General features: G+C 32.2%; 7 protein-coding genes across 8 annotated transcripts; 3 read left to right on the forward strand and 4 right to left on the reverse strand.

Moving 5' to 3' along the window:
* Positions 1-516: 516 nt before the first annotated feature.
* Positions 517-4,290, reverse strand: LOC107957477 (50S ribosomal protein L21, chloroplastic). Its single transcript, XM_016892992.2, has 5 exons — positions 3,780-4,290; positions 3,520-3,600; positions 1,644-1,745; positions 1,491-1,565; positions 517-747 (listed from the first exon to the last, which is right to left on the reverse strand). Exons 1-5 carry the CDS (start codon positions 4,140-4,142, stop codon positions 676-678), a joined length of 693 nt encoding a protein of 230 aa, XP_016748481.1. The 5' UTR covers positions 4,143-4,290; the 3' UTR covers positions 517-675.
* A 9,064-nt stretch (positions 4,291-13,354) lies between these two features.
* On the forward strand, positions 13,355-18,989 carry LOC107957476 (calcium-dependent protein kinase 11). Of its 2 annotated transcripts, none has more exons than XM_016892990.2 (7): positions 13,355-14,067; positions 14,842-14,985; positions 15,079-15,231; positions 15,353-15,468; positions 17,428-17,595; positions 17,721-17,945; positions 18,275-18,989. In XM_016892990.2, the coding sequence occupies exons 1-7, from the start codon at positions 13,512-13,514 to the stop codon at positions 18,419-18,421; spliced, it is 1,509 nt and encodes a 502-aa protein (XP_016748479.1). In that variant the 5' UTR covers positions 13,355-13,511; the 3' UTR covers positions 18,422-18,989. The 2 variants fall into 2 exon arrangements, with proteins under 2 accessions (XP_016748479.1, XP_016748480.1); XM_016892991.1 differs by having other exon boundaries at positions 13,379-14,067; positions 14,847-14,985.
* Positions 18,990-54,988: 35,999 nt separating this feature from the next.
* On the forward strand, positions 54,989-60,801 carry LOC107957475 (ABC transporter G family member 25). The gene is made up of 3 exons (XM_041112226.1): positions 54,989-55,474; positions 55,623-56,472; positions 59,069-60,801. The coding sequence occupies exons 1-3, from the start codon at positions 55,337-55,339 to the stop codon at positions 60,085-60,087; spliced, it is 2,007 nt and encodes a 668-aa protein (XP_040968160.1). The 5' UTR covers positions 54,989-55,336; the 3' UTR covers positions 60,088-60,801.
* Positions 60,802-81,783: 20,982 nt separating this feature from the next.
* LOC121229062 (pectinesterase) lies at positions 81,784-83,077 on the reverse strand. Its single transcript, XM_041112227.1, has 2 exons — positions 82,786-83,077; positions 81,784-82,705 (listed from the first exon to the last, which is right to left on the reverse strand). The coding sequence occupies exons 1-2, from the start codon at positions 83,048-83,050 to the stop codon at positions 82,005-82,007; spliced, it is 966 nt and encodes a 321-aa protein (XP_040968161.1). The 5' UTR covers positions 83,051-83,077; the 3' UTR covers positions 81,784-82,004.
* A 1,273-nt stretch (positions 83,078-84,350) lies between these two features.
* Positions 84,351-85,304, forward strand: LOC107957474 (uncharacterized). The gene has a single exon (XM_016892989.2). The coding sequence runs from the start codon at positions 84,500-84,502 to the stop codon at positions 85,103-85,105; it is 606 nt and encodes a 201-aa protein (XP_016748478.1). The 5' UTR covers positions 84,351-84,499; the 3' UTR covers positions 85,106-85,304.
* A 28,987-nt stretch (positions 85,305-114,291) lies between these two features.
* Positions 114,292-127,731, reverse strand: LOC107957473 (SCY1-like protein 2). The gene is made up of 14 exons (XM_016892988.2): positions 126,926-127,731; positions 124,929-125,033; positions 124,432-124,542; positions 123,534-123,716; positions 121,910-122,036; positions 121,135-121,196; positions 120,449-120,535; positions 120,032-120,118; positions 119,442-119,555; positions 117,970-118,098; positions 116,373-116,435; positions 115,976-116,137; positions 115,751-115,869; positions 114,292-115,622 (listed from the first exon to the last, which is right to left on the reverse strand). The coding sequence occupies exons 1-14, from the start codon at positions 127,415-127,417 to the stop codon at positions 114,665-114,667; spliced, it is 2,799 nt and encodes a 932-aa protein (XP_016748477.2). The 5' UTR covers positions 127,418-127,731; the 3' UTR covers positions 114,292-114,664.
* Positions 127,732-136,651: 8,920 nt separating this feature from the next.
* LOC107957472 (adenylate kinase, chloroplastic) lies at positions 136,652-142,686 on the reverse strand. The gene is made up of 8 exons (XM_016892987.2): positions 142,644-142,686; positions 141,332-141,567; positions 141,136-141,231; positions 140,905-141,033; positions 140,700-140,834; positions 140,430-140,576; positions 140,219-140,293; positions 136,652-137,033 (listed from the first exon to the last, which is right to left on the reverse strand). The coding sequence occupies exons 1-8, from the start codon at positions 142,684-142,686 to the stop codon at positions 136,929-136,931; spliced, it is 966 nt and encodes a 321-aa protein (XP_016748476.2). The 3' UTR covers positions 136,652-136,928.
* Positions 142,687-144,179: the final 1,493 nt, after the last annotated feature.

Genomic DNA, 144,179 nt, shown 5'->3' on the forward strand with positions numbered 1-144,179 from the left:
CACATTGCTTGCACCAATTGAAAACTCCCATTTTACTTTTTTTATACAATTCAATTTTTTTTTATAAAACAGCTTTGAACATCATAAATTTAAGAATCAAAATAGAAATAACATCATTGACAATCAGATCAATTTGAATCTAAAATATATTTTTCTACTCATCGATTGATACTATTCATACCGATTGAATTGTCGCTTGAAACTCGCTAGCTAAACTTTTTTTTAAACTTAACAATACAATAACTTAAATAAAAACTTTTGAATAATTCAATAATCATTTTGTAATTTTTAGGTAACCAAATCGTAAAACTTATTAGATAACCTTGAGTGTAATCTACTCAATATAATAATAGGAATCCAAAATAACGCAACCGAACCTGCTCAGAAAATAGTTCCACTTACCAAACCAGCCTTACTTTTAAGACGTGCAGTCTTTGCATTTCCTTCAATATATATTTGAACTTTAGTATGGCAGATGCAAACTCGGGAAAAGAAATAAATTGTTGGTAATCAAAATTTCATAAAATAATCATTTTGACAATTAATGCTGATTTGTTAGAATTATATCAATCTTCAAGCCAACTCCAAATACATACAAAATGAAGTGGAGGAAAGGAACTCCATGATATATTCATAAGTTAAGGCTCCTTATCATCCAATCCTCCACAAGGAATCTTAGGACTCGAGTGTGACAGCCGGATAGTCTTGGTAGCCTGTGATGCCTGTTATCCTTATCCGAGTATTTGGCTGCAACAGTAAATCATCAAAAGCTTCACATAATTATGAGGTCAAAGAAAAACATCTAAAAATATTCTTTTAGCATAGCTCGAACTGCTAAGCATTTTTGGAACATATACAGATAAAAAAATAGTGAGGTTATATATTTAGCACCTATGAGAAAGAAATGTCAATATCAAGAAAGTAAAAATATCCAGGACTATGTTGCATGGACTCGGCAGCTATGCTGGCAACCAGTTCGAAGTCTGTGACTCCATGAGCTGGGTACAAGCGGCAATTTGAATGAAGACAGCTTCAGGAAGTGGCATCAAGCCAGAAGAGGAAACAAAAGATGGAGAGCAGGATAGGAGGGCAGTAGTTTTGGTTTAGTTAAATTGAGAAAACAGATGATAAGAACTAAATTCATCAGCTAGTAATTCATGGCTCCAAAAAGATATAAGCAAATGACAGGAAACCAAGTTCAGGAAGAGGTCCCAGGACCAAAAGAGACAACAGCTCATGTGAAGAAAGAAGGCTTCGGTTTGGTGGAGTTGAACTAGATAACTAAATGACAGAATTAATCTTATTTCACTGCATCTCCGAATGCAGCCGATAGCAAATAAATAGGTAAATAGAATAATAGTACATAATAACATATTTATTTGACATACCAAACAACTTTATCACCATCAAAAATTATATTTCTGTAGAAATCAGAATCATAATATTCAGTAGCTAGTTCACCAATCAATTTTTAAGCCAAAAAGTTGTACCTGTCGATGTCCAATATTTCTCCGATAATTTTTCTTCTTCTTATATTTGAAGACAACTACTTTTGGGTTTAGTCCCTGCAAGTAAAAAGAAAATACATGGGTTTTCCAATATGATAAAAAAGGGTAAATGCAAGATATCAGGAGGTAATATACCTGCTCCTCAACAACAGCATGTACAGCAGCATTAGTTACCACAGGTTTTCCGATATATGTAGTTGTTTTTGTTCCCACAAGTAATACCTTGTTTAGAACAATCTGTGAAACAAAATCAATTTGATCTTTTAAGGAAGTAGACAACAAAATATGAAATTGAAAGTTGACAGGCTATGAAATGACTATACTCTGGAATAAAAAGTTCACACAAGTCTAGTGATTGAACAGATACACATGTTATCACAGCCAGGTAACACCATCTACGGCCATTACAAAAATTAACGAAAGCAACAGTTTTCCAGGAAACATATCAAGTACACAAAGCTCTTAAATTTTAGGTACTCAGGAAGGTCCCTGTGTCCACGATAGGCATCTCATTTAAGTTCCTAATACTTCAAACATAAATTTAAACTGATTCAATATCAGTAAGGGAACTATTTGAAAGGGAGGGCAATAAAATTACTCAACTATAAAAGCTCATAAATTTAGAAAAAGCCCACCACAGGCTGAAATGGGAGCACATTAGTAGTAGGGAGAAAAAATCATTGTCTTTGTTTCTCAAATCATAACAGAAAGTGTTTACCTTCAAATCACAGCATAGTTCTAACACTAACTTAAAAAACGTGAGAGAAGTGCAGCAATAGTCATACCAAAACAAGGACGAAACTTTTTCTCATCTATTTGAAGTGTTACAAAGATGGTAATTCACAAAGAACATAGGGTTAGAGTTCAACCTAACAAGTCTATTCTAAAGCCTAACCTTCACACCACATGAGCTAAGTCCATGTTGCATATAATCTTTAGCTTTACAATATTAAGTTTGTGGTGGGAAAGCGATACTAATGTGTTCTCTTCTTTCGTTTCTCATATATGTAGTCTGTAGAGCACTACTATACCAGAGATATGTCATTTAGATTATTATTATCAAAACTTTCAGGTATGCTCTCACATACATCCGGGGTTTTTTCAATGGAACAAGCAAAAACTTCATTATGCTCTTTAGATCTACAGATTGCTGGTCCTTCTTGGCAATTCACCTATGATAACAATCTTGATCGACAAAACCCAAATGCCTAAAACTAGCTCTGTACCTTCCATCACAGTAATCTGTGCAAACAAAGAAAACTAAATATCCAATATTTTCATGTCATAGATGAATGAAGCAACAGACAATCAATCAATTCTTTGTTCCAACAAACAACACTGCAGTTCCTAGAACAAATGTATCAGCTAAATGCATTCCACTATGTTTGATATTGATGCCCAAAGCTTTCTTCAAAAAAAAACCAATGCCCAAAGCTAGCAAGGTAGAAAAAAATAGGATAAATACTGTTAAGTCTCCACCAAAGATAAGTGCTTGAAAAAGGAAAGCACAACCAAATAAATGGTCAAGGGCCAGCTCTAGTCTATTCAAATGCATGCCAAATAACAAGAGCTTAATCTTGTAGGAGATACACCAGTAGACAGAATACACTATCCAGCAATCACTTCAGAAATATTGAATGACTACAATACCGAACAAAATTTGTATGCAAAAGCTAAAACCACCAAGAAAGATAACACCATTGCCATTTCACGATCTCTCCATGATAATGGAAGCCAAAGTATATTCCAATTATTTGGTACAACTTTTGGCTGTTTGCCTTTCTCCCCTCTCCAAATTGTGACCGGAAGATTATGCATAACCACTTATGCCATGTAATTAAAAAATGCAAGCAAAAGTACAACATTACAAACCACATCACGACTGCAAGCTTGTTTTAGGCATGCTTGACCGTGCAAGGAATTCAAATACTTCAACAAAGATAACAGTTCCTGAAGTAAATAAAATTTCACAAGAGGATCTAAGAAAACGTAAAAAATCTGAATCACCAACCTTATCGTTGACATTTGCACCTTTCAGTCTCTGGGTGTAGAGATATCTTCCAGGGAAAACAATGTATTGGCGACCCCCAATCTAAAACAAAACCAAAGTAAATTAATCGAACACATAGCAGGCAATAAAATTTTGTTAGAAATAAACACGAATTATACATTAAAACCAAAAATACATTCAGGGTAGTAGCCAAACTACACTAATAGCACTTAAAAATGCCAAAAACGCATATAAATTCTAAACTCAAAGCCATAACTCACCATAACAACAGCAAAAATCTCTTCCCTTTTGGGTTCTTCCTTGGAAGCCTCAACAACCGATGCCGGTTCCGGTTCCGGTTCTGGTGCTGCTTCGGGTTCTGGTTCGGGCTCGACGTTGTCAGGTTCAACATCGACAACGGCAGCGTCGGATTCAGAAGATTTGGGGATTGTAAAAAATGTGGGTGTTTTGGAGAGGATAGGAGGAGAAGTAAGCTTCAAAGAAACGGGTTTAGGGATAGAGAAGATGGGAGTTTTGGGAGGAGAAGAAAGAAAACAACTTTGGTGGTGACGATTTGAAACGTTGCATTGAGTGGCGAAAGAAGAAGAGAGAACCAAAGTACTAAAGGTAGCAGAAGACGCCATTGGTATTGAGTAATGCAGATGAGATTAGCCCACTGCAAAAGCAAAAACTAATCATTCACCTCTATAGCAGAATAGACTTATCCTATCCATTTTATTCTCTAATGTCTAACATACCCTTTGGATTTTTTCTTTCAAAAATAAAATAGATAAATATGATTAGATTTGCATATGCTTATAATTAAATTTAAATAATAATTTATTAATAACTAATAGTTTCTACTTTGGATTTTATAAAAGTGTGATCTCCATATGAAACTTTAAAATTATATATATTTTTTAATTATATATATTTAAATTTTAAGTGATGATGTAACTTAATCTTATAATTTTGTATCATCTAATTCTTATGGGATTCAAGTTCAAGTGTCAAATGGACTTAGTTATTAAGTTCAGATATCAAACTGGAGCAAAAAAAAAAAAGAAAATACATATATCAAAGTAAATCTAGTTGTCAAGTTCAAAGGTCAAATGCTACATTAACTCAAAAATATTTACAATGTTTTCCCAAATTTTATTTTTATAAATATAATAAGTATATATGATACAAAATCTCAATAGACATTAGAGCTATAATATTAAAATACATCAGAATCCTCGTCATATAGTATATCAGAGCATTTATCTTAATAGATATCTACTTATAATAAGATATTTATAACATTTCTTTTATATGTCCATGTATGAATAATAAGTTTTGTTAAAATTTTGTTAAGATAAAAACTCAAAAAAGATTAAATATGTAAAGAAAAAAGTAGCGCATACCTTGAGCGTATAACATATTGTCTTATTAAAATTTTACTAGAACGAAATCTTAGTCAAAAGAAAAAAGAGTATAGCACATAAATAAACTCATTTATTGTAACATCATTAAGATCCCTAAGTTAATACATGTCAATCTCTTTATCAGCTTATCAAATATTGAAGTAGGTAATGTTTTGCTGAACTTATCTATTAAATTATTGCTTAAACAAATCTATTGATCAACTATATCACCATTCTGCAAACGATTATGCCTGAGGGAAAACTTTAGGGAAATATGTGTTTAGCCCCATTTCTAATGTTTTTGTCATGGAGAAGCATAAAATCTTGTTAGCAAATTTATAACAAATTTTATATCAGGTGTGTTTGTTGTTCCAATAGGGTCGGAAGCGTGTAAATTATTGTACTAAAAAATCACACAAAGTTCAATTCCCAGGAAAGAGAGGTGGATCACATGGATCTCTTAAATACCAAGTCTTTCCTTAGACAGAATATCCCTTCTATAGTAATTTAATAGCACAATTAAATACTACTATTATTCCCTCAAATATTGAAAGAAAATAGGACAAGAAAGAACACAAGAGTTTTAACGAGGTTCGGTAAATTATACCTACGTCCTCGGGCACTAACACCAGATGATAACTTTACTATCTTCAAAGTATTACAAACAAATAGAATTCCTTAAGAATTCTCAAATGGGAAAAGAGAGAAAACTAAGAGAGAAAGATTGGTTGGGATGAATTGAAATGAGAAATGAGAAGGCCTATTTATAGTTGAGGTTTAAGGACCAAACAATAAATAGCCCATTATCTCAAGGACCAAAAAAAATTATCCCATGCCACTTTTTCAAAGTCAACTTTAGGGTGCTAAACTTGCACCACTTTGTATTGTTTGCCATTAATGTTGTCTCCCATTAATGTTAACAATCTCCACTTTGAAGATTTGATTAGGATAATCACATCTTCACACACTTCCTTCAACTCCCCAAATTCGATAAAGCTATCTTTTGTAGTGCCTACAAATGCACTCTCGAGCGCCATACACCTGAAGGTGCTCAAATTCTCAGGATGTTAATCAAGTTCAAACAATGATTAAACTTGATTGTTGTTACCACCTTGGTCATCATATCTGCGGGATTATCTGCTGTCGGAATCTTCTGAAGTAGAATTTTTCCTTTTTCAAAGACTTCCCGCACAAAGTGATATCTTACGTAGATATGCTTGGTTCTTGAATGATAGACTTGATTTTTCGTTAAATGAATAGCGCTCTGACTGTCACAATATAAACTTATGTGACTTTGAACAACTCCTAAGTCTTTCAACAATCCATTAAGCCAAATAGCCTCCTTAACAGCTTCTGTAACTGCCATATATTCTGCCTCTGTAGTAGACACAGCTACTGTAGACTGTAAGGTAGACTTCCAACTCACTGGGGCTTTCGCAAGAGTAAACAGATACCCCGTAGTTGAACGACATTTATCTAAATCACCAGCAAAGTCGGAATCAACATATCCAACTACAAACTGACCAAGTGCTTCATCCTGTTCAAAAATTAAACCAACATCTACGGTTTTTCGAAGATACCGTAGAATCCATTTCACAGCTTGCCAATGTCATTTTCCAGGATCATGCATATACCTGCTCACAACTCCAACAGCTTGTGAAATGTCAAGCCTCGTACACACCATCGCATACATCAAACTCCCAACTGCATTAGCATATGGGACTTTCGCCATATATTCTCTTTTATTTTCAGTCTTCGGAGATAATTGAGCACTAAGTTTCAAATGAGAAGCAAGTGGGGTACTTACATGTTTTGTGTTTTCATTTACACCAAAACATTGTAATACCTTTTTCAGATATTGCTTCTGATTTAAACAGAGCTTGCCTCTCGGTCTATCTCTACTTATCTCCATACCGAGAATCTTCTTGGCCTCACCTAGATCTTTCATCTCGAACTCTTGATTCAACTGAGCCTTCAGCTTATCTATCTTATTTTGGCTCTTCGAAGCGATTAACATATCATCAACATACAAGAGTAGATAAATGAAAGATCTGTCATGCAGCTTCTGCAAATATACACAATTGTCATATTTGCTTCTTGTGTACTTCTGCCTTCTCATAAAGCTATCAAATCGCTTGTACCACTGCCTCGGGGATTGCTTCAATCCATATAGCGATTTGTTCAGCTTACAAACCCAATTTCTACCACCAGCATCTATGTATCCTTCGGGCTGAGTCATATAGATCTCCTCTTCTAACTCACCATGCAAGAAAGCCGTCTTAACATCAAGTTGAGCTAGCTCCAAATTCAACTGTGCTACCAAGGCCAACAAAATTCTAATGGAGGAATGCTTCACAACAGGGGAAAATATATCATTGTAGTCAATTCCCTCCTTCTGAGCGTAGCCTTTAGCTACCAATCTTGCCTTGTAGCGAATATCCTTCTTGCTAGGAGATCCATCTTTCTTTGCGAATACCCACTTGCATCCGATTGCCCTTTTACCTTTCGGTAATTGCGCCAACTCCCAAGTATTGTTTTTCCAGAGAGACTGCATTTCTTCATCCATGGCGCTTTTCCATTTATCACTTTCTAAGCTTTGCATTGCTTCTTGATAAGTGATAGGAATATCATCAACAACGGGAAGGGCGTAGGCCACCATATCAGTAAATCGAGCAGGTTTACGAATTTCTCTCCGTGGCCTTGCAACTGCAACTGGTTCTGGTGTACTTAGTGGTTCTTGGGTTAGAACCTCTTCAACCTCTAATTCCTCCATTGTGGCTGGAGAATTAGACTTATTAACTGGGCAAATCCCCATCTGCTCAAACTCCACCTGTTTTGGAGTACACTCCACCTGCTGTGGAGTATTGCTCGTCTGAATATCTTTATCTGCTACATTTTTCAATGTGGCAGATTCATCAAAGGTAACATCTCTGCTACAGATCATTTTCTTTGTGCTTAAGCACCAAAGACGAAATCCCTTCACTCCAGAAGTGATTCCCATAAAGAGAGCTTTCTTTACCCTCGGATCTAACTTTGACTCCTTCACATGGTAATATGCAGTGGTTCCAAACACATGTAAGGAATCATAATCTGTAGCCGATTTTCCAGACCATACCTCCATAGGAGTTTTTCTTTCTAATGCAGATGATGGCAAACGATTAACAAGATGGCCAGCGTATGTCACAGCCTCAGCCCAAAATTGCTTGCCCAACCCAGCATTGGACAACATACATCGAACTTTCTCCAGCAATGTTCGATTCATACGCTCTGCCAATCCATTCTGCTGTGGTGTATCCCTAACTGTGAAGTGTCGAACAATACCATACTCTTGGCACACATTGAAGAACGGATCACTTTTATATTCCCCTCCATTGTCCGTCCTAAGCCGCTTGATTTTCTTGCCAGTCTGGTTTTCGATCATAGTTTTCCATTTAAGAAAAACTCTAAGCACTTCATCCTTAGTTCTCATGGTATACACCCAAACTCTTCTGGAAAAGTCATCAACAAAAGTAACAAAGTAGTGTTTTCCTCCCAATGAAGGTGTCTTGGAAGGCCCCCACACATCTGAGTGAACATATTCCAAAATACCTTTTGTATTATGGATAGCAGTACTGAATTTCACTCTCTTTTGCTTTCCCAGAACATAATGCTCGCAAAATTTTAATTTGCAAGCCTTTGCACCTTTCAACAATCCTTGCTTTGCCAGAATTTGCAAGGATTTTTCGCTGGCATGTCCCAACTTCATATGCCACAACTGTATTGAGTCCAATTCTTTGTTGCCAGAAGCTGCAGCGACTGCTCCAATAACTGTACTACATTGGTAGTAATACAAGTTATTTTTCCTGATGCCCTTCAATATCACAAGTGCGCCAGATGCCACTTTCAAAATCCCATCTCTCATAGTAACAACTGAACCATTGGATTCCAAGGCTCCCAATGAGATGAGATTTTTTTTCAAACTGGGCACGTACCGAACATCAGTCAGAACTCTGGTTGATCCATCTTGATTCTTTAATTGGATTAAACCTATCCCAACAGTTTTACAGGCATTGTCATTGCCCATATAAACAACTCCTCCATTTAGTTCTACTAAATCAGAGAACCACTCCCGGTTAGGGGACATATGATAGGTACAACCCGAATCCAATATCCACTCATCTGAATGGAACGACGATGATGATGCAACCAGTGATAGTTCAGAGTCACTAGTATCATGCTTAGCAACACAAGCATCTACAGCAGCTTTTCCCTTATTCTTCAACTTTGGACAATTTTTCTTCCAGTGGCCTTTCTCATGACAAAAAGCACATTCATCTTTCCCGAGTCTGGACTTTGACTTTGATCTCCCCTTTTGAGTTTTCTTCCGAGTGTATGAACGACCTCGGACTACTAAAGCTTCTGTATCTCTGATTGAGTTTTTCTGTTTGTCCTTCTTTCTCTGTTCATAACTGTATAAGGCCGCACAGACTTCGCTCAGAGATATATCACTCCTGCCATGAAGTAGAGTAGTTTCTAGGAACTCAAACTCCTCAGGAAGTGACCCCAACAGCATCAAAGCCAAATCTTCATCTTTGAATGTCTCATCCATATTCAGCAAATCAGTGACTAACTGATTAAATTTGGTGATGTGATCATTCATTGTGGTACTTGGGACATATGTGAAGCGAAACAGTCTTTTCTTCAAGTGGAGCTTATTTTGACTGTTTTTCTTCAAAAAATTTTCTTCAAGTGCCACCCACAACTTATTTGCAGAAGTCTCCTTTGAAAAAGCATACCTCTGCTCTCGAGAAAGGCATGATCGAATTGTGCCACATGCCAACCGATTGATCGCCTTCCAATCTTTCTCCTGTACATCATCTGGTTTCTCTTCATCAATGGCAATGTCTAGACCCTGCTGAAAAAGGGCATCTAGAACCTCACTTTGCCACATACCAAAATGGCCCGTGCCATCAAAGATTTCCACGGCCAGTCTTGCATTTGCAATTGTCGGTCTTGTCCACATGGACGATGTTGAAGCTCCTACACCGACCGTTTTCTCCATAATCTTTCAATATACCTAAGGAAATCTTTTCTGATGTGGAAGATCAGTTTAAACTGCAACCACAGAGCATACTACGATTAACCTTCGGCTCTTGATACCACTTGTTGTTCCAATAGGGTCGGAAGCGTGTAAATTATTGTACTAAAAAATCACACAAAGTTCAATTCCCAGGAAAGAGAGGTGGATCACATGGATCTCTTAAATACCAAGTCTTTCCTTAGACAGAATATCCCTTCTATAGTAATTTAATAGCACAATTAAATACTACTATTATACCCTCAAATATTGAAAGAAAAATAGGACAAGAAAGAACACAAGAGTTTTAACGAGGTTCGGTAAATTATACCTACGTCCTCGGGTACTAACACCAGATGATAACTTTACTATCTTCAAAGTATTACAAACAAATAGAATTGCTTAAGAATTCTCAAATGGGAGAAGAGAGAAAACTAAGAGAGAAAGATTGGTTGGGATGAATTGAAATGAGAAATGAGAAGGCCTATTTATAGTTGAGGTTTAAGGACCAAACAATAAATAGCCCATTATCTCAAGGACCAAAAAAAATTATCCCATGCCACTTTTTCAAAGTCAACTTTAGGGTGCTAAACTTGCACCACTTTGTATTGTTTGCCATTAATGTTGTCTCCCATTAATGTTAACAGTGTTTTTATTAGCAAGATATAATGATGCTCATACAGCACTAAGATATGATACTTCTAGATCAAGTATTTCTCTATCATTTTTTCTCGTTGATAAAAAAGTGATTTTTATTCATATCTAATGACCATTTCGTACTCATGGATATGTTGTATGATTTCAAGTCTTTTTAGGATCTTTTTCTTATATGCTGAATGATGAAAAATAAAAATCATATGTTAAGTGTTGGATTTAAAAGCGAAAAAAATTTATTTATTTTTTCTTAAAGAATACACTTTTGCGGCTTAATCTCAAAGAAAAAAATATTAGAACTTCACTAGATAAAGTTGATATCAAACTTACTGCATATTTGAAATGAATATGGGTTTTTTATCCACTATGTAAAATATTTTGATATTATACGATTTTGATAGATACTTTTATAAAATAGTCAAATGTATGTTATCAATTTGTCACTTGTTGTTTGTGAAATTGATTGCTCAAATAATTAGATTAAGAGTAAAATCTTTAGATTATGCAATTAAACAATCCATCTTGCTAGGATGGCGAGTTTATATCTCAAGCATTTAACAATTATTGTATGTCAATTTTAATAATTGTTAGCAAATCCATTTGCTTATACACAAAGTGATTATGATATTTTATATAGAGTAATACATGCACACATCAAGTCAATAATTTATAAATCATATTAGATCTGATTTTTGGTCAGAAGTTAAATATTTCATATTTTTTTAAATATAGATATGCAATATATATTTGAATTATTCCACCACAACAAACAAAATGGTTTATGAATGTATATTGGATATGAGTCACTTTCTATTATTGATATTTTTAACATGATAGATCAATTGGTTCAAAAAAAAAAATCAATGTAAAAGAAAAATAATAACTCAAAATCATGATGATCATATAATGGACATAAATACTCTTGAAGAGATCTAAAACATAACTAATCATAAAATTTCAAAAGAATTCCGAGTACTTGAAAATAATTTTTTTAAAAATAAAGAGATAAATAAATTATGTTACTACAAGAAAAGTTGAAATTAAAATGAAAAAGTTATCAATAATGTTCTTGTGTTATATATAATAATATTATTGAAATAATGAAAAAAATAGAATGAAAATCTAGACATGAAATTAATGGGTGAAAATGAAAACAAAACTATATTTAAAATAGAATTAAATTCAATTCCAAAGTGTAAAGGTTTTAAACCTATAATTCAAGCACCTAAAAATATAAAGCCAATCTAGGAAATGAAAAAAAAAATTGAAGTTTTAAATTATAAATGATGACTTAAATATTAAGAGGGTTTTCACAAAATCTTAGTATTGTTTATGAACAAGATTTTTAGAATTGGATTGATGGTTGAATGGTTAGGTCATCAGGTTGCTGGTGTAATTGATTTGAAAAATTGATTAAACAAATTATTAAAAGTTCATAAAAATAATAAAATATTAAATTTAGCTTGTCAACCAGTCCGTATCAGCTCACGACTCAATCGATCTAAAGTATTTCTCCAAATCAAGAATCGAGAGTAGCACTCTGATCAATTCTTGGTCCAATTGATTGGTTCGGTTTAATTCAGGTAACCATAATTATGAAAAGATATAATGTTTTTTAGTGGTGAATGCAATCAACTTTAGATGTCTTATTAATTTAGCATGTCGCGAAAAACTTGATATGCGTTTAATGGTTGTTGTTATAACATTTTATATGTATAACTACATACTAAGATTCTTGAAAGATTTAGAATGTTAGAAACATATAAAAATTTCCTATGAAAATTATTCAATATGATTGTATAATGATTGAAATAATTTGGACATATGTGATAAAATAGTTGAATGAAGATTGCAAAATGATCCAACGTGCTTATATATATATATATTATAAAAAATCAAGATCATAATTTATTATAATTTTTGTATATTTTGATCTAAATATTATTAAAACTCCAAAAGAAATTACAAATTAATAAATTATTTTAAAAAGTGATTTGAGATAAAAGATGTTAGCAAAAATAGAATTTGGTCTCAACTTCATACTTAACATATGAATTTTTTTTTTGTCGATATTCAATAATAAAACACATCATCTTGATATTGGTGTAGGAGCACTGTATCTTAGTTGGAGTAGAAGTATCATGTTGCAGTGCTATAAAAATATTAACGTAACATGGTAAAAAGGTTGGACGATAATACTACATACATAATTTAACTAAAGGATGAGGAGTTAAATATATTTCTCTTAAAATTTTCTTCACTTATAACCTTAAGAAGAATAATAATATAAATGACAATATAGAAAGTTAGAATTCAAAATTAAAATAGTTTTGGTAACGAGTTAATATATTATGCATGTATAATTTTTCTTTTTAAAATTTTAAATAAACTGATTATATATTTAAAGAAAATGTTATAAATAATTTAATTATAAAATGAATATTCATTATAATAAAAAGTTAAAAATAAAATTTTATACCATTACGTTTATAAATATATTAATATATATATTTTTTGACAATTAAACTACTGAAATATATTATAAAAATAGGGACATAAATTTATTTTACCTTAAAAAATTACAAGTGATAACATAATGATCTTTAGTTTTATTAAAAAAACTATTTACAGAATGTGGCTTCTTAATTATTCTTTTTTTTAAGAAACTAGCATTTATTATATTAAATTATTTATTTTAAAATAATAGATAATAAATAATAAATTTACTTTTTCTATTTCTATTTCTATTTCTATTTTCACTCACAAAATGCAAAATTTGTAATAATAGGAATCGGGAAGCTTTGAGCTTTGTTTCCGGCTGATTGTAAAAATACGTTGTCTCCATTGAAGGGGAGTGGAAGCGAGAGAGAGAGATCCCATCTGAGATATTTGTGGCAATGAATAAGAAAATTGCAGGATCGTCCTCAAGACCAAGAAAGCCCACAGGTACGGTTTTACCATACCAAACCCAGAGAATAAGGGACCACTATTTCTTGGGCAAGAAGCTTGGGCAAGGTCAATTTGGCACCACCTACCTATGTACCCACAAGGTTACTGGTATCCGTTACGCTTGCAAATCTATCCCAAAGCGCAAGCTCGTCTGCCGTGAAGATTACGATGACGTCTGGAGGGAGATCCAGATCATGCATCATTTGTCTGAGAACCCATTCGTGGTTCAGATCAAGGGAACTTATGAAGATGCCGTGTTTGTTCATTTGGTTATGGAGCTTTGTGCGGGTGGGGAACTTTTTGATAGGATCGTGGCTAAAGGTCATTATAGTGAAAGAGAGGCTGCTAAGCTTATCAAAACCATTGTTGGTGTCGTTGAGGCTTGTCATTCCCTTGGGGTTATGCATAGAGATCTCAAACCTGAGAATTTCTTGTTTGATACTCCCGCTGACGATGCCGTTCTCAAGGCTACCGATTTTGGCTTGTCCGTCTTCTATAAACCAGGTTGCTTCTGGGTTTTCTTTTGTTTCTATGTTACTCTTGATTCTCTTTAATTAAAGGTGCTTTTTTTGGTTGAATGATTAATGTAGATCTGTAAGAACCATGAATAGAGTTTTCTCTGATTTTGGTTTAATTATCTGATTGGACGTTGAGGATTTTATTCATTCTTCGACACCTTGCGGTAGGATATTGATATCTGATATTGGTTGTTTCCATGATTGGGATTTCCTTTTGATTTTATTGTAATCATGTTGTATTAAATTGAATTGATTCTTTGAAGGTCTTGGGATAATTAATTTTCACCGTGATGATTCACTGCATGTTCTTCAGGTACTGTTCATTAGGATCAATTTCCCTTAGGATGTACTACTTGGTGTGTATTTTCCAAAATTCATATTAATTTAAAAAAAAAATTGTGAGGAACTTCGGTTCTGGTTTTTTGAATGTAACAATGTTCTGTTATGCAAAGAACATCTTTTACGAAGGTTTTATGGTTTCAGTTTTTGTCCATAATTAATGCACTAAATATCTAATTCAATTGAATATATTAAATGAGATGGTTCAATGATCAGCATGTTTTTCGGAAAACTCCTTGCTGATGTAAAGATTAGCACCATTAGATTATTGTGTTGTGCTTCATTACTAAACTCTGCTTGTAGGAATCAAGCATTGAATTGCACCTCTTGCATTCACTAATGCTTTGCCTTATATTTTTCTGTGAATGTTTTCTTTCATGGTTAATGGGGCTTACTTTTTTTTTATCCTTTTTCATTCCAGGACAGTATTTTAGTGATGTTGTTGGGAGTCCCTTTTATGTTGCGCCAGAGGTTTTGTTGAAGCATTATGGACCAGAAGCAGATATATGGAGTGCTGCTGTTATCCTATACATCTTGTTGAGTGGGGTTCCGCCATTTTGGGCAGGTATTCATTTCAATACTGTACTCCCTGCAACGGTTAGTGCCATTCTTGTGTTCTCATATCGTAAATGTACTTACGTTCCCTCTCAACTTGCAGAAACTGATTCAGGAATCTTCAGACAGATTTTACATGGAAAAGTTGATTTTGAATCTGAGCCATGGCCTAGTATCTCTGAAAGTGCAAAAGATCTGTTAAGAAAGATGCTTGAAAGGGACCCACAGAAAAGAATTACTGCCTATGAGGTTCTATGTAAGTTATTTGAATACTATGCGATATATTTTATTATTTCTTTTCTATAACATGGGAATGACAGTGTCCTATCTTTATGGTATGTGTATAAGTCACAATTGTGGGTTGGTTTATGCATCAGGTCACCCATGGATTGTGGATGATAGAGTTGCCCCAGACAAACCTCTGGATTCCGCTGTATTATCACGTTTGAAGAAGTTCTCAGCAATGAACAAACTTAAAAAGATGGCTCTGCGTGTATGTGATTTTCCTGTTTTTCGTCTTACCAATGATCTCTAGTTATAGGAAAATTTTCCCCAGAATCTGATAGTGAACTCATTATTTAGTTATCTTTTCTACTGAATTTAGCATCTTCTTCTTTAAGGATTTTTATTGCTTAATTTGTGCTGTGACTTTTAGAAAGTAATGAGTGATATCTAAAATTAGAATGAATCCTGTCTTGGGCCACGAGAATAAAAATCATCAAAAACCTGAATGTTTATGAGATCAGTAATATCTGATATAAAATTCTGACTTGTGGAGATAAGAAAAATAGTATGCCAAAGTTGAGTAATAAGATATGACAGTTCTTGGCATATGAGTATTAATGTTGTTTTTGCTATCACACTGTAAACAATGGGTATGGTCTTATGAAAATGTATTTTATGTCTGAAGCACAGGTTTGTGGCATAATAAATAAAGAATAAGAATGGAAGTTTATCTAGGTATAAGATTCAGCTTCAGTTTACACTCAATCATGGAAGATTTAAATGCGGCTTTTGTTAGCATGGTGTAGCACTGTGATCCAATGCATTCTGCATTGAAATATGTTGGGTGTTTATATTTGATATGGAACCCAACTATTGCTTATTTTAATTCTTCACTTGGGTGGCATTATCCGTTTTTGTAGAGATACAAGCTTCTCTTTTCCCTTCCCCTTCCCCTTCCCCTTTCACTGAACTTTTACTGTTGATTTTTTGTGTCTGCATTGGACTCTCATGTTTATGTCTCTGGCTTGTTTTACGCGAAATTGTTTGTGGTGAATCAAACTCCAGTTTTGGCTAAAGAGGGCTTAGTCAGACGGAGATTAGGGGTCTGGGCTTTGAAAGGTTTCTAGGCGGAGGCAGTTATGTTGTCCATAATATTGAAATATTGTTAGGAAGCTATCATACTGAAATGATAGCCCCTGTAGTGGGCATCTCTTTTTGCTACAATTGGTTGTAGCTGAAGTGTGGCGGTTCGATCTTAAATTTCCTATTCCTTAAAATCTTCTTGAGCTTGAGATATGTGTAGCGGAAATTCTTCTTAAAATGACAAGCTTCAAACCATCAGCACCCACCAAGCAAGGGGAAGAAAAAGAAACAAAAAGAGAAAACAAAAGGAGCCGTTCATGCCAACAACTCACACGAAGGGAGGGCTAGAGATAGGGAAGAAGCAACGCCATCAGTAGCAGAATTTATTTCCATTTTCAGTAATGTTATAAATCATGGTGGTATAAAAAAAGTAGCTTATCACACAAGTAACAAGTTCATCCATTCATATTTTTTGTTGTTACAATGATTCTGGGTCTGTGGTCAGCTGCATAATAGAATGCAACGTCCATTCTTCATTTTTGTTTCTCCAGCAAAACAAACTTTTTGGTGTTGGCTAGCTTAGCTTGGGATTAGTTGGGTGGAGGCTGGAGTCTGGAATTTAACTTGTCTTAGCCTCGATGGTGGACATCTTTTTTAGCTTTAGTTGTTCGGAGTAGAAGTCAGGATTCTAATCTCTTAAACTTTGATGCATATTAACTTCATCCGGGGCTTGTGATAAAATACTACCTCATACCATCCTTTCATCCTAAGAAGTAAATCTGCTAGCAAGTAGTTTCCTGAGAACTATAAGGGGCATGGACTGCAGCTTGGGATGGAAAGAAGCCAAAACTATTGTAACTCTGTTTTTACTCAAAAAATTTTGTTTTCCTTTTCGGTTACATTGTTCTGCTATAATTCATGATTGTAGAAAAATAGTTTATTTCTCAAAGTTTATCCCTTCATATTCGTACAATGAATACAACATCCAGTTGCCATCTTTGTGTTGTTTGACAAGATAGGCATATGCAGCCACAAGACTTAATTTTCTGTCTTGGTTGTTTGGGTCACTCTGGCAAATACTATTCCTTCTTAATATTTTTATATGTTTCACACCTTTTCTGATGGAAAATAAATTCTTTTGCAGGTCATAGCAGAGAGACTCTCTGAGGAAGAAATTGGTGGCTTGAAAGAGTTGTTCAAAATGATTGATACAGACAACAGTGGGACGATTACATTTCAGGAACTCAAAGATGGTTTAAAGAAAGTGGGATCTGAACTTACAGAAACGGAAATCAAGGATTTAATGGAAGCTGTAAATACACCTTTTTGAGTTATTGAATTTAATGTTGTGCTATAATCTAAGTTTGGTACTCTCCACTATTACAACATGGTCGAGTCTCACAATTTCAGTTATTATTGCCATTGGTATTTTGGCAGGCTGATATTGATAACAGTGGAACAATTGACTATGGTGAATTCCTTGCTGCTACACTGCACATAAATAAGATCGAGAGAGAGGAAAACTTAGTTGCTGCTTTCTCCTTTTTTGACAAAGATGGTAGTGGTTACATCACCATTGATGAACTTCAACAAGCTTGCAAAGAGTTTGGTCTAGGTGATGTGCATTTGGATGAGATGATCAAAGAAATTGACCAAGATAATGTAAGTATATCAGGCCAATTGGACATTCAAATTTGATATATCAGGCCAATTGGACATTCAAATTTGAAGTTATTTATTCACATTCTCCATTCTAGAAGTTATATAGCCATGGTTTTCACATATCATCATCATGGTCACATCGATGTTATCACTGAGATGAACGCGTACGAGTATATTTATATTGGAAAAGATGAATGTATTACTTGTAGAGTACAGTTTAGTATTAAAGTTTCTGTTCATTCTAGCTAGATACGTAAGCATGTAGGGATAAAACATCAAAATTGCAATTTCTTATTCGGAGGTGTTCTTATGATTACATAAAATTGCAGGATGGGCGAATAGACTATGGGGAGTTTGCTGCAATGATGAGAACGGGTGATGGGGGTATGGGAAGGAGCAGATCATTGAGAAGCAGCCTGACCTTCAGCATAGCCGATGCCTTTGGAATGAAAGACCCAACACAGGATATTAAATGAAACCATGGTACTTGGATATGAGTGTCGGATACAGGTATGTATCCAACACAGGTATGTTTAAAATTTTCAACGTTTTTCCACGTATTTAGAAGGTCCTTGAATTGTTATATCTCTATACCGATGTTCGAATATGCACATCCCAAATGGGTGTCGAACACAGGTATTTCAAGAAATGGAGAGTCGTAACAATGTAGAATGAAATCTAATCTCTTGCATAGTTAGCTGCACTTTGTCAAACTGAAATCGAAGGTTAGTTACACTGACGTAACGTTCCATTTGAGTTGCCATAGGGTGTCTATGCTTCTTTAGGTTGATGGATGAATTTTATTCACTCATTTACTTGGATGGATGAATTTTATTCACTCATTTACTTAGGAATGTGAAGACTGTCATTTTCTTGCCTAGCTTAATAATGGTTAGAGGAAATGGCTCAGCTGCTATGCTTTTCAGTAGAATCAATAGTCAGTGTAGTTCACTAATTGTCGGCATGATAGAAGTTTGTAGCCATCAGACAATTAGTGCTTGTAATTTTCTATTTATAATGAAACAATAATGTTTGTTGCTTTAATTTGTTGACCTTCTTATATAGTATTTTTTTACACATTCACACTCACAAACAAACACAGGAGAAGAGTTTCACTTGTACTAATGAAAAACTATTAGTTTTACAGAATTCAGTTATTTTTTACACTGTTTATATTTTTTCTTTTTAATTATTGTATTATTAATTTATGCATATCAAATTGTTGTTGGATTAAAAAAATCTGCCGTATTTGTATATGTATAAAAAAACTAACCATTAAATAAATATAAAGAGATGATATTAAACTATTTTTATCAATGACCTTATATTAAACTAAAATATTGATTGATCTTTGTTTATGATTTCTTATTAATCTTGAGATCCTTTAGTGATTTTAAAATTTCCTAATTGATATGTTTTTTACTATTAAATTATTGTTAATCAAATTTTATATTAAATTATAATATTAACTAATAAAAAAATAAAATAAAATGAGATGATTAGAACAGAAAAAAAGCTAAGTGGTGTAGAAAAACTAAAATAGTTGTACTTGTAGTTTTCTAGTAGGGTAAAAATAGAAGTGGGATTTTCTTAAAAATCAAATTGCTAATATAATTTTATAAACATATTGTATTTATTTTATAATTTGATTTTTTTCATAATTTTCTCATTGAATTGATTCTATTAAGTAAATTTTTTAAAATGAAGAAAGTGGGATTCCATTTTGGTACGATTAGAGTATGTCAATTTTTCAGACTATTATTATTATTATTATTATTATTATGTTTTAAGTTATTTAAATATGAGATAGATTTTAAAATTATATATAAACTTTGATTTAATATGTAATTATATACATAAATTTTAATTTGATGTAATTATGGTTTAAATGTATATTATGGTTATACACATTTGAAGAAATAAATATATCAAATTATTTTTATATTGGATAAATATAATTATTTATGTATGTAAAATATAAACATAAAATTATGTTATATCAATAATTGTGTTAACAATTTACAAGAATTGAATCAAATTAAAATTTTATGGGTAAAATTATATAAAATTAAAGTTTATGTATATAATTACATATCAAACTATAATTCATATATAATTTTAAAATTTAATAAATTACAAATGAAGTTGAACAAAATAATGTCTATTTCCAATCATCACGTATGGTGTTTGTAAAACTTCTTAATTAAGTAATTATATTTATAAAATAATTGTGGCAACCTTTTTGGCATTTAATTTTGAAAAAGAATAACATGTATCACCTAAAAACTTTATCATTTACCGAGTTAAATAAATAAAGATAAACAGTATTTTAAAGGTTGTTTATAAACCAACTGAACATACAACAAATCTTTTTCAAATGGATGTACTTGTTTATATTTGTATAGAGGTTGTTTATCGTTCCATTATCATATAATTATTTGTGTGCTTATTATATTTATAATATAATTATTAATATTTTTATTTAATTATTATATATTAAAAATAATATATGTATGTTTATTGTTTGTTTATTATTCACAAACATCATTCGTGAATTGTTGAATTATATGTTAAAAAACAAATTCACGAGATTATTGGTTTAATTTAAACCAATAAACATATATTATTTATTTAAATATAAATACACATAACTTTAAAAATAAATAATCAAAAGAGAATATAAATTTAAGGTTTAAAAATAACATTATTAAAAGAGATAATTACAAACTTTAAACATAAGCAGCAAAACAAACCTGCATAACATAAAAAAAAAAAAACCAAAAGTCCAAACCAAAAGTCCATCAGTCCATAAATGGACATCAAATTTAACTTGAATATTTAAAAAATAGAAAGGTGAAATTTGGAAGGAAAATATTAAAGTCGGCAGAATGATGAAGAGGAAGGTCAGCATGAGCTAGACATGTTAAAGAGTAAAGTGGGAGGAGGCAAATTCAGGTGCCAATCTTATCTCTCTCTGCTTGCGTATTAATTAATGGTAGTGCTTATCTTCTGATGTTTCTACTTCGCAGTCCACTTTTTATTACTCTTACAGCCTCTTTAGTTGACTGCAATAGTAAGCCCCAACCACGCCCTTTCCTGTTTTCATCATTTGGTGTTCAATACAATGCCATTCTACATTCTAAAAAATTACATAATCATATTATACTTTCCAAATTACTCATTAAGATTTCATCGATCTCCAATAATAATTCAAACATGAAGAGAGAGTGAAAGAGAAAGAGGGGATAGCTTTTAAAAATGTACTGGTATTCACCCATTTTCCCTATCCTGCAAGAAAGTAACTATATGAGCTGCTGGAAAATCTTTTTGTCGCCAACACAGTAGATTCCTATGGAACTAGATGCTCCATATAAATAAGTGTAAGACATTTTCTATGAAAATACCATCCTAACTAGCAAGAGATGTCAGGATCAATTCTCCTACAGAGTTATAATTATAACATGTACCCTACATTTTGCCCAACATCCACTGATTTATAACAGCATATAAAAACATGGTTTATATCTTTTACTGCCCCACAACTACAACAGCTTGTCGATATACCGATTCCTTTCTCCACCAATCTATTACTCTATTCCTCAACATATTCCAAACAAATATAGAATACTAGAATAATTTATAATTAGTCAAACTTGTTTTGGGAATTAGAATTTCTAATAATAGCATAAGGGTGTATTACTATGCTAATAACTTTATAATAATTACACTTTTATTTAATTACTCCGTGGTGTCCAAACACACCCTTAATTAATAAATAATTATTAAGAGAGTTTATGATATTTTGTTTAAACTTGAAGAGGGTAAGTGAATGTTTTTCAAATTTTAGGGTAAATATATTTTAAACTAAACCTTGATAATGTCTTTTACCTTATTTTTTATATTTAATTTTATTGAATTTAAATTGTATAAACCCAAATAATTCAAATGTAAATCTTAATTAATTTAGAATCAAAACTGATGATAATCTAAGTACTAAATCTAAGTTTCTAATTAAATCTTAATTTGGTCAGTATAGACATTGTTGTCAATGCAGAAAAACATGAGTTTCAGTGTATTGAAGTGTATTTTCCTCCTATTTATGGATTGAGGAGAAATTATAGGTAGTTTTTAAACATTGTATCAAAAATAGTAAAATATGATAAAAAATAATTTAAAATTTTTAAAACTTAAATTGATTAAATGGCAATTGATTCAACTCATAATCAATTTAATCTACTTATCCCACAAATTTTTTATTTTATTATTTTTTTAATAAATGATGAGATTTGCGTCATATAAACTTTAATCCATACATAATTGCTTGAATTAAAAACGATTTTATTCACGAAGCAAACTTTCTTTTGGGGTTGAACTGTTGTATGTGTAGTGTCGGCCACCCAAAGTCCTTGAAACACATTTTGATAAACCTAATTTTAGGCAAAGAGGTGATGCTTTCGTCCGAAAGAGAAATGTTCTTTTCCCAAGATCAATGATGATGTCCTAGAATTCTAACCTTCATTCATTGAATTATAATGTAACTTTGCATTGACGTGGATCATGCTATCAAATCAAGCCACTCACCTAAACAATCCTTGCTTGCTGGTTGGCTGCCATGTATTGTGCCATTTATCTTTTCTCTGCTAAACTAATTTGTCGTTCGTTGAATTATATGTATATATAACTCTGCATTGATGCCGATCATGACATCAAATCAACCTTACGAACCATATGAATCGTTGGTAGCTGGTCAGCTCCTATGTGATGTGTCAATTCTATTCTCACTACAAAACCAATTTATCTGATCTATTTATATCAGATAAAGTTGAGTTTTATATTTCTATACCTAAATTTAAAAGATGTACCCCAAATTATTGTTGGAATTTGCGACTTTTATTATCACATAAAAGGTTAATTAGTGTACCATTTAACTGCATTCACCAAAGTGATGTTAATATGTATTAAGTATTTTGATGAAAATAATGTGTTTTTAATGTTTGAAACATGTTAAAATAGATACATTGAATTTTAGTAGATACATTAACTAAATCATGTATCTTTAACGATTAAAGTTAATCTCTTAATAGCCTTTTTCCAATCAATGTGAGATTATCCACTTTGCATACTAACATTCTTCTACGAATGTAAAAAAATTAAATTTTTTTGTAGACATGAGAAAAGGTAAAACGCAAGAAGAGCAACAACGAAATTAGCCGCTTAAGCACTAGTATCTTGTGGATTTGAATTAGTACATAGTGAAATGAGTGATTCTTCTCTTTAACAAGTGAACAAATTTTGAACTTTTTAAGATAGAAGTTAACTCATGACACACGGCTAATCTCAAATCCAATTGATATTTTGCGATAGATCAACAAGTTTTAACTAATACACCTTAAGATGTCGATAAGTGCTCTAGAAAGACTATCCAATGTATTTCATAAAAGATGACTAGTTCTTCACACTTAATATATGATTTCATCAAATCTATCTTAATATAGATTGCCTGAATTAGAACTATAAAATCACTAAAAACATTTATTGAACTCATCCTCTCAAATTTAAATTCAATGAATTTATCAAGTCGCTCTCAATAATATGTTTGAAATTGAACTCTACAACACTTATAATAAATCATAAAATCTATGTTCCAAGACTCTAGATGTCATAATATATATAATTTTTATTCATAAAAGTATATTTTAAAATTTTTATTTTATGAAAATTATTATGTTTATTGTGATAACATGTAAGAAAAGTTTTATGATTAACCTAGATAAAATCTAAGGAAAAATAGAGTCTTATGATTAACCTAAGGAAAAATACTAAAATGAACTAACTCAGTATACTTAAATCAATTTTAGATTCGGGTGTTTAGTTACATGTAGAGAAATATAAACACCTATCCTAAATTCCATTTCCTCTTTATACTTTCTACATAATGAAACTCAATCTTTCTAAAAAAGTCCACGTCCTCTCATGAAACAAGCTTATAAATCGATCCCTCTTGCTAGCTTCATTAAAAATGTTTTGAAATGCTTGTCGTGCTTCTACTATTGAGCCATCTAAGTTATCAGCATTTCACTCCTTATTATGTTAGGTTTCCAATGATGGTGTTGGTACTGGTATAATAAATAGTCATATCAAATCAGTTACATAAACTAACCTCAAAACAAGTAGTAAATGGTAGCAAGCAGCTTAATTAAAATTTAAAAAAAAATGGCAACAAAATTTGTAGCAAAAATCGACAAGTACCAACAACTTTTTTTTTTTACTTTTTATTTATATATTAGTTCAATTCATCTCTAAATGAAAATGAAAATTCAATTTAATCCCAAAATTATACAAAAAATTCAAATTGGTAAATTTTTTAAAAAAAATCAAAAATTCAATTTAGTGTAAACTTAAGCTTTACACAAACTTGTATAACTTTTATAAATATATATTTATTTAAAATGATGCATTTCATAGTCTATTCCCATAAATGATATGCACTATGTTTTAAGTAAATTTAAAATATTAAAAAAATTGTTGAATATAAAATACTCTTAACTATTAAATATATATTGAAAAATAATATTTTTTAACCGATGTGATAAAGATATCATATTAATTTAAAAATTTACGTACTTAATTTTTATTATTATATTTGTTGAGCTAACAGTCATTCTCTTAATATATATATATAAAGTTAATATAAACATGTAAATTAACATAGTTCTATACTAGTGTAAGTGGATCTTTCCTTGTTCACATACACGTATGAGAAAGGATCCATGTATGCTATCATAAAATTAATTAAGCTTTATATGTATAATTTATATGAAATATATTTACATAATTTTATTGTCATATTTCATGTTTTATTCATCTAAATGATGCACTTTAAGTTTTGAGTAAGTTAAAAATGTTTAAATATTTGTTTTGTATAAAAAATCTTCAACCGTTAATTATATATTAAAAAATAATGTTTTTTGTTGATATGGTAAATATGCTAAATCCATTTGAAAATTTGCGTGTTTGAGCTTTGATAAGAAGTTAAGAAAATGCCAAGAGATTGATAGAAGATCTCTAATTTATAAATATATGTTAAATATAAAAAACTTTTAACCATTAAATATATATTAAAAAAAATAATCAACAAATACAATAAAAGTGTCTAAACAATTAAAAACTTTGCATCCGACGAGTACAACTATATTGCTAAACCCAAGCATCAGTATATGATTAATATATAAAACCATATAAAAGATTATGCAAGTGCCTAAACCTAACATAGTTATTTTTCGATGATGTAAGTGGAGACTGGGCAGAAGTATTGAGAGAGATTAAAGTGTTGTTCGGTACAATGTTGCTGTGAATCAAAGGATGAGAACGAGGTTGATTGTGGCCATTTTCTTTTTGGGTTGTAGGAGACAGTGACACAAAGGTATGGTAGATGGAGAGATTAAGGAAGAAAAGAAAAGAAGAATAAAACAAATCAGTCAAGAGAGCATTAAATCTCTAATACCATGTAAGAGAAAAAACAAAACAAATTCGACCTTAGATTTAATTATGAGATACATTGAACGTAGGTAACTAAAAAATGCCTTCCTAAAATTTTAAGAATAAAATTAACATTAATTATATTAATATATGATAAGTGCTGTAATAAATACAATTTTTAAGTTCATAAATTTAAAATTAGATAAATAACATAATATATGAGATAAATTTAGATACAATATCAAAAAATAATTAAAACATGACACGTTATATCAATACATAAATGTAATAAAATTTATATTAGATAATGACACTCATGACGTGGATGGTTGATAAGAAAAACTAGATAAAAAATTATTTAAAGATAAAATTTGATTAGCGGTAGTTTTTAATTTAAGTATTCTTAATTATCCTTAAATTTATATAAATATTAGTATAAATTTATAAGTTTTTTAGGAAAATTCTTTAACTAAGATGATGACTAATAAATCATAGAATAATTAAGCCCTTTTTGTAAGAGTCATTTAGTATAATAATATTTCGCTATAATGGTCAAATTTCTAATAGAATCGATTTTTTATGTTTTTTTAATTCTTTATAACAAAATTTCACTTATAAACATCTATAGTTATAAAGTATATTTTTTATTAAATTAATTTTTTATAGCAACATATTGTATAAAATTTTAAGTAAAATTATAACTATTTTATATAAGTAAGCCTATTAATTATACTTTATTAAATAAAAATGATATTAATTAAAATATTTTTTCAATACAATGTTTAAATTTCACATATTGTGGGATTACTCACTTTGCATTACCGGCATTCTCTCACTAATGCAAAAGAATTGAAATTTTTTTGTAAATATGAGAAGAGCAACAGTGAAATTAGCCGATTAAGCACTAGCATTTTGTGGATTTGAACTAGTCTGTAGTGAAATGAGTGATTCTTCTCTTTAACAAATGAACGAATCTTGAAATTTTTTGAGATAGGGGTTAACACATGACACATGACTAATCTCATATTCAATTGATGTTCCGCGATAGATCAACAAGTTTTAACCAATACATCTCGGGATGCTGGTAAATGCTCTAGAAAGTCTACCCAATGTATTTCATAGAAAATAACTAATTCTTCACACTTACATAAATAATTTCATCAAGTCTATCTTAATATAGATTACCCGAATTAAGACTATGAAATCACTAAAAACATTTATTAAACTCGTCCCCTCAAATTTAAATTCAATGAATTTATCAAGCCTCTCTCAATAATATGTTTGGAATTGAATTCTATAACACTTATAGTAAATCATAAAATTCAAGTTCCAATACTCTAGATGACATAATATATGAAATTTTTATTCGTAAAAGTATATTTTAGAATTTTTATTTTACGAGAATTATTATTGTGATAACATGTTGAAAAGTTTTATGATTAACCTAGATAAAACCTAAGGAAAAATAGAGTCTTATGATTAACCTAAGGAAAAATACTAAAATGAACTAACTCGGTGTACTTTATCAATTTTAGACTCAGGTGTTCACTTACATGTAGAGAAATATCAACACCTATACTAAATTCCGTTTCCTCTTTAACGTCTTAATTTATACTTTCTACATAATTAAACTCAATCTTTCTAAAAAGGTCCTGGTCCACTCACGAAACAAGCTTACAAATTGACCCCTCTTGCTAACTTCATTAAAAATGTTTTGAAATACTTGTCGTGCTTCTGCTATTGAGCTAAGTTATCTGCATTTCACCTCTTATGTCGTATAGTATAGATATTATTATTTTTTATTATGTTTGGTTTCCGATAATGGTGTTAGTCCTGGTACAATGGTGTTATCTTGACCGGTGGATTCATTGAAAAAGGTGGAGTGATGATTGTGGTTTGTAGTTGTGTAGTTGGATTCTTTCTTTTCAAAGATAATTTAAATTTTGATAATGTCATCATTAAAATCTTTATACTATAAACAAATAAACAAAAAAAAGTTTTGTACTACTAATAGAGAAGTCCCTAACTTTAGTTAAAAGTAAAAAAATAAAGTTACGCCAACAATTTGATTGTAGACTCATGGAATTTTTAACAATAGTGATCAATTCGAACAATCTTAATTAAAGTAACTAAATTGATAAAAAAATTAGAATAAGCAAAACAATACTATTTTAAAATGACTTGCGATGTAATTTGGCCTAAATAAAATTAATGAATAAATAAACAATTGATCATCTAATAATAATTAACTACCACAAACCAATTAAACTTTCTCACAAGTAAATGACCAAATAAAATAATTTAAACCATTAAAAATTAAAACCATACAAATTACATCTAATATATTAATTAAAATTGTTAATCTAATATAATAAAACCAACAAATCTATAATAACTAACTCTAATTAGTAACTTACCCAATATTCTCTATCGATAAGATAAAGATGCTAAATCCATTTAAAACTTTGCGTGTTTGAGCTTTGATAAGAAATTAAGAAAAGGCTAAAAGACCGATAGAAGATCTCTAATCTATAAATATTTATTTAATATAAAAAAATTTAAGCATTAAATATACATTAAAAAAATAACCGGGGAATACGATAAAAATATCTAAATAGTTAAAAACTTTGCATGCGTGGAGTACAATCATATTGCTAAACCCACACGTACGTCAATTTATTATTAACATATAAATCATATAAAAGATTATGCAAGTGCCTAAACCTAACATAGTTTTTTTTCATTGATGTAAGTGGAGACTGGGCAGAAGTATTGAAAGAGATTAAAGTGTTGTTTGGTACATTGGTGCTGTGAATCCAAGGATGAGAACGAGGTTGATTGTGGCCATTTTCTTTTTGGGTTGTAGGAGATAGTGACACCAAGTATGGTAGATGGAGAGATTAAGGAAGGAAAGAATAGAAGAATACAACAAATCAATCGAGAGCATTTAATCTCTAATACCATATAAGGAAAAGAAAAAACCAAATAAATTCGACTTTGAAGACTTTAATTATGAGATACATTGAACGTAGCTAACTAGAAAATGCCTTCATTATGTTTTGAGAAACTATACTAAAATTTTAAGAATAAAATTTACATTAATTAGATTAATATATAATAAGTGCTGTAATAAATACAATTTTTAGGTTGATTTTAAAATTAAATAAATAATATAATATATGAGATAAATTTAGATACAATATCAAAAAATAATTAAAACGTGACACGATATAAAAAATGTAATAAAATTTATACTAGATAATGACACTCATTATGTGGTTGGTTGATAAAGAAAAACTAGATAATTAGCGGATATTTTTAATTTAAATATTCTTAAATCATAAAACAATTAGATCAGTTACCTACTATAGCAATATTTTGTTATAACAGCCAAATTTCTAATAGAATTGATTTTTTATGTTTTATTTTAATCATCTATAACAAATTTTCACTTATAACATCAATATTTATAATTATGAAGTATATTTTTTATTAAATTAATTTTTTATAACAACATATTGTATAAATTTTAAGTAAAATTATAATTTTTTTATATAAATAAGCCTATTAATTATACTTTATTGAATAAAAAATCTATTAATTAAAATAATTTTTCAATAAAACGTTTAAATTTCATATAAAAAATCCATTAATAATATTTTATTAAATGAAAATAATCTTTAACAAGTGGAATTGAAGATATCAATTCAATAAATTATTACCTTCTCTAATTAATAATTCTACTATGGAACATCATTAACTTATAACCTTATAAATTAATTAATTTAATTTGATAACTCATATTTTTTTTTGAGAATATAGATAACTTATGCTAATTAATTTAACTTATTAGATTTATAAGCTTCATAATTAATCATGTGAAAAAATGTAAAATAAAATGCACATAAAAGCAACAATTTTCTTTCTATAATAGTATGACGTTAAAGATATATAACGAGCAAAATTTTAACAGACAGATAAGACTATTATAGAGAGATGATTGTATCGTTCCGATCAAATTTTATAAATGTAAAAATTTATATAAATGAATAATGTAAAGAGGAAAATGTGATGGCAGGCAAATATGATATCTTTTTCCTTTTTTCTTTTCTTTTTGTTCTCTATTTCCTTTCCCTCTCATTCTTTACGTAGCAAACAACCCCCACAACAATGAACCTTCATTGCTTACTTGTCCTTTAAACAATGGTTGTAAATTTCCGATTAAAGCATCTCAAATAATTGGGGACAGATATTATACTAGCTGTTGTAATATATATATATATATATATATATAAAGGGAATTGTTTTAAAGCATGATTTGGCTTAAAACATATGGTTGGTTGAAATAGCATCCACAAATCGAAACAATGTTCCTTGCAAATCCCACCCTATCCAACACACCGCCCACAAATAAATAAATAAAGGCATCCCTTCACTAAATATGGAAGGTTACATGAATGAAAACCAAGTATAAAGCTAAAGCACCTACTGCATCCTTTCCCTCCTTACGCTTTCATTCAATCATCTCTTTTTCATCACTATAATTGATGTTTTTTTCCATGCTCCTTAATTTGTATATGCATATATGCATAACCTTAAATTAAATAGATTATAAGTGTAACCATTCAATTGCTTGAAATCAAAGATTTAGTTAATATAATGTAACGTGGATTTAATAGGTAAAATTCCGTGTAAATAAAGCCAAATGTTATTTAAATTGAATTAGATAGCATGATGTATTGATTTTGGATATAAGAGCTGAAGCAATCTATGAGCGAATTACTTGTAATTAATTTTGAAAAATAAAAAAAAATTCAGAAGTTGAATTAGTAGAATTAATTTTATATTACTTTGTGATTTTTTTTTATTTTTATTTTATTATTATCGGATCAATAATTAAACTGATTGAACCAAAAATCAATAATCTAGTAAATCCAACCATCAACTTGATTATTAATATAAAAATATAAAAGCATATTACATTATAAACTCGAAAAGAATTATAGGTCATTAGATGAAACTTGAATTTTTGATAATTTATTAAGCATTTAACTTACAAATTACAAGTAACTAATTTAAATACGAGATTATAAAAGATTAGGTAAATGTATCATAGTGATTTTTGTATTAAGAGTTGGATTACATTTTGCTTCCTTTACTAAAAAAAATGAGTAAATGAGTAAAGATGCTATGTGTAACTCATACTGAGGTATATGAATTAGTTTTTAATAGTAGAAATTGATGAAATTTTTAACAAAAAATGTGTTTACTATTTGATATAATGTATAATAATTAATTTGTTAATATTTTAAATAGAGATAACTTTTAATATAAATAACTTTTTTAAGCAGAAGATTAAGGAGTCAAAGACTTAATTAATATTATTTTAATCTACATCTTTTGGGGGGAAATAGTCCAGATTGATTATTTGCGTCAAAATTAGGGTGTGATATGCACATTTACGAACCGAAAGAAAATGAGAAAAAGTAACTGAGTTGAAAGTGAAAGTGGATGAAGTGGTCCATTGACGGGCAGATTAAATAAAAAAGGAAAAGTTTACCTTTCCCATACCTCCATCGCATCGTTTGTATTTGTAGTCTACGATCACGCGCCGATGACGTGCCGGCAGAGAATCCAATTTTTTATTTGTGATGCCCAATAGCGCAAACAAAAGCAAGTGGGGAGGGTATGGGAAGTATCCAAGTGATTTGGGGTTAGTGGGCATCACGTGCCACTTTCGTCGTGTGGTTGACACGAGTCACAGCCTTCAATGACCGATCGGAGTGGGTAACCCGACCATCTCTCCCTATTTGTTTCCCGTGACTCAACCATTTAGGAAAGCCTCCTTACACTGCTAAAAGTTAACCAAAGGATTGGGGGACTTCGCTATTGCTAGCTAGGTTTGACTAATGCTTTCCACTTTAATTACGTTGTTTCATTTTGTTATTTAAATTTAAACATTAGAGTGTAAAAAATTTATTTAAATAATAGTCTCAATTTCTATATTAAATAAATTGGTCTCTCAAATAAAAAATAATAATTTAATTATTATTAATTTAAAAAAAACAATTAAAAACGTTGTTAGTTTCTTCAGAAATGAAATAAAATATTGGAGTTGGTCTCTAAATAGTGTGGTGTGATTCAACTTTAGTGAATGGTAGGATGTCACAGTCAAAAAAAAGCGGAGCTGTCAAGTTAGCAAAAGCGGAGATGAAAGGTCAGCCCTGACGTGTCTCTTCTCCCTTAAAAAAGCCTTCCCTTTCGTTGTGCTTTTTTAGGAGAAGATGCTTTCTTTCTTTTCTTCTATTACATGTATCCACACATCATGCTGTCCCCTTTAAATTTGAAGGTCCTAATTCAATTTTAAAAATGTTAGTTTTTTTTAGAATGAAATAATATAAAATTATACAATAGAAAAATGAAATAAAAAAAAGTTTATGTTTTAGGTGGGATTTTGTAAATAAAAAAATTTGAGTTACTCAAATCTAATTTTTAAGATTTACTATTAAAATTTTAGTATTAGACATTTTAATAAAGAATTAAATTGGTGATATTGAAAATACTTACTTTAAAGTTAAAATTTTAATAAATTATATATAAAGTAGCCCAATAATTATGATAAAGAAAGTCAATTGAATTTTGCACGTGTAACTTGTAGAGATATTTAAACTATATATTATATGAACAAATGTGATCACCGGAATCACATTGAATATATGAAAAATAAATAAATTTATGTCAAGATCAATTTTTAGTCATGGTGAAAATTATGGTGTGGAATTTTAAAATGAAAATAGTAAGTATTAGGTTTTAATTTTTGTATTTATAATTTTAAAGCTTAAAACTATTCATTTTTATTTTTATTTTCATAATTTTCTTTTTAAAACTTTTTACTAATATTAACAAAAAGGGGAATAGTAGTGTTTCTTTTTTCTTTTTTTTTTTCTGAAGACATTGCCTGCAGAAGTTGGAAATTATAAGTAGAGCAAAATTATTTAGTGTGTATCTGTCTCGATGCCTATGACAGGCTTTGTAAAAGATTCATCCGCCTTTTCTAAGCATCATTACTTCAATCCAACCAACTTCAATTTTCTTTATATAATTTTAATTAATACTAAATCATTATTATTAAGTTAAATGTCTGTTTAATTTTGGATAGTTATTTATAAAAATAATTATATTTTTAATAAAAAATTAAATTATTGAATTTATTTCTTTACTAATTAAATAACTTACTAAAAACAACTTTTTTAGAAAAAAAAATCGATTTTTTTATTAAATTAATTTATAAATTCATAAACTTGTAATTTAGCTTGAGCTTTTTATTTTTAATATTTTCTTATATCTTACTTAAAAGATAAAAAAAATATTAAATTTAACAATGTCAACTGTAACGCCCCTAAACCTGGCTTAGAAGTCTAGACCGAATTCGGAATGCTACATTGATCATCGAAATGATCGTCGGAATTTTTTTTTACAAAAAACAATCTCTTTATAACTGAAGAACATTTATTCGTTATCAAGTAAAAACCAAATCATCACAGTGAAATTTAAAACTCGAATAGAATTAGATTTATGGAGAAAGTCAAAGCAATTAAACTTTTAAAATCCCTTCTGTAAAGATACAAGAAATAAAACATAAAACTAAAAATGGTACTGCAGTACTATAAATCTTTACAGTTCAAAACCAAATATATATAAAAAAAAACTAGAAAACACAAATTGATATGCCAATTTGTTGAGTTGTCTGAGACCTCCGCGTACTGAGCCCATCAACAGAATCCATAACTGTACTTGAAAAGGGAAACAGAAGAGGGGGTGAGCTACACGAGCTCAGTGTGAAACCAAACCGACTGACTACAGGATTGGAAACAAAAAGCAGTTCAGAAGCGAAACATACTTACAGAGCTATACAATAATAGTTGGTACATTCGAAACGGGCGTACCGGCAGACAACAATATTTAAAGCATACTAAAAACCACACTTAGTTACACAATCGCAAATACTATTTAGTCAAATAACAAAACTCTCAATAGTCACTAGTTCCCGTTCAGTCAGTCAGATACAATCAGAGTTTTAACAATTTCACAATGTCATAAATGCTTTTCAGTCGAACCGTGCAACAGACAGTCGCACTCACAAAACAATCAATAAGATGCATATGAATGCAATTGAGTTAAAGAAAACCCACCCATCCAGCCAACACACCTCTCCGACCCCTATCACTCCTCAACAGAGCTATTAAGCTCATCCAACTAATCACTCCATATTGGACCTCGAAAATCCTATCCAACACTCCATATGACGTCATCCCGGGTTGCCCGACAACGATGGCCATCAGCATTTTCCACGACCCTCAAGTATTGGACTGCCCACGACCTTCAAGGTATTGGACTGCCCACGACCCTCTAGGTATTAGGGCTAACAGTATGCAGATAAATTGCCAGTCACGCCCATGTGGCTGCCAGGGAGGTCACAAAACCCCTTAAAATAACTCTGAAAACACCGTTTTAGCCACTCAAACCGTCCCCAACCTTAACCACATCAAGAATACATCGCAATATGACGTATTCCCCCCCACTTTCAGCGATCAAAACCCAAAAACCTTTGGGTTAACATATATTCAAGAAAAGCCGAACGTATATTTTACAAAATAAAATAGTGTAATTAAAGTTTGAATCCCACAACTGTTTTGCGACTGAAGATAACGACAGAGGAGCGAGATTACCGAACCCGCAAACAAATAGTTTTGGAGAATTGTTTTGAAAAACCAAAATGTAAAGAAGAAAAAAGAGAGTGAAAGGAAACGTAACTTCCAAAATTAAAATAAAATCTAAAACAAATAAGCTAACAAAATAAAATTATTAAACCTCAAAACAAGCTTGCAAAGACTCCAACCTGCGACCTTGAGGTTCACCAACATTCACACCACCACCAGACCAACAGGCCCATTTTGTAACTAAATCGCACAACTAAACACATATGTGTGACCTCCTCTTCACTGTCCCTATGCTCAAGACTCAAAACTTCTAGGCCCAGAATTCGGGGCGTTACATCAACAATTTTTAAAAACTATAACATTTTAATCAAAATAAAATATTTGAGCTAACCAATGATATTGTAAAAGTTGATATAACATCCCCAAAATTTCTAGAGTCTTGAACAGTGATAAATAAATAATAGACCAATCAGAATATGAGAAAATAAAAAATTATCAGTGTTACGAAACAGTGGAGACAAGTACTTAAGGCAATGGCAAAAGTCTGTATACAGAAAGAAATTAATTTAAGGTATTGACTAGGTTGTAAGAATGTGAAAAGTATTGGGACCAAAGTAAGAAAGTTAAGTGATTGAAGTATTGAGGCAAGTGAATTAACAATGATTTGAAATTAAGAGGTAATTTGACAAATAAGAGCAACAAATAAGAGATGCTATAAGTGGAAGGTAATTTACGGGATTAACATTGATATTAATTGATAAGTAGTATTGTTAAATAAAAAGGTAAAACGACTACGTGTGCTAAAATGGATTAAATTGTAAATGTGATAAATAATAAAAATGTTAAGAAAATCTCTAGTTCTGCTTACTAAGCTTGCAAAAGTTTAACTCGTGTTTTATACCCATAAGTAATGAGAAGCGGTTAAAAGATTCAGTGGATAGGCTGCATCACATCAATGGACCTAAGAAAAAGGTAACTTTTATTCTCCGTTGATTCAGTAAATGGCATGTACCTAGGTGAGTGTTTGGTTAAAAAGGTGTTAGAGTGACTAAATTGAATAAGTGTGAAACTTATTAGAAATTATACGAAATGTTTTATATGAGTAGTGTATTAAAATATGAGATATCGAGATTAAAAATGCATTATTGCTAAGTAATTTAAATTGGTTTAAGTTATCAAGTAAACAAGGGCTAAAACTGGAAAAATATGAATGACTAAGCTAGTAAATAGACCCTAGAGTCCTAGAAATGATAGAACCTCAATTGGTACCTATAGTAGGGGCAAAGTATTGATTTTTAAGTGAAAGTATCGATACCTTGGATATTTTTCTTGAATTTTTCAACTTCAAATCTCAAAACGGTATCTACAAAATATAGGCTATTAATACCTAAGCTAAAGTGTAACATCCCAAAAATCAGGGGTTAGTAGAATCGGGTTTGTGAATTGAGAGAGTGTGGTCATGCCATTTTTTTTAAATTTATCTATGCATTTTTAGGAAATAAATAAGGTATTAGTTTGTTAGTTAAGTGTTAGTGAAACGTTCCTTGAAATCCAAGTTCAATTCCCTTTTCTCTCACCATTTTTATTATTTTGCAAATTTTGCCTTAAACCCTAGTATGTGACATGCCTTGTTTTTAAAAAAAATATTGCAAAATTATTTCAAGAATGAGGAAAAAGCCTAATGGTTAAAAGAAATATGAGAAAGCATGGAAATTAAATGAGGTCCCAAGTTCAAATCCCTATTTTTCAGCTTTTAATTCAACTTTTACCTACCCAAGCCGCTCACCCTCTTCCTTTCCTCTGTTCTCTTCAATTTTCTTTCTTTCTCCCATTGTTGTCGTCGCCTACACCTAGTTTTACCATCTCTTTCTTCTTTTTATTTTTGCCACAATATTTGTTAACATATTTTCCACCATATTACTGTCATTTTTCCTCATTAAAATTAGCCTCAAATATGAAATCGTGAACTCCAAGATCGATCCCGAGCATTGCCAAGAAAGTGTCATTGCCATTTCTCTCGACTAGCTTGGGTAAGGTCTCTTCTCTCTTCAATTTCTTAATTAATCTTATCCATTCAAAACCTAAATTTCCATATCTGGAATATGGGGGATTTTAAATGATTTCAAAGGTATTTTTCCAGATTTTAATCAGATCTCAAACCGTTTTAAAATTCAGCCCCAATTTTGGCCACCGCGAGTGGTGGTGCGTGCACCTATCGGTAGGAAAAGGGGTTGTTTTGTGTCTTAGTTCTTGCCTATATTTTTCTAGAATTAATTTGAGTTCTTGAACCCTCCTAATCATATTTTAAACTCATTTCAATTAGGGAAAAACGTTCTTGATCAATTTGCCATTCGGATCCCACAAATCGTGAAGCGTAAGTGCAATTAAGGGTAACTAGTTTGTTATTTCGACATAGTTGTTGGGTAAAGGTTATGATTTGATTAAATGAAGGAATTTAATCATTAATTAGCTACTTATTTTCTAGTATATTATTGAATTAAGTGCCGACCCAAACGCCTCAAATCATCCGAAAGGTGAAGAAGGATTGTACGTACAGTTTGTATCGATACAGTGTAAGGAATCTAACTAGTTTGGATTCATAAAATAGTTATAATTTCAACGATTGGTTTGAAATCATAAGTGGGTGTTTGGGGGCTGGTTTAATGGTAAATTTATTGAATTTATACTGAATTTTGGTTTAGGTTCGTTTAAGAAATTATTAAGGAAAATTGGAAGATTTGCTAGTGTGCTCCAAAGAAGTGAAAAATAAGGTGTGGGTCCTAAACTCATAAAATTGTTTGAAAATTTTAAATATCATGTTATATTTGATAAATTAGCTTGTTGATTGGATTGGCTTAATAGTCAAATTATTGATTTTTTGAGTGGCCGAACCAGGTATGTTTCGAGCCTTAAAAGATTGACATGTTGGCAAGATTGCTAGTTTGATAGTATGAATGTTTGATTGAGTTTGTAATTGCATATTTGAGTTATGAGATATAAGAATTTTGACTGACTGATATAATGTGTTGAGATATTAATCTTTTGTATGATTTAAGTGCATAAGATATTTGTTATATTGTGTATTGAAAAGGGTGATATTTATGCACAATGAAAATCTATACAGTATGTGAAATTGAACGATATTGATTGATACCAACTCAATGGTAATTTGAAAGATTGGAACAATGTTTCCATTTACTGAAAGTATGTGATTATGTATGAGATTGTGTGACATATTGCATATGTAACACCCCAAACCCGGCCCAGACATTATGGTCGAATCTGACGTGCCACATTAGAGTTGAAAACCCACGTTCCGTCTTAGTGTTTTAAGAACCATATATTTCGTTGAGTTAACAAAGTGTATGGAAGCTGGGCACCAGGTAGGTATCCGAGACAGAGGAGGTGAGCCATGAAGGCTACTTAAGTACCAAGCTCTTTGATTGGATCCAATCCTAGACATGCCCACAACCATAGCCACACTTTGTTATATCGAGTTTAAAATTGTTTAAGTGGACGTCTTTGATAAATCGATTAATCGTGGCGTTGAGCTATTTTGAAAACAAGTATCGTTTTGAAAACACGTCCTAAGTCTAGCCCATTTGAATAATTATCAACCAGGTTTAAAGTTATTAAAATTAAAATAAACCCGAAAAGAAATAAAAGGAAAGTTAAAATGGCCTTATTACAACCCAAAAATAAATAATAATTAAAGGAAATTTAATGAAAACCAACGCTTATTTAAAAGTCCAAAGGCGATCACCGTGGCTACTCTGAATCCCCTCCGGCCCAAGTCCCCACATCAAGGCTCACCTGCAAGGTTAAGGAAAGGGGGGTGAGTTTGGAAACTCAGTGTGCAACAAGCCCCTTTCAGAGCCCAAAACAATAACAGCCTGCTGGGCCTAAGCCCAAATCCAGTCTCAACGTGTACTGGGCCGTAGCCCTTTTCATACTTTATATTTCATAACACTGGGCCGAAGCCTTTTCATATTTCATTATTACTGGGCCGATGCCTTTACCGGTATGGCCCATAGGCCCATTTCAATATCACATGTAATGTCAATGAAAGAATGCAAACCCATTTGGGTAGACTACTCGACCCACCATCCGCTACTCTTCACCTGTACCAACCAACACACCATATGAGGATTAACTCAACCCACCCCGCCATAACTCTCCACTGGCAGCATAGCTGCTTTATCATATAACTGGAGACCTAGCCTCTTTTAATAACTGGGGCAAAAGCCCTTTTAATAACTGGGGCATAAGCCCTTTTGATAACTGGGGCATAAGCCCTTTTGTACTTCCTCCATCCATATAAAAACCCAACCCAATGCATTTATAAATACATCATGTGCATATCATACATATCATGTACATATCATACATGTCATGTGCATATCATACATACCATGTTTATCAAAATCCCATGTATTAAATTCATACCTAAACCCTAGGGGTATAATGGTCATTTTTACCTAGGGGCAAAACGGTCATTTTCATGTTATAAGGGTAATCTTATAATTTTACCAAAAATTAGGGTTTTCATGTTCATTAACGGTTACTAACAATTCATGTGTGCAAACAGTGAGCCTAGCCCATTTTTAGCGAAATTGAGTTATTGGGCCTAAAAACCTCTAATGGGCCCTACTTAGCCAATTTCGTCATCTAGGCCCATTTAGCCTATATTCCATAATGGTTTTATCAGTCACTATGTGCAATTTAATAGGTTCTCCTTTTCTACCAATTTTACCCAAATGGGCCCGAAAGCCCAATGGGCCCCACTTCGGCCCCTCGAGGCCCAACTTACCGAGAACGCCAAAAATCACATTCTTACCGTTTCCATTATTCCCGATCATCATCTCATCGATTCTAACTAACTAGTGAGCGTTCGCTTGCTCACCAGTCCTCGAAATGCCAGAATTTCGGCATTTCGGCTTTTCGGCATTTATTGCTTTAGGCTATGAAAAAGGGTTCGTTACACACCTATTTGGCGATATTCCTCGACGAGATCTCCTACACGATTTCTCCTATAATCCATCGTTAATAATCAGCTTCCCATAATTGAACCAAACCAAAAATCATCTAATACTAATACTTACACATTCGGCCACCATCCATAATGGCTTTAGGAATCTTACCTTTGTCGCGATTGATGACTAGGTCTAGCCACTCCGGAGATCCAAGCTACCCCAAGTCGACACTACACCTTGCTGCTCCTCCACTAAATAAACCACAAAAAAATTAAAAGAAGACCCCATAAATCCTATACCCATATTCGGCCATCTCCCTAAATTATAGGGTTTCGGCTTTTGGCCAACAGTTACTCTAGGAATCGTTTAGAGTTTGGGCACTTACCACAGTCTTTCTCGTCTTGAATCCAGATGCCTAAAAGGTAAATGAATTGAACGCCAACAATTGAAAAGGAAAGAAAAGGTTACTGGTCACAAAGAATCGGCACCCCCTAGCTTCACTGATTTCGGCTTTTGCGGTATTTCGGCAGAAGTAGAGATAAAAGAAAGAAACAATGGGTGAATGGAGGGAATAGTGGGCTGGTTTGAAAGAAGGAGAAGGAAGAAAAGATGGAAGAAGAGATGGTAGATTCGGCTGCAAAAGAAAAAGAGAGAAAAAAAACTAATCCTCTAGGGAGAAAACAGCACACAATTACCTAAGTGCCGGAAATCCCTAACTAAACCCCTCTGCCGAAAATCCCCCCTCCAATATCCCTTATTCGGCCAACTTTATCTTCATATCAAATCCCTAAAATCTCTCCCCTTATCCCTCCTTAATCCATGCATTTGACTTGATCCAACTCTCCTCTTACAGAATCCACTTAGGTTCCAACACTTACCCTTCCTGCACATAAAAATAAATACTCTTATTTGCCAACACAGGGGATCGATCCCAAGTCTTCCCTTATGCTCCACACGCCACCTTTTTAGGAACTTAGTGGCGTCACCCTTGCCACTTTACTACAGCTCTTTTTGTGATGCATGTTACTCACAACTTTATATAAGGGCACCTAGCCAGAACCCCTAACTCCTAAGTCCAAAATTTAAAAATTCTACCGGGTTTTGGCCAACTCATGGGCCTTCCATAAGCCCATTTACATACCCAAATTGTGAATTCCATAATCACATACCAAATTTTAGAAATTTACTTAAAATATCAAGAATCGCGGAAAACCCGAAAATCAGGATGTTACAGCATATGCATTGGGTTAGGATTTTGTGGTTGACGGATGAGTTTCGTGGAGTACCGGCAGCATATTAAGTCCGCATTATTTGTAGTCAGTGCACTACACCTGGAGTACTGAGGGGATTGGTGATTTTATTGCTTATTATATGTTATTGGTGATTGTATCGCACTATTTGCTATCCGGAAGATTTTTTGCATTATTGATTATTTGGTGGTTTTACCACATCGAGCTATGCTCATAATGTTTTGGAGTTTGGCAGACGGGTTCTGGGGAACTCATGGTGTGTAGCGGATGGTATGGGTAGGAACCTTTTTGCATTGCATCATGTGCACGACATATTCAAATGTTATTGATTTATGCTATGTATTGTATTTTGTTGTACTGAATGGTGATTGTTACTTGAATGGATGATGTCCCATGTTGATACACCGTTTGGCATCAATTTGATAATGACTATGTAATAATATGAAATTCCAATATGGTTTTGTGTTCTTCTGTTAATGCTAATATGTTTCAATGTATTCGGTATTTATGTTTTTGTCCGTTTAAATAATTATTCGACTCACGTTGAGCTTTTCATAAGCTCACTCCCCAATAGTGTTTAACTTCTCAGGTAAACCTCAAAATTAAGACCGGACTTGGCATTCGGAGAATCACCTTAGACCTCGAACTATTTTTAATAAGTATTAATCAGTTTCTATTGGTTTTGGTTTGTAATTTTTAATGACTTCTAGTCTGTGGCTTGCTAACTTTTCTTCTGGGATTTTTGCATGCATAAATTACTCAAGCATAATAAACGGATATTGCATGATATCTGGCTTAAGTAAAATTTGATATTGTTCCTTAGTTTCCACTACATTACCAATGAACTGCTTTTGAAAAACAAATCGATAAGACAACTACTTTTCCAAAATGACTTGAAAAATGGTTTTTCTACTGAAATAGTTTAACATCGAGTTTTTTTTAAAGAAGAGCGACAAGTAAACGATTTTTCTAAAACAACTCAATCGACAATAAAATGAATCCTAAGCATACACGACCTAATGAATGAATGCTTTTAAGTTAACTCAAAGTACAACTACAGTTTTCTCTAAAACGAGCTTATTTAAAGTCTTCAAAAGTAACGTAAGTTAGCTTAGCCATTTCGGTGGCTAATGTAGCCTTTTCAATCTAGCCATAACTTCTAGGCCGGGTTTGGGAGGTTACATAAAGTATCGATACCTTAATGGTAGTATTGATACCTGGGCCTTGTTTTGTGTAAAATGTGACCCTGAAACAATCTTTTACAGAAAAATTTTACCTGGGTTGGTCCAATACGATTGTATTATGAAAATAACACAATAATAAGTTTAAAATATGAGCAAAAAAGGGTACGGATAAAATGATTTAGCCAAGACTTTTCTAGCACTCAAATGTAGCATCTTTATATCTGACTTGGTAGTCGGGTTGAGTATAGGGGTATTACAATTAAGGTGCCTAAGTATGTCAAAAAATTTGAAGCATAAAGATTAAATCTTAAAGTTAAGCGTAATATAGGGAACCAAATTAGAAATTGACTATTATTATATAATCTATACAAAAATAAAATGGTAGACAAGTGTTAGATAAGGGCTACGCCACTTTGTCATGTTCATAGTTTTTTTTGGCTAAATTTACAATTTCACCCCTGACTCACTTTGGTACCTAAATTTTTTTTCTCTTAATTTGGTATCTAAATTATTAATCACTTCTTTATTTGGTACCTAAAGTATGCCTCCGTTATATTTTTTAGTCCATTTTTTTACATACAATAAAAAATATCTTATACCAATCACAAAGTGCCACATGACATCTTTATATAAAAACAAATATTTTTTTATTAAATGTATATACACATTAAAAAATATAAAAAGGGAAATAAATATATAAAAATTTCAAAGATATATATATTAAACCTAGAAGAAAAAAAACATATAAATTATAAAAATTGTAAAAAAAATTTACAAAAAAATACAATAATTGAAAATAAATTACTTGAAATTAATAATATTATTAAAAAATGTAAAAAGTTTGTAAATTTTTTATGAAATTCTAAAATATATAATTATAGAATTCTAAAAATGTATTTAAATTTCAAGTTTTTATTTTTTTCAATTACTTGAAATTTAAATACCTTCTAAATTTTTATAATATTTTTTCAATTTTTATATATTATTTTGATTTTTTAAAATTTATAATTATATATTTTAGAATTTTATGAAAAAATATTTTTAAACTTTTTTATATATATTACATATTATTTTTTTACATTTTTAATCAATATAGTATATAATATTTTAAAAAATAAAAAAGGACACATGGTGTATTCTAATAGTGCCGTATGACTGATTAATGCTGTTCAACATTGGTCAACTCTAGTCAATAATACACTTTTGAATTTGACCAATCATTGATTGGGTGTTGACGGGCCACGTGGCACTATTAGAATACACCACATGCCTTTTTTTATATATTTTTAAATATTATATATTATATTGATTAAAAATATAAAAATATCATATATAATATATATAAAAAAGTTTAAAAATATTATTTTCATAAAATTCTAAAATATATAATCATAAATTTTAAAAATTCAAAATAATATATAAAACTAAAAAATGTTATAAAAATTAAAAGGTATCTAAATTTCAAGTAATTAAAACAAACTTGAAATTTAAATACTTTTTAGAATTTTATTATTATATTTTAGAAATTTATAAAAAAATGTTTTTAAACTTTTTTTAAAAACATTTTACAATCTTTTTATGATTTTTACAATTCGTTTACATTTTTTTGCAATAATATTATTAATTTCAACTAATTTATTTTCAATTATCATAATTTTTTAATTTTTTTATAAATTTTTTATGTTTCTTTTCTAGATTATATATATTTGAATTGTTGTATATTTATTTCTACTTTTATATTTTTTAAGTGTATGTACATTTAATAAAAGAAAATATTTATTTTTTACATGAAGATGTCACGTGATACTTTGTCATTCCCCATAATATTTTTTAATGTCTATAAATAAATGGACTAAAAAAATATAACCGAGGTATACTTTAAGTATTAAATTGGGACAAAAAAAATTTAAATAGCAAAGCAAAAAAATGAGTATACTTTAAAGGCCAAATCATGAATTAACCTTTTTTGTTCACCTAAAAGTTCATATTATTGTTAAAAAGACCTATGACTTTTGTATCTTTGGACACTTGTTAACATGCAAAGTCGTATGACCTTACTTTGATAGAAAATTATATAGAAAAGACCCACTTCTAACTTTTCCACTGTAAATATTGGATACTTTTAAGCGTATAAAGTCCTATGACCTTATGGTTATAGATATTATAATATTGGAGAATATTTAATGCACTATCGGTGCATGAGTGTTATGAACTATCGGTAAATAATAACATAACACATCATCATTAAATAAAATAAAAAATACTTAAAACTAAACACTAATAAATTTATTTAAACATAAGTAAATAATAACTAATTATAAATCAATGTTAAAACCTTAAAATTGAGACCCTAAACCCTAACTTTAAAGATTCTAAATCTGAGAGTTACTAATATTTATTTATAATAGTTACTTTTAAAGTTTATGTTTAAATAAAATTATTAGTATTTATTTACAAGATCATATTTTTTGTTCAATTTAATTGATGATGTGTCATGTTATTTCATTGACGGAGGGTATGAAACTTATGCATCGACGATGCATTAAATATTATTCCTTATAAGATATTATAAAATAAATTAATGCTATTGTAGGTTTTTAAAAAAACTCAAGGATATGTTATTACTGAATTAGTGCATTGAAATTTATATTAAAAAAAGCCTAGTGTGATTCCTAAAACAAACGTAATTAAGCGGTGTTAAATGAAAGTTCAAACACTTTAGTATCTAATACATATTTTTGTCCTGACATAGCTGACATCACAATAGGTAACTCGTTCAATTTATCTGATTCAATATGGAACATCTCACCGTTCTGACATTTTTATATAATATGTTTTCTTCTACAATTTACTACAGCATCATGCAAAGTTAACCAATCCATTCCCAATACCACATCAAACTCATGGAATGATAATAGCATCAAATTACCCAGAAAATAGTAACCCTGTATCATTAATAGAAAATTCTTACAAACTCTATCAACTAACATATACTGACCTAGAGGGTTTGATACTTTAACTACAAATTCAGTGGACTCAATAGATAAATTTTACTAGACATTAATTTTGTCTAAACATATGAGTGAGTCAATCCGGGATCAATTAAAGCAGTTACATCAATATCAATAAGGGAAAAAGTACCGGTAATTACATCCGGTGCAGAAGCATCTTCGCGTACACAAATAACATAAGTTCTAGCTGGTGTTTGTACTTCAGACCTTACAGTAGAATCTTTCATCACACACGGCTACCACTCACATTTCCAGGATTACGATGTGGTTTACCTCTCATAGTTGTGTTACTCAGTCTCGAAGTTTGAATATTATCTTTTTCAGATTTCTCCGGGCAATCTCTAAGATAGTGATCAAAAGAACCACATCTGAAACACGTTCCACTCTTCATTCAATACTCACCAAAATGTAGCTTGTTATAGTGTCTGTACTTGGGTCTGATGTTTCTAGCATTACCACACTCGCTATAGATGTAGCATGAGATTTAAAACTAGAGCGTCGAGTACCTCTATCTCTATCGGATATCCCGCAGAAGTAATAGAACGGTTATTATATTTCTTTGATTTTTCGATACTGACTGATATGACTTTCCCGTCAATCTCTTACTTGAATCTCTCTTTCAACACAATAGAAGTTAATGTATTCCATCACTGGTAAGCTGAATCTTTTAACAAAGGTACTGCACACTTAAGATATTTAACCGGTGAACAAGATAATTCATCAAGAACTCTAATGGTATTTTCTAACCATAATTTAGCTCTTTCGGGATTATCCTCAGCTGTAGCTTGAAATTCTTTAGCACCGTACTTACGAATTTTATTAACAAGAGGCTTACTAACTTTGATAGGTTCTATACCTTGAAAAATAACGGGAGTCGATTGAGGAACAAGAAAGGGTGAAAGTTGTTGAGCAACCGAGTTAGTCTATACGAACTCGGTGAACCATTCATTTATCATCCGAAAAAAAGCTTCTTTAGCCTCTTATATCTGGCCATCAAATACGAACCTCATACCACTCGAAGCTACACTATGAACGGAGGCTTAAGCGTCACTCTCAGGTTCTTCAAAATCAACTCGATTAGATGACATTGCTATATGAAAACATGTTTTAAAATGGTCAAGAGATATCACATACTATCACAGGTTATATAATGGCATGTATAGCTAGACTCGTGTATGTTACGTTAGTCCGAGAATCGACTAAACCATAACTCTGATACCAATAAATGTAACACCCTTAACCCGAATTCGTCGCCAGAACAGAGTTATGGAGCATTACAGGAGTTTACAAATCAATTAATCAGACATTTTATATAATATAGCATTCATATCAGAAATGAATCAAAATCAAACATATTGTCCCTTATATGAGATCTCGGAGCCCAAAATACACGTTAGAAACAAGTCAGGACTAGATCGGGTACTCAAAGAAATTTTCTAAAAACATGAAAATTTTTCAAAGATGCAGGGGTCAGACGATCGTGTGGTTAGGCCGTGTGGGTATTCGAAATATGGGTACACGACCCTGTCGCAGCCCGTGTCCATGCCCATGTAACTCTCTGACTTGGGTCATACAGCCAAGTCATACGCCTGTGTGCTAGGTTGTGTTGAGCATACTGACTTATGCAATTAAAAAATACATGAACACATGGCCGTGTCACCTAGCCGTGTGTCACACACGTCTGAGACACACGCTCATGTGGACAAAAATAGGTCATTTCCAAGCCACATTTCTCACCCAATTTGATACCTACCTAAACACAAGAATTTTTCACATCAACAAATCATAACAAAGCATTCAAAACAAGCTAAAATTGTAATAGCCCGTTCTCAGTTAAATCAAAATAGTGATTTTGGGATCACAAATTTAAAGTTAAAATAATTATTTTATTATTATTTTAATATTTACAGCATGATATAATGTTTCTGTGAAATTTTTGTTAAGAAATTTTATCGTTTGAGTGTTTAATTTGATAAAAAATAGTAAATCACGTAAAGTGTAAAAGTTATGTTCTAATAGCTAAAGGTGTCTAATAGCAATGGAATCTTAAAGTTATGGTCCTTAAGTGGTAATTAGACCACTAATAGCATGAGTGGACAATTATGGACACAAGTTAGATGATTTATGTTGTTTTTATTAAAGGTTAAAATAATAATTTGTAAAATAAACTGAAGTAAAAATAACATAAAATAAGTCATTATCTTTTTGTTTCTTTATCTTCAACCGAATACTAAAAAGAGGGAAGCCATTTTTTAAACATTTAGGGTTTGGTCCCTTTGAGGCTAAATTGGTAAGTGATTTTTGTCCCGTTTTTAATGATTTTTTGTGTTTTTGAAATTATTGCAACTTAGTCTAGCTAGCCCAGGAACTATTTTGCAAACCTGTTAAAGGTTTAGGGTTTTTCTATTGATGAATTTATATGTGGTTTGATGTTTAATGGTAGAAAATGCATGGTTGTTGTTAGATAAACAACATTTGCTAAGTGATTTTTAGTAAAATGTCCAATTAGGGATTAAATTGTGAAATGTGAAATTTTAGGAGTTAAATTGTGAAATAAATGAAAAATATGGATTGCTAAGGACCTAATTGAAATTCAGTTAGCATGGGTTTTAGTTGAATTGCATGAATTTGTGATTTTATAAAATAAGGACTAAATTGTAAAAATGTAAAATATTAGGGGTAAAAGTGTAAAGTAGTTTTAAAGTGTATTTTGGACTAAATTGAATGGATAGATTATTAAATAAGCTAAATTTGATAATATATAGATCAAGAAAAGTGAAATACGGACTTAGATCAGGGAAAGAACAAGGTTTCAGATTAATAGACTCGTTTTGCCGTTTTTGCATCCGAGGTAAGTTTGTATGTAATAAATATTTTATATTTGTGTTTTATATGCTTTGGTATTGCATAAATTTTGAAAACAACCTTGCAGACATATTCGACGATGATTTGGCAAAAGAAAAATCCTGGTTGAACCTTAGGAATGGATTAGGATACGAATGACATGTCATTAGGGGTTACATTGTGATTGGGTGCTGGTCGTACGTCCTACTGGTGGCTGAGTTATCCGGCATGTGTTGTAGATTTTTGTCAGCTTGAGTGAACAACACCGTGTAGTTAAGTCATGACTGTAAGCTTGTGTGAGCAGACCCATTACAGCTCGAGAGTAAGCACCATTGAGATAGCTTCGACTATGTATTGGCACTTTGTGTGGGAGATTCATTGAGATAGCTTCAGCTATGTATTGGCACTTCGTGTGCGAAATTCATTGAGATAGCTTCAGCTATGTATTGGCACTTAGGGTGCAAGTTCTTCAGTATCCGATAATATTCTGAATGGTTCAACGAGTATAACGAAGATGTAAAATAGTGAGAAATAGATATGTATCAGTTCAGGTACGTACGGAAAACTATATGAACATTGAAGCTATAGAAGTTGTGAGTTTATTACTAATTATGTGCTAGAATTTATGATAAATACATGGTTTAATGTATTGTTGTATATTGCATTCATATTAATTGAATGAAAAATGAATGGTGATATTTGCTTATTATGTTCATACGAGCTTACTAAGCTTTATAGTTTACATCATTTATTTTTCCATGTTTTATAGTGAAATCAAAGCTAGTTCTAATTCGGGGATCATCGGAGACTTTGTCACACTATCCAACTATCACTTTTGTACTTTTGAACTTAAGTATTTTGAGTATATGACATGTATAAGTATTTTGGGTCATTTTGGTATATGTGTTGATAGTGAATTTAGCCATTTGAATTGGCTTGTAATTGCTTCAATTTTTGGTTTTATATATAGCCATGAGAGTTGGCTTAATTTGGTTGGTTTGGTTGTGTATGTATATGTGCATTTAGCTTTGGTTATGTGTAAAATGATGGTTTGTGATGTTTGATGATAATAGGTATTGTGGGTGTTAATTGGTTGATGAATTAAAAATTAGTATGCTTGTGAGTTTAGATAAGTTGATACATGTTTTAAGGTGTCTATATAGTTAAATTGTGAATGTGATTTTGACATGAAATAGAATAGCATATTGTGGATCATGAGAGGCTTGTTGTCGTTGGTATTGAAATGGTATGTTTTATGCTTGGTTGAGATTGGATGAGTACCTATATATGCTATGTTTTGGTGCCAAATGGTTTGGTTTAGGTGTGTGCAAGTTGGGTGGCAAGTTGGCTTGATAAATAGCCTATTTTTGTCCACATGGGCAGAGACACGGGCGTGTGTCTCAGCCATGTGTAACACACGGTCAGGTTGCACGGCTGTGTGTCCCCTGGTGTTGAAACTGAAAATAAGCTAGTATGCTCCACACGACCCAGCACATGGGCGTGTGTCTTGGCCGTGTGGCTTAAGCCGGTATACTCTAAATGTTTGGCACGGCCTAGTATACAGCCTGACACACGGGCGTGTGTGGCCATTTTTAGGGCACACGGGCTAGCTACACGAGCGTGTAAGTTGGCCGTATGACCCAAGTCAGAGAGTTACACGGGGTCGAACACGGGCTGGGACATTACCATGTGTTTCTATTTCAAATGTCCACATGGTCTGTGACACGGGCGTGTCTTTCGCCGTGTTAGACACACAACCAGGCCACACAAGCATGTGTCCCTTGTATTTTGGAAAGTTTTCTAAATGTTTCAAAAATTTCATAAGTTATCGGTTTAGTCCCGAACCACCCTGAGTGCATGTTTTGAGCCTCATAGGCTCGTATTAGGGATGATGTGATTGATTTTTATTGATAACTATATGATATTTGAATATGTATATGAAATGTATCGTTTAATGGTTCTAAAATGTCTAGTAATGCTCTATAACCTTATTCAGAAGTTGAATAAAGGTGAGGGGTGTTACAAAAATCATGTCTTAAACTTGAAATATTACCACATACAACCAAAATACCCTTAGGCACCTCAAATAACAATTTGAGAACATGTCAACCAAGTATCCCAAGTTACCTAGAAGACCAAATTCATGTATGCATATTCAAACCGCATTTTACTTTCTTTCATTCTATCATATCACTTACACATTAAACATGACAAGTCACTTGTATATATACATCAAAATATACCAACATAAGCCATTTAAATGAATTGTCTCAACAAAATATTTATATACCAACATTGAGCAAAATAACTTATACATGCCATTATATCTGATATTGATTTACTAAAAGTACCAAAAGAGCCAATGGGTAGTGTGAAATAGCTCCGACCAGCTTCTAATCCAAACGGCTTCCTAATTACTATAAAACATGGAAAATAACACAAAGTAAGCTTTTAAGCTTGTAAGTTCGTATAATACATAATTTAACTTACCATTTAATTGCATTTAAGGTAAGCATACAAACAAATCCAAACCAATTGTGCCATAAGCCTGAACACATATCCTCAACATGTTAGCTATGTAAATCACATAAAGGATCCAACACATATGGATGAATTCATCAAGTAATCACATTTAATGAATTTCATGTATATACCGGTAATAGTTCTTATTGAACATCAGATAATTTCATAACAGAATTATGCCCGTTGAACCATTTAGAATATCGTTGGATACACGGGTGGTACACACGAGGTGTACTAAACTGTAATCCATCAATCCATATTCATATATGCTCATACGGGCTGTAAAAGAGAAGCTTCTCTGAGCTGAATAATAAGAAGCTCATGTGAGCTAAATTACGGGAAGCTTATGAGTGCTAAATATTAGGAAGCTCATAAGAGCTGTGATGTGTTCGCAACACATGTAGGATCTCAACCAAATTAGTAACCCTAATGATATTGTCATTTGTATCCTACAAATTTCATAAGGTTTAAACGTGACTCGTTAATCATCGGATATGTAATAAATATTCATTCATGGCAATTGTACAATTCACAAAATATTAATTCAATTTAACACATACAAATGTATAATTTAATTACGCGAACTTACCTCGATAAGTGTACATAGATATGGAGACAACTAATCTGATATTTTCTCTTTACCTGGATCTAGCTCTGTACGAGGTCTATCTGAATCTATATGAATGAATTTAACTCAATTCAATATAATTTGTATTCAATTTAGTCCAACACATTTTTTAGAAAAATTTCTCACTTGTATATAATGGAATTCAAACTCAAGACCACGTAGTAACCAAAAGAACCACATCTGAAACACGCTCCACTCTTCATTTAACACTCACCAAAATGTAGCTTGTTATAGTGTCTGCACTTGGGTCTGATGTTTCTAGCATTACCCACACTCGCTACAGATGTAGCATGAAATTTAAGACTAGAGCGTCGGGTACCTCTATCTCTACCGGAGTATCTCGTAGAAGGAGTAAAACGGTCATGATATTTCTTTGATTTCTTTGATACTGAATGATATGACTTTTCCTTCAATCTCTTACTTGAATCTATCTTTCAACAAAATAGAAGTTACTGTATTTCATCACTGGTAAGTTGAATCTTTTAACAAAGATACTGCACACTTAAGATATTCAGCTGGTGAACAAGATAATTCATCAAGAACTCTAATGGTATTTTCTAACCAGAATTCAGCTCTTTTGGGATCATCCTTAGCTGTAGCTTGGAATTCTTTAGTACCATAGTTACGAATTTTATTAGCAGAAGGCTGACTAACTTTGATAGGTTCTATACCTTGAGAAATAACATGAGTCGATTGAGGAACAGGAGGGGCTGGAGGTTGTTGAGCAACCGAGTTCGTCCGTATGAACTCGATGAACCATTCATTCATCATCTGAAAAAAGGCTTCTTTAGCCTCTTATCTTTGGCCCTCAGATACAAGCCTTGTACCACTCGAAGCACGGAGGCTTGAGTATTACTCTCAGTTTCTTCGAAATAAGCTCGGTTGGATGACATTACTATATAAAAACATGTTTTAAAACAGTTAGGAGATATCACACTATCACAGGTTATATAATGGCATATATAGCTAAACTCATATATGCTACGTTAGTCATAGAATCGACTAAACTATAGCTCTGATACCAATAAATGTAACATTCTTAATCCGAATCCGTCGCTAGAACAGGGTTAAAAAGTATTACAGGAGTTTACATATCAATTAATCAGACATTTCATATAATATAACATTAATATAAAAATGAATCGAAATCAAACATATTGTCCTTTATATGAGCCCTCGGGGTCCAAAATATACGTTAGAAACAAGTCAGGACTAGATCGGGTACTTAAAGAATTTTTCTGAAAACATAAAAACTTTTCAAAGATGCAGGGGTCACACGATCGTGTGGTCGGGCTATGTGGGCATTCGAAATAGAGGCACACGGTCGTTTGGTCAGGCCGTATGGGCATTTAAAATAGGGGCACATGGCTGTGTCCCAGCCCGTGGCCATACCCATGTAACTCTCTGACTTGGGTTATACAGTCAAGTCATACGCCCGTGTGCTAGACTGTGTTGAGCATACTGACTTACGCAATTAAAAGATACAGGTAGGAGTGTGTAAATTTCGGGTAAAACCAAATTAATTCGGTTAATTGATTGAATTCGATCAATCAATCGGTTAACTGAATTAATTCAGTCAGGGGTCGGTTAATAAATTTTTGAAAGTTCGGTTAACGGCTAATTCGGTTCGAAATTGGTTGGTTAATGGAATTAACCGAATTTAATAAATAATATTATAATCTATAGGTATTCGGTCGATTCGGTTAATTTTTTGGAAATATAAATTAATCGGACGGTTAATTCGGTTAACAGACTGAATTAATCGAAAAAGTTCGGTTAGATTAATTTTTTTTGAAAAAATTTTGGTTTGGTTAAAGATTAAGAGTTTAAAAGGGCCAGTTAATTCGGTTAATAGTAGTTCGGGTCGGTTAACTGATTGAACACCCCTAGATACAGGGGACACACAGCTGTGTGTTACACACGTTTGAGACACACACCCGTATGTCTGCCCGTGTGAAAAAAAAATAGGCAATTTTCAAGCCACATTTCTCATCTAGTACCTACCTGAACACAACAATTTTGCACATTAACAAATCATAACAAAGCATTCAAAATAAGCCAAAATCATGTCTTAAACATGAAATATTACCACATACATCCAATATGCCCTTAGGCACCTCAAATAACAATTTAAGAACATGTCAACCAAGTATCCCAAGTTACCTAGATGACCAAATTCACGTATGCATATTCAAACCACATTTTACTTTCTTTTATTCTACCATACCACTCACACATTAAACATCCTAAGCTCCCCTTATTTATAGTGAAGTAGCTACTTTACCAAAATGAATTATTTGTGCAAACACTACATGATCACCATGCTCAGGTTGCATCGTTTTGCAACATCTGTGTTTTACATGCTCAACAAGTGACAACACTCCAAATGTAACAACACGGCTTTTAGTAGTGTCAGAAAATGTGGTTTTGAAATCTTATTTTCGTAAATCAAGCATATAAATATTCATAATATTTGTGATGTTGGTATAATAAAATATTCAAGTTTAGTCCATCAATTTTGCCTATCAATTGCTTAGTTTAAGGTACAGGGACTAAATTGAAAAAGTTTTATCGCTATGAGTTTTTGATTGGCTAAAGACTTAATGACTTAAATTTCACTTAACCAAAGATCCAAGATGACAATTAAACCATTTTATATTATATGTTAGTGGATTTTGGTGGCTTAAACGTTAAACATTTGGTTAGTAAGCTAATTCGTGATTAATTGAAAATTAATTAAAATTTAATTATATTATAAAAAGCCAAATTCAGTGGAAAGAAAGACAGGACTCTCTTCTTCTCCAACCTTTAAACCGTCCACCATAAAATAAATATGAATTTTTAAGGGTTTTCAACTTTCGACAACCATTTGATAAGCTTAATTAAGTCTTTTTTTTGTATTTTTTTCTATGTTTTTGAGGTTGTGGGAGCTTGATTTAGCTAGCCCATGTACCAATTTGTAAACTATTAAAGTTTTTGAAAGTTTTCATTGTTGATTTCTTGAAGAAATTAATGTCAAATTGATATATTTTAAGCTTATATGTGAAAAAGGACTAAATTGTAATGTTTAAATTATTATTTTTGTACATAAGGACTAAAGTGAATTAATTTTGAAATTGATGTGAAAATTTTGTAATCATAGACCGTATAGGGACTATAATGAATGTAATTGAGGTCACTTTTCAAATTGAAGCTCAAAATTGAAAGTTATGACTATTTCGGTTTTAGAGACTAAATTGAATAAAATGTAAAACTTTACGAGTACTGAAAAATAAAGTTTCGTAGGTTCATCCATATCAAGATACAATGTGTAAATGTTTGATATTGATGGGTTGAATGAAATACTTGAATAGATCAAAAATTGGATCAGGTCGGAGATAATTAGGGAAAAATCAAAATTATCAATTAATCATTGAAGATCTAACTTATTTGTTATTTTAACCAGGTAAATTCATATGGTATTTACTTATATAGATTGTGGTGCATTTAGTTTGTAATTATATGTGATTGGTTGTGAATTGATTTAAAAGTAACCCTAAGTCTATTTATAAGATATTATGCATTTACATTGAGAATTTATTTGAGCTTCTTTTTTTTTTCAATAAGTGAAAATTTATCAAAATTCGTATTTTGTGGCATTTTCAATTCTTAATACCGATTATCTAGATTTTAATAACAAGTTGATTAAGGGTTTAATAGAGAAAAATTTCCAATTATCTATCTAGGGTCAAGATGGAAAGCCATTTTTCCCCAAATCTTACCTACCTAAATATCAACACTCAAATCCACATCACACATCAAGCCATATAACCCCTCACTAATAAATTGTAAAAAGAAAAAAAAAATATTTCCGGATACCTAAAACTCAGCTAAACTCATAAATTACTCTCAACATATTTATGTGAACCGTCACAATCTTGATCATCAAAGCTTATAACAACAAACATATGTATCCTTAAACTTGCATTGTACTATATCTCATTATAATATTGACTTGTATTGAAAATAAACTAAATAATATAAATCCAACTCAAAGAAACTTGATTTGAACATTTAAACTTTAACCTCAGATTAACATTATGTATAACTCGAACTCTTAAGATCAAGTGTATGCCAAAACCTATTAACTTGATTTTTTAGTGCTTGTGCTCTTTGCTCTTTAATGAAATAATATATATATACACACATCATAATTAGACTTGTTTAGAGAAGAACAATTTATCCCAAACGATAAAGAAATTAAAAATTTATTTAAATGTAGAAAAATATTAATTTTGACGTAATAAAATAAATTAATGGAACCTGGACTGAGAAAAAAGAAAGAGGAATGAGCTGCGGCCGAACCTACCGTCAACACTTGTAAATAATAATTGCTTCCACTAACTTAGGTTCATTAAATGAACTTTTTTCAGTTTTGACAATACATGTAGCAATTCCTCCGCTATGCTTAGTTTACTTACGAAAGAGAGAGAAGGGAACGCCGTTTAATAGCGCACTTCCCATGAACCAACCATGCCAAGCTGCCATCTGTGTTGTTCTTCTTCCACGTAGCACTTATTTTTTTGGCTTTGGACAATTTCCATTGCGTGGCACCCACTCCCCTTACCTTTTTTAATCTTTTTTACCTACATAAATACCCCCTCCCCCATTTTCCTTCCTCTCTCAAATTCTTCCCTCATTTCTCTCCTTAACTCCTTTTGTTGTGCCTCTTCTTTCTCTTGCTCACTAGTTTTTCTTTACCTTTCTCGAGAAAAAAGTTGAAAGGAAAGCAGGAAAATAATGCCGGGTTTTGGTGGTTTGGAGACTCCTAGTCCTACTTCCACTGGGGATGGTCCATGTCATTCAAAAGATACTTCTCGAGATTTGCGTGATCACCTCCCTTCATTAATGGCTTCTTGTTATCCTATCACTCTCAAGGTAAATAAAAAGAAATCTCGAGTGAGTTATTGTGTTGAACTACCCGAGTCAACCAATCATTGACTCGTTTTCGTTTCTTACCATTCATTTTGACCTTCTTATTTGACCTTTTCTAATAATATTCTTATCTATGTTTTTCTTCATGCAGTTCATCGACGTGAGCTATAAGGTGAAGGTACAGGGAACCAACAGTCAAGGTCGCAGTATTAAACGCATGCTTAGCCATGGATCAACACCCTCTGATCAAGGAACAACGAGTAGGGCCCAAGAGAGGACGATATTGAACAATATCACCGGCATGGTTTCACCAGGAGAAATGTTGGCTATCCTTGGTCCTTCAGGCAGCGGCAAATCTACTCTCCTCAATGCCTTAGCTGGTCGGCTACAACACGGCCATGGTCATTTCACCGGAACCTTGCTTGCCAACAACAAAAAACCCACTAAACAAATGGCAAAACGCACTGGATTCGTCACCCAAGACGACGTGCTTTACCCTCACTTAACAGTTCGTGAAACCTTGGTGTTTTGCTCCCTTTTAAGGTTACCAAACACACTGTCGACCAAGGAGAAGATTTCAGTGGCTGAGACGGTTTTATGCGAGTTGGGGTTATCGAAATGTGAAAACACAATCATTGGGAACAGTTTTATACGTGGTATTTCGGGTGGAGAACGGAAAAGAGTAAGTATAGCTCATGAAATGCTTATAAACCCTAGCCTGCTGCTTCTTGATGAACCGACGTCGGGTTTGGACTCCACAGCGGCACACCGGTTGGTTTCGATTTTGGGTTCGTTGGCTCAAAAGGGGAAGACCATAGTCACATCCATGCACCAACCATCTAGCCGAGTTTATCAGATGTTTGACTCAGTGTTGGTTTTGAGTGAAGGAAGGAGCTTGTATTTCGGCAAGGGAAGTGAAGCTATGAGTTATTTCGAGTCCATTGGATTCTCACCGTCTTTCCCTATGAACCCTGCCGATTTTCTCCTTGATCTCGCTAACGGTACGTCAGCTTCAACTTCTTTTTTCTGTTGTTTGCTTTCTTTTCATTAGTTATAGCTGAGTTAACTCGAATAGTTACGAACGAGCTCAATTCCCTTCTACTTTCGTTTTCTTGCTGCTGTTTACTTCCTGTAGACTTAAATTCTTTTCTTCAATTTTCACTAAGTATAGAAAGAGGGAAAAACCATAGGGGGGAACACAACACTTTCCATCATTAAGACTAAGATTATATCTCATATAAATTCCCCTTAGGAGAAAGATTTCAAAAATAAAAATATGGGCAAATGAGTGGTGGGTCAGTGTATTAAATAAAGGTTGTGAAACCGTATAATAAGGTGGATAGAAATGGATAGTGCGGTATTCTTTTTTCCTGTCTTTTCCAATGGCCCCTCCATCCATCCAAAGAAATCTACCTTTTTTATTGATGAAGATTTTGCATAGCCAATGCACCGTGGTTGTTAGCTTTAAAGCTTAGCTCATGCGATGATTATATACCACGAATTTGATCATTTATTCATCAGCTAATCTTTAGGGTGGCCATTGTCTGCCTTCATTGAACGAGTGATCTTGCCACTTATATGTCTCTCAGAAGAAGGCACACTACTATTGGATTTGACAAAATTTTACAACATAATAAAATCTGGGTTATTTTTTTCTACCACACAGCAGTGAGTGCAAGAATGGTCTAATTGTCTACATTCCTTTTTGGAATTAGTTCAGTAGGGTTCCTCCATTGGGGAGTAGGTGGCATGGTGTCACTACAATATAAGTGATTTATGACTTGGATTTAATGATCTCGTTCTCCATTTCTAAGGTCCAAACTTCAAAGGAAATTAATCTTAGATCAATTTAGTAATATTTCTTTCTTCAATATTTTTAATCATAGGTAAAAATCTAATGCCATTTTTAATTGTTTAAAAAATGGTTTAGACCTTAATACCTACACATGGATAGCTCTCCATAATATATTATTATTATTCATTGTAGCATGTATTATATACATGAGAAATGTTATTAGTATTTAATTGCACGAGCTGAAAAGATATTTAAGGCACAAAAGTACAATTGATGAATTACTTTTTTATTTTATATAATTTGATAAAAGTAATGATTCATCATCTTGTTCACTAATAACTTAGAGATTTATATATTATGAAAGACTGATGGTGAGCGTCACTGATCCATATAGTCTACAAAAGTTACGTTATGTAGCCAATTGTGGATGAAGTGGCGTTGGACATGTTTCCATCTTTGGAGTCTCTTTTGGTGCAGCAAATAGTAATAGAGTTTATGGTATGAACTCTTGGACAATATGATCTTAAGGAAAAGATTTTAGTATTCATTTTTTATAACGGGAAAAAGAAAAGGTCATATGACCAATGACGCCATTGATAGCGTTAGAAAACATCTTATTTTGTATATAAAGCTAAAGGTGCTTTCTAGCCAATAATTCTAACTATAGCTTATCAAATAATTGCTGTATTCGGTCCCGTAGGCTGTCCCTATTCTACCTTTACACTTGTCGAAACTTGACCTTCATTCTTAGTATAAAGATTGAAACATAATTTCTACCTTTTTTTTCCATCTTTTAAGACCCCAACTATTCTCCAACTAAGGTGTTGGGATATGTTTGAAGACCAACACGTATGTCGTTTTCTTTGCATCTTCCTAACACCCAATGTCATAAAAGTGGAGATTAAATTTGTCAATATATATATACATACATATATATAAGCAAGTGGTGGCCCAACCATAGTGGCAGGGGCAGCACCAAACCCGAGTGGAGACCCACCTTACCCACCAACACTGGTCAGCTTTTAATCTTCATTTTTAGCTTTTCTGAGCCTTACTCAATTTCTTTGCTACCATATATGCTATTATCCATTAAATTATTTCATACTGGGTGCTACTTTTCCTACTATTTCTTTTACTAATATTTAGTATAAATTGTCAAACAATAAATTTTAATTTCAATGGTGCTGTCCTTGTTTTGCTGAACTTTACTGTTGATGATATTTCTTTAAACAAGATTTTCTTTTTAAAACTTTTTTTCTGTAAAGGAAATCTAACCTCCACTCGACCAACTTTATCGAAATTCTTAATTGTACAACGTTTTGATACGTGTATAACTGGAACAATATTCTAAATGCTTTGATTCAACTCATGTTCATCCATATTCATACACGTTACATTAAGTATATGCTTAGAGTCCCTGTTCTTCACACTACTGACTGATTTTATTTAATATTCTAAAGTTTTGGACAGATATTTGTCATCCACACTTGGGGCTAGGATGCTTTACTATTTCAAATAATACATGAAGCTTTATTTTAATCACTTTTAAGAACATATGCAAATTTTTAGAGAATCATATTCATTACAACACTCTTGTTTCTAATGCCAGATTGTTTATTTTTAGCGAAATAGTGGTGTTGAATATAAGTATACTTTTTTTAAAAGGTCTGTAATAAACAGAGGATCATACCCCCAACTCATGTTTGAATATGAATACTCAAGAAAAATAAATAATAAAGAAGATCATGACTGAAATGAATTATTTGTCGATTAGATCCTAAATTTCCTTGTATATGTTTCAGGTGTGTGTAAAGTTGATGGAGTAAGCGAAAGAGAGAGGCCAAATGTAAAGCAAACCCTCATTGCTTCTTACAACACCCTGTTGGCTCCAAAAGTTAGAGCTGCTTGCATGGAGATCACCCCTGTTTCGGAAAAAGACTCGTATTTCATCAGCACCCGTTGTTCCGAACAAGGCAGGAACAGCAACAGAGTCAATCTCTCGACATGGTTCTATCAATTCAGCATTCTGCTTCGAAGAAGCCTTAAAGAAAGAAAGCAAGAATCATTCAACACCCTCCGAGTCTTCCAAGTAATTACCGCTGCAATACTGGCCGGTTTAATGTGGTGGCATTCAGATTATAGAGACATCCAAGACCGTCTCGGCCTCCTCTTCTTTATTTCCATCTTTTGGGGTGTCTTGCCATCGTTTAATGCAGTTTTCGCGTTTCCTCAAGAGCGTGCTATCTTCATGAAAGAGCGTGCTTCGGGTATGTACACTCTGTCTTCCTATTTCATGGCACGGATAATCGGAGACCTCCCCATGGAGCTGATTCTCCCCACAGTTTTCCTCCTTGTGACATATTGGATGGCTGGATTGAAACCCGATTTGGTGGCATTCCTATTGACATTGTTGGTACTTCTCGGCTATGTGCTCGTCTCGCAAGGGCTTGGCCTCGCATTAGGCGCATTGATCATGGATGCCAAACAGGCTTCTACAATAGTTACAGTCACAATGCTAGCATTTGTTCTAACAGGAGGGTACTACGTGCATAAGGTCCCATCATGCATGGCATGGATAAAGTATGCTTCTACAACATATTATAGCTACAAGCTGTTCGTCAACGTCCAATACGGCGATGGCAAGAAAGTGTCATCATTGTTGGGTTGCTCGCACAGTGGAAGTAGTACGGTTAGCTGCAAGTTCATCGATCAAGACATTGCGGGGCAAATTAGGCCTGAACTGAGCGTCGGAATCTTGATTCTAATGTTCATAGGATATAGGTTGATGGCTTACCTTGCATTGCGGCGCATCAAAGGCTGAGCCTTTGAGTTATAGGTTACAGATTCTTGTTATTTGTATAAGGCCCTTATAATTGTAAATTTTTTTCAAAATGGCCTGAAAAAGAAAGATTTGTTTCAGGTTGGTCTAAAAATTTATGTTGACTGGTGAATTTGGATCACGCTAACTGCACGAAGAATCATAAGAAACTACAAAGAAACAGTTGTCATTACTGAATTTGTAGTTTTTTGTTGAAGTACAAAGATTTGGTCATTTTTATTGCGCAAAGTTGTAGAGTTTTTCTTAAGTAACTTTGATACATCTGTATACTCTCTATGTCAGGTTTTGTTTTGTTTTTCTTATATCCTGACTCATGACGCATTATAAATGGGCAAAATGGAAAAAAAAAATTCAAAAAAGAAAAAGAGTCATGGTCTTAATCCCTAAAGCCCAAAATCCACCATTTTGTTAAGTTTATTTGGTGAAACCCATTTGACATATAGGGTTGCAGATTTCATATTTTTTAATTTTATTTTTGGTGAAAAATAACATTACAAACTAATTATAAGAATCACCGTAGGAGGAAGATAAAAAATCTGTAAATCTTCCTTTTTAACCTAAGCTAATTTAGCTAAGAAGTCTACAACTTGATTTTGTTCTCTAATTATGTAATGAAAGATTCACTGTTCTTCTTGTAATAAAATATTCTGAATTCGTATAATCAAAGTTGAATTTAAAGTGGTAGTTGTAATAAAATATTCTGAATTCGTCTAATCAAAGTTGAATTTGAAGTGGTAGAGGTGCTTCCTTAGATGACTTTAACAACCTTCAAGTTGTTAGATTGGACCATAATTTTATCTTGCGTTGACTTAGCGCTAAGCCCCTCCAAAATGTCCCAAAGTTCGGCATCGAAAATCAAACACTTTTCAATATATCGGTTGTATCCAGCGATACAACCTCCATTTTCATCACAAAGTATTCCTTCAGAAGCTATATTTTGAGATTCCAGTTGCACTACACCGTTAGTATTGAGAAAAAACCACTTTCCAATTAATTGTTGTTTATACTTAATTTTCAAAATTAGTCAATTGTAGTTGGAAATATCTTCAATTACATCAACATCAAACACAACATTTTCTCATTTCTTTTGGACAACAATATCTCTACTCTTCTACTAAGGGCCATTGCTTCAACAAATATTTTATCCCCTAAGACCAGCAAGTAACTTACCATCAGAATTTTTCATACTATTCTTAAAATTTTCTATCTAATTTTTAAATAAGAAGATAAATATATTTCATTGTGTTTGAACTAATGTCTTCATACATTGACAATAATATCAATACTAATTAAACTAAGATTCAATCAATAAAATTTAGATATTTCAAATAAGGATCCAAAATGGTTGGTGCTTAAATTACTTATGCATGTATATATATCATCTAGAATTTGATTCTTACAATAAAATACATTTGAAGAAGTCAAATAATTATTTGGTTAAATGCAAAAGATGAGTATTGAGTAAAATATACCAATGAGCAAATTAATTAATTAACGCTATTGCAAATTACAAATTTAATTACAAGTATCTTATGGGGTTAATCTATATTAATATATAAAGGGAAGGCCCACCTTTCTTGCTTCACATCATTTCATGTGGTGAATTTTAGATTATATAAGGATAGTTAATTTTCGGATTTATTTTTTATATTTTATTTTTGAAATAATTTTGTATCTTAATTTTTATAATGTTACTAGTTAATCTAAATATTTAATTTCAATTAAAATATTGACATGCATGTGAATTTTTAAAAAATTTTAACACTATTAAAATTCTCTATTAAATTTAAATCTATTTTGTTATATGTATATTAAGTGAATATTTTTCTTTTAATTTCAAATTGTCACACTAAAAATTTTAACAAATGAATTTTAACAATGTTAACAAAAAAAATAGAGAAATTAAATTACTGATAATAAAAATATGAAAATTAAACTCTAAATATATAAACGTAAAGCATGGGTGAGAATTGTACTAATACCCAAATATAAAAGGAAGCCCTTTTTTTTTAGCATTCATGCCTTTTATTTCATTTTCTTTTACATTATGTTAAGAATGGTTAAATTACAATTCTGGTCCCTCTACTTTTAGGTTATATTTTTTTCCTTTTGCATTTAGCAAAATGGTTAAATTTTAGTTTTGGCCCCTCTAATATATATAAAATTAATATTTAATCACTTTTATTTTTAATATAAATTAACTCCTATATTTTTATAATGTTATTAATTAGTTCAAATAGTTAATATCGTTAACTTTTTGATTAAAATATTATGTTATTATTGTCAAAACCATTTTTTGAAGGTCGACTTTTTATTTTAAAAAACGAAAATTGAGTCACCACCAATCTTTTTTATGAGGTGTGATCGGATCACCTCGTAATTTGATCGTTTTAATAAAATGTTTGATTTAAAACAACGATTTTTGGTCTACAGAGTTTAGAAAACGGGTTCAGGAATTGGTTACGTATGAGAAAAGGTTAGCACCCTCGTTACTCCTAAAAGTAGTATCTAATTAATTACTTGATGTCTTTAGTGTCGAAAATTGAAAATTTGAAAGGAGTTAAAAACACGATCCCTTTTTGTATTAATGTATATTTTTTAGTAAAATCCCTTAAATAGATCAAAACGTATGTAAAAGGCTTTTTTATCTCGAGGTAACAAAAGGTCGTATCCCGTAAGTTAGGGCACGATGTCTCGAATTCTTGAAAATAAGTTTGTCTTTTTTTTATATATATATTAAATCTCACATATTTTAATTTTAAAAGAATATTTGGTTATTTAAGTTCAACAAGAAAATCGAAACCCGGTAAGTTAAGGTACGATTTCTTGAGTCTCCTAAATATGAAACATTGCCTTATTTTGAATTTTTTTTTGCATATTTGGGTAAGAATTAATGTAATATTAAAAATGATATATGAATAAAATGTTACACTAATGAATGACAACAATATAAATGTACTAATATGCAATTCATAGTACATATAATGGCAATAATCATATTATACATATCACTTTAATATCAATATTAACAATCAAAGAAAAATAAAATAAATAATAACAATGATAACAATAATAATAATGACAAAACAATGCACAAAAAAAGAAAATACCAATTTTTAAATATAATAAAGACAAGGGAATAAATAAATAAATACATAAATAAACATTGAGGAAAATAATTTGTAAAATGTTGAAAATAGAGGACCAAATTAAAACGTGAATGGAATTAAGGGTGCAATTTGTAATAAAATGCATAAATAATAATAGTAGTAGTGAGTAAAGAAGTAATGACACAATAAACAAAAATAAAAGATAAAATGAGTAAATATATGAACAAATAAATAAGTACAAAGGAAAATAAAATGCAAAAGATTGAAAGTAAGGGACTAAACTGAAATATAAACAAATTTTAAAGTAAAAATCATAATGAAATTGTAACGACCCGAATTTTACCGTTACCGAAAAAGTGTATTTTCGGGTCTCCATTTCTGAAAAACGGATTCATAAATATTTATTAAAAATATTTACGAAGTAAAATGAGTGGTTAATTAGAGTTTAATTAAGTGAATTTAATTTAATTAAGAGTAATTAAGAAAAAGGACTAAATTAAATAAATGATGAAAGTTAAATTGTAGCTTAAAAGAAAATGAAGAGGACCAAAATGACAATTATGCCATTTGTCCTAAGTGAGGCGGCATAAACATAAAAATCTGAGATTTTTATGTGTTAAAATATATATTAAATTATTATTATTAAAAGTAAAATAAATAAAAAGGAAATAAAGGAAAGAAACAAAAGAATAAAAAGAAGGAAGGAAACAGAATAGCAGGAAACGAAACAGAGAAGAAATAGGAGAGAAAGAAAGAAAGAAAAGAAAAAGGGAAAATAAGGTTTTAAAGGTTCCAAGTTAATTTGGTAAGTCAATTTAGCCCATTTTCTTATGATTTTTGAGTTTTTTTGGAATCCTAGAGATAAATAGTACTTGTTTTAAGTAGAAATTTTGAAAGTCATTAGATTTCTAAGTTTGGTTCATGTTGAATAAAATGATGGAATTGGGGGTTTATTTGATAGAAATTTTGATTGGAATTGAATAAAGGATTGAATCATAAACTAAGCTATAAGTTTTTGAGTTTTAGGGATTAAATGGAAATAAATTCGAAATTATGAAAATATGCTGGAAATTTAATAGTTAAGTATGAGTTTGGACAAAATTTGAATAGAAATAAAGTATGAATTAAGATAGAAAAGTAAGAGAATTTAGTTAGGATTAAATTGAAATTAAAGTAAATCAACATTTTGCTTTAAAACTGTCAGATAGCAGAATAGGGGTGAATTTAAAGAATAAAATGTACTTAATGGCTAAACCAAAAATTCTGAAAATTTTATTGTAAGAAGATTTGTGAGTCTAGTTTCAGGAAAAATTAGCGGATCTTAATTTAGAATTCTGTAACTCAAGATATGAATTAGTAATGTATTAATGATTATGAATTGTATTAATTTTGTAGTCAATGTGGTACCGAAAATCTCGGCTAAGAAAGGACAAGACAAAGTCAACGGGAGTTAGCTCGAAAATTACGATTTGTATTTCTATAATCCGAACTCAGTCATTATTTGTTATATTTATATACATATGGTAATTGTTAGTAATTGAATTATGATGTTTTACAATTGAAATGGATTGATTTTAGTATGCGATGAATTTATTGAATTTATATTGATTGAAATTATTTTGATTGAAATTATATTGATTGAATTATATAATATATATGATTTATGTAGAAATTTGAATATTGAATGAATGTTATATTGAAAAATATATTGATTGGAAATATGAGGAAATTGATATGAATATATGAGATTGTGATATTTGAATATTTGGTATTGAAAAGTGAATTGAATTGTATTGAATTATGAATTAATGTGCATAATTGAAATATATTTGTTGAATTGAATGAAATTGTATGAATTGTGAAAATGGATAAATATGTGTAATTATCGGAATGGGATATTGATGAAAGAATTATTAAATTGAGAGAGTGAATGAAATGCCCTATTAACTAGTCGGGCTGAGTCGGATATAGTTGGCATGCCATAGGATATGGAAGTGTACGGGATTTGCCGGCTTTACTGATCAGGCACTTTATGTGTCGTATTTCAGGCACCTCGTGTGTCGTATCAGGCACCTCGTGTGTCGTTTTAGGCACTTTATGTGTCGTATACTGATCAGGTACTATGTACCGTTTTAGGCACAATGTGCCGTACTGGTGTGTTTGGGTTGGAATCCGTGTATCCGTCAAAGTCCGGGTTTGTTAATAGGGGTAAATAAGTGAAAGATAAATCGAATAAATTTGATTGATCAAGCTATTGAAATGAAACGAGAAATTGAATTGAGAATTGAAAATTTATATGAAATTGAAAATATGAACCAAAGGTTCATGAAATGATTGGAGTTCGAATTGATGATATATGACGCCACTTGATGAATTGAAATGTGATTTGAGATATATGAATCGTATGTATATACTGAAAGCTATCAGGGATAGTAAGTTGATACGATATAAATGAAATTGACTGTTATTGAAATGAATTAAAATGGAATATGATTGATAAGTATATAGTTGAATATAGTTTAATGATATTGAATTGTGAGTAAATTAAGGAAAGCTATACCGAATAGTAAGTGAAAGAACGGAGTAAATAGTAATGGATTTATTTAAGAATTGAACAATTATGTTATTGTGTTTATTATATGAACTGTATAAAATTTATATGGTAAGTAGTTGAAATTTATCTATGAATAAAAAATTGAATAATTGTAATTATTATTATGATCTTAAGTATTTGTTATATTATTAATTGTTCGGATTATAGAAATACCACTGAGTATACCATACTCAGTGTACAGTTTGTTTTCGTACGCAGGTTAAGTAAAGATAGTACGTTGAATCAGCATCCCAAGATGATCCCGAATTCATTAAGGTAAAGTATGTTGAGTATTGATAATGGCATGTACCTAGGACGTTTTATGAGAGTCATTTAGGTTATAGAAGTATTGATGAAATGAGTAAATTATGGTTGGCAACGGTATGTAGTATGAATTTTGAAATTTACTAAGAATTCGTAGTGATTCTAAATTAGTCCCGAATTGAATTTACTGTTTATATTGGACCGCGAGGGCCCATTAAAGGGACGACATCTTAAAACTAGGATGTGTGTGAATATTTATTTTAATTAATGACCGGAATTGGACTGTACTGACTGGTAATGTCTCGTAACCCTGTTCTGGTGACGGTATAGGGTTAGGGGACGTTACAGAAATAAACAAATTAAACAATAAAATGAGTTAAGGGATTAAAATCGAATGCGCGAATGAAAGACAGGGACCAATTAGGCAATAATCCCCTTGTCCATATGCGCACCATTTCACAGGGGACTAAAATGAACTAATGCAAAAATTACAGGGTAAAATTAAAAAAGCAAAAAAAAGGAACAGGATTTTTAAAATGGGCGAAAAAGCGGAAGGATCAGCCGCGTAAATATCCCTCTAGGGGAAAAACACGCAGATCCTAGCTTAAAATCAGGTCGGGTTTCGGGTCTTAAGCAAAATGGCGTCGTTTTGGCAACTGATGCTTAAGTCCAAAATGGCATCATTTTATAGGGATAAATGCTAAAAAAATCTCCAAAAAAATCATTTAAAACCTCTTTTAAAAAAAAACTTAGCCTTTTTTGTTTTTCCTCTCTAGCTTCTTTGGCCGGCCTGGGCTTCGGCCATCGGGCACCGTGGCAGCCACCGGTTGCTGGAGACGGCGCCACCTTCCATGGTGGCCGAAAAGTGCAAAAGTCTCACTTTTTGTTCCTTTTTCGAGTAGAACCCCGATTTGGGGTTAAAAATGGCCAAAAAAAGCCATCAAAAATAAAAAAGAACCAAAGAACCCTTTATTTCTGCTCACTTCCGTCGCAACCATTCGACGAACCCCCAAGGGTCCGTCGGTCTTCCAAGACGGAGGGTGAGACGCCGGCAAAAAGGTAAAAGATTTTATTTTTCTTTAAAATAAATAAATAAATCAATAACAGATTAAAAAAAATCACCTTTGAAGTTTTGATTTCTGTTTTTTGATTACTCTCTATTGTGTGTCAAACATTACATTGATGGTGGTGGCTTTTATAGCCGAATAGTACATTTGATTTTATATTTGCTAAAGTTTATGCTTTCGTTTCTGCTACTGTTTCTCTGCTCTGTTTCTATGTTCTTTTTGGCTTCTTTTGCAGGTTCGGCGCTCGGTCAACGGAAGAGAGAAGCGAACCTCTTGCTATTTTGGTGAAATGGCGGCAAAAAGGATGTCAGGTCTCGGGACAAGGTGTGCTGACGTGGCACGAGAGCAGTGGTGGGTTTTTGGCTTTCTGAAAATTTCAAGTATTTTGGGCTTGTTGGGCCTTGTAATTTTGGGCTTATTTTGTTTTTGGTCTTGTAAAAAAATTGGAATGTTAATTATTTTTATTTTTATTTTATTTGGTTTTTTTGTTTAAGAGCCGGGCAAAAATGACCTATTACGATTATATATAATTTGAATACCCTAAAGTCTTACATACTGACATGTGGTTTCTTATTTCTTTTAGATTTGCATTGGTCTTACCGTTCTTCTTTTTTTCGCAATTTTAGGAAAATTATTAAATTTTAATTTTGATCCCTCTATTAAGCTTAAATTTGAGATTTAACTATTACACTTTAATTTCTAATGTAATTTGGACCTTATATTTTTATAATGTTATTAATTATTCCAAATAGTTAATATCATTAATTTTTTGATTAAAATATTACGTGGTTATATATAAATTTTCTAAGTAGAATTAGAGTATAATTTAACTTCTAGATTTGTACTACATAATTTAATACAAATAAATAATCAACTCAACCTAATGGGTAGTAATTTATAGTGAAAAACATTTTCTATTCTAGTATAATGTACATGTTATAGATGGGATAGTAATTATGTAACACTGACCTAATATCAATTAGTATATAAAGCACGTTTTAACATGGTAATGATTTGGTAACCAACCTAGGAAAAGAAGGGAAATAAATATCATTTAACAATAACTATTGATGAACAACCTACCAAATAATTAACCGCCAAAAGGTTGCAAACCCTTATTTGTAGCTAATTAATTAAAGGGTTTAACTGTACCTATGATTGGTTCCTAACTTTAAGGTTGGAGGCTGTAATTATAAATTTGACCTTTTTTTTATTTTTTATTTTTATAATTACAGGTTGTTTTACGAGTTGGAGGGGAGGGAGATGTCGATTTAAAATTCAATACTTCAGACACTTGTTAATAGTTCTGGGATGAGAGATTAAATGGATAAGATTTTAGTTTAATCGATTATTTTGGTTGAATTGATAGTTGGATTAGAAAAGGAACATAAATCTTAAATGAGTATTAAAAATAGTAAATATTCAACCAACTTAATAGAGTGATAACTCAGCTTTTAAACCAACCCATTAAATTACTTGGTAAATTAAGATATATATTTGTAACAATTTTTCCCATTATTTTTAAATTTAATTATAAATTATATTATAATTTGTATAATAAAATGAATTTAAGTTTTTTAATATCATATCAACTATATCGTTAAGCATTATTTTAATATAAATACAATTAATGTGATAGATGGCGAAACAGAGAAGATGAGCTAATTTGACCCAAAACATGAAATAAAAATATTGGGGTAACGACAATATAAACTAATTGAACCATGAAAATAAAGTTTTTGACCTAATGCCATTAATTATTAAATAAGGGATCTTAGTTTGGAAACAACAAAACGTATCAATAAGCTCAAAAAAGCCGACTGCCAATTTCTAATTTATTAATAACTTGTCCACCCGGCTTTCAAATCTTCATTCACTAATCCCTTGAAGACTCCAACAAGCAACCACTAATCACATTATTAAACTTTATTATTTTTTACTGCATTATTCTACAATCTATATTGTAATTTTCTTTCCTTTTTTTTTGTTTTTGTTTTTTTAAATTATAGGTAAACTACTCTGTTAGTCACTCTAAATAAGGATTGTTCTTATTTTGATCACCAAAAAAAAATTTGATTGAATTGGTCACTCGACCATTAAATGGTAATGGAAAATTGACGGTACATGTAACACCCCATTACCTGACTCGATCACTAGGTCCAAGCTATATTATATCACATCCATTGTTGGAACAACTACAATCAAAACATTCAATTTAACATCATTATACATTTAAATACAAGTAATTCATGTGTATTAATCAATACATAATCATTTTCGGGTCTTGTACAAACTTAAGCTCTTTTGCTAACCTGGGGTCAATATGGATCAAATTGTAAATATTACAAGTTTCAAGTTGCAACGTGAACCCTTAGTTGTTTCTCATCGTGACATCAAGGGTTCGTTATCGCGACGTGACAAATTGTTACTTCAAAAATAAACCTGCTACATATCCAAATCAGACAAAATAATCAATTGGCTAATTAGCGTTTTGTTTTGATTATTTCGTCTGAATAGTAAATTGATTGTTGTTTTTAGGTTCCAAAATCTTTTCTATTGTTTCTACATTGAATTTGTATCAGGTGTATAACGAAAATCGAGAATTCTGCAAATAGTGAAAGTCAGAATTCATGTTTGTCGACGCCACACAACCATGTGCAAGGTCGCAATAGAGACTATTTTGGAATTAGAGTCACATGAGTAAGAGACATGAGTATGTGTCTAGGCCGTGTGAGAGACTTTTTGGGTTTTGAGTCACATAGACGTGTGCTAGACCATGTAACTCTCTATTTTGAGTTATACAGCTGTGTGTTAGACCATGTGCGACACTAAAATGGGCCACATTGGCCAGGCATCCAGGCCGTGTGAATCCACACGGGCGTGTAGGCCAAAAATAAAAAAATTTCCCTAAGGCCGTAAACATCATCTAATATAACGTAGGCCTACCGTAGGGTTCGCGTGATCTAAATTAGGCTACATAATTTGATATATGATGATTTGATAACGAATAACCTAATAACTGTACTTATATTTGATGTGATATATGTTAATTGAGTATGATCTACATTTTCTGAATATGATATTGTAATGCCCCAAAACCTGGCCTAAAAGTTTAGTCCAAATCCCAGAGGTCACATTAATCACCAAAGTGATCGTAGGAAAATTTTAGTTTAACAAGCTAGGAAACAAAACAGAATTTAAGTTACATAAAACTCTCAGTTATAAAATCTTGATATTTCAAAAAAAAAAGTCCAAATGTAGCTTACGAGCATAAAACACAAAATATCGTACCATAATTTTCAAAACAATATTTACAATTAAAAAATGTTTAATATAAAATCGAAAATTATAAAAAAAAACTATTAAAGCCTATTTTTAACCGTGACTGTCTAAGACCTCCGCATACCGAGCCCAGCTTCAGAAAACGAAAGTGTACTTGAAAAGGAAACACTAAGGGGGTGAGCTACACGAGCTCAGTGTGAGTTTGAAACGTGACTAACATCAGAGTTATAGAACAAAAATCCATATAGCAGTTCAAGAGTGAAGCGCACTTATAGAGAAATACAGAACTAGAAGGTAAACACATTACCAACCTCTCAATCGTATGTAACAATCAAGCACACCATATCATACAACCAGAACACTCAATGAGTAAACCCATCAACGGGTCGATACCAAAACACTTATCATCACAAACAAATCAAATGTATCAGTACTGAAACACAACAGCTTATAAACAATTAATCCCACAATCAAACAGAATGCAGAAAAAAATGCATAAATGTGAACCCACCCATCCAGCCAGACACCTCTCTGTCCCCTAATCACACCCTAAAAGAGCTAATTAAGTTCATCCAACCAAACATACCACATAGGACTTCGAAAGGCCCATCCATCCCTACACACCACGTATGTGGACTAGGCCACTCAGATAATTACGCAGAAAAGCTAACGTATACGCAGTATAGCGCATTGCGGTAAACCGCTGTACAAATATGTTGCAACTAAATTGCCAGATCAGATCAGAATCAGTCTTCCTTCTTTTCACAACCAAATCACAAATGTTTGATACAAATGTATGTATGCAGGGAGACGTACAGAATGAGTATACATGTAACACCCCAAACCCGACCTAGACGTTATGGCCAAATCTGAAAATGTCACATGGAATGAGTTGAAAAATCGTTGTCGTTAAATTAAACCCTTTCCAGATCGTGTATCCTTTATCACCATTATTAATTTTAAAACTTTCTTTCATTTAATCATTTAGCGATAAAACGTATTTTGAAGTGGAAGCTTTAAAAGTTGTGTTTAGAAAACCGTTCAAATTTTAAGAAAATCCATGCTTTTGATAAAATCTGACTTAAAACGAGTTTTGCAGTTATTAAATCATAAAATTACGGTTTAACCCAATTTAAAGTAAAACAATCTGAAAAGTTCCAATTACAAAACAAATACCCAAACAATTAAAAATAAAACCATAAAACAAAAGTGAAACAATTTTTAAAGAGTGGTCACTATTGAGTCCTCCGCTGCATCGATCCACCTAACTCTGTGGATTACTTGTATAAAAGAGATAGAAGAAAGGGTGAGTTTATGTAAATTCAGTGTGTAACCCCACAGAATCAAGTATGTACATATACAAAATAACATATATCAGTCAGATACAGTCTTGCGTTAAGCCCATTACAGATTCAGATGCAGATTTAGGCCTTAGCCCATCTCAGATATAGATACAGATATGCAGTCAGAAATAGAATTTAAGATCGTACCCCTAACCTTTACACACCATCTCCGACCATCCCTACATACCATGTGGGGTTTAAAACACCCACCTAACCCTACACACCATGTTGCACCGAATGCGGCATATATCAAATATTGCAGCTGAGCTGTCAGATAATAGGCATAATCTTCCTTTTAAAACACTTCATCTAATATGTATATCATCCCACCCCAATCACAGTATCAGATCATACATACAGAATTAACAGACAAATCATGCTTAACATGCTTATATAAACAGATACAGATATACAATCTTCGGCATGCTCATAGTCATATCTCAGCCTAACATATCACTTAATTTTAGGGTTGGATAGTGTTTATCGACCTTACGGTAGGCCCATAGTCGATTAAGATGACTCATGCGACCCTATAGAAATTTTAGTACAATGGGCCCCCAAACGCCCAAGTGGGTTGCCCGTGTGAGTTGCCCGTGTGGGCCCACATGCCTAGATTGGCCTTGCCCGTGTGGATCATACGGCCTGGCCCAAAGTTCACGCGCTCGTGTGACTCACCTGTATGAGCCCACACGTCTGTGTGGCTCATACGCTCAGTCTAGTTTAGCTCGTGTAGCCTAGATGGCCATACTCCGGCCATCACACGACCTTGTCCTGCACACGGCTTGGCCTTCATCGATCACATGACCGTGTTGTCACATGCGGCCGTGTTATGGCACACAGGTGACCACATGGCCGTGTGACGTCGACAGATTCATTTTTCGACTTTTGTCGAACCTCATTTTTCTGCAATTCGGGTACACACCTGGTTCATTTTCATTAATATTGCAATCTCGAGATCTCCAGAACCTATAATTGACCAATCAAACCTTGAATAAATCCCTTAAAATGATATTTAACTGAACTACGAAACCAAACAAGATATATCGTCTAAATTCCGGGCAATCCCTAACTACGAATCCGTAAGAGAAGGGTCACGACTTCCATGATTCGCTGTTGCCAAATTAAAAAAAAATCAACATTAACGGAGAGTTAAAAACTTCTCAAATGAACAAAAGAAAAACTTTCCCCCTTCAAACGAGGCATAACCCTCTTACCTACCAATTTACCAATCGAACGCAGCCAACGTTGGACAGGAAGAAGACGAATTGAAGGAATGAATCAAAAGAAAAAGATTAAAATTCAACAAAAGGGGAATGAGAGGAAAGATATGTTGAAAATATTTGGGGAAAACAGACCAAATTCCTATGAAAAAACAAAAATAAAACTAATGATACACTAAATCCCTTAACTGTCTCACTAATCCCTAAATTTTCTCCCTCTAATCCCCACTAACCTACAACCACTCCAGAATCCCCACTTAGCCCAAATTCTTGTCCATCACCGCGTAAAAATAACACTTATGCTCAAGTAGGGATTCGAACTTTAGACCTTCAACACACCAACACACATCTTAACCACCATACTAGCAGTCCCATTCTGTTATATACCTATAGACAATAAACTTAAACCCTTTGAGCAAGGTTAAGGCTTTATTTAGAAAAGGACAAAAATTCACCTAAGATAAGGCTCCACACATACCTAGAACACTTAACCACTAAAGTAGATACACATTGTGTCAAATTTTAACAGGAACAAAAATAATAATTTTGGGGTGTTACAGTACAAGATTTCCAGGCATTCATTCGGTCACAAAAACTCACATCCAGTCAATCAATTATAGAATTCCCGTGCAGTCATATAATGCGCACTACACACAAACACTCACACACAAATCACTCAGAATCATAAATGCGTACACTCATATACCCGGATCAGTATCAATTGCAAAGTAACTTCAAGCAACAATTAAACAATCTGCTTAAATAAAGGTATATCTATACAAAACACACCAATTTAGGCCAAATCAAAGTCCCAATCACCCTTGCTAAGACCTTGCTAAGGGTCGGAACACAAAAAATCGTAATCAAGCTTTAGTTTGACATAGAAAAAAATTTGGCGAGATAGGGCCACACATCCATGTGCTTCGGCTGTGTGGAAATGCCTAGGTCATGTGGGGGTCAACACACCCATGTGGAAGGGCACACGCCCGTGTGGAAGGAAGCATATGCCCGTGTGGCTAAGGCACACGCCCATGTGCCCTAGGGACATGGCCGTGTGATCCTGCCGTGTAACTCTCTGTCCGCTTGTGCTAAAATAGGATACAGGGTAGTCACGACCGTGCGAGGTTCTCACACGTCCGTATGCCTACCAAACACAGTCGTGTGTCCAAAACACATGCCCATGTGAGATCCCCAAATCCTCAAATTGGCCACTTGACCGTGTGGCACCAAATTTTGCCCAGAATCCTAATTTCCAATTGTACTCAGCGGTGTGAACCGCCCGAGTGGGAGCACACGCCCATGTGACCACTCGTGTGGTCACAAAACCACACCGAAATTAGTTACAATCTGCACCTTTCTTCTTAAAATCGCATTCCCAACGTATGTAGTCCTAAAACCCACCTCAAAATTGCTTAACAATCCCTCAACCATCAACAAAACGAATCCCATCCACTTTAATCCAAAAACATACAAGAAATAAACCAAACTCCAACATCGAAACTTAACAATTCAGAAAACACCGATAATTGTTGAATTTCACATATCCAATTCATAATTTCATTAATGAAAAAGAAAGGTTCGAATCCCACACCTGACTCGCGGCCAAAACTTCCAGACACCGGATTGACAACAGATAACCGAAGCTTTCCAAAACAAAACCGTTCTTCTTTTGTTTTTGTCCAAAGGAGAAAGCAAACCATGGTGAGGGAGAAGAAAGAACATACAAACAAAAAAAAACAAAAGAAGAAAAAATTAAAATAAAATAAAAATAAAATTCCAAACTAAATAAATATTAAAATTTTTGAACAAAACAAAACTTAAATCAAAGTAATTCCCTCAAGACACACTCAAGGCTAGAACCTAGAACCCTAAACTAAACTAACATACAACCAACCACCAGACCAACAGGCCTATTCTGACACTAAAATGTGAAAACAAACTTACATACCTAATCTAGCCACTGACCCTATCTACAAAATCAAAACTTCTAACCCCCAAAACCTAGGTGTTACAGATTTGAACCGGGATAATTGTATATACATCTCTGATATTTGATAATTCTGTATCTGCATTGGGTTGGGACCTATGCAAAGGAGGAAGTATGGGCAATTTAAAAATTTACCCTTTTTGGTGGCTAAGCCACGTATATATATGATTCTGGCGATCTATCACATTTTGATCTGGTAACTAGACTGCAAATATTCTAAAACGTGACATATTGTCACTATACAGTGTGTAGGGATGAATGAGTACTTGATACCTTATATGATGTGTAGGGATGGATGGAGATGGTGTGTAGTGGATTGGGGGTAAGATTCTGTATCTATATCTAATATGTTCTATATTTTTGTATTTGATATGTTTTGTATTCGATTTTGATTCTAATATCTAACCGAATAAATATATGAAAGTATGATTGAGATTGTTTTTGCTTATTTGATTACATAAGTTACACACTGAGTTGTTAGCTCATTTAGACTATTGTTTGAATTTTAGGTAACCTTTAGACTTAAGCGGGTCACCGTATCGGGAGCTCGGTCATTCCACTTAATCATTTTATCATGTTATTTGGAATTACACTATTACTATTTTCTGAGATTGCTGTTTTTGTAAGACTGGATTTTATGGTTTGCTTATTATAGTTTAAATGTTATTGGATTGTTTGAATTCTTAATTCTTAAAAGTTTGATTTTTCAAAAGTAGTTTAATGTAATTCTCCAGATTTAGCAGTAACATCTAGGCCGAGTCTCGGGTGTTACACAATATCAAGTTCATTTCATATCAAAAATCCGTTCAACATATCGTCCGGATTTCTTTTTGCTCATTCATATTCATTTCGGTACTATATTCTATTATTAATTTATTTCATTACTTTTTCAAGTTTTCCAATTCCAATTATAATGTTAGCCCGATGCAACCCTAGTAAAATAGACTCAAATATACAGGTAAACTACACCACATCAAATAGCTCGTAAGAGTTTAAGCTACACCACACCAGAGCACCGAAATGCAAAGCCCTTAGGTATCAAATGCATTTTCATATGCATATACATCCCTCGATCACATCAAGGTTTTTGTATAGGCATATAATACTCGATGATCCGCAACAAATGTTGGATCCCAATATAATCAGTAATGATCTCTATATAATAACATATCTCGTACAAGCGTGCATATAACCCTATTAGCATGCCAATCGTATCCTAACTTTTTACTAAGTCACATGGGCAACAATTTTACATATATGCATTTCCATACCTGCAATCATCTTACTCGTATATTCATAACTTGTATTCGGTCACATATATATTTTCATACTCTATACACTGTTCTGTTGCATAACAATCATTTATCACATTTCGTTTTGCAATTTAGCTCATATATCATTACTCAATCATAATCACAACTAGAATCCAATTCATCATCAAATAACATGTACTACTTGCTATACACCATATTTTTACCCATTTACCATTTCACGTGACATAAATCAAATATTTCATGCTATTTTTCATTTTATTCATTTTAGTCATATATTTTGATATCCCACATCAAATTCAATCAAAAAAATTCATACTATCACCATATACTTACCTCAATGATTAATAAAGCAATTATCATATATATACAAGCTATTATATCTATCCTAAACCATCAAAGTACAAACTGAGGTTTCGCGCGTTACTCGTCGACGATTTTTGCTTTTCCTTTCCCTCTCAACAATTCAGTGTTGTTGTTAGCTACAAATAATTACAAAACATATCATACAATCAACTTCCAATAATTTTAGAATCAAATACCAAATTATACAGATTTTATAATTTATTCAATTTAGTCCTAAAAATCAGAACAAGCATTTAGGGTCTCAGATTAGAATATGATTTCACAAAAATTCATTAAGGACATTCTATTTTCTATTCCTATCAACATTTCATAACATTTTTTCATTTTATTGAATTTGGTCCTTAATGTACGAAACTAACAATTAAGCTTTACAATTTAGTCATTTTCATTTACTTAGCTTAATTTCTAACAATTTCACATCAATTTCATCTATTTATCAACAATGATAACTTTTAAGAATTTTAACAGTTTCACAAATTGGTACATGGGCTAGCTAAAACAAGCTCCCATGACCTCAAATCTATAAAAAAAATACAAGAAAATGACTAAATTTCCATGCCTAATTGTATGGTCGAACACTTGCAAAACCTTAAGCTTTTTTTTCTTCTTCTTCTTTAGTTGCTACAGTTTTGGGGAAGAAGATAACAACATCTCATCTCTCTTCCTAGTTCATTTTCTATTTAAACTATTTTTTAACTTTTAATTAGTTTTAGTTAACAATTTAATTAGATTTTATGTTAATTAATTTACTATTAATCCAAGTTAATGCCTATCACCATTATCATCCACTAATGCATGTTAACCTTTGGTTTATTAACCTTAGTTGAATTTTCTCTTTTCTTAACTATGGATATTCGACTATGGAAGGAAGGAGAAGATGAACTCTCTCGCTTCTTTCCACTCATCTAAGTATATATAGTAATTAAACTTAATTAACCTTAGTTTATTGGCTTAATTAATTACTAATACGCTTTAGTTTATAATTCATCATCATCCACTATGACATGGTTAAAAATAGTTTAATTACCATTTTAGGCCCTTGGCTAATTGTAAATTAAGTCCTTAAGCCTTTGGTTAATTAGAAACCTATAGCAATTAGACTTTTACACTTTAGTCCTTGTACCCTAATTAAGTAATTAATAGACAAAATTGATGGGTCAAACATCGTATAATTTTATACTAATCACATAAATATTCATATTTAATATTTACGCACTCGGGTTATGGAAATGAGGTTCTGAAACTGCATTTTCTAGAACCACAGAAAATCATTTTGTTACACCCTTGGATAAAATCTCTCTCCAATCTTGTTACGCTGACACAAAAAAAAACCAGCTCCTATTTCATGATAAAATCTCAGTGACTTTGAAACAAACAAAACTATCCAAGATCATATCTTGAAGACCCTAGGACCAAACTCTCTCAAATCTGATCTTGTCAACTTAATGGAACCTTTTCTTCAAGATTAAAGTCTCGAAGACCCTCAAAGCAAACCTTATCAATCCAATATCGAGTCTCAAATATCCTTGAATCAACTTTCAAGCCATCTAAAGCAAAAAACTCCCAAACCCATTTTCAAGGCTAAGTCTCCACAACCCTTGAAGTGAACTACATCCATCCAAGATCAAATCTCAAGATCATTTGATTGAAACTTTGTTGAAGAAAAGGATTGAAGGAAATATTCAAAAATCATAACTCTCAAGTTTGATAATAAACCTTTTTTATTTGTCTCAAATCTTTTAGGTCTTATTTGACGCAAAATTTTTGTGCAAAAATTCCTGGCATGCCACAGTGGGACGATATCTTCCTTATTGCTTTTCTTCAGAGTTTAAGTTCATCAAATATGTAATGGCTCCCAAGAAGAACCTTTTTAACAAACTAAATCTCAAGTATTTTCCAACTCGGAAGTTAGAGGAAGAATTATTAACAACGACCATTCACCAATGCTCATGATCAAGTTTGGATGTTGTAGTTAAAATGATAGCAGGCACTCTTCCCTTAAGGAACAAGTGGCTTCTCTTGCAAAAACTATGGAATCCATTGTACAAGCATCAAACGAATAGATGATCAACTTTGTTTAATGATGGTTGTAGCTTGTAGCTTTATTTTGATTTGCAAACTAAGAAAATTTTGGTTTCACGATGGTTGTGCCATCTGCATTAGTAGTTTCAAGGGGTACCCAACTAAGTACAATTGATTTTTCAAGCCTTCTCATTTATGGACTATAAGAATGCTTGCATACAAGCCTTCTGATACACATAATTAAAGTTATCTAGGGATGGGGTCTGGATATAGAGCTTCCTTCCTTCAAATCCTCCATATTTACGCACGTTCTCATTGAACTGAATTTGTGCACGTTAAAATCTCACCTTTCCAAAGACAAACAATGTTGCATAGACTGAGTGATCACTTCCAATCAACTTGAAGTAGATAAAATCCAATCTTCAATATCAATCTTAATCTTTAAAATGTCGCCCATAACAATTATCCTTGAAATAAGGACTAATCCAGATCCTTTAAAGTCATATCTAAATCTCTTCGAAAATATCTTCACAAATAAATAAAAAATCTTTGAAAGTTCTTGACTCTAATATATTCTGATTTCCTTTAACAATATATATCCTAGTTTTACTGCATAATATAAATTTTTTTTTTAAAAAGATAAAAAAAAATAGTCAACTTAAAAAAATGCAACACAATCGAAACTTATAGCAACGTCAATAAAAACAGCAAATTGCACTGACCTGGAATATTATTTATCATTCACCAAAAAGTATTGTTTATCATCCACCAACAAATATTTAATATGCATAATTATGCCTCAGTAGTTAGAAACTGTAGGATGATAGGCCTTGGTAGTTGGAGACTATCGGTAATATAGCATCTAAATTCTAGATTACTTTCAACTATTTTGACCATTCTTGTCAAGGATTTGATTTCGTTTAATCATACATACCATTGCTTTTTAAAAGTTATAAGCGAGGTTAAATAAATTATTTTTTAAGATAAAAATGTTTTTCATCTCATAATTTATAGTTTTTTAGTTTGGAAAATCAAGTTAAAATATAGTCTTTAACCCTTATTTATCATTTAATATATTTTTTATAATATTTATATTGGGTATACAAGTGTTTTTTTTAAAATTTGTTTCAAATATAGCCAATGATCAGTTTTAACTTGATTGGCATAGGTATTGTTGCCAATGCATCAAGATGTGGATTCGAGTGCTCTAAAACATATTATTCTCTTATTTATGCGTTGAGGAAGGGTTATGAATAGTTCTAGTTCTAGGTATTGTGTCAAAAAGAGATATTATCATAATCTATAATGAGATTGGTCAAAAAAATTGTTACAAATATATAACATTATATGTTTGTTTTTGTAACAGTTATATTTTAATACCTTAAATATGGTCTATATATTAAAATACAATTTTCTATTTCATATATCAAATATTAAGATAGAGTTATAATATTTTTTTATATTTTTTATTACAATTTAAGTTGATATATTTCCTAAATTATAAGATTAACAATTCAAAAATCATTTACGGATATATTTTTTACTTTACAACATCATGTCTTAAATATTTTTAAATACATATAATTATAATTATTTTTGAAAAATGCGTCAAAAATTGCTATTGAAAAAATGTTTATTTAAATTATAATATAAAATATAAAAATTTGATTTAATCAACTTTTTAAAAAACATTTTGTCATGACACTTTTCAAAAGTAATTCTAGACTAATCTAACTATCTATACTTACTATTATTTAAATGTATGACTGAATTAATGTTATGATTTAACTTGGCACAAACTCAATCAATGAAATTACTAAAAACATCCTTACATATTTTAAACTAGTATAAATTATTATGAGTGTACTTCCGTCTTTTTTTTATTTAAAAAACTAATAAAAAAATTATAAATGTTAATATTTAAACTTTTGCAACTAGCATTTATAACATCTTTTATTTATAAATCTAATTTTTGTACTTAAATATATTATAAAGCTATTTTAAAAAATTAAAAATTATGAGATGAAAACCATTTTGTAGTAAACTTTGTGAGCAAAAATGAAAGGTGGTGAGTGATGTTGAAAATGAAAATTTGTCCATTTCAACAAAATATTGCACATGAAGATTGGACCTCAATTCAGCATCGAAATTATGAAAACATATAATAATTTTGGCCCAAAAATAATGCAGCTCTTCTCTGTTTAAGGTTTGGATTATTCTGGTTTCTTTAACAACACATGTCTGCTACACCTACAATTTGGTAAATATATATATATCTACTTGTATGATATTCACAAAAAATATATTACTCTTTTCCTAAAAAATTATAACAAATATTAATAGTATTTTATATTAAATGTTTCATCTTTCAATAAATAACATTAATAATAAAAATATGAATTATCACTAGGTAGGTTGGGGTCAACTCCATGAACAGCAGCATCTCTCAACTACTTTCTATATTAACCCCACTGAATTATCATTCACATTCTGTCCATATTGGTTGTTTTTTTTTTTGTTTTTTTTTCATTTGATGTTGTAGACTACTGTCGGGATTAAAAGAAAAACCTAATTATAATTTGTTAGGATGAAAATAATTTTTTGTAATTTTTTTAGCATAAAATATTAAAGAACATGGTATGGTTGGACGCTTTCATGTAATCATATTATGTTTAAGTTACAACTATGTTTGAATTTATATAAACAGTTATTATAAAAATTTTGGTTAAAATATGTTTTAGGTCTTAGTATTTTTACATATTTAGAATTTAATTCTTTTACTTTTCAGATTTGAAAAATGTAAGTTTAATTGCTAACATGATTAAAATTTTTCTATAAAATTCAAGTTCAATTCAACGTCATTTTTTTTGTCACGTGGCTACTAAGTGGGTATTTCTTTTATTTTAAAATGTCACACCAACAAATTTAACAGAAATATTTTAAAACTGTTGACAGCTAGACCTGAATTTTAAAATATAAAAAATAACACTAAATTCCTAAAAATAAAAATAAAGAAATTAAATTATAAATGTATGAAGAGTATAGGGATTTGGAGCATATTTTAACCAAAAAATTATATAAAAAGTTTCAATTAAAATCAACTATTACAAGTATTTAAAAATAATTTTTTTTAAATCAAAAAAATATAGAAAATATAAAAAGTTTCAAGTTTTTTTATTTCTTAAGGTCAAGCCCAATAACTAATCCTCCGCATTCTATAGGCTCATTAAGGGGTAAATGCTGGCTACTAGTTTTAAAGCTATTCCATACCCAAAGCGAGGATCAAACCCTCAACCATTGGTTAAGGTAGGAGAGACACTTGCCATCTCACCTAACTCCCTATATTATTTACTATTAATATGTAAAAGGGAAGTTTACACTCTAGGGACCATATCAGATTCAAAGGGAACGCCAGTTTGTGCCAGCCATTCGTCAGATTTCAAAAAGACTCGAGGAGTCCATTTCATGGCTTCATCCATATCGATTTTCTTGATAGCTTTCCATGTGACCCTGCCCTCAGTGTTGGCACCAGGTCCCCTATTTTGGAACTCGGCAAAGTAACCAGTATCCAATCCTATGGTGCCTTCCATAGGGGAGTAACCCTCTGGTGTAATGATGTCATCAATTTGACATTGCATTATGATAGTTGTCGCAAACTGTTTCCAGGGACGACCAAGGTACGTCTTGTTCTTGTCTTTCACCGGAAGGTAGTCAGGGGCACCCAAGATGGTACAATTTTGAAGCACAATGGCTGTGTTAGTTTCTTCTTCTTTCTTTCCATGTGCTGTAATCATGTTGTGCTGGTTTTCACCTGGCTTCCTCACAATGATCTGACAATTTTGGAACACACTTGCCGCATTCCCGAAGATGAAGTCCACAGTCCCGCTGATGAGACAATCCCTATAAAATTGTTTCTCTTTGTGAGCGTAAAGGGTGTCTTGGTACCCAGTGAAATGACAATTGAGCATGACGACCTTATCACAGGATGCCCTAAAAGCCACTGCTTGATGACCATCGGGTCCTGCTGAGTTATCGAATCCAATGCCTTTGGCCATGAAACCAGCCCCATCCACACCTACAGTATTTCACAAACATGCATACTAGTTAGTCACCTCACCTCACCACCACAACTTATATGTATATAATACTACTTACCAACAGTTGCAGTGTCGAATGTTTTAACATTATCCTTAATGCAATTAGTGTCATTGGTGATAATGGTCTCGGTTGGGCCATCACCGATGAACATAACATTAGTCATCTCCTTGGTCACGATGATTTTTTCCTTGTAAGTACCAGCCTTAATATGAATAACAAATCGATCGCAACTATTCAAAGGGACTTCAGCCAAGGCCTCGGTGATGCAATCATATTTCCCACTACCATCCTTAGCGACCACAACATTAGGCGTCGAATCCATTGATTTTTCTTGAAGTAGTTTCCTCTTGAGCTTGAATAATATGCCATTGAAGTATCCTATTTATACTACCAAAGTAACCTCTTCTTAACAAATTAATGGCTATTTGTAGTTAATTATTTGCAAGGCGCGGAGAGTTTTTAGATTTTACTAGAGTTAATAAAATAAAATAAAATAATTAAATTATGAAAACAAAATACAAATTTAAAATACTTATGAAATATAGAATTTTATGTATTTAACACAAATGTTAAATTTGTAATGGATGTTAATTATTACATAATAATTCTCATTATTTACAGTTCTCTATCCTCATTTGCGCCAAACAATATATTATCTTCTAATATTAATAATTAAGAAAGAGTTGAACTTTGTATATTAGCCTGATAGTCAGGGTGTTCACTGTTCTAGGTGTGATTTGGGTTCAAGTTGCACCAGTCGCGTTGCTATTAAGACTTTATTCTCCTTTTATAGTTTCACAAAAAAATAAGGTAAGAAAGAGTTAAACACCATTATTAATAATAAAAATAAAATAAACATTAAACTTTATCTGATAATGCAACCCCGTCCATATTATGTTAATGATAATTCTTTTATACATCATTCATCTAAAAAATTACAATGGGATTACATATTACTTTTTAATATATTATTCATGACTACTTATCTTATTTGTAAATTTATTAAATTGTTAATAAAAATAAAGATATATTTAATTATTAAATATAGTTAAGCTGTGTATCCTTTATTTATTTATTTTATTTTATTATTGATTTCTATGTTTGTAGAAATTTAATTACCGACTTTATGATATGAAATTTATTTAATGTCATAGTTTTTTAAATATGTTCACAATATAAAATCCCATATATTTGAATTGATTATATAAATTCACATGAATATTATTGTAACATTTGTATGTTGCCATTAAAAATATTAATATTTGCTGAACTTTTTATATTTTAAAATTTTAAAATAAAGTTTCGAAGATTTAAGAAGTGAAATACCGCATTTGTTAAACGAATTTGGAAAATTTTTTATATTTTTATAATTTAATGAATTTTTTAATTTTTATTTATTAAATTTTTTTAGGGGAATTTAGAAAAAATAGGAACTTTTCTGAAAATATAAAAATTTAATTTTTAATAATTTTATGTACTTTGAACCAAATTGAAAAAAAAACATGTAAACATTGAGGATAAAAAAAGTTATTGTGTTTTTTATAATTGCAAAATTAGAAGAAGAGAAAAATAAAGTATAAATTTAAAAAGATTAGATGCATTTAAACCTAAAACTGTGTGTTGTATATTTGATTAAAGCAAGGAGTGGATTAATGAAATAAAATAAATATGGGTATAAATAAATTTATAAGAAGGTCAAATAACAAAATTAAATAACACCATCTAATACAACACAAACTGATTTCTCCCTTCATTTTCTCTAAAGCTAGCTATGGGTTCCTCATCAACTACTCAATTTGGGCATCATCACCAAACGCCAGCAAAAGAATGTGGCCCCATAATTCCGGCCACCAAAAGCCCTTGGTTTTCATCCTCACTGAGATCTTCGTATTTTCCCGATGATTCGCCTCTCAGCCCCGCAACTCCGTTCCGATTCTCAGGTGTACCATTTTCTTGGGAACAGTTACCAGGGATCCCAAAGAAGCTACATAACCACAACAACAGAAAAGAGTCCATGAAGTTGCTGCCATTGCCTCCCCCGACTACCCCACGAACCTCCTCAAAAACCTACAGCTTCGAAGATATGTTAAGCAGGAAAAAGGCATCCGCCGGCGCTTCAGAGAGTTTCCGGCGGATGGACCCATTTTTCGCGGCGTTGGTTGAGTGTTCCAAGGAAGACCGTGATGGTGACGAAGAAACTGCAAGAAATCTGTGGACCGGAGCTAAGGTAACAAGAAGTATGAGTGACAGGTTGGGGTTTATTAATCTTTACACTTCTTGTAAAAGAAGTTGCGCAGTTTCGGAATCAATAGTGTATCTCCCAAGGTCTCGAAGAAGTGCTGATTATGGCTTAATTAGTAATCGTCGTCCTCTTTAAGTTCACCCCCATCAATTATCACTTCGCAATAGTGGGGTTGTGATCATATGGTGTTAAATAAGATAAGAAGTTTGATTCCTTTTACTTTCTTCTGTTTTCTTTGAAGATGAAGACAAGGGATGATGTCTTCAAGACTAAAAGTCATTTGTAATATAATATTTAATGGAGAGACGAAATTAGACGTGAGTGTATTTGTATCGTTGCCTGTGTTATTTCTTCATATTCGACTTATACTACTTATCTTGTTGTTTAGGGTTCTATTTACATTGCTTTAACCAAGGACTAGGGGTGTTAGTCATAAAATAATAATATCCATGGGTTTGCTGTACATCATGTGATGCTTATGGAGAATATGAGTGAAGATTACATTACCCCATGTGGGAGCAAAGCTCCATAGGAGGACAAGCATAGAAAAAGACAGATCTTCACGAAATTTAACTCATTATAATACTGGTTTCTGTATTGGGATGGACCCTTTAACATCTTACTCATTGCCATACTGCTAATTCTTCATTAATGCATAGCAAATTTACTATCCTAAAAAATTATGATTTGATTATTTTTATTCCCATCTCTCCAATATAATTTTTTAAGAAAAGACTATTGTGTAAAGATTCACTCGAATCCAATCTCAAATAAACAAACAAATAACAATCTAAATAATTCCAATGCTTTACTTGATCAAGTAGAAAATCAAATATAAATCATAAAATTTATTTGGTATTTACTGAAAATTAAGTGTTATATTGTTTGATAAATCCAAATTTTGAAAATTATATATTTAAAAATAATGTACTTTAACAATATCTAAACTAATAATAATAAAGGTAAGTAATTAGATTATTATGATCTGATTTTTTTTATTTAAAGGATAATATAATGTTAAAGTAAAATATAAATTAATCCAAAATTTTAATATTGGTTATAAAAAATTAAACTACTGGATTGAATTTTTTTAAAAAATTAAATTATGAAACAAGCCCCTTAGGAAAAATGTGAAATTAAATATTAAAAAAAAACAATAAAACAATGTTTTAAAGAGGATACATTCACTTATTAACGAGTATGCCAGGTGCCATTAATTGTCTTTTGCTAATTTCGCTTTCTACTTGAGGACAGAATTATCATTTTTTAACCATTTCCTTTGTTTTTCTGAAAGCAATATTGTAACCATTTCCAATGTCATTATACAGGGACCATGTTTAAAATAAATACTTGGTGAAAATAAGTTGGATTAATTATTTAATTAGCTCCGGACTTATTTCTGATTTTAAGTTTGGTACTTAAAAAAGAAAATGTTGTCAAAGGACGAGTGTTGTTATTTTATTCTCCGTTACTTGCTGGTTACTTTAAAATGAAAAATTGCAATTTATCCTTCTTAAAATCATTAAATTTATATATAATAAAATTACATTTTGTCTCAAAAAAGATGAAAAAGTTTAGTTCTTTTCGGAAATGATGAAATATATGATAAAATTATATTTTCACCTCTCAAAATTTTTATACTTTAATTCTGACTCTTCTAAAAATTCTTTTTAATTCACCTCTTTTTTAAAAGTGGTACTGATTAATTTGGTTTATATTGAATCTAATTTTCATTAAAAAAATAATTTTTAATTTAATTTCTAAGTATAAATATAAATGTTTTTTAATTTAAAAAAATTAATAAAATAAAATCTTAAATCAATCTCAACCAACATGGATAAAATATATAAAAATGATTGGAGTCTACTAAAGCCATAAACAAAATCTACAACAATTTATAGATATATTATATAAATAATGAGGAAAAGCTGGTGAATTGATCACAAATATTGGCCATAAATTCAAGTTGAAAGGCTAGAAAGGAAAACCCAAAGCAAAAAAGATAAGGGAAATCGGTGTTATATTTTAATGTATTATTAAAGAGAGGATGGGGAGCATAAAATATCCTTTTTGTATGGATTGGTTTCAATAATATCATTATCTATCTGTAAGTTAATTATTTAGGGGACTTCACTTGTAATTGATTTTATTACTAAATGAAAATATCTCATCACATTAGGATAAAAAAAATTCATTTAAATGTTTTCTTTTTATGTTATATGATTGACAATTTGTATTATTATTTATTGAGTGCAAGTGTTAGAACTCCTCCATTGATACTTTGAGCAATACTGCAATGTTAGAACAATATTAATGTTATTTGGAGATTTCTTTTTTAGTAAATATTGGTGAAAAACTAAATTGACTTGTTGGACTTGTTGCTCTTGAAATTCATCTTGCAACAATGGTCTTTATAAACTTATGTTGTAAAGTTTAACCGATAAACAAACCAGATTAAGATTATTTATGCAATTCGAATTAATAATTTTATCTTTATTCTGTAATTCACTAAACAATTTCTCATAACAACTAATGATTTAAACTCTATCTATCAAACACTGGTAAGGATAAAAACAATCTCATTATTGTACACTTATTTTCACTCACTCTTTCCAAATATCATCATTTACAAAGTGAATAAACTTTCCAATAAATACTTAAAAGATAACAAAGTGAATCAACTTAGGAAAATGTTTCTCGCTATGAACAACTATAGCTCTCAAAATGATCACTGTCTAAGGTGTGGACGACAACATTGTATAAGCAAAGCAATCAACATTTAAACAATAGATGTATCTTTTTATTGATTTCTATTTTGAATTTGAATAATATGAGTTATTAAAGCTATCAATCCACATGCGGATCAATTTGACTCTTTATCATTAGCTAATACAGTTTTATCGAAATTGAACTCTTTTAAATTTACATATAAGTAACTTTAAAGTCGTTCGAGATTAACTTTGTGAATTATTCCTTTAAATAATAGCTAATAATTTCTTATTACAAAGTATATTTATTTTTGTCCAAGCTCTATCAAAGAAGCAAATTATAAACTCCAATAATTCAAAGAATCTACTAAACATTATATCATTTTTTATGGTAAAATACATTGCATTCTTAATAAAATATGCGTGTTCGAGCTCTAGAGATGACTTTATTTGAAAGTACAACCACAAACCCTAGAAAATAAAATTGGAGAGCATAAAATCAATTCATTCTATTAGTGCATGTTGAGATCTTTCTACTCATTTGTAAGAGATATTTCAACCTTCAGTAGGAAGGCGTTTGTATGCAAGAGAACTTGCTAAAATCCACTTGGTATATAATGTCAAGACTGTAGTAATCTTAGGATTGGTTGGCTTGTAATTGTTTGTTCTACTGTTGGCTTAGTAGTTGATTATATTCTTTAGGTGAGGTGCTAGAAAAATAGATCTGGTCCTTAACTACATAACCAATTCTTGTGTGTTTATCTTTCTCATATTTACATTTTTGTTTTGAAATGTCATTAATAGTATTACAACACTTCGAACAACATCTAAGATGCCAATGAACAAAAACTTTGCCACTCCAATTATGGTCATCAACTATGCATTATTTATTAAGGCAAAATATTATGTTGAAGCTAAGTGGCACTCAGCAGTGTCCACTGCAGACTGCCACTGAGGCAATTAAATTACTAGTCTTATTTGAGTTGACAATTTAATGAAAGAAACACTTATTACAGTTTTAATTACTACAATCTATCAACTAATCACAATAACTGAGCAGAAACACTTACAAGTTTGACATCGGAGACTCGATCTTTTTTAAAATCGATTTTCAAGATTACTCAGATAGCTTATTTTCATTTAAACAACTTTTAACGCAACATAAGAACACAAAACACAGCTCAAGTGTTTTAACCTGGCTCTGATACCACTAAATGTAACACCTCATACCCGACCTAGACAACAAGGCCAAATCTAGAAAATTACCTCGAGTTTCTCAATTCACAATATCTAAAATTTAGTTTTTAAGCAAAACTAGCAGAGAATAGCAATTGTAGAATATAATATGTCACTTATAACCTTAAAACATTTCATGTCTCGAAATTACTGAAATTATTGAAAATAAGCTAACGAGGCTAATAACAACAAAACAGGTAAGAAGAATGACTGAGCTCACGATCCGCTAAACTGATCAAGCCTATGGTTTACCTGTAATTTAGTCAGTAGAAGAAATAAGTTAATAATTCTATTGAGAAATAACTATATATTCAGAAATTTTAGATTAAAACCGGTTAAGTCCCAATAACTGATTTCAAAATCAGTTCCAGGAGGCAAACCATTCAGTTTAACAGATCATAGCAGTTTAGACAGATAGTAAGTTAGGCTATTCTCAGGGACAAAACAAATCAGAATATATACAGTTTTTCTATTTCTCACCTGCTACACACCATCTCCAACTAACCCAACACGCCAATTAGAGTATTAAATACACGTTCAACCTTACACACCACACAATGTCGGTATGACACGTTTCGATAATTAAAAATTAGCTGCCATATCGAAATACAAATACCAGTGGTTTAACCACTGTCTCATAATAGAATACTTCCTCATTTACTCGATCCCACTCGATGCAGATGCAGATTCAAATAACATTTAATACAGAGTCGTACACGACTACTTAGATACAGTTAATGTCCATATCGAATAGTTCAATATCAGTAACAGTTACCATATGCAATATAGAATAGATATCTCAATATTCAATCTCAGATCACAAAATCATAACTTATACAGTTTAATTCAATACATACAGACCCTACAGAAGGTCTGCATTCGTTTCAAATGATGCATACTGTCCGAGGGTGTAGCGACGTAAAAATTTTAGCTTTGGTCGCTAATTGTGGCGATTTAGTGAAAACTCGAAAACTGAAGTTTGATTTTTTAAAAAAATGGGAGTCGCCACCAATCTTTTCTCCTAGGTATGATCGGACACCTCATAAATCATCTTTTTTTGGAAAGACATTTATTTTTTTTTAAAAATGAGGGCCAAATTTAGGTCTACGTGAAAATCCAAAGAAAAATTAGGGTTCGGGAGTCGGTTACGCGCGAGGAAGGTATTAGCACCCTCGCGACGTCCAAAATTGGTATCTTATAAACACGTGTTGTCTTGATTTTCAAAAACACAAGTTCAATATAAGATTTAATCGCGATCCGATTGAAAAGACAAGAATTTTTAATTTTTTTAATTTTTTGAGAAGGATATACCGTTTTAACACGAGTCGATTGATGTTCATCCAACATAGCGATGAAATCGACGACTTGGTGTTAAACCGATATGTTGCCTCATGCATTGAAATTAATTGGAAAACAAGAATAAGATTTTCGAAATAATGCAAAGCAAGTTGATATGAAATAAAAATAAACAAAAGACAGAAATGCATTGAAGCAAGTAACGAATATGACAATAATATTATAAACGATAAAGATATAATGTAATACTAGAATTGAACATGAAATGAAAACAATGAATGTATATACATAATAATAATATTAAGAACACATACGTAAAATAATATATATATATACACGAATAAAATAGTGTAGAAGTATATACTATAATTAAAGCATAACTTGCAATGTTAAAATATATACATAATATATACATGAATAAAATGAACATTAAAAAATGTACATACGTGACATATAGGAGACATATAAACATAATAACATTGAGATAAAATGATAAGTGATAATAGTGAAAATCATGGGTATAATAATAAATATAATGATATACGAAAATAATACTATATGTGAAATGTGTATCCAAGAAGAATGAAATATATGTACATAAGGTCGTATAAAAATATATAACAATAATACTAGAGTGTATACATAATATGTATGAAAACATAATATAGTATTAGAAATATATACATGGGATAATATGGAAATATGTACATAGAGTAATATATACAAAAATATAACTAATAATATTTAAAATAATAATAGGGATATTAAAAATACTTAGTATATAATATTTAAAATATATACATAATACAAAAACATATATAACGTAATATTAAAATATAAATACAATACGTACATTTTAAAACTAAATAATAATAATAATAACTATTGATGATACTTCACAAATATATACATATTAAAAATATACATAATGATATATAAAGTATAATATTAAAAACACATGTACATAATATATGAAAAAAATATACACATATAATACTAAAATATTTATGTAATGTATACATATGAGAATAAAAAACACTAGTAATAATATTACATAAATATATACAAAAATATATTAAGTACATAGACACATGCATACATAATAAAATATACATTACTACATATAATAAATACAAAAAAATAAGTATGTAAAGATTATAATTAATAATAATAAATAACAGGAAATGAAACAAAATAAATTTGAAAATAAGGCAGTAAATTGACAAAAAGGGCTAAATCGAACTTAAAACAACATTTTGGGGCGAAATTAGAAATAAAATAGCAGGAAAGGACTATCTTGAACACGCGTGGAAACAATGGGGGCCAAAAACACAATATTCCCTGTAACACCCCCTACCCGTATTCATTGCCGGAATAGGGTACGAGGCATTACCGGAGTTTACTGAACATTTTCAGATAATTTTGAGTCATTTATTATTCATATTTTGAAATAATCATAACGTCTCTCTATTGGGCTCTCGAAGTCCAAAACATACATTAGAAACCAACTGGAATAAAATCAAGATCATAAAAATTTTCGCAAAATATTTTCATCTAAGTACTTACCATTTCAATGCTCCTTATAATTAAACATGTTACCATTCAATCAATAGCTTGACCCTTGTCTAAGCGTCAAACAACAACATTATTAGTATACTTGCACATATTTCATATAAATTCAACATTAATATACCTATTTTCTCAACTTATCACACTTGAATTTAATAATAGTCTCAACTTACATAATTTCCTTGTATCAACATATCAAAGATAATTATATATGTACATGTCACAAAATATATTATTCTCTTACTGTTTCTTCATAAGCATATATCATTCATTTCATTATGTCAATATTTCATGCACCATCATTTCCTTATATCTTGTATATATTTATTTCGGTAATAGTTCGTATTAAACTTAACATAAATTAAATTCCATGTACCCATACTTATTTCATTTATCTATCTTCTTAATTATTTCATACAACTATTTTGTACATATATTTCCATATGACAAATTCCTGTAAACATTTCACACAACCATTTCATATAACCATTCCATCTTATACATATTACCTGAATATCGATTGTTCAATAGATATCTTGGCGTTTCTCTTCCTCGGTCTTATTTATCTTCGACATGATGTCATAGTATCTTTCAACTATGGTTTTACTCGTTTTCTGTCATGTTGCCATGGTATCTTTCAACCATGGTCTTATTCATTTTCCCGTCATGTTGCCATGGTATCTTTCAACCATGGTCTTACTCATTTCATGTCAGGTTGCCATGGTATCTTTCAACCATGGTCTTATTCATTTTCCCGTCATGTTGCCATGGTATCTTTCAACCATGGTCTTACTCATTTCATGTCACGTTGCCATGGTATCTTTCAACCACGGTCTTATTCATTTCATATCACGTTGCCATGGTATCTTTCAACCACGGTCTTACACATTTCATATCAAGTTGCCATGGTATCTTTCAACCATGGTCCTACACATTCCATATCACGTTGCCATGATATCTTTCAACCATGGTCTTACACATTTCATATCAGGTTGCCATGGTATCTTTCAACCATGGTCTTACACATTCTATATCAGAGAGCACACTCCCACAAACCTCATCCTTACAGTGGGATTACCAGTCCAGGCTAAATCCCCTGTAATATAAACTCATAGAGTATTGTCGGGATTACCAGCCCAGGCTAAATCCCCTGCAACGACAATTACTCTAATGAGCTTGGATCTGAATTAACAGTCCAGGCTAAATTCAGACCCTAATTCGGATTACCCGTCCGGGCTAAATCCATTTCCACATATTCTTCGGGAGGGCTATATCAGGATAGGATCACCCGTCCGGGCTAGAACCTTTTTATCGTCAATTCCTTTTCAGAGATCCATCGAATTTTCCTTCCATTCAACCGTGATTTTTTTCCCCTTTTTTTTCAAATATATCAATGTTTCATAAATTTTCCATATAATGAACATTCAAATCATATTCATATAAAAAACATGCATTTTAAGCATTTAAGAATATAATTCAAGTTACACGAACTTACTTAGCGAAATTGCAGAAATATCAAGATTAAGGGGCATTTTGGTAATTTACCATTTTCCCAATTTTCACCCGATCTTAAATTGAAAATTTCATTCAATTTATTAATTTAGATAATAAAAAAATTCATTCCCTTCAATTTGGTAATTTTTGATATTTTTACAAAATTACCCCCTGAAGTTTTACTTTTATTCAATTCAGTCCTTAAACCTAAAACATGCAAATTAGCCATGCTAGCTGGATATTCATATATATTTTCCTCCTCCTCCTCTCCATTCCACATCCTTAATGTATATAACACACTTGTAAGTAACATTATCCATAATCTTTATTATTTACTTTTATGAATATTCAAGCTGTCCATCTGTGTCATAGTCACTAAATTATTTATATTTGAAGCTATATAACTCCAAATTAATATCTGATAATTTTCCCTGAAACTAGACTCATATATATTCTGACCATAAAATTTTTAGAATTTTTGGTTTAGCCAATAAGTACAGTTTATTCTTTAAAGTTACCCATGTTCTGCTGTCTAACAGTTCCGACTCTTCTTTACTAAAAATTAATTATATCCTCGTACAAGATTCAAATGATGTTTTCGTTTGTTTCTATGGAAAATAGGCTCATTAAGGATTCTAAACATATAAATTTAAGCCCGTAATTATTTTTCTCCAATTTTTTATGATTTTCCAAAGTCAAAACAGGGGAACCCGAAATCATTCTGACCTTGTCTCATAAAATTTATTATATCTCATGATTCACAATTCCATTGCTTACATAGTTTCTTTTATAAGAAACTAGACTCAATAAGATTTAATTTTATATTTTATTCATCCTCTAATTAGATTTATACAATTTTTGGTGATTTTTCAAAGTTACACTACTGCTGCTATCCAAAACAGTTTTAATGAAAAATGTTGATTTCCATTTTGCCCCAAATTTCACAGTTTATACAATTCAGTCCTTACTCAATTAACCCCTCAATTGAGCTAATTTTTCTCAATTAATACTTTAGTCTATCATTTTAAACTTCTTCATAACCCCTAAAAATCAGAACTTTAGCATTAGACATTAATTCCAAACTCTTTCTTAATTAGGTCCTAAAATTAATTTTCCATCAATTTTACTTGATAAAATCATCATATACCAAAAGTAAAGCTTCAATTCTATGATTATTCATCATATTGTTTCAGCACTCATCCTTAAAAACTTTAAAAATTAGCCATGGAATCAAAAACTAATGAAATAGTAAGTTGGACGCAATTGTAAAATTCCAAAAACATAGAAATTTCAAGGAGAAAGCAAGAATTAAACTTACATGAAGCTAGAGCATGAAAACCAGCTTGAACCCCCTTCCATGGCTGTTTTTCAGCTGATGAATATGAAGAGAAATGAAGAGAATTCTAGATATTCCAATTTAGTCCCATTTTTATTTAGCAAATTTTGGCAATTTTCCAATTTTGCCCTTATTTCACCCATTTCCTGATTTTTCTCAGCTATTGCAGCCCAAAATATCTCCTTTGGGCTTATTTTCACTTTAGGTCCTTCCTCATTTGACAATTGAGCTATTTAATCCTTTTAGCAACTTTTACACATTTTCCAATTTAATCCCTTTTATTTAATTGACCACCCAAACGTCAAAATTTTCTAACGAAATTTTAATACTACCTTATTGACATTCTGTAAATATTTATAAAAATATTTATGGCTCGGTTTATAACATCGAGATCTCGATCCTCTTTTTCTCAATTTCTTAACCAAATAAATCTTTATAAAACACAATTTACTATTTCAAAAATCTTTTAAAAACTACATTTGGCTCGTAAATATTAAATAATATAATCTACGAGTTCATTTTTTGGATTTGATGGTCTCGAACCACTATTTTCGACATCGTTGAAATTCAGGCTATTACATTCCCTGTTGACAAAACGTCGTGTAGCACGGGGGGACTAAATTGAAAAGCGCTAAAAATTATGGGGCCAAATTGCAAAACCATAGGAGCTTAATTGCGAAATCTCAGAAAAGTGGAAGGGCAAAATGCGCAATTCGCCTTCCGCTCAAAAACACGAGGATCCTGACCTGGAGCGGGTCGGGTCGACCCGACCCGGGGCCAAAACGACGTCGTTTTAATTAAAAGGGGGGACCAAAATGGTGCGTTTTGGTCCCCTATAAAAGATAAAAAAAAAACTTTAAAAAATCATTTGGAAAGGTAAAAAAGAAAAAAAAGAGAGAAAAGGGGAGAAGGGGAGAGAATCCGGTGGGGAAGCCGGTCATCGGACCCTCACCGGCCGTCGTCCGTCGCCGGCGCCGGCCACCACGCATGGTGGCCTGATTTTCAAAAAAAGGTAAAATTTTTCCTTTTTTTGTTGTTATTTATTTTATTATTTTATTATATTTTTAGTATATATATGTATAAAATAGGCCTAAGACCGAAACTAAAATGAAAAAAAGAAAAAAAATCACCTTAAGTTTTCTAGTTTTTGATTTTTGATATCTTTGATTTTCTGACATTGGTTGTGCTTCAAATGTTATTTTTGTATTATTATCTTTTGTGTATTTTCTGAACTGCCGAGAGAGAGAGTTTACAAGTTTTTGATTTGGGTTTTTATAACCCTTTTGCACCTATTTTCTATTATATCTGTCTTGTCTTCTTTCTTGCTTGCAGGGTGGTTGAACGGTGCTGCAGAGTTGGTGGCCGGTGGGCTGACGTCGGTGGCGTGGTGTCAGAAGGTGGTTGCGGCGTAAGTGGGAAGGGGATAGGTGGCTAGGGTTTCTGTTTTTGTTTTGATTTTGATTTTGGGTTGATTGGGCTTAGGGTTAGGTATTGGGTTTGTTTTGTATTGGGCTAGTGGGTAAGGGTTGGTTTAGGTGGGCTAAGGTTTGAATCTGGTTGTAAAGGTTTAATTGTAATGGGTTTGAGGGTTTAAATTATTGGGTTATGGGTTTGAAAATGTAAGTGGGCCAAATTGGCCTATAACAGCTGCCCCTCTTTGCTCATTGTCGTGTAACGGGAATAGAGCAAAGACACAAAGAAAGGCTAATTTTGCCCAGTCTTGTCGAGTCTTGACTTCTTTGGTGCTCTTCTTGTTCAGATAGTCTCCTTCCAGTCCACCGTATCTTGTAGCTTTGGTTCAATCTACTGCATCTTCTGATATACGCCTTGTAGCTTCGATCTTCTCCAATGTAACTTCAATTGTATGAGATTTTGTGGCTTCGATCTACTTCCATGCAGCTTCATAAAGATAAGATCTACAGCTTCAATCTGCTCTTCTATCGCTTCAGTGAGATGAGATTTGTGATCTTCTCTTCTGCAACTCTAGAAAGACAAGATTTGATATCTTCGATCAGCTCCACTGCAACTTCAGGGATGCAAAATCTGGTGTCTTCAATCAGCTCCAATCTTTACTCAGCATGTGATCTTGTGCTCAACTCATTTCTTGCAATATGAGTTGATTCTTTAAAAACAGATATTAAAAATAGAAATTGAAAATAGCTCAGCATGTGAGCCGAGACTCAACTTACTTCTCGCAATATGAGTTGAGTTTTTGAAAAGTAAAAATTAAAAACAGAGTTTGAAAGACAGAATTTAAAAATACCTCGGCATGTGACCTGAGGCTCAACTCACCTCTCGCAATACGAGTTGATTTTTGAAAAGCAGAAATTGAAATTACCTCAGCGTGCCCCGAGGCTCAACTCACCTCTCGCAATATGAGTTGATTTTTGAAAAATATAGATTGGAAAAAACAGAAATTGAAAATACCTCAGCGTGTCTTGAGGCTCAACTCACCTCTCGCAATATGAGTTGATTTAAAAACAGACATTAAGAACAGAGATTGAAAATACCTCAGCGTGTGCTGAGGCTCAACTCACCTCTCGCAATATGAGTTGGTTTTTGAAAACATGAATTAAAAAACAGAAATTGGAAATACCTCAGCATGTGAGCCGAGGCTTAACTCACTTCTCGCAATATGAGTTGATTTTTGAAAACAGAATTGAAAAACAGAAATTGAAGTTACCTCAGCGTGCCCTGAGGCTCAACTCACTTCTCGCAATATGAGTTGACTTCTTTTTTCTCATTTTTTTTTTGGAAAAAAATAAGTTGAAAGAATAGAAATTGAAAATACCTCAGCATGCGAGCCAAGGCTCAACTCACCTCTCACAATATGAGTTGATTTTGGAAAAGCAAAAAATAAAAACATCAAAATACCAAAACCTGTCATTTGGTAGAATTCAGGTGTCTTTTTTTTTTAATCCAGTATAACTATCATTCAAAATTTCTTGTTCTGCTGGAGTACCTGTGTATGTCATGCATGATGTTATCATGATATGCTCACGTTTATCTTAAATGCCTTTATGCCTACATGATTATGCTATTCGCCTTAGGCATGTTTGTCGTATGTCATTTTTCGTCACGATTTTTTTATGATCTGTGTTCATTGCTTCGAATCTTGACTTTCTCTTCAGGCCCTATACCCGTGCTCATGCTTCATGAATAATCTGCGTTTCTTAGATATCACTCTTTTGCCCCTGGTTGAACTTTGTTCTTACTTTGAGACTCTTGTATTTGTCAAATTTTCATCCAGGTAATGCTTAACATTTCTTTTGTTTAAAGTATGTCATTTCACTATTTATCATGTAAATAAACACATAATGAGATGCATGAAAATGGTTAGGTAGGGGCAAAAGGCTACCTCACATTTATTTATTTCAAATGTAGCAAACAAAGAAAGTTAATAGTAAAAAGTGTCATAAAGAGAAGAGGGGTCGTATTCAACGAATACAAATGCTCTAGATATTCAACGCATGAACTCTTTCACGTTCCTCAATCAGGAATCTTTTCGAGTATGGCTTCTTGCGTAGAAGATTTCGAGCTTCTAAAAAATGCTTCAAATACTATAGTCTTGCTGTTTGACCCACTATTCGACCGCCTTATTCTTTAAGCCCAGGTTTGCCTCATTAGAATGCCCTTTTGGGTTTTCATCCTAATCTTTTGTGTTAATCAAGACGCCCTTTTCGGGTTTTCACCTTGATCATCTTTTTTTTTAGATGCCCTTTCGGGTTTTCATCTTGATTTTCTTTTTTCAAGCATAATATTTCTTTACAGCATCTGAATTCACTGGATTAGGTAACACCTTCCCATCCATCTCAGTGAGAATCAAAGCTCCGCCCGAGAATGCCTTCTTTACGACGTATGGATCTTCCCAATTTGGTGTCCATTTTCCTCGGAAGTTTTTTTGTATTGGGAGAATCTTTCTTAGCACGAGTTCTCTTTCGTGGAATTCTCTTGGCCGTACTTTCTTGTCATGGGTAGCAATCATTCTCTTCTAGTACATCTGCCCGTGACAAATTGCCTTTAGACGTTATTCCTCGATGAGGTTTAACTGGTCATATCGAGCTCGAACCCATTCTGCTTCCTCTAGTTTCGACTCTATTAAGACTCGTAGAGAGGGGATCTTGACTTCGATAGGTAGCACAGCTTCCATTCCATAGACCAGAGAGAAAGGAGTTGCTCCCGTAGATGTTCGCACAGATGTGCGATATGCATACAAAGCAAATGGTAGCTTTTCGTGCCAATCTTTATATGTTTCGGTCATTTTCCCAATAATCTTCTTAATATTCTTGTTGGCCACTTCAACAGCTCCGTTCAATTTCGGGCAATAGGATGATGAATTATGATGCTTTATTTGAAATTGCTCACACACTTCCTTCAACATCTTGTTGTTCAGATTCATGGAATTATCTGAAATGATTCTTTCAGGCAAGCCATATCGACAAATGATTTCCTTTTTCAAAAACTTGCAAACTGCAGTCTTCGTCACATTGGAAAACGAAGCGGCTTCTATCCATTTTGTGAAGTAATCAATGACCACAAAAATGAATCAGTGTCCATTAGAAGCTTTTGGGGAAATTGGCCCTATAACATCCATGCCCCACATAGAAAAAGGCCACGAAGAGGTCATGACATGAAGAGGCGAAGGGGCTACATGAATCTTATCGCCATAAATTTGACATTTGTGGCATTTTCTTGCAAAACTAATGCAGTCGCTTTCCATCGTCAACCAGTAATAACCGAGTCTCATAATCTTCCTGGCCATAGTGAAACCATTGGCATGTGTCTCGCAAACTCCTTCATGGACATCTTCGAGTATTTTTCTAGCTTCAACAGCATCCACGCATCTCAAGAGCACTTGATCTTTCCTCTTTTATACAGGATGTCTCCGTCAAGAATAAATGCCGTTGTCATTTTTCTAATTGTTCTTTTATCGTTCTCATTTGCTTGCTCGGGATACCTTTGATTCTTAATGTATTTTAAGATATCATGGAACCATGGCTGCCCATCTGGCTCTTTCTCAATGCTGAAACAATGTGCAGGGACTTCATCTATGATCATTTGGAGAGGCATTATTTCTGTTTCTCTATTTGCTTTGAACATTGAAGCCAAAGTGGCTAGGGCATCAGCCAGTTGGTTTTCTTCTCGTGGGAAGTAATTAAAAGTTATTTCTTTGAATTCTTTGATCAGTCCTGCCACTAGATCACTGTATTTAACTAATTTCGAATCTCTCACTTCCCAATCTCCAGGGATTTGGTAAATCACCAATGCTGAGTCTCCGTATACCTCTAAAGTTTGTATGTTTCGTTCAATTGTTGCACGAAGTCCCATGATACAGGCTTCATATTCCGCTATGTTATTGGTACAAAAGAAATTCAACCTGGCAGTGAACGGATAATGGTTCCCTTCTGGTGATACTAAGACTGCTCCAATCCCGTGCCCCAATGCATTCGACGCACCATCAAAGCTCATCTTCTATGACTTCTCTTTTGGTGCCTCGCATTCTTTTTTCGTGATTCACATCAAGTCTTCATCTGGGAAATCAAATCTCAATGGCTCGTAATCCTCCATTGTTCGAGTTGCCAAGAAGTCAGCTATTGCACTTTCTTTTATCGACTTTTGGCTCACATAGACGATGTCATATTCTGACAGTAAGATCTGTCATCGTGCCATTCTTCCTGAGAGTGCAGGTGATTCCATCATGTACTTTATTGGATCTAGCTTTGAAATTAACCATGTCGTATGATACAACATATATTGCCTGAGTCTCCGAGCTACCCAAACCAGAGCGCAACAGTATTTTTCTATGGACGAATACTTTGCCTCATATTCAGCGAACTTTTTGCTGAGGTAGTAGATCGTCTTTCTTTCTTTCCTGACTCGTCATGTTGCCCCAGTACGCAACCCATTGAATTTTTGAACACTGTCAGATACAAAATTAATGGTCTGCCTAGAATTGGCGGTACTAGTACCGGGGGATTAGACAAATACTGCTTTATCTTGTCAAAAGCCTTTTGGCATTCCCCATTCCATTCTCCGGGATTATGTTTTCGGAGGAGTCAAAAAATTGGGTCGCACTGGTTAGTGAGTTGAGCAATGAACCGAGCGATGTAGTTCAACCTTCCTAAAAATCCTTTGACTTTTTTTTGTGTACGCGGAAGTGGTAACTCTTGAATGGCTTTTATTTTATCTGGATCAACTTCAATTCCTCTTTCGCTGAAGATAAAGCCCAGCAATTTTCCCGAGGTAACCCCAAGCGTACATTTGGTTGGATTGAGCTTTAACTGGAACTTTCTCAGTCTGTCGAACAACTTTTTCAAGTTCATTACATGCTCTTCTTCCCCTCGGGATTTAGCAATCATATCGTCAACGTAGACCTCTATTCTTTATGCATCATGTCATGGAATAATGTCACCATAGCCCTCTGATATGTTGCCCCAGAATTCTTTAATCCGAACGGCATTACCTTGTAGCAGAATGTTCCCCACATTGTTATGAAAGTAGTTTTCTCCATATCCTCGAGGGCCATCTTGATCTGATTATACCCCGAGAATCCATCCATGAAAGAAAACAATGAATGCTTTGCTGTGTTATCCACCAATGTATTAATGTGTGGTAAGGGAAAATTATCTTTAGGACTTGCTCGATTCAGGTCACGATAATCCACGCACATTCGTACTTTGCCGTCTTTCTTTGGTACCGGGACTATGTTGGCCACCCACTCTGGATATTTGGAGGCTTGTAGGAAACCAGCATCAAATCGCTTCTTGACTTCCTCTTTTATTTTCAACAACATCTTAGGCCTCATTCATCTTAGCTTTTGTTGAATGGGTTTGCATTTTGGCTTTAATGGGAGCTTATGGACCACTACATCTTCATCCAATCCTAGCATGTCTTGATATGACCATGCGAATACATCTTTGTACTCGAGGAGCAAAGCAATCAAATTATGCCTGGTACCCCTTGAAATGGAGGTCCCAATCTTCACCTCTTGCTTCCTTTCTTCAGTTCCCAAATTTATTATTTCAACAGATTCTTGATCAGGCAAAATCTATTTATCCTCTTGTTCCACCATTCTTAGCAAGTCAGGAGACGAGACATAGTCTTCAGCATTTTCTTCGGCTTCGAATTCTCCTAAACGAATAGCCTTCTCAAAATCGATTTCAGGACTGGTAACGGGTTTGTTCATGCCATTGATATCTGAGCACCTGAAAATTGAATGGAAGAGGAAACTATAGAGGGGCATCCAAGTATTGGAACCAACAAACGAAATGCTATGGCATGGCATGAGGCAAATGTAAGGATAGGCTATGAAATGAGAAAGTGATTGTGAAATTAGTGATAATGCGAAAGATCGTGACAAAATGCATTTTCATTGATGTTCATTTAAATGATAAAGAGCAAATCATAAGCTCTTACAAAAGAATCCCTACTATTGCTTAGGGGCACACAAAAAGAATAGTATTTATATTGAGCATTACTCTGGAGAAGATTTAGAAACTACAAGGAGTTCCACAGTAGTCCAATTGCTCAAAACAAATCCAGGAGGACAAGGGCGTATCGTTGAAACATCCTTAATTTTATCACTTCCTTTGTCAATGACATTTATACTGACATTCTGAAGACCCCTTTCAATGATTAACAGTGTGCTTCGTGGATTGACTTGCTAGGGGTATATCATTCTTGCAGATGTAAATGTTTTTGACAAAGGAGGGTACGTCATGGGCTCCCATTCTATTTTTTGGCCAAAGGTTCTTGCGATCCTTCTTTCCTGATCTCTCTTCCATTGTTTTCTTCTTTGACGTATGTCCGGCTGGAACCCCAAACCGTATCGGGCCCTGTAGTGTACTGGCTTTAAAGCCCTGACTATTCTTTGCTGAAATTTTCCCAAACCTTTCCTCGCTCGGGCTCCTCTCCCCACGGTCAGCTTGATACCCATCCTGGTATTTCTCGACAGTTTTGACACGAGAATTCTGTTTCCCTTAGCGACAAATGTGGCATTGACAAATTTAAGAGATCGGAAGGAACATTCCATAGCATCTTTACTCACTTCAATGTATGGTGCGTCGGCAGAAATAGATGCTACAATATCTTCTTCTCCCTCGACAGTGAACAAACAGCCATCCATGATAAATTTCATCTTTTGATAGAGGGATGACGGAACTGCTCCGGCAAAATGGATACAAGGTCTTCCCAAGAGGCAATTGTATGATGGTGTAATGTCCATGACTTGAAATTCAACATCGTATATATAAGGGCCCACTTTCAGAGGGATCTTAATCTTTCCCATGACCTCACGCCTTGTCCCATCGAATGCCCTTACAGTGGAATGACAGGGCCTTAAATAGGACAAATCCATCGGAATTCTGGAAAGTATGGCTAAAGGCATGACGTTGAGTGCTGACCCATTCTCGATGAGCACATTCGGTATTATATAACCCTTACAATGGGTTGTGATATGCAATGCTTTCACTGAGCCTCTACCATTGGGCGGTATTTCATCATCACTAAAAGAAATGAAATTATCCACATTCAAGTTATTCACCCACCTATCCAGCTTTTCAACAGATATATTGTTTGCCACATAAGCTTGATTTAACACTTTCAGCAGAGCGTTCCGGTGTGGTTCTGAATTCAATAGTAGAAATAATACCGAGATTCGTGCTGGCTGCTTACTCAATTGTTTCACCACATTATACTCACTATGCTAGATAAATTTTAATAAACTCCTGTGCCTCCTCCTTGTCTACAGGCTTTTTAGCTTCTTGGTCAGGCACAGTTTCATGCTCATCTTCGGTCACGTGCATCGATGCTTTTCTTTTCTGTTTCAAGTCACTGTTCTTCTTTACTGGTTCGACCTCTTTCGAATAACATCTCCCACTACGAGTGAAATGACCTACTTCCCCAACACTTCCAGTCATGACTTTGGGTTTTTCATCTTCAGGTGTGACGATATTGACGTCGTATTTCTATGGTACTGCTTTATTGTCCTTGTAGGGGAAATGGAATGGTACCTCGATTATCACTTTTGGTTTCACCGGCTCCTTCTTCGCATCGTAATAAATTATTAACGGTCGGTCGGTGCTATACGAGAAACCTGACGATTGATGGTCAGAGGCGCATATTTCTCTTCCATCGGCCTCTTCGCCTTTATAAAAGATCTCAATCTCTTTATTATCCATCATGTTTTGCAGTAATCTCCTGAACTCCTCGCAGGACTGAATGTCGTGTCCTTCAAAACCATGGAATTCGCAAAAACTTTGACCTTTTTCATTTCTTCCTTCGAATATTCTGTTAAAATGACAGAGCAACCCCTTTTTAGCTAGTACCTCCCAGATTTTCTACAGAGGTGTTCTTATTTAAGAAACCCATCTTCTACTTTTTCGTTTGTCCTCTTCTCCCACTGCGCTCACATTTCCTTCGGTGTGGTTTGGGAACGGGTTCCCGGCCGTACTACCAGTACCATCAAATCGCAGAATGATAAGTCCTTGAACTCTCCTTTTGAAGGCAAGACAATTCTCCGTAGAATGCCCCTGATTCCTGGCATAGTATGCACAACTAGCATTTGGATCGTACCATTTCGGGTATGGAGGTTTATGGGTGCCATGTAATGGGGAAATATTAATTGCTTCTCCAGGAGTTTTGGGTACAGTTCCCCATACGACACAGGAATAGGGGTAAATTGCGGTCTCTCGAGATTGGGCCTTGTTGGTCTTGGTTCATTTCTGGGTTGGCTTTGAGCTGGTAGAGTGTTTTGTGGGAATGTGGTGACGGGCCTTTGGTTGTTCATGGCGTATACGGGATAGGAAGGAGGTGGTGCTTGGTAGTAAGGGGTCTGAGGAGGATAATAAAAATTCGGAGGTGGATAATTTCGAGGTCGGGGTTGGTTTGGATATGGATTAGGGGTATAACAGCTTCCCATTCACACCATATGGGCTTCTGGTTCTTTATTCTTCATGGGCGCTGCCCTTTTTGAACTTTCTGAACCTTCCATCCTTCCACTTTTGATGGCATTCTCAATATGTTCTCCGGATATTACGATATCCGAAAAATCCTTCGTAGCACTTCCCACCAGCTTGTCATAGAATGGTGCTCTCAGAGTATTGATGAAAATGACTGTTATCTCAGTCTTAGTTAGTGGAGGCTCTACTTGGGCTGAGGTATCTCTCCACCTTTGCGCATACTGTCTAAAGGTTTTTGCTGGTTTTTTCCATCATTTGTAGGGTCATTCGATCAGGCACCATATCCGATACATGCTTGTACTGCTCACAAAAGGCTGGCGCCAAGTCCTTCCAGGATCAGATCTTTTCCCTACTAAGCTGGTTATACCACCGAAGAGCCGATCCTACTAGACTATCCTGAAAACAATGTACGAGTAGCTTATCTTCGTTTACATAACTGGTCATTTTTCGGCAAAACATGACAAGATGTGCTTTTGGACACCTTGTCCCATCGTACTTTTCGAAATCTGGTACTTTAAATTTTGGAGGCAGAACCAGATCGGGCACCAAACTGAGCTCTTTGGCACTCAGTGCAGAGAAGGCTTCAGTACCCTCTATTGCTTTGAGTCTTTCCTCTAAGCTCCTATACTTCTCTTGAGCCTCGTGATCACCGGTTTTCAACTTGGCTATTTCTGTTAGATCGTCCAAATCTGGAACGAGTGGATCAGTAGGACTAGTCCCCGGGTTTGATACAAACATTCCTTGCCTTATATGAGTAGATGGCACCACCTGTTGCTCCAGGTCTGTGGGTTCCCCTTGGGTGTACCCTCTTTGTGTTACGTGGGTGTGCGGCAGAGTGAATCCTGGGGGATAGAGCGGATCTTGACTGTGATTAACTCTTGACCGAGGTTCCTCGACGTCAGGGCTCTGCATGGGTCCCTTTCCTTTAACTAAAGCTGACATCATTTCTATCATCTTGGCCATTTGATCCTTCTGTTCGAGTGATTCTTCTCGCGATCTCACCATTAAGTCTCTTGTCTCTTGCTGTGATTTAGCCAGTTGTTCTTGTAATTCTCTTTGGACTCTTTCCATCCTTTCGATTCTTTCATTGAACTCAGCCTCCATTGTTCTAGCTTGTCGACGCATTCTATACGAATGGCGTGATTCCAGATTTGAAGTGTTGTGACTGCGAATTATATGATTCTAACCTTAGCGAATGATTATGGGATAGGTACATGCAATGAATGAATGAGTGCATAAATGAATGTCAATCATGAAAGAAATGCAAGAAATGGGTGTTGATTTCAAGATAGCCCCTATTTAGACATTTCATTCATCAAAAAAGTTCATTACAAAACATTTTTCCATTTTCGATTCAACCATTACACAAACTTCCTAGCTATATCGTCGTATTTCTTTACTCGTACTAAGAACTCTGATATGTTTGATCTTTGACTTGGAGGGAATTGGAAAATGAGAATTTCAGCTTCTTCCGATAATTGTACCACGTGCATGGCTACCCCACAAACTTCATTGATCAAATAGCTAAGTTGCATTTCTTTTTCTTAGAGGCCCTCTTCGTAAGCGCGAACGTCTCTATCATACTGACTATTTTTTTCTTCCAAAGCCTTCAAGAGAGTATCTAGCTGTTGTTGACGATCTTGCAGCATATCTTCTAACTCTCGTATCCTCTCTTTTAGTTCTTGACGTTTAGATCGACTAGTCATTACCTCGGCAGACACAGCTTCATATTTGGCATTCTTCTTCCTCAGTTCTATCATAGCCCGCGCAGCCTTTTCTTTCTCTTTCTTCGCTTTTCCTTTCCAAAATTCCATCCCGCCTTTAATGTTGCTTATTTCTTCTTTCCATTCTGCCAACGACTTGCCCAGCCCACTATTCTTTATTGTGCTTCTTAACTTTTTATTTTCTAGATGAAGATCTCTTAAGTCATTTCTTACGACCTCAGCCTCTTTTTGCATTTTCTCGATTCTGGATCTTTCAATCTGAACGTCGATCTTCAATTGAAAGTTTTCCTCTTGAAGAGCAATAAGGTCCCGAGACATATTGGCCTTTTCTCGTTCAAATTCTTGTCTTGCCATTTCTAGCTCAGACGGCATTTCCTCCGAGAAAGGATTCTGGACGGTGTAGTTCGTTGACGAGATTTGCTGACTATTCACCCGTTGCTTCCTCCAGATGTCGTAATCTTAGGTGAGGGTATCAGCATACAGAGCCAGTTCCATCAGATGAATTTTTTTCCAAGACTTTGCAATGTCTCGGACCCTCTTCATATACCCTACACCCGCAAAAGCTAACTCGGACTGTGCTAATCCTCCAGTGGCGGGTATGAATTGTCGCGAAAAAAATTGCCTTTGGACTAATAACGACACGTATCCAACTCCTCCCCATAACCCAAGTAGTGGTACCCAATCTTGATTTCCAACCTTGTATAACAGAACTGAAGGACGGATCCATGGTGCTCTCCAGGTTACATCTTCAGCTCGAAGGTTCTGAAAAACTGAAACCCAATGCTCTTCGGTGACATCCTTTGGCCATTCTCTCTCAAGATAGGCTTCCAACGAGGTGAAATTTTTTGAAAACATGTGGTATGGTGTGCACTCTACTTTCCAGAAATGGCTCAAAATCCAGACATTGAGTAACTGCGCGCATCTGATAAAACGTCCATTCCCCACTTTCCTACAATTGTTTAAGGATCTGAAGGTCTCGGCTAAGATAGTCAAGATAGGGTTGATTCCTTGTTTTAATTTTTCGAAGAAATCCACCACCGCAACTTCTATGTGTCCAAGGACTTTCGGGAAGATGATCAAACTGTAAATGGCCAAAGCAAATAGATTTACCCTTTTCAACATGTCAGGATGGTTCAGAACCAATTCTCGTAAGGAAGACCATGGAATGCAAATGGTTTCATTCTTCTTCTTTATCTGTTTTTCGGCTCATGCGTCAGTCATGTCTGTCAATCTTACTAACTTCTTCTTAAAGGTCATCGGCTTAGGCTCCTTCACATATACTTTATAGAATTACGCATTTTCAACACGAAGCAAAGCAACGTACTCCTCTATAGTCGGAGTCATATCTTTTCGATTGAAGGTAAAACATTGGTAAGCCGGATCCCAAAATTTGACCATGGCTTGGATCAATCATTCGTCTACGTTGACAGCAATCAAATTGGCTATGTCCCCATATCTTTCAGTGAAGATACCCCTAGTGTCTGAGTCCCACTGATTCCAAACCTGAACCAAATCTTCAAGGTTATTCTGGAGAACATTTACAGTATATGTGCTTGGGCAGATTGGCAATACATCCCTCCACTCGACTATCCCCTTTTTCTTTCTGAGTTTTTAGAGACCAGTCCCGAACCATGGCATTCTTCTCGGTTATTTGTATAATTGACTCTTCCATTAGAAACCTATTTTTTGGCAACCAATCTCTAGTCAACACCTTCCTAATATGATGCCTATAATGCATGATGCAAAATAAGAACACAGACAAATATCTTGGTTAGTACAACAAATATGAATCACGGAAAATCAAAATAGAAAGTTTAAATGTCAAGGAAATAAAGGGTAAAAGGCGTTCCTCCCATGTAGTTATTTTGGTGACTATTAACGGACGGAGGTTCGGCATGGCTCTAATTAGGTGGCTCGTACGGTTCACTATATGTGATTTCGATTCTAAACAGGTACTCGAATTGTTCGTACTGTCATCTACTAAGATTAGTACGAAGCTTTGGTCGTAGCCCCAGGCTCACGAGTTTAATTCGAGGGATTACATTTACTTATGCCTATGCGGAGGGACAAGTTAACTCATGAAAGCATAAGTCATATGTAACCCGAAAGTATTCACTAGCCTGTGCGGAGGGACGAGTTAACTCACAAAGGCATAGCATTTACTTTCACTTAAACGGACGGAGCCCGGGTATAGAGCTCATGTTATGCAAGAATGCACGTGCGCGGTGTGTGGGGAGAAACTCACAAACTTTTAAATTTTATTTAAAAACTAAATCAAAACTAAAACCATAAAAATTTAAAGCTTTACAACAACCAGACAAAACAAGTTAGAAGAATATATACAACACGATGCAAATGCATAATTTTTCAAAAACACAATTTTAGGATCACGACTAAATATTAATTTGAACAAGAAACTTTGAAAATTTCGACAACGCGAGTTTAATTCCAGACACGACTCTCAAAAAGGGGTCCCTAGTGGAGTCGCCAGCTGTAGCGACATAAAAATTTTAGCTTTGGTCGCTAATTGTGGCGATTTAGTGAAAACTCAAAAACTGAAGTTTGATTTTTTTAAAAAAAGGGAGTCACAACCGATCTTTTCTCCTAGGTATGATCGGACACCTCATAAATCATCTTTTTTTGGAAAGGCGTTTATTTTTTTTTAAAATGAGGGCCAAATTTAGGTCTACGTGAAAATCCAGAGAAAAATTAGGGTTCAGGAGTCGGTTACGCGCGAGGAAGGTATTAGCACCCTCGCGACGTCCAAAATTGGTATCTTATAAACACGTGTTGTCTTGATTTTCAAAAACACAAGTTCAATATAAGATTTAATCGCGATCCAATTGAAAAGACAAGAATTTTCAATTTTTTTGACTTTTTTAGAAGGATATACCGTTTTAACACGAGTCGATTGATGTTCACCCAACATAGCGATGAAATCGAGGACTTGGTGTTAAAACGATATGTTGCCTCATGCATTAAAATTAATTGGAAAACAAGAATAAGATTTTCGAAATAATGCAAAGCAAGTTGATATGAAATAAAAATAAACAAAAGACAGAAATGCATTGAAGCAAGTAACGAATATGACAATAATATTATAAACGATAAAGATATAATGTAATACTAGAATTGAACATGAAATGAAAACAATGAATGTATATACATAATAATAATATTAAGAACACATACGTAAAATAATATATATATACACGAATAAAATAGTGTAGAAGTATATACTATAATTAAAGCATAACTTGCAATGTTAAAATATATACATAATATATACATGAATAAAATGAACATTAAAAAATGTACATACGTGACATATAGGAGATATATAAACATAATAACATTGAGATAAAATGATAAGTGATAATAGTGAAAATCATGGGTATAATAATAAATATAATGATATACGAAAATAATACTATATGTGAAATGTGTATACAAGAATAATGAAATATATGTACCTGATTTACGAAAGAATCTCATATTCTTAAGTATTTTAGACTTGAAAGGATGCAAAATCAACATCGAGTCGAGCGGTATTAAAATATCTCGTGGAGCTCTCATTTTGTTAAAAGGTAAAAGAACCGGCAGTCTTTATATTCTGGAAGGTTATACAGTGACCGGTGAAATCGGACGTCCCTCGTCTATTACGGAGTTGAAGTCAACTTGTTTGGAGCGAAGGCAACTTGGTCATAGGAGGGAAAAAGGTATGACTGTTTCGTTGAAGAGAGGTTCTCTTTTGGATGCAGGTTTTGAAAAGTTAAGGCAATGTGTTCGTGAAAATCAGACCTGGGTTAGTTTTGATTTGGCAATGTACAAGTCGAAGGCTAGAAGTCTTCTAGTTTCTAAGCACAAATTCGACTCAGTTAATTCCCTGCATAGTTCAAGATAGGCTCGTGGCGGGCTTTGGCAAAGATGACATTGTGGAAATATGAGTCAAGGTGGAGATTTGTTAAATATGACTCCTATTTTTAGTCAAATTTGAAAAATAGTCTTTCAGTTAAACTCTGTTTACTTGTTTTAATCAAACACTGATTAGTTTAGATTATTTTTTTATTATTTGATCTATGAATTTAGCCTATAAATAGGCTCTTTTACAACCTTAGAAAATATATACCCATTAGAGATTAGAACTCATAACACATTTAGAGAATTTTGTGTTTACGTTTTGTGGGTTCTTTGTTTTCGGGGTTTAGTTTTTATCTCCATCTTTTGTACTCTTCGTTCTTTTGTCATTATAGTAAAATTATCTTTGCCCGTGGTTTTTTATCCTTTTTAGAGGGGTTTTTCCACGTTAAATTTGTGTGTTCAATTTCTCAATTTATTCTGCTATTTTCTTGTTCGTTACTTAATCCGGTTAAAATCCTAACAATAACAATAATACTTGAGTGTATACATAATATGTATGAAAACATAATATAGTATTAGAAATATATACATGGGATAATATGGAAATATGTACATAGAGTAATATATACAAAAATATAACTAATAATATTTAAAATAATAATAGGGATATTAAAAATACTTAGTATGTAATATTTAAAATATATACATAATACAAAAACATATATAACGTAATATTAAAATATAAACACAATACGTACATTTTAAAACTAAATAATAATAATAAAAACTATTGATGATACTTCACAAATATATACATATTAATAATATACATAATGATATATAAAGTATAATATTCAAAACACATGTACATAATATATGAAAAAAATATACACGTATAATACTAAAATATTTATGTAATGTATACATATGAGAATAAAAAACACTAGTAATAATTTTACATAAATATATACAAAAATATATTAAGTACATATACACATGCATACATAATAAAATATACATTACTACATATAATAAATACAAAAAAAAATAAGTATGTAAAGATTATAATTAATAATAATAAATAACAGGAAATGAAACAAAATAAATTTGAAAATAAGGCAGTAAATTGACAAAAAGGGCTAAATCGAACTTAAAACAACATTTTGGGGCGAAATTAGAAATAAAATAGCAAGAAAGGACTATCTTGAACACGCGTGGAAACAATGGGGGACAAAAACACAATATTCCCTGTTGACAAAATGCTGTGTAGCACGGGGGGACTAAATTGAAAAGCGCTAAAAATTATGGGGCCAAATTGCAAAATCATAGGAGCTTAATTGCGAAATCTCAGAAAAGCGAAAGGGCAAAATGCGCAATTTGCCCTTCCGCTCAAAAACACGCGAATCCTGACCTGGAGCGGGTCCCGACCCGACCCGAGGCCAAAACGACGTCGTTTTAATTAAAAAGGGGACCAAAACGGTGAGTTTTGGTCCCCTATAAAAGATTTAAAAAAACTTAAAAAATCATTTGGAAAGGTAAAAAAGAAAAAAAAAAGAGAAAATGGGAGAAGGGGAGAGAATCCGGTGGGGAAGCCGGTCACCGGACCCTCACCGGCCGTCGTCCGTCGCCGGCGCCGGCCACCGCGTACGGTGGCCTGATTTTCAAAAAAAGGTAAAATTTTTCCTTTTTTTGTTGTTATTTATTTTATTATTTTATTATATTTTTAGTATATATATGTATAAAATAGGCCTAAGACCGAAACTAAAATGAAAAAAAGAAAAAAAAATCACCTTAAGTTTTCTAGTTTTTGATTTTTGATATCTTTGATTTTCTGACCTTAGTTGTGCTTCAAATGCTATTTTTGTATTATTATCTTTTGTGTATTTTCTGAACTGCCGAGAGAGAGTTTACAAGTTTTTGATTTGGGTTTTTATAACTTTTTTGCACCTATTTTCTATTATGTTTGTCTTGTCTTCTTTCTTGCTTGCAGGGTGGTTGAACGGTGCTGCAGAGTTGGTGGCCGGTGGGCTGACGTCGGTGGCGTGGTGTCAGAAGGTGGTTGCGGCGCAAGTGGGAAGGGGATAGGTGGCTAGGGTTTCTGTTTTTGTTTTGATTTTGGGTTGATTGGGCTTAAGGTTAGGTATTGGGTTTGTTTTGTATTGGGCTAGTGGGTAAGGGTTGGTTTAGGTGGGCTAAGGTTTGAGTCTGGTTGTAAAGGTTTAATTGTAATAGGTTTGAGGGTTTAAATTATTGGGTTACGGGTTTGAAAATGTAAGTGGGCCAAATTGGCCTATAACAGAGGGAAAAATCCAATTTCTAATCCACACACCCGTGTGGTTTCACATGGCCTAAATGGTTGGCCCGTGTAGCTCCACACGCCCGTGTCGTCTACCCGTGTAGTCTTAAATCGCAAACAGTAAGTCACAAAGCCTGAACACACACCCGTGTCTCTGGCTCGTGTGAACCATACACTAAACATCCTCCGCACACGGTTTAGACACACGCTCGTATCCCTAACCCCGTGTGTCTCTAATTCATGAACAATAATTTACACGGCCTACCACACGGCCATGTGGCGCCAGCAGTCATGTTTTTCGGCGTCCAAAATTTGCAGAAAGTCGAGTTTTTGGTACATACCTGAAGTAGTTTTGAAGTAGGATCAACGTAGAGGACTCCTAAGACCTAAAACGAATATTCAATAACCAATTAAGCAATAATTCGTAACAAACGCCAAGATTAAAGCACAACCAAATTCGTTGAAGCGTTTCGACACAAACACAACTCAACACCACAATTACCTTTGTACAAATCCATAATTCACGAATCGAGAACGTTAGGGGAACCGTTATCCTCGATACCTTCTCCTAAAGACAATAGTCAAACATATAAACAAAGGATTCAAACAGTTTAGGCAAGAAACCAACTTTGGTACAGGTGATAACACTAACGATTTTAGTTATAGAACAATCGAAGTCACAAAATTAACGGAAACGAACTTACTTGACAATAAGAGCATATACGAAGTACGAATCTAAGTAACAACCAAGCAGAAAAAGAAAAGAGAAGCAAAAGAAAAGAGCAAAAAAGAAGAAAAAGAAAACAAATGTAAGAAATGAAAAAAAATAGGAAGGAAGAAAAAGGAGAACGTTACATTCTGATTGAACTACCGATCAGAATTCTAACATGTAGCAAAAATAACTAGAGGATATACAAAAGTTTAACCATTAAACCAATAGGCTCATTCTTGACATAAATTCGCACAGAATTAAACTTAAGTCAATGGCTCAAGAGTAGAAATTAATTTAAAATAAAAGAGCAAAACTTCCTAAAAGCACAACTCAAACCCCTAACCTCAAACACATACACAAAGTACATAGCCACAGATACAGAAACTTAATTACGACAAAATTCAACAGTCAGACATTCAAATTTTGGGGCGTTACAAGTGCCTAGCCATGACCACTAAAATCAATCACTTCAATTAGCTATTTTTAGTTTAAGCAAACAGCAACTGTATGTAGCAACATTATTGATGACTTTGATAGAAATCAAATTCTCTCTTCTCGTTTATTACCAACCCGAGCATCAATGTCTAAGTTCCAATCTGACATTGAGAGAGAGGAGTTTGACTGTGAACCAAGTTCAGTTAAACCCAGTAAGGTTCGGCCAAAAACTAATCATGCAATGCCGTACCTCATTTCGTCAGTCGACAAGAAAAAGCAAAATGTCAAGTCAACCAATCATTAAAACGTCGGATTATGTCATAAAAATTAACAAAAAAAATCCAAACAGGTAACAACTAGATTGTGATTTCCACACATGAAGTAGAAGGCCAAAATTACTCCAATTAAAGTAAAAGGATTGTTGGCCAAAAGAATTATTAGTTCAGCAGCTTACATGTACAGTCCTAGCAGGAACGTGATAAAAGCTTAGGCTAATGATCATACAAGTTGACAAGTGTAGAATTTTTACAAAGAAATATTTACAATTGAAAATACACATTATGTTTATAGACATCTAACTTAACTCCGACTTCAAAAGCTTAACTTGAGCTCTCAAGCTCAGGTCCTGGTTTGTTCAAAGCGGACTCGATCAAAATAAAGCACAATAAGAAATTTCATTATTTATATATATATACTATCATCCAAAATAATTCTAGCTTCTTTTATTGGCTAATGCTACCAAATCAAATCACCGACAATTTTCAACAATTACAGTAAGCAGGTGCACGTATATGTCCAAAAGCAGTAGAAATCGAAGAAAAACCATTTTTATCACATAAAAACACGCACCGTGTTACATGGATCTCAAATGCAAAAAAAAGGTTACAAACAAGCTCGTAACAAAGCTATGATAGATATAACAAATACCAACATGACGGCTCTCGTTCCGAGATGACTAATTTTTACTTTCAAACCAATAGCTTTTAGCAGAACCTGACAAAGCTTGGGATGGCAGCCGCTGTATCAAAAACCCATTGATATATTCTCAATCTTTGTGTTGCTCGCCTCTCAAAGTAAATCCAAAAGAGGTGGTTGTTCGGATGTTGGCTTAGCAAAAGTTGTCCTTGAAGCTGAACTTGCCCCCCTACCTCCGCCTCTTCCTCTACCCACAGCTGTTGACGGTGGCGGTGCGAGTTTTGGAGCAGTCTGCTCATTCTTGCTAGAACCAAATATAGACCCCAGATCTGCTGATTTCTGGTGGTTGTAAAAACTCATTGAAGCTGAAATACCACGGTTTTGTTTCAAGAATCCAATACTGCTCTGGGAACTTCCACCGTTCAAAATACCTGTGTTCGAGGTTGAACTCCCATGATTAGGTCTTAGTATCTCCCCAGAGTTCTGGTTGCTGAACCCCCAACTATTGTTGCTGCTCTCTGTTAGGTGATTCATGGTGCCTGGGGTGCTTGTAATAGAACTGAATCCATAATTGTTCATGCCTGGTCCTCCCATAATACCATTGTTAAAAGTTCCAGAGTCATTTGAGGAGGCACTAGGCCGTGGAGGCCAGTTAGCAAAAGGATCTAAATCTTCAAAATTTGATGACAAAGATGTTCCAGCATTTAATTGCTTCTCGCCAATGCCTGACTCTACAGTAACACCTGAAGATGGACGAGGAGGCCACTCTATGTCAACTGCAGGACAAGAATTGGATGTTTGCTGGCTAGATATAGTGGATATTAAGGAAGATTGAGATTGTGTGGGTGCCGATTGAATTGACTTATCATCCAAAATAAAGTGAAAGGATAAATTGTCCTTGGGAGGCTGGTGGGCAGTGTGACTGGCATTGGCAGCTGCTCTGGTAGTAGGACCCCAGTCTTCATCCCATGCTGGGCTGCTTTTTGCAGAAGCCACAGTTCCATTTGCTTTGCTCAAGACTTGAGACTGAAGCCCGTTGGAAGTGGTAGCAGGTTTTAAATCTGGGACTCCAGAATCAGTTACAGTAACCCCACGGTTTTCTTCTATCCTTCTGTGTTAAAACAGAATTAGGAATCGCATCATAAGAAAATGTTAGAAAAAAAAAAAAAAGAGTATTTGTTATTCAGAGAAGAAAAAAATTCATTTTTCATCATGAAAGCACAACAATAATAACTATACCTAAGAATATCCTTGACAAAGAGCATGCATTTGGCAAACTGCTGAACATTCAACTGTTGGGCCGTAAGAAGAGGTGTGAGTAGAGGGAGGATATGCTCTGCGGCGAATTCTACTCCATACTAACAAGATGAATAGGAAAGACAGAAAATGAGCTGTATGCCCTCTGGAGGTTCCAATATAGAATAGAACACAAATTAAGCAACAGAAGGTAGAGTCTGTCATTACCTGCTTGAGAATTGAGTTTGAAACACCTAGCGTACACATAAGTGTTGGAGCAGAATGATCAACGGCTGTGCAACGTTGAATGGTTTGCAAGACATCCAACACAGCCTGTCTATCAAGTGTGTTAACAAAATCTCCCAGGCAGAGCAAAGCACTGACTCTGACCTGCTCAAATAAACATAGAGGTTTAGAAGAAAGTAATCAAAATTAATAGAATAGTGCAGCTATGTATTTTTTTTTTTTTTAAAGAAATCCTTTATAAGATTTTCAAATTTTAAAAATGGAAAAGGCCCCACAATCTACACATAGGTTACATGACATAGCAGTCTCGGTCATGACATCTAAAATTCAAGACTAATAATTTTAATATTGGGTAATTGCCTAAAAAACTCATACATACCGCAGCAATAGTTGTTTTCAGAGCTAAGCCATGAACACGAGGCAGAATGACTTGTTTCACAAGCTGAAGAGCATAAAGAATGAAACACTAATTCAGTAAACATAAGGAATTCCAACAGAAAAGAAACACACAAGAATAAAAATGGACATACAATGTGTTTAATTTCATACCATCAAATCCATATTTCACGTTGTCCAAATTCCTACTTTAATATATTAAAATAAATAAAAGAAAAAGCTGCAATGCATTAAAAATTGGTTAAAGATGCTTGAACAAAATCCAAAAGGCAGAACAGCTAGTTGTGAAGCATAAAAAAGTAATTTTAAATAAATTGTTAAATTTTAGTACCAGCATTATTACTAAGTATCAGAAGCACTATAAAAGCTAAAAAGAACTCAATATTTTGACCAAGCTCATCTTTTAGAATTCTTTAAGATGAAAAAAAGCTAAAAATCCACTATGAAGTTGTTTTAGGTATTGTATGAAACTTAAGACAGGTTAAACACACAATATGATGATATAAAGGGAATGAAGCTCATGCCATGGAGGAGGAAATCTATTTGCCCATTTGATGTGAACCTCGTATACTTGCCGTGAAACTTAGCAACAATGAATGAAATCGAATGCCATTTCCAATAGTGATTCTTGTGAATTTCCATATAATTGATAGTATTGGTCCCTGATTCTACAAAGTTAGCGGGTCAATATTCTGTTTCAATTGATAATATTGGTCACCACTTCTTCATAAGCAACAGGTTTGATAATTTGTGTCTTTGTAACCTATTGGATGATCCCAGGGTTCGATTTCAATCCTTGTTGCTGAGTTCAAGACACGTATGTGAAGTTCACATCAGCACTAGATAGGGATCTTTGCTTTTGAAATAAGAGAAACATCAAAAGTAAATTAATGGAACGAGAAATTTTATGAGTTGATGAACAAAACTTAGCCTAATAAAAAGTGTTGGATAAACTATGAACTGTTTTAATAAAAAAACAACACTGTGAGACAAACCACTATGTTTCTTTACAGTAAGATAAAGGAAAGATGGCTTCTAAGAAACACACATGCATAGACAAGAATGAGATAGAGCATGTTGGTAAAACTAAGCTTGGCAAATTATACAAGAAGAATGCCAAACAAGGCTCAAAATTGCATGCTGTGTTTACCCATTAATCCTCAGACAACTTCACATTTGTTTCATTTCAAATCCATAGAAAATGCAGCTAAGAAAAAGAACAGTACAACTTTATTCTTTCCTTCTGCAGGCAGTGTAATTACCTTCTTTTAGCAACTAAAGAAAAGCTTAAATCTAAGTCTAAAATTCGTACATTCATCTCAGCACCTATAGTCTAGGGATGGTCTACATCATCCAACAATGAACAGGCACAAATGACCGTTACGCTTTTCCCAGTACTTAATAATTGATAATAACAACCACAAATAGTATCCAAGTCAAAAGGAATCCAGAAAATTCTCTGATTGTCTTCTAACAGATTCACAATCCATTTATGATCAGTATTATTGCATAAAACAAAATATAGGAAATGTAAACTTCTGACAATGGCAATCCATTTAAAAAAAAAAGACGACAATCACCTGTGTATCAAGTTGCCTGCCAAGGATTACAGATTTTCTCAAAACTTCCTCTTGTATGCGAGGATCATTATCATCATAAGCTCGAAGAAGCATGGGCAATACATGGGATACTAGATGCTCCGAACTTGTCTACAGCAAATAGAATAACTATAATTAAATGATTGAGAGTGACTCAATAAAACAAGCCTTCGAAGAAAATGGGAAACAGGATGCTGCAATTTCATAAAGGAGCATTTTCAGCAATTATTATTTAGTGGGATTGTAGCACAAAAGTTCAAAAATTTTGAATGGCACCACTGGAGGAAATTATATCAAGCTTATTCATTTACATGATTTTCTCAATGTTTCTGCAATTTTACAGACCCACTAATTAATAGCAGTATAAAGATGACTAACCATAGAAATCTAAGTACACATTATATGTCCTTCAGCTAAATAGTTATGATAGATGCAAAATTGCATTATTTCAAAAAAGGTATCAGAAAATTTTGAGCAATGATGTTTCTCCGGAGAAACACCACATTACTTTTATGAAGTATTTCTCAGTACTTGAAACATTAGAGAGAACAATACCTTATAACCTAAATAAAGTTTAAATATAATATTTAAAAGAAAAAAGAAAGTACAAGGGAAGGGCAGGACGAGTAAAAAAAGGATGCAAAGATAATTGACTTATTAAACCACTTCAGATTTTCTTTTGTTACTAAGAAGTTCTATGCGCTTACTGGTAAATCTGAAGTACTAAAGCTTTATGGTTATATTTGGTATTCGGCATATATATTATAGGATCCTAGTTTGGGTTTGTCTTATCCTATTATGTTTTTGTTTTAAGTTTGCTAGTTTTTTAGAGTCTCAGTAGTTGTTGAAGTCAATTGAAGTGGAACTTCAATTTTCTTAGGATTAGGAAAGCTCCATTCTACATAAATTAAAGGACTCTTTCACTTGGCAGTATTCTATCATTGTCTGATGCAATACACCTTAGATCTGACTCCTAAGGAACCACATCTGTGGAGCTTGGGATCTTTCTTTTCTTCTTGATCATCTGCTGCAGGCAACCTTATATTTGACTACCTTTATCAATCTCTTCTTTTCCTCTTTTTCCTTTCTTCTATTTTCTTTGTTTCTTAAAAATCTCATAGTGAAATTAAAGCCTCACAGCCTAGCTGTCATACATCACTGTGACAATATGAAAGGCAGCAACCAGTATCATCAACTGAAAATGGCTTTCTTGAAAATCAATTGAGCTCCCAAAATAATCAGAAAAGTAGGTTACTAAATACTGTTCCAAACCACAGAGATCTAATTCGTCACTTTTAGCCATATCATGTAATATGCTACAAATTAGCAACTTGTTCATACTCACAAAGAAAACCAGACCACTCTATGCCCTGATTCTATTGAATGAACAAAAAAGAATAGGAAATTTTGTCACTTGAGAGCGTTCTTTAGAGAGCATACTACTTAAGTTATACCTTGTCAATAATAAGCTCCGCACGCTTCACCAGCAACAACAAGGTCTCTCCTGCAGCACTGCTCAGGACAGGCAAAAGAGCTGGCAATGTAACTAGCTCGAAGTCATTTTTATCCTACAAATCATTAGAAGTAACCAGTTCATTACTCAAAACAAGATAGAAACCTAAGATTATACTAGATATAACTATAAAGAGTATTAAGGATTACAACTAGATACATCACTTCATTCACATTTTGTTAACAGAGAACAGAAGATGAACTAAGAGACAATAACTCGCCCTACATTACCTAATGATAAAACATAAAGCTAATTGTGGTCAGGTTAGGTAACATCATGGAAACAGAGCTCAATTAAGAAAGATAAAGTTAATCTGCCATTTAATCAGAAAATATCAAGCATGCTGAAGATATCAAAAGGAATCCCTAGTTTCACAACTATCAAGAAAGATTAGCATGAAGATACTTCAAAGACCAACACAATCTCCACGCAATTCTTTTTGGATTCCAATTGCAAATAATAATAATAATAATAATAATAATAAAACATTCTATTGATATGCCAAAACCTGATTAAGAGAAAAACAAGCACCTGTGACTCGGCAATCGTGAGAACCATTGGCAGAATAATTGGCTGCATAACCAAATTCCTCAGTTCTGCACAAAGCGGAGGAAGTACCTGCATTTAGAAAATATTATGAATTAACTTGTTTTTGTCAGGAAAATGCTATAGATAATATAACTGGATCACTAGTATCAACTCCTCTAGCTCGCTGAACTAAAAATACCAACAAAATAAAAAGGGTGACAGATGACACTTGAAAATCTTGAAGAATATCAAATGCCTCACCCATGAGAGAGAAAGAAGCTGGGAGAAAGGAAGGAGAATACACATGAAAATCACAATATGTTGCTCACTTAATTTCCAAATATTTTTTGAGGAAGACTAATTTTTAACAACTAAAATTTACTTAGGAAAGCAACAGTTAGGAAAAATAAAATCTCAAACCTTATATCGCAACACACGGGAGTCAAAATCTTTCCACATGTCAGATAAAGCTTTTAAAAACTCAGACTTCTGCATGTTATCTCTTTCCTGAAATAAAAAAAAAATCATCACCCAAGAACTTAGCATTTTATAGCTCTTAGTGGCGTTTGATATTTTGACATGTTAAGATTCGAATGTGATTGGCAAGAACATAATATTACAACATTTGGTATACATGGGAAAGTGCTAAGTAAAACCCTAACAAAGTTACATTGATTAAATAATTATTATGATGGACTTAAAATAAATTTAAAATTAAATAATTGTTATGATTTTACAGTTAGAAAAGGTACTGTACAAATACAATGAAAATAAACAAATAAGAAAAATTAAAAAAAAAAAGGTAATTTAGTCTCAGAGATAAAATTTTTAACTTTCCAACTACATGGGAAAGTTAATTATCCATTATTATTCAAAGGAATCACATTATCAAGTTTGAGTGAAAGTAATTCCCAAAGGAAAGTTACAGTCCTAGGAAAGTCAATATTTTTTAACATACCAAAAGCGGGAATCACTCTCCCACCTTAAATTCCTAGAAAAGTGATCACTTTCCATCATACCAAACCCCCTCTTATTTCAAGCAAATTACTCCTAGATGATTGCATTTGATGGGCATATGTTAGACAAGCAAAAATTAAAATGCATACAAGCATGTGGTCGAGGAAACGAAGAGCGCGCAGCCTAGTATCATCCCGGAAAAATGGAGAACCTGCAAATACATTACATCAAATTCAAAACCATTAAACTAATCCAAATAGTAGTGTTTCAACACCAATTCAATAATAATTATGTGGAACTGACAGAACACTTCAAGCCATTTGCTTTAATTTAACTACATATCAAACTTATACATCATGCAGCAGTTTAAAAACTTGATAATAAGAGCCCAAGCTTTTCATTAATAGCAGAAACATAATGCATCAAACTCAAACAAAGCAAATGCAATTTTTTTATTTTTATAATTAATTTTAATTGTTTATGATGTAAAATTAAAGATTTTATATTTAAAATAGAGAAAATAATTTAAAAGTTCTATATAATTTTTTTTTAAATATCATACAAAAGTTATCGATTATTTGTTATTTACTTGAAAAAAAATTAGAAATATTAATAATAATAATAATTGAAACTTTACCAAATAATATCTAAAAGGCATAAAACAAAGCTCATTTTGTCAAAATAAATCAAAAATAAAAAATTAATATGGAAAAACCAAAAACCGAAATGAATTATGATAGACGGTTCAAAAAATCCAAAAAACCTGATCGAACCAATCTCACCATCTTAAAATGTTTAACTCTAAACAAACTTGCATGAGGAGAACAAGCTTTGCCATTCGAAAATAGTTTTTTTTTTTTTCTTTTTGTTGTTTGACATATAAAAAATGACAAGGTCTAGAGACTGAAATTATCCAAGTATTACCAGTAAAATCCAATGCTGATGGCCTGATAGATTCATTTGCAGAGAGCATCCTCTGTAAATCATGGATTAGTTCTGGTGGAACCAAGGAGAAGGCTTCATTGGACAAGTATGTCAACGTGTTCATATACTGCAGGAAAGAAACACTACAATCAACCACTAGTACTATAAAACCAATCTAGAAAGAGCATAAAGCAGAGAAGCTGAAGTATGTTAATATGCTAACTACAGTATTATTATACACAAATTTAAAAAGACAAATAGGGAAGGGGGGGGAATGAATGATATAGAGCTAGTAGCCACAAAGTGCAAAGGGATATACTTTTTGATATGTTTATTTGCAGTTGTTGATTTACAATGTTTTTAAAACACTCTTTGACGCATACTTCTCTAATTTGCATGAGGGAACAAATGGACAGCATGTTGGATGCGTTGCAACATCTGAAAGTGGGGAGCACATATATATCCCATGTGAGTGACTAGAGATAGAAATTGAAATTCTATTTAATTTCTGTTAACTTTTTTTTTTCATTAATTGTACCTTTACTAGTAATAAAGTGCCTAATATCAAACTCTCTATTCTTAATGTTTGATTGTTGATGTCGTGATTACTTGGTTTTCTTTTATTTCTAATACTTTTAGCAATGTTTTAAATAATGGGATTAGTGTACAGTGGGGTGCCATCAATAAAAGGCATACACAAATACTTGATTTAGCAGATCTGCCGCTTATTATGGATTATTGTGTTAGCTCAAATAATCGGAAGATCACAAGAGGGGGTGAATTGGCATCTGAAATCTTTGCAAAGATAAACGGATTGAGAAAAATCAACACCAAAATGCATAAAACTCAGGCCTCACTTGCCTATGTCCTCTTCCTTAGCCTTACTTGCCAAAGAGCTCCCAATTCTCTAACTTAAATTGATATATTTCACGGACAATGTATAACCTTTACAATCTTTATTTTTGTGTATGCTAAGATAGAAACCTCTCCCCTTATCTTTACAATGGCTAAAGATAGAAATCACTCCAGATTTCAAGGCTCAACTAGAAACCTCCCCAATTACAAGTGGAAGTATTGTAAGTTGCAGGGTGAAGCTAATATTTAGAGATTCATGTTCCAAGGAAGATGGTCTAGTTTTTTTTATTACCAAGGAAGGCAGTATATTAATTGACACACTAATATGTCCCTCTCACACGTGTGGTAAGAGGGAGTGGTTTGACACCAACGGAACCTTCAAAAAACTAGTATACTTAGGTGCTGCTTCACCTCCAAAATTTTTGGTATGGCTATTGCTGGTTTTGAGCTATGTGGTGGTAAGCTTATAGAATTTGTGGTCCATCATATTCATCGCAAAATTTTGACGTCAACCAAAGGACTAAAACATTCAAAAACCAAATATTGCAGCTTAGACTATCATAATATTAATTCCTATTTCCTGATGCAAGATTTGTGGAGATAAAAGAAGATAATCTAATACTTGAATTGTCATAATCATGCATGGTAAAAGGTAAAAAGCAACATGTTATGTCTAGATAGAGAATGCTGCAGCTAACACATGTAATACTTGTTTATCAAGCAAATTTTGGATCAATTTGAAAGGATAAAATTATAAATTAGTAAATACCATCTTGACATTGTTGTGACAGTCGAACAAAGGCTTTCGAGCAATTAAATGGTAGGCAAGGCATCCAAAGCTGAAAATGTCAGAAGAACATCCAGCTGAAGATGCTTTACTACGAACCAATTCAGGTGCAGTGTAATTCAAAGATGGCTGAAGAGGAATGACAGAATCTTCAGTATCATATTCCTGCACAGACCACATGAAATCAGAATATAATAGCTAAATACAGATCATTACTGCAACATGGTAACTCCATCCATCATGACGAATGACTTGATAAATTAACATAAGAAGTATACTATATTTATGAAGATAAAGCACCATAGCCAACAAGTCAAAATAAAAAACATGAGAAAGCAAAGCCTAAAAAGTAGAAAGACAATTTACTTGAAATAGAAACATTGACAGCAAAGCCAACAAGGTGCTAAAGAAAGGAGTTAAAATGGCATTCCTAGGATGCACAAACAGTAATAAATATGATAAATATGTATGGCCATAAGTGACTTCTAATCATATTAAGATATAAAAACGCACTACATTCATATTTATCATGCTAAGGCCACCTAACAAAGAAAGCACCACGTTAAGCAAATTATCCATAGTGTATCAGACTACATAACTAATTCATGAGAGTGAGTTTGATTAGAAACAGAGATGTGCTTGACATGGGTAAATTCCAAGTTTTTCCTCACATATACATGGTCAAACCTCCATACCCACATCCATCGGAATAGCAAACTTGTTCCATATTTTGATGTCAGTGGTCAAGTATAAATATTTGAATTAATATGAAAAACATTCTTGAATTTTCTTTGAGTGCAAGAAAGAGTAGCATTTCTTCCCAACTCCACCCACCCTGACAACTGGAGCTAAACCCATAAAATATCAAAGTCTTACTTACAGAATAATGGAAGGCCTGTACATTAGTCAAATCACTAGAGGCCTGGTCTTTTGAGATAGCAAAACCAAACCCACCAAGCTTCCAAGCTCCATGCGATGTAATCAGGACATTCTGCAAAGTACAAAATATTTAGACAAACCTATACAACAGTTATCCGCAGCAATCTATCCAGCAGACAAAAACAGCACACTAAATAAGCTCTTTTATACAATGGAAATTTCATTAAAAGAGGCAATAAAAAGTGAAACAAGCAGCTAAGAGCTGAAGGCCTAAACAAACTAAGTATGAAAAAGACAAAAGTTTTGGAAAAAAAAATAAGAACAAGAGGATGAATCCATGAGGACAGCCATAAACCACCAGTAGTTCTTTATAACAGCAAATCAAAATAATTTTGTAAAAAGGGAACAAAGATCCTGAAGCATTATCAATAGCCATATTAGTAGAAATCAGGAAAATACTTTTACAAAATAAAACATTAAAAAAGGTAAAGAAGTAACCTCAGGTGATATAGCGCAATGAATAAGACGTGCATTGTTATGAAGAAAATCCAAGGTTTCTGCAATCTGAAGCAAACCATGCTTCACCTCCAACAAACCCATTTCCTGTGAAGCAAAGACACATTAAGTTTGCTATAATTATAAAGGACATGATGGTTAAGACATAACAAGATAGCAGATAATTCAAGCACTCAGCATTCCCAGTGAAATTTTCAAGAACAAGTTTTACTCTTATACAAAGACAATTCTAAGACAAACATATTCAATGTTCAACAGCAAGACGAGAGTCAACTTTCTTCCAACCTATAACTCGATAGCATTCCAATGTGTTCCAATAGAGCAAAACTAAAGAAGATTATAGTAAAAGGGACTAAAATTTTATCATTATCCAAATTGGGAACTTGTTCTTAAAAGGGTAAGTATATCATTTGACACTGAAACTACATTCAAAACATCACTTAAATTCCAAATAATCAAACGTATTCTAATGTATTCCACTTCAATGACTTTTACTTGTGATTCCTATAAACCATTAAAAATGTAAGCTGATAATAATTTCAAAATATGTTATAGCAGTAATAGCACCTAAACTTAAAACTTTAACCTTTTACTTGGTCCACTCTGAGAAAATAAGAATATTGTTTTACTACTCAACACTCCAGTAATCTGTCTATTTCTATACTTTCCAACATACCAGTGGATGGGTTAAGGTTGAGACCTCTGGACCAAAAATAAAAGTGAAGACCAAGTGTAAGTCACATATTTGGGCACACCAAATACAAGTCAAACGCCAGCCAAGCATGGTGAAAACCCGAGCTAAAATACTTCAAAATCATAATTAAAAATATTGTGCGTCAATAAATTGTTTAAACAAAAGATTTCATCTTTTTGAAGCCAGGGTCTATAATTAGGTTTTACTTTTTTAACAAACAAGGGGCACCACTTTATGGGGCTTATAACAACAAAGAACCCATTGTCCAAGGAAAAAGTTACATCAGTAATTGCTTAGATCATTGATCCAATACTTCACTAAATGGTTTATAGTGATCACAGGTATGGGAAATTTCTGTGTGGCTAAATAAGACCAGATTATAGAACCTCAATACTATGATTAACCAATTTCTTAAAAGTTAGTTATGATTTCTAAAACTTAAAGATTTCTCTAATCCGGTCTATATTAGTAAGTCTTCTCCTATCTTTATTCTCTATCATCAATTTGCAGATTTGATAACATAGAATACTGACAAGTTGTCAAACTTAAATACATGCTTTTTGAAATTTTCTCAGTAAGTTCAGCAAACACATCACTCAACATAGCTTCCTTTTACCTAACGGATTCCCGCAATTGTCCGATTAAACCCAACTATTTTACAGGGCAGACAATTTCACCAACCAGTTTCCTTGCTGTCTGACACCTTTTGCCTCTAAATAGTAAATATAGCAACAGTGTTTGATCACCAAGCAACCACAATTTCAACACTTGCAAGTGACTTATTTGTAACTTGTAGTCTACAATGCCCATTCCTCAATTTTAGCAATTGTTCTTCTTAAAAGGTCAGATACTCCCAAAGCTTCGTTGATATAGAACAAAAGCAAGCACATTGCTAAGATTATCTAGTAGAAACTATAATTCACCATTTATAGTAATTCCACTAAATTGGGTAAAGCTACTCTAATTCCACAATCAAGCACAAAATTGATCCTAAAGAACTAAAAGCCTTAGTAATAGATAACCCCGCCTGCGCTTGACAGCCAGAGAAAAACCTCATCGCGTCGTTCGATATGGATCAAGATCAGAGAGAAGTACATTACTGAATATGAACATTTACAGTATTACCTAGTAGTACACAAATTGGTCTGCTGAGATCAATTCACAGATTTGGATCAACTATAACTATTTAACATCCAATAATTGATACCAAGCAATGGAGTAATAAAAAAAATTGAAACTGAACCAAATGCAAATTCAATCAGGACAAAGAAAGTAGAGCACGTACCATCCCTTTAAGGTCCTTAGGAACCTGGGCAACATTCTCGACGTTCCCAAGTGTATTAGCCACCGACGCAAACAAAGGCTCCGTAACCATGGCCATCGCATTCTTATTCTCATCCAAAGCCTGCACCACGTGGACCACTCCTGGATGCCTGAGCCTCACCAGCTTTGCAGCATCGGCCCGTATCAGATCCAAGAAAGAATCTTCAGCCACCTTGGAAAGCCCCGCACGCGCACGTGCCTCCGATAGAACCTTCTTGTCCAGCAGCCAAACACATACAGTGGGGTACTGGTGGGGGCGCGTTCCGTCACGCGCCTTGGCGGAGTACAACTTCCAGGCAAGACCTGGGCCTGCAGAGCCGATCTGGTCAAGAAGCTCATAGTCCTGGAGAGCTTTGGGACCGGTCACCTCCTGTACAGTTGTTTGTACGGTTTTCTCGATAACCGCAGCTGTTTTGGCCAGGGCTTGCGTAAGGGTTTTCATGTTGATCGACATTTTTTCTGGGTTTTGTTTTTGTCGGGCATAAAAATGAATGAAATAAAAAAAATTATTTATATGTCCAAGAAATAATTGAAGGAATTAGAGAAGAGGAAGGAAGGACGTAATCAAGCAACAAAAAGAGAAAGAAAGAAAGAAGGAAGAAGAAGGAAAATTCAATTGTGGTCTCTGAATCAGACTTTGGTTCCCCGTTTCTTCCCTCTCTCTATCGGCTTTCCTCCTTTTGTCGATACATATTATGCGCTGTTTCTCCTTAGTTTTATTTAGTCCAAGCCATATCAATTTGACTACATGACTTGGTAGTTGCCTGTATATAAATGTACATATTTTCACCCGAATTTATATAAAATTTTGATTATTTATAAATTATAGTAGACTAGCAAATTTATGCATCAAATTCATAAAAAAGATTAAATGTAGCCAAGTGAAATTATAAAATTAAGTTAAAATTTTGTAATCTCCCTTGTATGTCTATTTACTGTATAATTGTCAAAATATTAAAAAAATATAAATATATTTAAAATAATATTTGTTATTTTATAAAATGAATGAACTTTCGATAATTTTATAACTAAGTTAGAACTCAATTGATAAGTAACACCAACTCAATTAATGGATTAAAAAAAACTAAAATTTATATTAAGAACAAATGAGTTTTTGGTTGAAATGATTAAATTAGATTTTTAAAATTCATTTGTCTCAAGTTCAAATTTCATTATTGTATTATTTTTATAAAAATATAAAAGACAAAAAACACACTCATATTAATATTTATTACTCTGAACGTAAAAGGACATTTTAGTAATTTTTAATTAAATTGATGCATTTGGCTCGTAAAGTCAACTCATTCAGAAACTTAATATAAGTATAAATAGATATATAATATAGATAAAAAAAGACATAAATACCCTCAAAATAATATTTGTTGTTTTGTAAAAGAATTGTGTTTTTGATGATTTTACAATTGAGTTGGAGCAATATTGATGAGTGACACCAATTCAATCAGATTCTTAATATATAATATACATGTATGGTATAGATTAGTCCTAATTGTGAATGTGAAAATTTTTAATTTGCGTAAGATTATATCTGAAATAAATAATAGTAAAAAAAATAAATATTTACTAGAAACTCTATCACACATGTATATGTGTAGAAATTATGAATTTAAAATATAGATTTATGTTTAAAAGTAACTTACAAAAAATGATAAAATTAAAATGTACAGATATACAACGGGTAAACTACTAAAATAGCCACATTTGTTTACTTTATGTTACATTTTAGTCACTTATCTTAACGTGTTATAACATTTTAGTCATTAAGCCGTTAATTGCCGCTTAAATCATCATTTCAAACAAAAATTGTAGGTTAAATTATACAATTGGTCCTCATATTTTTTCATTTTGAGCAATTTAATTTATTTTCTTTTATGTTCTTTTAACTTCCTTTTTTTCTTTATTTTTCATTTTCTTCTGCTTATCCATCTGTTTTCCTCCCTTCTCTACATTTTTTAACATAGTTTTTCTATATTTTACATTTGTTAAAAAAAATTTATGTTTATGAAAAAAGAAAAAGCGAAAGTTGAAACCAAAATAAAACTTGTTTCGCATATTCTCACCCCATAATTACAAACCCTTGTCGTCCATTATCGTTTTGATAAATCAATTTGGATCTCTCAATGACCTAGTCCACAAGCTCGCCTCACTCGAAAACCTTACCAGTCATGACTTATGATAGTTCACCCTCAACAAAGTTTCCCGAGTCCATTTCTTTAACCTCCTAACCAACTCTTACGACCACCTTATCTATCTTACTTACAATATTCTCGCTCTTTCGAAACAATGTTTCACGGATTCTTCAAACGAGCTCTACACTTTCAATGACTAAAATAACCACCATACGAAACTTACCCTCAACTTTACTCAAACCAATTTGGTCTCATGCTCCCTTTCTCTATTTTGTTCATCCATGTTTGGCTTCCAATCAAGCATGCTTGAGAATATTCAAGAAGGTTTAGATCAATTTTATCGTTTGCTTAATTTTATTTGTCAGAAAATAAAAGAAAAGTAAAAGAATAATCTAAGTCATTCTGTAAAAGTTTGGAAACGGGAAAAAATTGTTTTGAATATAAAGAATTCAATTTATGTTTAAATTTGATTAAGGATATAGTTTTTATATTGATTAGTTAGATCCAATTTTAGTTTCAAAGTTAGGTTATATTCAAATAGAGAATTGATTAAGAATGATTGATATTCGATTTTGAATGAAATTCACAAAGATTGGGTTTTTGTTGTGGGCAAAGATTATGTTTTTGTAGTGAAGAATATGAGAAGAGAGAAAAAAATAAAGGGGAAGAAGAAAAGGAAAATAATAAATAAATAAATAAATTGTTCAAAAAAAATAAAGTATAGGAACTAGTTTTAACAGATGAAAAACATAAAATAACTACATTAAAGAAATGAAGAAGGGAGGAAAATATAGGGAGAAGGAGAAGATAATGAAAAAAAGAGAGAAGGAAAGTTAAAAAAAATAAAAGAAAAAAATTGCTCAAAATAAAAAAAAAACATATAGGGACCAATTATATAATTTAACCTAAATTTTTTTGTCTGAAATGATAATTTAACGTGTCACGTCAGCTTATCGTTATACTATTAATGACAATTAACGCTCAGTGACTAAAATGTTATAACACGATAACGTAAGTGACTAAAACGTAATATTTTAAACATAAGTAACCAAAATATAACCTGAGACAAACAAAAGTAACTAATTTGGTAGTTTACCTGATACACAATTGATGGATGTAATAAAGTATGCATAATAAAGTTAAAATGCATAAAAAAGAAGTTTTGGTTGAGTGATAAATTTAAGTTTTTATCAATATAATTAGTGTTGGTTCAATTCTCTCTTTATATATAGTTTTTTACTTTTTTTAATTAAAAGACTAAAATAACCTCAAAAAATATAACTTATTTTAAATACAAAATGATATTTTTATAATCTCTCTAACTGAATTGATACTTAATTGACTCATGATATTAACTTAATCATGGACTAAATAATAGTATAGATAATAAAAAAATAGAAAAAAAATAAAGGTCGAATTACTTGGACATTGAAAATAAGAGAGTGGATAGCCAATGATATTTTGGTTGCGCTAATAATGTTGAGATATCGAGATTTTGATGGTTGAGGTCCGAGTCTAATCATGCTTAAATTTTACACATGGATCTTTTAGATTATTTTGGGTATATTCCAATTTTAACTCAATCATATGCGTGGGCTTTGTTCAATTTTATTTTGGGCTAAATATATTTTGATTTTAATTGATTGGATATATATTATGATCTAGGTTTAAGTTCCACCTTATTTATCTAAGTTTAGAAATATTTTGATTTTAGTTTATTGGATAAGTAACAAATTTATAAATAAAAAAATAATATAAAAATTAAGGGTGGCTTTATTTTAAATGGTAAAGTTGGGGTAATGATGATTATGATATATTGAGTTTAAATCCTATCATATTTATGTATTTTTTAAAGTTTATATAAAAATATAGAAAAATAAAAATACTTTTAAAGTAATATTTGTTACTTTATAAAAATATAGATTTTTTATACTTTCACAACTCAGAAGACTCCGTTGATGTATAGCCAAAAGATTATATATATAGATCACTAATATTTTTTCTCGTGCAATACATTTAATGTAGTGGTTTTTTTTCTAATTTACTTATAATTTTATATTTTAAAAAATAAATTTATTTTTTCATACAAATAATAAAAAATTCAAAATTTGTAACGATAAAAGTTATTCAAAATTCACCTGGTCTTTCTCAAATTACTCATAATTTTATTCAATTGGCTATATTATTAATGGTAAAATAAGCTGTTAATTCTTATACTTATATATATTTAATATTTATTTTCATTTTTGATAATTTGTCAACTTAGTATACCTATTTTTGAAAAATCAGATAAAACTTGAAAAAAAAGACCAACAGTATACATGGTTGCATTGAAAATTTTAAATCAGATAATTGTTTATGTCTATAATTTAAACCTCATAGAATTTATTCAGAAAAGAAACAAGACAAACATCAGTAGACAAGAATCAGCCTCACCCCCTGAATCATACATAAAGAGAAAATGGTTGCTGGTGGATAGAGCAGCCTTAGCCAAGCTGCCGGTCGCATTATTTGCTTCTCTAGGGACAGCTTTCAACACCCAATTCTCCATAGCAGGTATTAACTGATACGGAAGAAGACAACTAAGTGTAGCTCCAGGAAAATTTCCACAAGCTTTAATCTGCTTGATAGCATTTTGGCTGTCAGGTTTCAAAAATCAAACGATGAGACATAAACCACTTCGATGCACAATCTCTGCACAATTTTATATCTGTCACTAACATCACTATTATTATTTGTTACCGTAATTTAAATCATGGGAAACTGATTACTGAGAGCAATGAAAGTAAACTAAAGTCAGAAGTGGAAGAAAATTGTGTACTAATAAAATAAATAAAATTTATTTCATCGATAAGGATAAAAGAACAAGATGAGAATCATCTTGATCACATCAAAAGGAAAACTTGGTTTGTATTATCTTGACAATGGAAGCCGCAACGACGGATACATCATGCACCACTTTGTTCATATCAGTCAGCGGTGATTTAGTAGAGAACTCTATTTCACAAGAATTGGCCTCTATGGCTGCATCATTGGCGCCTTTCGCTGCAAACTTGTAGTCACCCGTCTTGAGAGCTTCGTTGATCTCAGGTACATCTCCCCTTATAATGACGTTATAGCGTTCAGCGCAAGATGTTAAGGCCTTTTGCATTTCAGGGTCAAGGGCAAGTCCATCCTGTAGTAGCTCGTCGATTAGATCAAGTGTCTCGGTCGCTTTAGTTTTGAGTGAATCCACCATGATCTGAGCTAGCTTCTTCACGCTGGCGTCGCGGCTTTCGGGGTTTGATTTGAGGGACCAAATGCAAAGATCATAGAAGGGTGTTTGCTTGCAAGTTCTCTCTATCAGATTCTGGTTGCCTAGAAGGAGGATTGGTCGAAAAGCGTTAGCTTGACACACAAGGAACGCAAATATTATTACAAACAAATTTTTCATCTTTGAAAGGTGAGGGAGTGATGGAATTGATTAATAAATGAATGAATATATCATGTTTTATCAAAATTGGTGTTTTTTTTTATAGTGAAATATCATCAAACAAAGTCCAAAATGTAGGGAAACATCATGGTTTTGACCAAATCATGATCATGCATCCTGTTGAAATGCGGTTTGGCCTTAAAGCTCGGTCAAGGCTTGAGGAATGCCTTAACCAAAAGTCTTGTCATTTGAACGAAAAACATGTTCAAATGTAAACTAGACTTGCCGCTATTCATTCATTCTAAATCTTGATCGAAACAATTTTAATCAAATCAATTCAGGACTTAAACGATATTACTACCATCACTATGATCATCGCTATCACAATTACCGAATGGGCTAGAATCTTTATCACTAATTTAACTTAAATCTTTTAGCACATTAATTGATTTAATATTTTTACTATAATGTACACATTATTATTAATGATTATGTATTTATACAAAGAATAATAAAATAATAATTAATGCCGCAAGCTAATGAGGTTTTGCTTCTTCCCCAAATTTTTTTTTATTCCAGTCTTATTTTATGTAAATGTGTAAGATAGAATTGAATTAATTGTTAAATTAATTATTCATGACACTAGTTATTATATTTAATTTAAAAATTATAAATTGAATTAGCAACATGATAAAAATATGCATTGAATCTCAGGAAGCACAAAGGATTTCTAGAAGAAATATAAATAAATTATGCTCATCATTAGTCAAACAACTGTTCTCATCCAAGTTGAAGTGTGGTTAATACTTGAAATAACACTAGGGTGCTTCTTCTAGAAATAAGTATAATTAACTTGATTTTATCTAACAACTGGTGAATAGGTGGGTTTGGATGTGTTTATATTTAATTTTATATTATTTCAGGCTTAAATAATTTTAAAATTAGATTACCTCAAGCTCGAGTCATTTCGAATTTAATTTTTTTTTAGTTCAAATTATTTAATATTTGGATCGATTTACATTGGATGGGATTAGACGAATTCAAATTATTTTTAAGTTTCACAAGTTACAAATATTTTTATTTTGAATATAATAAATAACTTTTACATAATAATAATAATATGGTCCAAATCTGCCTAATAAAAAAGAAACAAAATTTTTTATTGATATTTTATTGTAGTAGAAATATTATTTAAAAGTGATATATTAATATATTAAATCTATAATAATAATTTTTTGTATTACTAGTTGTACACATGTGTAGGAATATATATTGAATGAAATTCAATTATTGATATTATAATACGTATTATTATATCATGAAATAGTATATGTATATTAATATTATAATCTACCATCTTCTATAACTATTTTTACTACATTATTGATCTCATTATAGTATACACAATTAATGAACATTATGCTATATGTATTATTTATGATTAGCGATACGTATATCAACTTCATAAAATATTATATCGATATCAACATTATGAACATGATTAATATCGTATCGTTTATATTTAATTGAATTTAGTTAAAAGTTTTAATATATTATATTAGCTTAAATAACAAAATAATATTTAAATTATACAGTATTACTTCAAATAATACTTAAATTACTTTAGTCGTTAAAAAAAAACTCTTAACCATCATTTTATGACATGTGTCACTTTTTAATTAAAAATAAATTAAATTAAATTAAACATTTTTTGCTCTCTCTCCCCATAATTCTTTCTTCTCCTTTTAATGAACTTTCTTTAATTGTTAGATTTTTCTTTTTGCAAATTTTCTTACCATTTATTTTTACCATGCTTTACTTGAGTTTTCTTCATTATAGAGATCCACTCAATATTAGTTTTTTTATTCAAACTATATAGAAAAGAATGAAGAATTTTATTTTAAAAAAAAATAACAAATGGTTTTCTCACCCAAGTTCAAAAAGAATCAAAATTGAATTTTAAAAATAAAAAAGAAGTTCTCTAGAATTTAAGTTTTGTTACCAAAAACTGGGTTTGGATAAGATTTTCAACTAGTTATTGGGTGAATAATAAAAGAGATGAAAATGTTTATAAGTTTTTTTTTTAAAAAAGCTTAAGGAAATAAAGTTTAACTTTTTTTTATTTTTTAGTTAAAAACGGTCACATATCACAAAAGGATTAGTTAAGAGATTTTTTAAATGGCTGAGGTAATTTAACTAACGGATTATAGTTTAGGTACTATTTATGACAAAAAAAATTTAGTTACTAACTTAAAAAAATGATATAGTTTATGTACCATTAAGCCTATCATATTAGTATATATTATATAAAAAAATGAATAATCTATTAATGGTTCCATATATATTTATATTATTATATTATGGAATACTATATCATATACTATGATTTAACATGCAAGTAACTAGCCAATTGAATCTTAGCTCGATTGGTTTCAACATTGTTGCCAATGTAGAAGGACGTGAGTTTGAATGTCTTAAAATGCATTATCCTCCTATTTAAAGGTTGGGAAAGAATTATGGGTATTTCTGAGCATTGTATAAAATAAGTAGATATGATAATAATAAAATTAAAGTTAAAAAAAAAACATGTAAGTAACTATACTATACTATACTATACTATCTCATATCTCATTATTATATAGGATAAACTACACTATTAGTCATTCAATCCCGACTATTATCCACATTTAATATCTTACCCATTACCCTATTAAATCATGGATGTCATGCAGCTTCTTTTCTTCTTCTTCTTCTTCTTTTTCATTTCCACTCGAGTTTCCATCTAATTAAAATATTTCAACCTATTTTCCACGTAATATCCATTTCATTTGCCATTTTATTTAGTTGTTTTGCTATTTTGATTTATTTCAATTGTGAAGTAAATAAATTTTAGAGTAAATTGCATCAAACAGTCCTAAACTATTACTTACATTTTAAATTGATCCTTAAACTTTGAAGCGTTCTAATTACATACTAATCTTTAGAGATTATATTAATCAAGTTATTTCGTTACTAAAATTGTTAATTTTACCGTTGGCATATTAGTCTTATATGGAATAATTTAAAAATAAAAATAGAAAAGTAAACCTTAAAGTTAAAAAAAGGTTAAAAGCAAAAAAGATGACGGGCAAAACGGTAAAACTTTACCACATAAACTATAGTAAAAACATGAAAAATCAGAACCAAATTAAAACTATTAACTATAAAAAAATAAAAAAAGGACAACTTTGGAGAGTTGTTAAACCTGAAAAACCTAAAATTAAAGAACCAACGATATCAAAATTACAAGGAGATATGTCGTTTTACCTTTTTTTTTAATTCAAATTGTTTTTCTTTTAATGTTAATTTATGGTTTAATTTTTTAATTATAAATTATTCCACCTAAGATTTGATGTATCACTCAATAGTGATATTAATGATTTTAGTTAAAAAAGACTTGATTGTATAATCTCTAAAATTTAATAAAGTAATTAAAATATTTTAAAGTTTAAAGACCAAATTCATAAAAAATTCATAAAAGGATTATTAGGTTGGATTTGGGAAATTTTTGAATTTTGATAGGGTTATTCAGATTTTTTAGGTTCATTTAGGGGATATTTATTATTATTTTTTAGTGTGGTAAAGGTTTCGGGTTGATCTATTCTTGTGTTTGAGATAAAGGTTTAGTATAGATCAGGTTTAGGTTAGGGTTAGGGTTTGTCAAAAAAAAAATACCAGTATAATCACTCAATTATATTTTTGGTTCTATTTTGGTCATTAATTATTATTATTTATTTTAATTGAATTTTTTAAAGGGCCTTTTTAACAATTAAGCATTTTTTAATGTAGTTAGTTTTCTATTGAGATATCATGCAGTAGACAAAGACACAAATTCCTTGAAAGATGTCAACCGAATTGGCATCACTTAATAACGCTAAAATTGCAGTTATCTTGAAAAATGAAATTAATAGGTTAAATGCAGAATTTCTTGGCCATCACTAGAAAAAAATGGGGCTATAAAATAAGCAATTTGTGTGTTTAAGTGTAGGAAATAAGGTGGTAAGACCTACTTGGAAAAAGTACCAAGTCCAGAGGCTGAAATGAAAATAGCCTGCGCAAGGTAAAACTAAAAGAAGAAACATACCAAATCTTACACATACAGTTTATTTAAATTTATTTATTTTTTTTGGAGGGTCACAATGAGATAATTTTCCTTAAAAAATATAAAGAATTGATGATTACAAACTCGGAATTGAACTTGAAACTTACATCCCCCCCCCCCCAAAAAAAAAAAAAGAAATAACCAAAAGAAGAAAAGAAAGAAAAAAAGGGAATTGAACTACTTAACTCTATTACACAAGTCCAATTATCCAATGCCAATAAGGATATATTTGTTGATGGAAATCGCCAAGATATCTGATTTTCATTTATGCAGCTACAGATCCAGAATTCACCTTCCTTTGCTCACCTACATGTGTAAGAGCAGCATCAATTTGTGCAAACACATGTTCCTTGGCCTCATTTCCATTAACCTGAAGATACAAACATTATATTCCTTCATTTAATATATAATTTAAGATGATTGAACTCAATAGAACCCAGTAACCAGTTTTTCTGCCAAATTTTGAATTTAGCAGACAATAGCTTCATCTTTGGAATGGTCTCAAACAATATGGCAGTCTGTATAATTCATAATAACATGATAATACCTCCACTAATCCTTGTGTCTTTCAATTTTAATTCTCAGAAACAGTTACCAACAACATTAATCTTGAAGTCAATTAACACATCAAACACGAAATTTTAAGCTGATACCAGTTGACATTTTCAAGCATCAATAACAAAAGCAATCAGAACAATAATCCAGGGTTTAAGCACATTACTGCAGAAAGAACAAGAAGTTGAAATTTGAAGCTAATGATGCTGACATATAACTGGGATCCCAGATAAAGGAATCATGACTTATGCACATCCTCATGCTTAGACAGTTTAGACTCTACTTGGTTCATCTGGCAAGGGCATTTCAGATGTTGACTCTTTGCCATCGTAAACAATAGTACTTCATGAAACATTTCCTAGCAACCTGTTCCGAAGTCTCACATTAGTCATTGACATCAGACATTAACTTTCACTACCCACGTGTTATGGTTGCCTTAGTGGGCAAGACAAGAAGTCAAAAGCGCCAAAAATAGAAGGACAAGTAAATTTCTTTTAGTAGTATTCTTAATTAGAATGATTTTTTAACAAGTATTTTATTATAATTAAAAGTCCTTTGATTATAATTTTTTAGTTTCTTCCTCTACAAGAATAAAACCTTCTGTAACCACTATTTAAGAGGACAATTTTTAGTATTAAAATAAGACAAATTATTCCAATTTATAAAGGTCAAGACTCTTTCTTTTAACTAGTCTAAAGTTAGGAGATCTCTTCAACAGGTTCCAAGGTTAGGAGCTCCCTTTGGCCTGTTCCATATATTAATTATAAGTTATTCATGTGGTAGGAACCACAATAAGGGAAAGGCTTCCTCAACTAAAGTCAGCTTTCCCATGAACTCCTGATAACTCAATCTATAACCCACGACCATAACAACTTGGTATCAAAGCCAAACATTAGGTGATCCCATTCCCATCACCAAAAAGGAATTGATGGCTTTGTTACAAGAAATTCAAAGAATTAATGAAGAAAGAGTTGGAAAAGCCAAGTCCCGAATGGCAGCAAACCATATTCGAATTGAAGTACAGGCATTAGGTATGTGTCTAGGTCTTTGACTCATCAATCGAGTTAAACTCAAGACTCGAGGATACGGCACAAAAGAATATCAGAGAAGAATACAGGTCCAAGGACTTGTTTTATGTGCACTTAAATACTAATATTTTCAAGTAATATATAATACATTAATATTATACATAATTTATTTATTGAATTATTTTATTATTTGGATTGGATTTATATTGAATTAAAATAATTTTAAAAAATAAAATAACCTAAAATATATTAATTTAGCAAGTATTTTATTGCAATTAAAAGTCCTGAATTTTAGTTTCCTAATGTAACCTCCATTTAAGGGTCAATTCTTAGTAATAAAATAAGATATAAATCATTCCGATTTATAGAGGTTTTAAGACTCTCTTCCTAACAAGTCTAAGATTAGGAACTCCCTTTAACAAGTTCATAATTGATCATAGCTTATTTACGTGGTAGGAATCGAAAAAAGGGAAAATCTTCCTCAATCAAAGCAAACTTTCATATAAAAATCACACGGTGACTCAATCCATAGCCAGTGACCATAACACCACACTAGTATTCTCAGTAGCCTACCATCTCTGGTGCCACAATATTCCTTATTTTCCTATCCTGCCCTTTGTTCACATTATTCCAATAATTAGATGACTCGAAAATTGAAAGCTAGTCTTTAATAGTCTAATTTGATCTTATCAAATGGTTTTCAACAAAATAAATAACCAAAGATCTAAAAACAAGAGTTCAACCAATATGGCTGGATTTGTTTGGATCTTCAGTTAAATCTAGTAAAATTGTAAAGAAATTCTAGCCTCATATAAGGTGAGAAAATAGGAACTGAATTGAAAAGAATAACTAGAAGGCAGAAAAAAATGAATGAAAATCATAGCAAAAAGTGAAATATTTCAAGGAAAGAAGTAGCCATTATTGGTTTGATGAGTCTAAAAAGAAAAGATTTCTATACCTTATGGCCTTGGACAAAAGAGTTCACTTGAGACTTGAGATAAATGACAATGCTTTTAGCAAGGATTTGAAAATTAAGTATAATTTAATTTTAAAAATTACTCTCAATTAATTTTACAACACGATGCTTTTCCTTCTTTTACTTTCTGTAATTAGAACATTAAAATTTTCGCCTCCAACTTCCAACATTAAAATTGAAACTTGACTGGTAAATTTTATCCATGGTCCCTACCCTTTTAGTTTGGATCTACTTTAGCTCCTAACCTTGACATTGTCCAGTTAAGTCCTTAACTGGCACATCATGAGGACATTCCCTTGATACTCCCATGGATATTTTTCTCAGTTAATGAAAAATGTGACAAAAGGACCAAAGTAAAATCACTTGAAAGATACAAATAGAACAAAATTGTAGTTAGGAACTAATGACTAGAGTAAAATGTTAGAGCTCATTGATAGAATTTACTTGGAACTAGCCATTTTATGTCACCAAGCCAATACTCCTTTTATTTCCCATTTTTAACCAGAAAAATCCTTTTACATTACACATAATCAAGTTACCCAAAACTTAAATTATGAGAAAGAATTCCATTCAACACCAGTAAAATTCTAGGCTCCACAAGCGATGTTCTTAGGGTGACACATACTCCTCAGGGTGCAATACTTTTCAAGAAAATAATAATTAGAGCGGAAATGGGATACGTGGAAACATCTAAACTCACTCGTGGAGTTGAAAAGTTTTCACTACAAAGGCATCAAAGACCACCTCTGATATATGTCAAATTAAAATGAATGAATTCAACACATTTTCATACTCAAGGGTTCATAAGAAAACCTTGATCAAAACAGTGTTTGGCTATTAATTGAGGAAGACCAAAATTTGAATCTCTATTAATTATAAAACCAAACCAAACTGCATGTATAATTCAGTTTTTTTATTTTCTCATCTTTATTTGCATGATCCTATGCAAGCATTGAATTAAATCAATTAATGACATGGAGAAAGAAGTTAACATGCCTTGACTGTGATATCTTTATATACAGAGAGCACAGCATCCACATTTTGATGATGTGTGCGTAGCCGCAACTTTACCTACAAATTTCAAATAAGAGATGCAATTTGTCAATTTAACAACAGGGCACAACTACAAATGAAGAAGAATCCCAAAAATTTAAAAGCACACATAATCCCCGCTCAATAGCAATCAAACAAGGAATATCAGACATGCCTTTTCTTCAGTATCATCAAATCGTTGTGTAAGCCTGGATGCAATTTCATCGTTCTCCGGGGGAGAATATTTCAAGTGGTATATCTTCCCCGTAAGAGGGTCTAACCTTCGCCCAACCACTCTCTCAACAAGAATGTCTTCAGAAACCTGGAAACAAGTTGCACATGTTATATTAGAATACACTTACTGTTTTAAACTAATTTACAAATGAAGGAATAACAGGATGCAGTATGTTTTTGATGAATTAAAAGAGCAATAAAACATTCTTACATCCAACAAAATGAAAACATCAGGACGGATCCCATAATCCTCAAGAGCAGCTGCCTGGGATGAGCTCCTAGGATAGCCATCTAAAAGCCAACCCCTTTGTTGAGAATCAGGTTGCAGCAGACGCTCCTTGACCATCTAATGCCAAAACTATGGGATTCATGAATAGGAAAAGCATTCTATATGAAGTGAACAATATCTACCCTACCATAACAACTATTTCATCAGGGACTAATTCTCCTTTCTCCATGTATTCCTTCGCTAGCTTCCCGTTTTCACTAGCGGCGGCAACTTCTGCTCTCAGTAAATCTCCAGCAGCAATATGCACCAAACCATACTGAATAAATAAATATTATCATTTTATCCTTCCTTTATTAAAAAAAAATTAACTTCAGTTGAAAACAAGAAAAATCAATGCAAACATATAGAGAGATCTTACTTTTTGGGTGATGAGCTCACATTGTGTACCTTTACCAGAAGCCGGAGCCCCTGATATGATTACCTTCAACGGCTCTGCCTTAGCCGAAGCAGCAACCTGCCATCATCCACGATTTAGAAAAAAAGCAACAAAATCCAAGCATAAATTCAAATAGTAAGTAATAAGTGGAAGCGTAGAAGTGAGCAGGGAAAATTACGAGGAAATTGGGGGCATTTGAGGAGGGGAGCTTCTTGAAACGGTAACGCGTTTGATTAGAACGGAGAGTGAGGGGAGTGAAAGATGAGTGAGAATGGAGGAATAGATTAGGGCTGGGGTTAGGGAACTTACTAGAATGAGGGGAAAGGGGGGAGACAAAGAAATAGAGGGAGAAAAAGAAGTGCTGCCCATTATTAGCTTTATCTCTCTCTCTCTGTGCGGACAAATCTAGACCAACTTAAGAAAATCTATCGCGTCTTACTTCTAACACCCACATCCCTCCCCCTCCCCCTCCCCTCCCCCTCCCTAAATTATATAGTATGCAAAATAATTTTGAAAATTGAAAATATATAAAATAATAAAATAATTATCTTATGTTTTATAAAATTAAAAATTAAAATAAATGTTTTTAATATTAAATCTAATTATTATATTTATTCCGTTTCAAACATATTTAAAAACAAACATCTTTTTTCAACTTTATAAAAAAAATAGGGTACTAAATACGTTTTCATATTTTAATTATTAAAAAATGCTTTTTTAATTATTATTAATTTTCTTCAATATTAATTATATCTTAAAATCTTTCATAAATTTTATATTATTTTGTTAATAATATGATCACGAAATTAAAGCATAATAATATATAAGTTTAATTTAAAAAAATGATAATTAATATTATATTGACTTTTTTTTAATATTATGTATTTATTATTTTTCACATTATATCTAGAATTACTCATAAACCTATTCATGGGCCGGGTTATTCGCCTAGGCCCGGCCAAAATTTAGGGGGTTTGAATAAACATATTATGCCCAAAAATGAGTTTAGACAAAAAAAAATTTGGCCCGTTTAAAATATGGGACAAACTCGAGCTTGAACATTCAAGGCCCAAATCTAGCTTGACTGTTTTTAAGTTTATAATACTTTATATTATGTTATTTTAATATATTATGTAATTTAGAATACATTAAAAAATAAACATATACTAAATATATAACACTGTAATGTAAACATTAAAATAATGTTAAGATAACTATATAAAAATTAATAAATAAAAAGTATAAATTTATTAAATATTAAAATAAGATAAATAAACATTTGTTTTTAAAAAATTCAAAAAAATGTGAGGGGCTAAAATGAGTTTGAGTTAGTCTTTTACAAATATGAGATAGTTTAGACAAAAATTTAAGTCTATGTTCCAGGTCAGGTTGACCTTGGACAAATATAAAATATATTAATATCATACTTAGGCCGAACCCATGAGCACCTCTATTCCCCAACCAATAAATAAAAAAATAATGTGTTTTACTGCACTTGAACCCACATCCTCCTACATTAACAATAATACCCATATTAATCGAGCTAAGACTTAATCAACAATATTATATTGACTTTAAATACATGATATTTTGAAACTATTTTTAAAATAGAAATATTATAATAGTAGATGGTATTAAAATTTTATTTTTATATATAGTTTCTAACTTAATTTTAATTATTAATTAGTGAATATAGAATATTAATTAAATTTAAATATTGTGACTATTAAATAATTTATTGTAACATTAATTATATCTTTAAATACCTATTCTAATTTTAATAGTGCATTTAATTTATAAAAATAATGATAAACTTAAAAATATTTTAAAACAATTTAAAATTTATAGTGACTTATTATGTAAAATTACAAGTTAAATTATTATATATAAATAAATTGAAATATGATTTGCAAAAACACCATTAAAATTTATATAAAACAGGCAAAGGAGCTTATATTGCAACTTTCCCTCCACAAATGCTTACTTTCATTCATTGCCACACGTCAAATTTTCATATTATGAACACATTACAAACTTAATATTTAGACCATTCTTAAGACTTTCAAGTTTGCTCAATAAATCTCCTGTAGTACTTTCCCAAATATTTCTAACCTCTATAAAAATTTGTAAATATTAAAAAATATAAAATATAAAAAAATATATATATATATAAAATTTAGAAAATATATATAATCTAGAAAAATAACAAATAAATTATAAAAAATTTATAAACATAAAATTTTAAAAAAATGATAATTGAAAATAAATTTGTTGAAATTAATAATATTATTACAAAAAGGTAAATAAATTGTAAAAATAATTTTTAAAATCTCAAAAATATTTTTTTATAAAATTATAAAATATATAAATTCTAAAATTCTAAAAAGGTATTTTAATTTCATTTTTTTAATTTACTTGAAATTTAAATATATATAATTTTATAATAATTTTAAATTTTATATATTATTTTTCCTTTTTAAAAATTTATAATTCTATATTTTAGAATTTTATAAAAAATATTTTTAAATATTTATTAAAATTTTTATATATTGTATATGATTTTTTGTTTATTTTTAGTAAACATAATATATATAATATTAAAAAAATAAAAAGAGACACGTAATGTATTTTACTAGTGTCACATGGCCGGTTTACTCTGGTCAACCAAAACATATTTTTCACTTTGATCGACTATTAACCAACGTTGATCAGCCACATGGCACTATTAGAATTCACAACATGTCCTTTATTATTATTTTAATATTATGTATTATATTGATTAAAAATATAAAAAAATTATATATAATATATTAAAATAAAGTTTAAAAATATTTTTTATAAAATTCTAAAAAATATAATTATATATTTTAAAAAGTCAAAATAATATATAAAAATTGAAAAATGGTATAAAAATTTAAATATATATATTTAAATTTCAACTAATTGCAAAAAAAAATAATTTTTAATACCTTTCTAGAATTTTAGAATTATATATTTTAGAATTTTATAAAAAAAATAAACTTTTG

The sequence above is a fragment of the Gossypium hirsutum genome, chromosome A05 (genome assembly GCF_007990345.1).
Source record: "Gossypium hirsutum isolate 1008001.06 chromosome A05, Gossypium_hirsutum_v2.1, whole genome shotgun sequence".
NCBI classification, from domain to species: domain Eukaryota; kingdom Viridiplantae; phylum Streptophyta; class Magnoliopsida; order Malvales; family Malvaceae; genus Gossypium; species Gossypium hirsutum.

Excerpts from the sequence above, each read along its gene's own strand:
- LOC107957477 (XM_016892992.2), bottom strand. The coding sequence starts at position 4,142 with ATGGCGTCTTCTGCTACCTTTAGTACTTTGGTTCTCTCTTCTTCTTTC. Across the intron at positions 1,746-3,519 it reads GTGCAAATGTCAACGATAAG|ATTGTTCTAAACAAGGTATT; the intron begins GTTGGTGATTCA and ends TTTGTTTCACAG. Across the intron at positions 748-1,490 it reads GAAATATTGGACATCGACAG|CCAAATACTCGGATAAGGAT; the intron begins GTACAACTTTTT and ends TTACTGTTGCAG.
- LOC107957476 (XM_016892990.2), top strand. The coding sequence starts at position 13,512 with ATGAATAAGAAAATTGCAGGATCGTCCTCAAGACCAAGAAAGCCCACA. Across the intron at positions 14,068-14,841 it reads GTCCGTCTTCTATAAACCAG|GACAGTATTTTAGTGATGTT; the intron begins GTTGCTTCTGGG and ends TTTTCATTCCAG. Across the intron at positions 14,986-15,078 it reads GGTTCCGCCATTTTGGGCAG|AAACTGATTCAGGAATCTTC; the intron begins GTATTCATTTCA and ends CTCAACTTGCAG.
- LOC107957475 (XM_041112226.1), top strand. The coding sequence starts at position 55,337 with ATGCCGGGTTTTGGTGGTTTGGAGACTCCTAGTCCTACTTCCACTGGG. Across the intron at positions 55,475-55,622 it reads GTTATCCTATCACTCTCAAG|TTCATCGACGTGAGCTATAA; the intron begins GTAAATAAAAAG and ends TTCTTCATGCAG. Across the intron at positions 56,473-59,068 it reads TCTCCTTGATCTCGCTAACG|GTGTGTGTAAAGTTGATGGA; the intron begins GTACGTCAGCTT and ends TATATGTTTCAG.
- LOC121229062 (XM_041112227.1), bottom strand. The coding sequence starts at position 83,050 with ATGGATTCGACGCCTAATGTTGTGGTCGCTAAGGATGGTAGTGGGAAA. Across the intron at positions 82,706-82,785 it reads ATTCGACACTGCAACTGTTG|GTGTGGATGGGGCTGGTTTC; the intron begins GTAAGTAGTATT and ends GAAATACTGTAG.
- LOC107957474 (XM_016892989.2), top strand. The coding sequence starts at position 84,500 with ATGGGTTCCTCATCAACTACTCAATTTGGGCATCATCACCAAACGCCA.
- LOC107957473 (XM_016892988.2), bottom strand. The coding sequence starts at position 127,417 with ATGTCGATCAACATGAAAACCCTTACGCAAGCCCTGGCCAAAACAGCT. Across the intron at positions 125,034-126,925 it reads CTAAGGACCTTAAAGGGATG|GAAATGGGTTTGTTGGAGGT; the intron begins GTACGTGCTCTA and ends TTTGCTTCACAG. Across the intron at positions 118,099-119,441 it reads CGGAGCTTATTATTGACAAG|ACAAGTTCGGAGCATCTAGT; the intron begins GTATAACTTAAG and ends TATTTGCTGTAG.
- LOC107957472 (XM_016892987.2), bottom strand. The coding sequence starts at position 142,686 with ATGGGTATTATTGTTAATGTAGGAGGATGTGGGTTCAAGTGCA. Across the intron at positions 140,294-140,429 it reads TTGATGATACTGAAGAAAAG|GTAAAGTTGCGGCTACGCAC; the intron begins GCATGTCTGATA and ends TGAAATTTGTAG. Across the intron at positions 137,034-140,218 it reads ATAAAGATATCACAGTCAAG|GTTAATGGAAATGAGGCCAA; the intron begins GCATGTTAACTT and ends TTGTATCTTCAG.